This window comes from Sciurus carolinensis, chromosome 10 (genome assembly GCF_902686445.1).
Source record: "Sciurus carolinensis chromosome 10, mSciCar1.2, whole genome shotgun sequence".
In the NCBI taxonomy this organism is placed as follows: Eukaryota; Metazoa; Chordata; class Mammalia; order Rodentia; family Sciuridae; genus Sciurus; species Sciurus carolinensis.
The window spans coordinates 140,657,185-140,764,603 of NC_062222.1; the positions used below are offsets into that span (position 1 = coordinate 140,657,185).

The 107,419-nt window shown below is 53.7% G+C and overlaps 4 protein-coding genes, 2 long non-coding RNA genes and 1 pseudogene across 14 annotated transcripts; 5 read left to right on the top strand and 2 right to left on the bottom strand.

Annotated features, from left to right (window-relative positions):
* Window positions 1-46,816: 46,816 nt before the first annotated feature.
* Window positions 46,817-54,571, top strand: Slc49a3 (solute carrier family 49 member 3). Of its 6 annotated transcripts, none has more exons than XR_007110570.1 (10): window positions 46,817-47,019; window positions 49,324-49,515; window positions 49,695-49,908; window positions 50,064-50,140; window positions 51,365-51,502; window positions 51,584-51,700; window positions 52,127-52,279; window positions 52,482-52,639; window positions 52,916-53,021; window positions 53,669-53,806. XR_007110570.1 is itself a non-coding variant. In XM_047567212.1 (10 exons), the coding sequence occupies exons 1-10, from the start codon at window positions 46,897-46,899 to the stop codon at window positions 53,671-53,673; spliced, it is 1,287 nt and encodes a 428-aa protein (XP_047423168.1). In that variant the 5' UTR covers window positions 46,817-46,896; the 3' UTR covers window positions 53,674-53,806. The 6 variants fall into 6 exon arrangements, 4 of the variants coding, with proteins under 4 accessions (XP_047423168.1, XP_047423165.1, XP_047423166.1 ...); XR_007110569.1 differs by having other exon boundaries at window positions 53,583-53,718; XM_047567212.1 differs by having other exon boundaries at window positions 52,912-53,021.
* Window positions 54,061-59,968, bottom strand: Myl5 (myosin light chain 5). The gene is made up of 7 exons (XM_047566054.1): window positions 59,906-59,968; window positions 57,014-57,157; window positions 56,806-56,881; window positions 55,917-56,021; window positions 55,431-55,509; window positions 54,974-55,022; window positions 54,061-54,449 (listed from the first exon to the last, which is right to left on the bottom strand). Exons 1-7 carry the CDS (start codon window positions 59,966-59,968, stop codon window positions 54,351-54,353), a joined length of 615 nt encoding a protein of 204 aa, XP_047422010.1. The 3' UTR covers window positions 54,061-54,350.
* Window positions 59,969-60,266: 298 nt separating this feature from the next.
* Window positions 60,267-61,285, top strand: Atp5me (ATP synthase membrane subunit e). The gene is made up of 4 exons (XM_047566587.1): window positions 60,267-60,371; window positions 60,668-60,722; window positions 60,824-60,922; window positions 61,204-61,285. The coding sequence occupies exons 1-4, from the start codon at window positions 60,336-60,338 to the stop codon at window positions 61,227-61,229; spliced, it is 216 nt and encodes a 71-aa protein (XP_047422543.1). The 5' UTR covers window positions 60,267-60,335; the 3' UTR covers window positions 61,230-61,285.
* Window positions 61,286-62,744: 1,459 nt separating this feature from the next.
* On the bottom strand, window positions 62,745-105,856 carry Pde6b (phosphodiesterase 6B). The gene is made up of 22 exons (XM_047566586.1): window positions 105,392-105,856; window positions 92,225-92,377; window positions 91,457-91,546; window positions 76,548-76,688; window positions 76,389-76,463; window positions 75,913-75,977; window positions 75,075-75,141; window positions 74,822-74,869; window positions 73,727-73,876; window positions 73,363-73,506; window positions 72,780-72,845; window positions 71,752-71,898; window positions 67,338-67,445; window positions 66,958-67,067; window positions 66,787-66,874; window positions 66,284-66,384; window positions 66,101-66,208; window positions 65,816-65,879; window positions 65,461-65,535; window positions 64,596-64,679; window positions 63,636-63,789; window positions 62,745-62,918 (listed from the first exon to the last, which is right to left on the bottom strand). The coding sequence occupies exons 1-22, from the start codon at window positions 105,854-105,856 to the stop codon at window positions 62,857-62,859; spliced, it is 2,565 nt and encodes an 854-aa protein (XP_047422542.1). The 3' UTR covers window positions 62,745-62,856.
* On the top strand, window positions 62,805-69,158 carry LOC124994532 (uncharacterized). Its single transcript, XR_007110515.1, has 4 exons — window positions 62,805-62,935; window positions 63,682-63,882; window positions 64,512-66,330; window positions 67,927-69,158. It is a non-coding gene; the product is annotated as an uncharacterized LOC124994532 (long non-coding RNA).
* On the top strand, window positions 71,387-80,445 carry LOC124994531 (uncharacterized). Of its 4 annotated transcripts, none has more exons than XR_007110513.1 (4): window positions 71,387-71,841; window positions 72,831-77,074; window positions 77,417-78,211; window positions 79,764-80,445. It is a non-coding gene; the product is annotated as an uncharacterized LOC124994531 (long non-coding RNA). The 4 variants fall into 4 exon arrangements; XR_007110514.1 differs by having other exon boundaries at window positions 77,417-77,475; XR_007110512.1 differs by having other exon boundaries at window positions 72,831-74,980; window positions 75,097-78,211.
* On the top strand, window positions 85,740-86,056 carry LOC124994807 (cysteine-rich PDZ-binding protein-like; annotated as a pseudogene).
* Window positions 105,857-107,419: the final 1,563 nt, after the last annotated feature.

Sequence of the window (107,419 nt, forward strand, 5' to 3'; positions counted from 1 at the left end):
ATGCCGCCGACAGACACGGGCCCTGTCTCCGGTCTCCTGGACATGGAACGGCGGGGCTGACCTTACAGCTTGTCTGCTTGCCGACCTGTGCGCAGACCCGCCCTAGAACCGTGAGCGTGACCGAGAAGTTCACGCGCTCGTGGGGTCCACACTATAGTGGGAGGGGTAGCAAGAGGGAAAAGGAAATGTGGTGTTTTTAGGAGACAGAGTGACATACTGGAGTGGATTGCCGCAAGGGACTGGGGCAAGGAAAGTACTAGAGGAAGGGAGGTCAGCTAGAGTCTAGGGTAGTGGGGTGCGCGGCAGGGAGTCCCACGCATCCTGGTGTGCGGAGGACTCGCTAGGGCTCTTCTAACCACAGGGTTAGGGTTAGGGCTGGGGTTAGAGCGTTGGGAGCAGGGGCAGATGGTCTCAGGAGCAGAGGCAGAGTTGGTCTTGGGGGCGTGGGGGCACACGGGGCAGTGCTGGGCGTTGATTCCTGCGAGGCTCCTTAGCTTGTAACACCTGGAAATGATTGGTCAAAGGAGTGATCCCTAAGGTGACTACGTGAAGTCTGGAGTCCTGGAGCATCCCAGGGCTGAGCCACTGCCTGGGAGGGTCTGGCTTAGTCTGCTGCTGAGGGTGGGTGAGAATGCTTATGGGGGCCTTCAGAGGACTTGGCAGTAGTGTGGGTGCATCATTAGGGTGGACACTGGATTATGGCAGGTTTGAAAGTGCAGTTGTGGCTATAGATACATTTTAAGGCATTTTGTTGTAAAGGAAAGCAACAAAATGGGGCTCTGGCTGGGGGAGGTGAGGGCCAAAGACGACTGCTTTCTTTTTGGGTGTGAACTCGGGAGGCCTCAGGTGCTGTGGGGACAGCCAACTGGAAGGGCAAATTGACCATATTGCAGAAAAGGGAAGGCTGCATAGAGGTGGGGCCTGGATCCAGTTGTGGTAGCCTGCTTCTGAAGAGCAGGGTGCCCTTTGCTGTCCTGGGGCGGGGGCAGGCTTCTGATGCAGGGGTGTGGAAAGGTGGGGGGAGGCAGAGGTGTTGGTGTTGGGGGCAGCGCAGAGATACAAATGAGCAGGCCAGGAGCAGCCCTGGGCTGAGGGCAGAGTGACCCCAGGAAGTTATCTAACTTGATAGACAGATAGACCCCATGACCTCCTGCCCATCAGTGGGCTTCATGGACTGCAGGTGAGACCATGTTCAGAATTCATTCCAGACCCGGGGTCCCTTCACTGGGAGGTGCAGATCCAATACCTGGACTGACAGCTGCTCTCCCAGGTGACCTTATTTCACCAGCAGCACCATAGGCCTCTACTCTGAGTCCAGCTCTGGTGTCCAGCCATCCCGTCACTTCTCCCACGATGTCTTCACAAAGTTCCACCTCTACATGACAACTCCTGGTCTCTCTTGGAGACTGTGCCCCCACCCCACTCCTGCCAGCACTGAGGGGTCTTTCTGCCTCTTCCTCTTGTGCCTATACCAGCCATCTGCTGACATTTCAGAAACCATCAGAATCCGGCCATGTGACCCCAACTGCACCCTGATTTGATTCCTGGGTTGGTGAGTAGCCTCCAAACTGGTCTCCCTCTTCTGTCCTTTGCTCTGAATCAATTTTCAACACAAAATAGGGACTCTCATAAGAAATTATTCAGGGCATTTCATCAGGGCACTTCCCTCCTCTGCCCAAAACCCTCAGGGCTTCACTCATAGCAGAAGCCTGAGGGTGGGGGAACCCCAATGGGAGGATGGGAATCTGTGTTGTCTGGATGCTAAGTTCTCAGGGATACACACATCCCAGTGCACAAAGTAAATATGTGCAAGAAGGAACCTAAAATCATAGCTCCAGGTCAGCCTGCAGGGGAGGGGAGGCCCTCCTCCTTGTGGGCAGACCAGCCACCTGCACTCCTGTCTGTGACCAGCCTCCCAGAGGTGCTGGCTTGTCCTCCTGTGGGCCAAGTCTCCTCATGAGGGACCATTCCAGTCACCCACAAACTCTCAGTGAGGCATCTGTCTTAACTGAGCAGGAGGAGCTGAGTTCTTTCTTGATTCCACACTTCTCTGCAAGTTCTCTCTCAAACGCATCAGGTTCTTCCCACTCCTGCAGCTCCCTGCTCAAACAAAGTGCCCTGGTCCAGATCACTCAGGACTTCCCAGGGCTAAATCCACCTCCTTGACCCCTGCATTTGACTGTGCCACGCCCTCCTCCTGGAAACATCCTAGCCCCTGCCCTCAGCCCATACTGAACTGCTCAGCCAAAAAGCTGATCCCTAAGCACCTGGGTCCAGTGTCACCTCTTCCAAGCTACCCACTGGCTGCCACCTTGTACCGGGAGCCCCCAAGGCCTTGCCTTGTGCCCCACTCCCTGTTGCTGTAACTCACTCCTCCATGCTCCTGGACATGCCAGGCAGCCACACCTTGAGGGCCTTGTGGAGCTGGCTTCCCCTGACTCCCACACTGCATCTTCCTCTGGGGTATGTCTGCTTGCCACCAGCCCCCCGCCCCTGCTCATTTGTTGACAAAACCCCCCAGCATCGACACCCTCTAGGCAAGACCCAGAGCCAGGACACTCATGTGTCACTGCTGAGTGGAGGGGAACTGGGCAGCATTTAGCAAGTGACACAGGTGTCTAATTCTTGGCCCAGTGTCCCCATGATGCACCAGAAAACCTGCAAACAGATGTGTGAACAAGACTGTAAACTGCAGCGTGGATTTCTTTGTTCATTTGTGCTGGGATTGAACCAGGATGTGCCACCACCGAGCTCAATCCCTAGCCCTTTTTATTTTTTGAGACAGGATCTTGCTAAAGTGCTGAGGCTGACCTTGAACTTGAATCCTCCTGCCTCAGCTGCCTAAGTTGCTGGGATTACAGGTGTGTGATCACTGCACCCAACCTGTGACATAATTTATAGTAGAAAACTGTCCACATGGCTATCTAGATGGGATCAATTGGAAAAGTGATTGAACCTGCACACCTTGGGCACCTACAGCTGTCAAAGGAGTGAGTGACAGGTGCAGCGCGCTGTTGGAGTGACCTCTAGGGCACCTGTTCAGCGGTGTGAGATGGACCGGGGTGTGTAGCAGTTGTACCTGCCTGAGGGCTAGTGAATGTGCCATGCAATTGCCCATATCAAAATCCTGTGGATTTGGGGATGATCATGGCAGGAGTGGGCATTTTGGATCTCCCCCACCCCTCATGAAATATAGAATAACAAAGCGGGACTCTGGTGGGCAGCACTGATGACAGGGGAGACATCCTCCCCGCGGCAGCAGCCCTGGTCCCCGGCAGCCTCTCGCCCAGGCAACTAAAACGCTGGACAAAACAGAGCAAACAACAGCTTTGGGACCTTGGACATCAGGCAACCCAGGCCTAGGTCCCTGAGAAAGAGGAACATCGAGGTGAGCCCTTAGGGAAGCCCAACTGACCCCTAGGGCAGGGACCGGGAGAGGAAGATCTGCCAGATGGGGCCTTGGAGAAGCACAGAGGGTCCCAAGCCTTAGCCCAGTGCTGTACGGACTCATGAAAGCTGCGGGGGCTGGGAAGGAATGCCCACTGACCCCCACACCCCCACAGCCAGAGCACCTGCCAGGTTTCCAGGAATGGACAGGAAGCCGAAGGGCCACTCTGTATCTGGTAAAGAGCTGCCAAGTCTTTGTTTCCTGTCTGTTTTATGTGTGTTTGTGCATACCTGCATTTTGTATGTCTCTCTGCATACATGCTTGTGTATATCATGCACATGGTGTCAGCATTGGCCAATAGATAAGTGAGTTCTCATGAACTTAATGAATGAGTCCACATGCCTTTCAGTTCATGTGACAAATAAAACGTTAATGAAAAGGATAAATCTAATGAAAAACATAAATGAAAAGAATAAAGATTCCTTCGACTCTACTAACCCACATACTTTTCTAGGTGGCCAGCCAATCAGAGTGTTGGTTCCTATAATATGTTTTAAATGCAATGTCCATTGTTTCTGAGGGTTTTTCGTTGGCAGGAATAACTGACTTAAAGTATTAACTAGACCTGTTTGATACCTTGGTTTTCATGGGTAACCTAAGTAAGAAATAGATAAATTAGTTTTAACATAAAGGGAATTAAGCCTTATAAATGTATTTGTTAGAAGAGACAGCTGATTCATTTACAAAGTTAAAATACTAAAATATGAACTAAAATATGAAGTATAAATGCAAGTATTCTTGCCTTCTTGAATTCCATAAGGTAACACATATTTGGGTCTATTAAATGTGTCTTTATAAATTGGTTAAAAAAAAGTTCAAGATTGCTAATTTCAGATTCTTAACCAAAAAGAAAGGTTACTAAGAGTTAAAATTCTAACAGGTGTCCAAAGTTTCATTTGTGTTTTTATTAAAGTACTGTAAAAAGAGTAAGGTATTCCATCTTCTAAAAAGGAGTAAAATTTGTTTGAGAGAGAGAAGATGGGGCTCCCGTGATGTGAGGGAAACCTAACGGGTATTTCTCCTGACTTAAGGCTTCTGAATAAAGGCATCTATAAGAGCCTGTGCGGAACAGATATTAAAAAGTGCTGGGTGAATGGCACAGGCACTGGTAGGGTACCAAGACAGCCGACGTGGCCCCTGGCTCCCTAATTGACTGTGCCTTTTAGTCCTTACGTCTGGCATTTTCCCATAACTTCATTTGGTTCTATCCACATTTCCATTTCCCCCTGCTCTGGAACAAAGGAGTTGATGGAACATCTAATTTCTTTGGGGTGGCCTTTATATTTGGAAAAGGCCTTGTTTGGAATCCATTAAGTGTCTGATGATTAACTATCCTATCTAATTCATGGGATGAAAGCTACCAGCCACAAAGGACAGAGTAGTGGGTTCCAGTACTGTTAGGTTATAACCTGGGGATAACCTTTTAAGATCTGGCAGGGTGCCCCATTTGGCCAGGGGACACTTCTGGATGGAGCCCTGCCTGTTACCCACAGAGCTGAAATACAAAGTTCTCCTGGAGTACCCATATATGCAGGCATCTGTGTCTTGGCCATGCTGATTCTGTATGAAGAGGTCCATAATAGTCTGTGAAAGGTCAATGTGGCCTTCACTGGACAAAGGGGACAAATTCAAATAAACCCCTCACAACTAGTTGGTAGTAACTTCATTGTACAATGCCTTGGAGGAATAGAAACAAAGGTCAGTTTATGTTCTGTTGCAGCCTGTGAAAGGATCTTCAAGAAAGACTAAAGCAAAGGATGGAAAGGGTCTTGTCCACTGGATATCCCTAGTCGGAGGAAAGGCCAGAGGATCTCCTGGGTAGAGATCTCCACTGAATAGGCCTAGTGGGAGGAAAGGACAGAGGATCTCCTGGGTACAGTTCTCCACTGGATATGCCTAGTGTGAGGAAAGCACAGAGGACCTCCTGGTTACAGTTTTCCATTGAACATGCCTAGTGGGAGGAAAGAACAGAGGATCTCCTGGGTACAGGTCTACATTGACTATGCCTAGTGGGAGGAAAGGCCAGAGAATCTCCTGGGTACAGTTCTCCATTGAACATGCCTAGTGGGAGGAAAGGCCAGAGAATCTCCTGGGTACAGTTCTCCATTGAACATGCCTAGTGGGAGGAAAGGCCAGAGGATATCCTGGGTACAGTTCTCCATTGAACATGCCTAGTGTGAAGAAAGGCCAGAGGATCTCCTGAGTACAGTACTCCATTGAACATGCCTAGTGTGAGGAAAGGCCAGAGGATCTCCTGGGTACAGGTCTCCATTGACTATGCCTAGTGGGGGGAAAGCAGAGAGGATCTCCTGCGTACAGTTCTCCATTGACTATGCCTAGTGGGAGGAAAGCACAGAGAATCTCCTGGGTACAGTTCTCCACTGGATATGCCTAGTGGGAGGAAAGGCCTGAGGATCTCCTGGGTACAGTTCTCCATTGAACATGCCTACTGTGAGGAAAGGCCAGAGGATCTCCTGGGTACAGGTCTCCATTGACTATGCCTAGTGGGAGGAAAGACCAGAGGATCTCCTGGGTACAGTTCTTCATTGACTATGCCTACTGGGAGGAAAGGAGAGAGGATCTACTGGGTACAGTTCTCCATTGAACATGCCTAGTGTGAGGAAAGGCCAGAGGATCTTCTGGGCATACTTCTTCATTGATTATGCCAAATGGGACGAAAGACCAGAGGGTGTCCTGAGTACAGTCCTCCCCTGGATATGCCTAGTGTGAGGAAAGGCCTAAGGATCTCCTGGGTACAGTTCTCCATTGAATATGACTAGTGGGAGGAAATGCGAGAGGATCTCCTGAGTACAGGTCTCCACTGGATATGCCTAGTGGGAGGAAAGGCCAGAGTATCTCCTGGCTACAGTTCTAACTGGATATGCCTAGTGGGAGGAAAGGCCAGAGGATCTCCTGGGTACACTTCTCCATTGAACATGCCTAGTGTTAGGAAAGCCCAGATGATCTCCTGGGTACAGTTCTTCATTGACTGTGCCTAGTGGGAAGAAAGGCCAGAGGATATCCTGGGTACAGTTCCCCATTGAACATGCCTAGTGGGAGGAAAGAACAGAGGATCTCCTGGGTACATTTCTCCATTCAACATGACTAGTGGGAGGAAAGGCCAGAGGATCTCCTGAGTACAGTTCTCCACTGAACATGCCTAGTTGGAGGAAAGGCCAGAGGACCCCCTGGGTACAGTTCTAACTGGATTTGCCTAGTGTGAGGAAAGGCCAGAGGATCTCCTGGGTACAGGTCTGCATTAAACATGCCTAGTGGGAGGAAAGGCCAGGCGATCTCCTGGGTACAGTCCTAAGTGGATATGCCTAGTGTGAGGAAAGGCCAGAGGATCTCCTGGGTTCAGTTCTCCATTGAACATGTCTAGTGGGAGGAAAGGCCAGAGGATCTCCTGGGTACAGTTCTCCATTGACTGTGCCTTGTGGGAAGAAAGGCCAAAGGATCTCCTGGGTACAGTTCTAAGTGGATATGCCTAGTGTGAGGAAAGGCCAGAGGATCTCCTGGGCACAGGTCTCCATTGACTGTGCCTAGTGGGAGGAAAGGGCAGAGCATCTCCTGGGTACAGTTCTCCATTGAACATGCCTAGTGGGAGGAAAGGCCAGAGGATCTCCTGTGTAGAGTTCTCCATTGACTGTGGCTAGTGGGAGGAAATGCCAGAGGGTATCCTGGGTACAGTTCTCCACTGAATATGCCTAGCGGGAGCAAAGGCCAGAGGATCTCCTCGGTACATTTCTCCATTGAACATGACTAGTGGGTGGAAAGGCCAGAGGGTCTCCTGGGTACAGTTCTAACAGGATATGCCTAGTGTGAGGAAAGGCCAGAGGATCTCCTGGGTACAGGTCTCCATTGAACATGCCTAGTCGGAGGAAAGGCCAGAGGATCTCCTGGGTACAGGTCTCCATTGAACATGCCTAGTGGGAGGAAAGGCCAGAGGATCTCCTGGGTACAGTTCTCCACTGGATATGACTAGAGTGAGGAAAGGCCTGAGGATCTCCTGGGTACAGTTCTCCATTCAGCATGCCTAGGGGGAGGGAAGGCCAGAGATTCTCCTGGGTACAGTTCTCCACTGGATATGCCTAGTGTGAGGACAGGCCAGGGGACCACCTGGGTAGGTTCTCCACTGGATATGCCTAGTGGGAGGAAAGGTCAGAGGATCTCCTGGGTACAGTTCTCCATTGATCATGCCTAGTGGGAGGAAAGGCAAGAGGATCTCCTGGATACAGTTCTCCACTGGATATGCCTAGAGTGAGGAAAGGCCAGAGGATCTCCTGGGAACAGTTCTCCATTGAACATGCCTAGTGGGAAGAAAGCACAGAGGGTCTCGTGGGTCTAGTTTTCCACTGCATATGCCTAGTGTGAGGAAAGGCCAGAAGATCTCCTGAATACAGTTTTCCATTGAACATGCCTAGTGTGAGAAAAGCCAGAGGATCTCCTAGGTACAGTTCTCCATTGATTATGCCAAATGGGAGGAAAGAGCAGAGGATCTCCTGAGTACAGTTCTGAACCTGATATGCCTAGCATGAGGAAAGGCCAGAGGATCTTTTCGGTACAGTTCTGCATTGAACATGCCTAGTGTGATGAAAGACAAGAGGATCTCCTGCGTCCAGTTCTCCATTGACTAGTCCAAAAGGGAGGAAAGACCAGAGGATCTCCTGGGTACAGTCTCCACTGGATATGCCTAATGTAAGGAAAGGCCAGAGGATCTCCTGTGTAGAGTTCTCCATTGAATATTCCTAGTGTGGGGAATACAAGAGGATCTCCTGGGTACATTTCTCCATTGACTATGACAAATTGGAGGAAAGTCCCGAGGATCTCCTGGGTACAGTTCTCCACTGGAATGCCTAGTGGGAGGAAAGGCCATAGGATCTCCTGGATACAGTCTCCTCTGGATATGCCTACTGGGAGGAAAGGCCAGAGGATCTCCTGAGTACAGTTCTCCATTGAACATGCCTAGTGGGAGGAAAGGCCAGAGGATCACCTGTGTACAGTTCTTTGCTTGATACGCTTAGTGTGAGGAAAGGCCAGAGGATCACATGGGTACAGTTCTCCATTGAACATGCCTAGTGTGAAGAAAGGTCAGAGGATCTCCTGGGTACAGTTCTCCATTGACTATGCCAAATGGGAGGAAAGACCAGAGGATCTCCAGGGTACAGTTCTCCACAGAATATGCCTAGTGTGAGGAAAGTCCAGAGGATCTCCTGGGTACAGTTCTCCAATGAACATGCTTAGTAGGAGGAAAGGCCAGAGGATCTCGGGGTACAGTTCTCCACTGTATATGCCTAGTGGGAGAAAAGGCCAGAAGATCTCCTGGGTACATTTCTCCACTGGATGTGCCTAGTGTGAGGAAAGGTCAAAGGATCTCCGGGGTACAGTTCTCCATTGAACATGCCTAGTGGGAGGAGAAGGCTGAGGAACTCCTGGGTAGAGTTCTCCACTGGATATGTCTAGTGGGAGGAAAGGCCAGAGGATTTCCTGGGTACAGTTCTCCATTGAACATACCTAGTGTGAGGAAAGGCTAGAGGGTTTCCTGGGTAAAGTTCTCCGTTGGCTATGCCAAATGGGAGGAAAGACCAGAGAGTCTCCTGAGTACAGTTCTCGACTGGATATGCCTAGTGCGAGGAAAGGCCAAAGGATCTTCTGGGTACAGTTCTCCATTGAACATGCCTAGTGTGACGAAAGGCCGGAGGATCTCCTGGGTACAATTCTCCATTGACTTGCCTAGTGTGAGGAAAGGCCAACGTATCTCATGGGTACAGTTTTCCACTGGATATGCCTAGAGGAAAGAAAGGCCACAGGATCTGCTGAGTACCATTCTCAATTGAATATACCTAATGGGAGGAAAGCATAGAGAATCTCCTGGGTACAATTCTCCACTGGATATGCATAGTGTGAGGAAAGGTCAGATCTCCTGAGTACAGTTCTCCATTGAACATGCCTAGTGTGAGGAAGGCCAGAGGATTTCCTGGGTACAGTTCTACATTGACCATGCAAAGTGGGTAGAAATCAAGAGATCTCCTGGGTACAGTTCTCCATTGAACATGCCTAGTGTGAGGAAAGGCCAGAGGATCTCCTGAGTACAGTTCTCCATTGAAGATGCCTAGTGTGAGGAAAGGCCAGAGGGTCTCCTGCGTACAGTTATCCATTGACTATGCCTAGTGGGAGAAAAGCACAGAGAATCTCCTGGGTACAGTTCTCCACTGGATATGCCCAGTGTGAGAAAAGGTCAGAGGATCTCCTGGGTACAGTTCTCCATTGAACATGCCTAGTGTGAGGAAAGGCCAGAGGATCTCCTGGGTACAGTTCTCCATTGACTATACCTAGTGGGAGGAAAGACCAGAGGATCTCCTGGGTACAGTTCTCCATTGACTATGCCTAGTTGAGGAAAGGCCAGAGGATCTCCTGGGTACAGTTCTCCATTGAACATGCCTAGTGTGAGGAAAGGCCAGAGGATCTCCTGGGTACAGTTCTCCATTGAACATGCCTAGTATGAGGAAAGGGCAGAGGATCTCCTGGGTACAGTTCTCCATTGAACATGCCTAGTATGAGGAAAGGCCAGAATATCTCCTGGGAACGGTTCTACATTGACTATGCCTAGTGGGAGGAAAGGCCAGAGGATATCCTTGGTACAGTTCTCCATTGAACATGCCTCAGTGATGAAAGGAGAGAGGATCCCCTGGGTACAGTTGACTGTGCCTAGTGGGAGGAAAGGCCAGAGGATCTCCTGGGTACAGTTCTCCACTGGATATGCCTAGTGGTAGGAAAGGCCAGAGGATCTCCTGGGTACATTTCTCCATTGAACATGACTAGTGGGAGGAATAGCCAGAGGATCTCCTGGGTAAAATTCTACCTGGATATGCCTAGTGTGAGGAAAGGCCAGAGGATCTCCTGGGTACAATTCTCCATTGAACATGCCTAGTGTGAGGAAAGGCCAGAGGATCTCCTGGGTACAGTTCTCCATTGAGTATGCCTACTGGGAGGAAAGGCCAGAGGATCTCCTGGGTACAGTTCTCCATTGAACATGCCTAGTGTGAGGAAGGCCACAGGATCTCCTTAGTACAGTTCTCCATTGAAGATGCCTAGTGTGAGGAAAGGCCAGAGGATCTTCTGCGTACAGTTCTCCATTGACTATGCCTAGTGTGAGGAAAGGCCAGAGGATCTCCTGGGTATAGTTCTCCACTGGATATGCCCAGTGTGAGGAAAGGCCAGAGGATCTCCTGGGTACAGTTCTCCGTTGAACATGCCTAGTGTGAGGAAAGGCCAGAGGATCTCCTGGGTATAGTTCTCCATTGACTAGTCCAACAGGGAGGAAAGACCAGAGGATCTCCTGGGTACAATCTCCACTGGATATGCCTAACGTAAGGAAAGGCCAGAGGATCTACTGGGTAGAGTTCTCCATTGAATTTTCCTAGGGTGGGGATACCAGAGGATCTCCTGGGTACGGTTTTCCTTTGACTATGACAAATCGGAGGAAAGACCCGAGGATCTCCTGGGTACAGTTCTCCACTGGATATGCCTAGTGGGAGGAAAGGCCATGGGATCTCCTGGTTACAGTTCTCCACTAGATATGCCTACTTGGATGAAAGGCCAGAGGATCTCCTGAGTACAATTATCCATTGAACATGCCTAGTGGGAGGAAAGGCCAGAGGGTCACCTGTGTACAGTTCTTTGCTTGATACACTTAGTTTGAGGAAAGGTCAGAAGATCTCATGGGTACAGTTCTCCATTGAACATGCCTAGTGTGAAGAAATGTCAGGTGATATCCTGGGTACAGTTCTCCATTGACTATGCCAAATGGGAGGAAAGACCAGAGGATCTCCTGGGTACAGTTCTCCAATGAACATGCTTAGTAGGAGGAAAGGCCAGAGGATCTCAGGGTACAGTTCTCCACTGGATATGCCTAGTGTTTGGAAAGGCCAGAGGAACTCCTGGGTACAGTTCTACATTGATATGCTTCATGGGCGAAACCACAGAGGATCCCCTGTGTACAATTCTCCACTGGATATGCCTAGTGGGAGGAAAGGCCAGAGGATCTCCTGGGTATATTTCTCCACTGGATATGCCTAATGCGGGGAAAGGCCAGAGGATCTCCTGGGTACAGTTCTCCATTGAACATACCTAGTGGGAAGAAAGGCCAGAGGATCTCCAGGGTACAGTTCTCCATTGACTATGCCAAATGGTAGGAAAGGCCAGAGGGTCTCCTGAGTAGAGTTCTCCACTGGATGTGCCTAGTGCGAGGAAAGGCCAAAGGATCTCCTGGGTACAGTTCTCCATTGAACATGCCTAGTGTGAGTAAAGGCCCGAATATCTCCTGGGTACAATTCTCCATTGACCTTGCCTAGTGGGAGGAAAGTCCAGAGGATCTCCTGGGTACAGTTCTCCATTGAAAATGCCTAGTGTTATTAAAGGCCAGAGGATCTCCTGGGTACAGTTCTCCGTTGAATATGCCTAGTGTGAGGAAAGGACAACGTAACTCCTGGGTACAGTTTTCCACTGGATAAGCCTACTGGAAAGAAAGGCCAGAGGATCTGCTGGGTAGAGTTCTCAATTGAATATGCCTAATGGGAGGAAAGCACAGAGAATCTCCTGGGTACAATTTTCCACTGGATATGCATAGTGGGTGGAAAGGTCAGATCTCCTGAGTACAGTTCTCCATTGAACCTGGCTATTGTGACGTAGGCCAGAGGATTTCCTGGGTACAGTTCTATATTGACCATGCAACATGGGTAGAAAGTCTAGAGATCTCCTGGGAACAGTTTTCCATTGCACATGCCTAATGGGAGGAAAGCACAGAGGATCTCCTGGGTGGAGTTCTCCATTGAATATGCCTAGTGTGAGGAAAGGCCAGAGGACCTGCTCGGTAGAGTTCTCAATTGAATATGCCTAATGGGAGGAAAGCACAGAGAATCTCCTGGGTACAGTTCTGCACTGAATATGAATAGTGGGAGGAAAGGTCAGATCTCCTGAGGACAGTTCTCCATTGAACATGCCTAACGGGAGGAAAGCACAGTGAATCTCCTGGGTATAGTTCTCTACTGGATATGCCTAGTGGGAGGAAAGGTCAGAGGATCTCCTCAGTACAGTTCTCCATTGAACATGCCTAGTGAGGAAGGCCAGAGGATCTCCTGGGTACAATTTAATATTGACTATGCCTCATGGGAGGAAAGTCCAGAGGATCTCCTGGGTACAGTTCTCCATTGAACATGCCAAAATGGAGGAAAGGCCAGAGGATCTCCTTGGTACAGTTCTCCATTGAACATGCCTAGAGTGATAAAGGCCAGAGGATCTCCTGGGTATTGTTCTCCATTGAACATGCCTAGCGGGAGGAAAGGCCAGAGGATCTCCTGGGTAGAGTTCTCCACTGGTAATGACTAGTGAGAGGAAATGCCAAAAGATCACCTGGGTACAGTTCTTAACTGGATATGCCTAGTGGGAGGAAAGGCCAGAGGATCTCCTGGGTACAGTTCTGCATTGGATATGCATAGTGAGAGGCAAGCACAGAGGATCTCCTGGAAACAGTTTTCCATTGAACATGACTAGAGGGAGGAAAGCACAGAGGACCTCCTGGGTAGAGTTCTCCATTGAATATGACCACTGTGAGAAAAGGCAGAGAATCTTTTGTTACCGTTCTCCATTGAACATGCCTAGTGTGAGGAAGGCCAGAAGATATCCTGGGTACAGTTCTCCATTTACTACGGCAAATGGGAGGAAAGACCAGAGGATCTCCTGGGTACAGTTATCCACTGGATATGCCTAGTGGGAGGAAAGAACAGAGGATCTCCTGGGTACAGTTCGCCATTGAACATGCCAAGGTGGAGGAAAGGCCAGAGTATCTCCTGGGTACAGTTCTCCATTGAACATCCCTTGTATGATAAAGGCCAGAGGATCTCATGGGTAAAATTCTCCAGTGAATATGCCTATTGTGAAGAAAGGCCAGAGAATCTCCTGGTAGAGATCTCCACTGGATATGCCTAGTGGAAAGAAAGGTCAGAGGATCTCTTGGGTACAGTTCTCTAATGGTTATGCCTAGTGGGAAGAAAGGCCAGAGTATCTCCTGGGTACAGTTCTCCACTGGATATGCCTAGTGGGGGGAAAGGCCAGAGGATCTCCTGGGTACATTTCTCCATTGAACATGCCTAGTGTGAGGAAAGGCCAGAGGATCTCCTGGGTACAGTTCTCCATTGACTACCGCAAATGGGAGGAACGACCAGAGGATCTCCTGAGTACAGTTCTACACTGAATATGCCTAGTGGGAGGAAGGGGCAGAGGATCTCCTGGGTACAGTTCTCCATTTACTACGGCAAATGGGAGGAAAGACCAGAGGATCTCCTTATTACAGTTCTCCACAGAATATGCCTAGTGGGAGGAAAGGGCAGAGTATCTCCTGGGTACAATTCTCCATTGACTATGCCAAATGGGAGAAAAGAGCAGAGGGTCTCCTGAGTACAGTACTCCACTGGATGTGTCTAGTGTGAGGAAAGGCCAAAGGATCTCTTGGGTACATTTCTCCATTAAACAGGCCTAGTGTGAGGAAAGGCCAGAGGATCTCCTGGGTACAGTTCTCCTTGAACATTCCTAGTGGGAGGGAAGCACAGAGGATTTCCTGGGTAGAGTTCTCCACTGGATATGCCTAGTGGGAGGAAAGACCAGAGGATCTCTTGGGTACAGTTCTCCACTGGATATGCCTAGAGAGTGGAAAGACCAGAGGATCTCCTGAGTACTGTTCTCCACTGGATATGCCTAGTGTGAGGAAAGGACAGAGTATCTCCTGGGTACAGTTCTCCACTAGTTATGCGTAGTGGGTTGAAAGGACAGAGGATCTTCTGGGTATAGTTCTCCACTGGATATGCCTAGTGGAAAGAAAGGCCAGAGGATCTCCTGGGTACAGTTCTCCTTTGAACATGCCTAGTGGGCGGAAAGACCAGAGGATCTCTTGCGTAGAGTTCTCCACTGGATATGCCTAGTGGGAGGAAAGGCCAGAGGATCTCTTGGATATAGTTCTCCTTTGAACATGCCTAGTGGGAGGAAAGCACAGAGGATCTCTTGCGTAGAGTTCTCCACTGGATATGCCTAGTGGGAGGAAAGGCCAGAGGATCTCTTGGGTATAGTTCTCCACTGCATATGCCTAGTGGGCGGAAAGACCAGAGGATCTCCTGGGTACAGTTCGACAATGGATATGCCTAGTGTGAGGAAAGGACAGAGTCTCTCCTAGGTACAGTTCTCTACTGGATATGCCCAGTGGGTGGAATGGCCAGAGGATCTCCTGGGTACAATTCTCAATTGAACATGCCTAGTGGAAGGAAAGGCCATAGTATCTCCTGTGTATAGTTCTCTACTATACATGTCTAGGAGGAGGAAAGGCCAGAAGTTCTCCTGGGTACAGTTGTCCACTGGATATGGCTAGTGAGAGGAAAGGACAGAGTATCTTTTGGGTACAGTTCTCCACTGGATATGCTTAGTGAAAGGAAAAACCAGAGGATCTCTTGGGTACAGTTCTCCACTGGATATGCATAGAGGGCGGAAAGACCAGAGGATCTCCTGGGTACAGTTCTACACTGGATATGCTGAGTGTGCTTAAAGGACAGAGGATCTCCTGGGTACAATTCTCCACTGGATATGCCTAGTGGAAGGAAAGGCCAGAGGATCTCCTGGGTACAGTTCTCCTTTGAAAATGCCTAGTGGGAGGAAAGTAAAGAGGACCTCTTCGGTATAGTTCTCCACTGGATATGCCTAGTGGGTGGAAAGACCAGAGGATCTCCTGGGTACAGTTCTACACTGGCTATGCCTAGTGAGAGGAAAGGACAGAGTCTCTCCTAATTACAGTTCTCCACTGGATATTCCTAGTGGGCGGAAAGGCCAGAGGATCTCCTGGGTACAGTTCTCCACTGGATATGCCTAGTGGAAAGAAAGTCCAGAGGTACTCCTGGGTAGAGTTCTCCTTTGAACATGCCTAGTGGGAGGGAAGCACAGAGGATCTCTTGCGTAGAGTTCTCCACTGGATATGCCTAGTAGGAGGAAAGGCCAGAGGATCTCCTGGGTACAGTTCTCCTTTGAACATGCCTAGTGGGAGGATAGTACAGAGGATCTCATGTGTATAGCTCTCAACTGGATATGCCTAGTGGGAGGAAAGGCCAGAGGATCTCTTGGGTACAGTTCTCCACTGGATATGTCTAGTGGGTAGAAGGACCCGAGGATCTCCTGGGTATAGTTCTAAACTGGATACGCCTAATGTGAGGAAAGGACAGAGTATCTCCTAGGTACAGTTCTCCCGTGGATATGCCTAGTGTGAGGAAAGGCCAGAGGATCTCCTGGGTACAATTCTCCATTGAACATGCCTAGTGGGAGGAAAGGCCATAGGATCTCCTGGGTATACTTCTCCACTGTACATGCCTAGGGGGAGGAAAGGCCAGAGGATCTGCTGGGTATATTTCACCACTGGATATGCCTAGTGGGGGAAAAACCAGAGGATCTCCTAGGTACAGTTCTCCACTGGATATGCCTAGAGGGAGGTAAGGGCAGACGATCTCCTGGGTACAGTTCTCCATTGAACATGCCTAGTGGGAGAAAGGCCAGAGGATCTCCTGGGTAAAATTCTCCACTTGATATGCCTAGTGTGAGGAAAGGCCGGAGGATCTGCTGGGTACAGTTCTCCTTTGAACATGCCTAGTGGGAGGAAATCACAGAGGATCTCCTGGGTAAAGTTCTTCACTGGATATGCCTAGTGGGAGGAAAGGCCAGAAGATCTCCTGAATACAGTTCTCCATTGAATATGCCTAGTGTGAGGAATGGCCAGAGGATTTCCTCGGTACAGTTCTTTTTGAACATGCCTAGTGGGAAGAAAGCACAGAGGATTTCCTGGGTAGAGTTCTCCACTGGGTATGCCTACTGGGAGGAATGGTCAGAGGATCTCTTTGTTACAGTTCTCCACTGTATATACCTAGAGGGCGGAAAGACCAGAGGATCTCCTGAGTACAGTTCTCCACTGGATATGCCTAGTGGAAAGAAAGGTAGGAGGATCTCCTGGGTACAGTTCTCTCATGGATATTCGCAGTGGGAGGAAAGGCCAGAGTATCTACTGGATACATTTCTCCACTAGATATACCTAGTAGGGGGAAAGGCCAGAGGATCTCCTGGGTACAGTTCTCCACTGGATATGCCTAGTGGAAAGAAAGTCCAGAGGTACTCCTGAGTAGAGTTCTCCTTTGAACATGCCTAGTGGGAGGGAAGCACAGAGGATCTCTTGCGTAGAGTTCTCCACTGGATATGCCTAGTAGGAGGAAAGGCCAGAGGATCTCCTGGGTACAGTTCTCCTTTGAACATGCCTAGTGGGAGGAAAGCACAGAGGATCTCCTGGGTACAGTTCTCCAGTGGATATGCCTAATGGGGGGAAAGGTCATAGGATCTCCTGGGTACAGTTCTCCATTTACTACAGCAAATGGGAGGAATGTCCAGAGGATCTCCTGAGTACAGTTCTCCTCTGGATATGCCTAGTGTTAGAAAAAGTCAGAGTATCTCCTGCGTACAATTCTGCATTCAACATGCCCTTTGTGAGGAAAGGCCAGAGTAACTCCTGGGTACAGTTCTCCATTGATTGTGCCAAATGGGAGGAAAGACCAGAGGGTCTCTTGAGTACAATTCTCCACTAGAAGTTCCTAGTGTGAGGAAAGGCCAGAGGATCTCCTAGGTAGAGTTCTCCATTGACTATGCCAAATGGGAGGAAAGACCAGAGGATGTCTTGGGTACAGTTCTCAAAGGATATGCCTAGTGTGAGGAATGGACAGAGTATCTCCTGGGTACACTTCTCCATTGAACATGCCAAAGTGCAGGAAAGGCCAGAGGATCTCTTGGGTAAAGTTCTCCATTGACCATGCCTAGTGTGATTAAAGGCCAGAGAATCCTGCATACAGTTCTACACTGGATTTGCCTAGTGGAGAGGAAGGCCAGAGTATCTCCTGGGTACATTTCTCCACTGGATATGCCTAGTGGGACGAAAGGACAGAGTATCTCCTGGGTACAGTTCTCCACTGGATATGCCTAGTAGGGGGAAAGGCCACAGGTCCCCTGGGTACAGTTCTCCATTGACTATGGCAAATGGGAGGAAAGACCAGAGGATCTCCTTAGTACAATTCCCCCTGAATATGCCTAGTGGGAGGAAAGGGCTGAGGATCTTCTGGGTACAGTTCTCCTTTGAACATGCCTAGTGTGAGGAAAGACCAGAGGATCTCCAGGATGCAGTTCTCCACTGGATATGCCTAGAGTGAGGAAAGGACAGAGTATCTCCTGGGTACATTTCTCCACTGGATATGCCTAGTGGAAAGAAAGGCCAGAAGATCTCCTGGATACAGTTCTCCTTTGAACATGCCTAGTGGGAGGAAAGCACAGAGGATCTTCTGCGTAGAGTTCTCCACTGGATATGCCTAGTGAGAGGAAAGGTCAGAGGATCTCCTGGGTACAGTTCTCCACTGGATATGCCTAGTGGGCGGAAAGGCCAGAGGATCCCTGGGTACAATTCTACATTGAACATGCCTAGTGGGAGGAAAGGCTGCAGAATCTCCTGGTAATAGTTCTCCACTGTACATGCCTAAGGGGAGGAAAGGCCAGAGGATCTCCTGGGTAAAGTTCTCCACTGGATATGCCTAGTGGAAAAAAGGCCAAAAAATCTCCAGGGTACATTTCTCCACTGTATATGCCTAGTGGAAGGAAAGGCCAGAGGATCTCCTGGGTACAATTCTCCACTGGACATGCCTAGTGTGAGGAAAGGACAGAGGATCTCCTAGGTACAGTTCTCCATTGAACATGCCTAGTGGAATTAAAGCACAGAGGATTTCATGCGTAGAGTTCTCCACTGGATATGCCTAGTGGGAGGAATGTCCAGAGGATCTCTTGGGTACAGTTTTCCACTGGATATGCCTAGTGTGAGGACAGGCCAGAGGATCTCATTGGTACAGTTTTCCAGTGGATATGCCTAGTGGAAAGAAAGGCCAGAGGATCTTCTGGGTACAGTTCTCTAATGGATATGGGTAGTGGGAGGAAAGGCCACATTATCTCCTGGGTACAGTTCTCCACTAGATATGCCTAGTGGGGGGAAAGGCCAGAGAATCTCCTGGGTACAGTTCTCCACTGGATATGCCTAGTGGAAAGAAAGGCCAGAGGATCTCCTGAGTACAGTTCTCTAATGGATATGCCTAGTGGGAGGAAAGGCCAGAGTATCTCCTGGGTATAGTTCTCCACTGGATATGCCTAGTGGGGCGAAGGCCAGAAGATCTCCTGGGTACAGTTCTCCATTGAACTTGCCTAGTGGGAGGAAAGGCCAGAGTGACTCCTGGGTACAGTTCTCCACTGGATATGCCAAATGGGAGGAACGATCACAGGGTCTCCTAAGTACAGTTCTCCACTAGATGTGCCTACTGTGAGGAAAGGTCAAGGGATCTGCAGGGTAAGGTTATCCATTGAACACGCCTAGTGGGAGGAGAGCCCAGAGGAACTGCTGGGTACAGTTCTCCACTGGATATGCCTAATGGGAGGAAAGCCCAGAGGATCTCCTGAGTACAGTTCTCCATGAACATGCCTAGTGGGAAGAAATGCCAGAGGATCTCCTGCGTACAGTTCTCCGTTGACTATGCCAAATGGGATGAAAGACCAGAGAGTCTCCTGAGTACAGTTCTACCCTGGATATGCCTAGTGTGAGGAAAGGCCAAAGGATCTCCTGAGTAAAGTTCTCCATTGAACATGCGTCTTGTGAGGAGAGGCCGGAGGATCTCCTGGTTAGAGTTCTGCATTGAACATGCCTAGTGTGATTTAAGGCAGAGAGTCTCCTGAGTACAGTTCTTCACTGGATGTGCCATGGTGAGGAAAGGCCAAAGGGTCTCCACGGTACCGTTCTCCATTTAACCTGCCTAGTGGGAGGAGAGCCCAGAGGGACTCTGGGTACAGTTCTCCACTGGATATGCCTAGTGGGAGGAAGGGCCAGAAGATCTCCTGGGTACAACTCTACATTGAACATGCATAGTTGGTGGAAAGGCCGGAGGATCTCCTGGGTACAGTTCTCCACTGACTACTGCAAATGGGAGGAAATACCAGAGGATCTCCTGAGTACGGTTTTCCACTGAATATGCCTAGTGGGAGGAAAGGCCAGTGGATCTCCTGGGTACCATTCTCCATTGAACATGCCTATTGGGAGGAAAGGCCATGGGATATCCTGGGTATAGTTCTCAACTGTACATTCCTAGGGGGAGGTAAGGGCAGAGGATCTCCTGGGTACAGTTCTCCACTGGATATGCCTAGTGAAAGGAAAGGCCAGAGGATCTCCTGGGTACTGTTCTCCACTGGATATGCCTAGTGTGAGGAAAGGACAGAGTATCTCCTGGGTACAGTTCTCCATTGAACATGACAAGGTGGAGGAAAGGCCAGAGGATATCCTGGATACAGTTCTCCTTGAACATGCCAAGTGGCAGGAAAGCACAGATGATTTCCTGGGTAGAGTTCTCCACGGGATATGCCTAGTGGGAGGAAAGGCCAGAGGATCTCTTGGGTACAGTTCTGCACTGGATATGCCTAGAGGGTGAAAAGACCAGAGGATCTCCTGGGTACAGTTGTCCACTGGATATGCCTAGTGTGAGGAAAGGACAGAGTATCTCCTGGGTACAGTTCTCCACTGGATATGCCTCGTGGAAAGAAAGGCCAGAGAATCTCCTGGGTACAGTTCTCTAATGGAAATACCTAGTAGGAGAAAGGCCAGAGTATCTCCTGGTTACAGTTCTCCACTGGATATGCCTAGTGGGGGAAAGGCCAGAGGATCTTCTTAGTACAGTTCTGCACTGGATATGCCTAGGTGGGGGAAAGACCAGAGGATCTCCTGGGTATAGTTCCCCATTGACTACGGCAAATGGGAGGAAAGACCAGAGAATCTCCTGAGTATAGTTCTCGACTGGATATTCCTAGTGGGAAGAAAAGGCAGAGGATCTCCTGGGTACAGTTCTCCATTGAACTTGCCTAGTGGGAGAAAAGGCCAGAGGGTCTCCTGGGTACTGTTCTCCATTGAGTTTCCCAAATGGGAGGAAAGATCAGAGGGTCTCCTATGTACAACTCTCCACTAGATGTGCCTAGTGTGAGGAAAGGCCAAGGGATCTCCTGGGTACAGTTCTCAATTGAACATGCTTAATGTGAGGAAAGGCCAGAGGCTCTCCTGGGTACAATTCTCAATTGACTATGGCAAATGGGAGAAAAGACCAGAAGATCTCCTGGGTACACTTGTCCACTGGATATGCCTAGTGTGAGGAAAGGACAGAGTATCTCCTGGGTATAGTTCTCCATTGAACTTGCCAAGTTAAAGAAAAGGCCAGATGATCTCCTGGGTACAGTTCTCCTTGAACATGCCTAGTGGGAGGACAGGACAGAGGATTTCCTGGGTAGAGTTCTCCACTGGATATGCCTAGAGTGAGGAAAGGCCAGAGGATCTCCTGAGTACAGTCCTCCATTGAACATGCCTAGTGGGAGGAAAGCACAGAGAATCTCCTGGGTACAGTTCTCCACTGGACATGACTATTGGGAGGAAAGGCCAGAGGATCTCCTGGTTAACGTTCTCCATTCAACATGCCTAGTGGGAGGAAAGCACAGAGGATCTCCTGGGTACAGTTTTTCACTGGATGTCTAGTGGGAGGAAAGGCCGGAGGATCTCCTGAGTACAGATCTCCATTGAATATGCCTAGTCAGAGGAAAGCACAGATGATCTCTTGGGTACACTTCTCCATTGAATATTCCAAGTGGAGGGAAAGACCAGAGGATCTCCTGGGTACCGTTCTGCACTGGATATGCCTAGTGTGAGGAATGGCCAGAGGATCTCCTGGGTAGAATTCTCCATTGAACATGCCTAGTGAAAGGAAAGCACAGTGGATATCGTGGGTAGAGTTCTGCACTGGATATTCCAAGTGGGAGGAATGGCCAGAGGATCTCCTGGGTACAGTTCTCCACTGTATATGCCTAGTGGGAGGAAAGACCAGAGGATCTCCTGGGTACAGTTCTCCATTGAACATGCCTAGTGGGAGGAAAGGCCAGAGGATCTCCTGGGCACAGTACTACACTGGATATGCCTAGAGGAAGGAAAGGCCAGAGAATCCCCTGGGTACATTTCTCCATTAAACATGCCAAACGTGAGGAAAGTCCAGATGATCTCCTAGGTACAGTTCTCCACTCGATATGCCTAGTGGGAGGAAATGCCAGAGGAACTCCTGCGTACAGTTCCCACTGGATATTCCTAGTGTGAGGAAAGTTCAGAGGATCTCCTGGGTACAATACCTAGTGGGAGAAAAGGCCAGAGGATCTCCTGGGTACAGTTCTCCATTGAACATGCCTAGTGTGAGGAAAGGCCAGAGGGAGAAAAGGCCAGAGGATCTCCTGGGTACAGTTCTCCATTGAACATGCCTAGTGTGAGGAAAGGCCAGAGGATCTACTGGGTACAGTTCTCCATTGACTATGCCAAATGGGAGGAAATACTAGATTATCTCCTAAGTACTATTCTCCACTGGATATCCCTAGTGGGCTTAAAGGTCAGAGGATCTCCTGGGTACAGTTTTCCGTTGAACATGCCTAGTGTGAGGAAAGGCCAGAAGATCTCCTGGGTAAAGTTCTTCATTAACTATACCATATGGGAGGAAAGAACAGAGGATCTCCTGAGTACAGTTCTCCACTGGATATGCCTAACATGTGGATTGGCCAGGGATCTCCTGGGTAGTTTTCCATTGAACATGCCTATTGTTGGGAATACCAGAGGATCTCCTGGGTACAGTTCTCCATTGTCTATGCCAAAAGAGAGAAAAGACCCGAGTATCTCCTGGAAACAGTTCTCCACTGGATATGCCTAGTGGGAGGAACGGCCAGGGGATCTCCTGGGTACATTTCTCCATTGAACATGACTAGTGGGAGGAAAGGGCAGAGGATTTCCTGGGTACACTTCTCCATTGACCCTTCCAAATAGGAGGAAAGACCAGGGGTCTCCTGAGTACAGTTCTCCACTGGATATGCCTAGTATGAGGAAAGACCATAGGATCTTCTAGGTACAGTTGTCCATTGAACATGCCTAGTTTGAGGAAAGGCCAAAGGATCTCCTGGGTACAGTTCTCCATTGACTATGCCAAATGGGAGGAAAGAACAGAGGATCTCCTGGGTACAGTTCTCCACCTGATATGACTAGTTTGAGGAAAGGCCAGAGAGTCTCCTGTGTAGTGTTTTCCATTGAACATGCCTGTTTGGAGGAAAGGCCAGAGGATCTCCTGGGTACAGTTCTCCATGGGATATGCCTAGTGTGAGTATATTCCAAAGGATCTCCTGGGTACAGTTCTCCTTTGAACATGCCTATTGGGAGGAACGCACAGAGGATATCCTGGGTAGAGTTATCCACTGGATATTCCTAGTGGGAGGAAAGGCCAGAGGATCTCCTGGGTACAGTTCTCCACTGGATATGATTAGTGGGAGGAAATGCGAGAGGATCTCCTGAGTACAGTTCTCCAATGGATATGCCTAGTGGGAGCAAAGGTCAGAAGATCTCCTGGGTACAGTTCTCCATTCAACATGTCTAGTTGGGGAAAGGCCAGAGGATCTCCTGGGTACAGTTCTCCATTGAACATGCCTAGTGGGAGGATAGGCCAGAGGATCTCAGGGTTACAGTTCTGCACTGGATTTGCCTAGAGGAAGGGAAGACCAGAGGATCTCCTGGGTACAGTTCTTTATTGACTATACCAAATGAGGGGAAAGACCAGAGCATCTCCGGGTTACAGTTCTTCACTGAATATGCCTAGTGTGAGGAAAAACCAGAAGATTTCCTGGGTACACTTCTCCATGAACAGTCCTAGTGGGGCGAAAGTCCAGAGGATTTCCTGGGTACAGTTCTCCACTGGATATGCCTAGTGAGAGGAAAGGGAAGAGGATCTCCTTGGTACAGTTCTCCACTGGATTAGCCTAGCGTGAGGAAAGGCCAGAGGATCTCCTGGGCACAATTCCTGCCTGTTAATGCCTAGAGTGAGGAAAGGCCAGAGGATCTCCTGAGTAAAGTTCTCCATTGAACATGCCTAGTGGGAGGTAAGGCCAGAGGATCTCCTAGGAACAGTTCTCCATTGAACATGCCTAGTGGGAGGATAGGCCAGAGGATCTTCTGGGTAAGTTCTCCATTGAACATGCCTAGTGGAAAGAAAGTCCAGAGGAACTCCTGGGTAAGTTCTATACTGCATATGCCTAGTGCTAGGAAAGGACAGAGGATCCCCTGGGTACAGTTCTCCACTAGATATACCTAGTGGGAGGGAAGGCCTGAGGATCTCTTGGGTACAGTTCTCCATTGAATTTGCCAAATTGGAGAAAAGACCACATGATCTCCTGGGTACAGTTCTCCACTGGATATGCCTCTTGGGAGTAAAGCACAGAGGATCTCCTGGGTACAGTCCTCCACTGGATATGCCTAGTGTGAGGAATGCTCAGGGAATCGGATCTCCTGTGTACAGTTCTCCACTTGATGTGCCTAGTGGGAGAAAGGCTAGAGGATCTCCTGGGCACTGTTCTCCATTGAACATGCCTTGTGGGAGGAAAGGCCAGAGGATCTCCTGGGCACAGTACTCCACTGGATCTGCCTAGAGAGATGAAAGGCCAGAGGATCTGGGTACCGTTCTCCATTAAACATGCCAATGGGATGAAAGTCCAGAGGATCTCCTGGGTACAGTTCTCCACTGGATATGCCTAGTGGGAGTAAATGCCAAGGAACTCCTGCGTACAGTTCTCCACTGGATATTCCTAGTGTGAGGAAAGGCCAGAGGACGTCCTGGGTATAAATCTCCACTGGATATGTCTCGTGGGAGGAACGACCAGAGGGTCTCCTGGGTAAAGTTCTTCATTGAACATGCCTAGTGGGAGGAAAGACCAGAAGATCATCTGGGTACAGTTCTCCACTGGATATGCCTAGTGTGTGGAAAGCACAGAGGATTTTTGGGTACAGTTCTCCAATGAACATGCCTAGTGGGAGGAAAGAACACAGAATCTCTAGGGAAGAGTTCTCTACCTGATATGCATAGTGGGAAGAAAGGCCAGAGGATCTCCTGGGTACAGTTCTCCACTGGATATGCCTAGTGGGAGGAGAGGCCATAGGATCTCCTGGGTACAGTTCTCCATTGAACATGCCTAGTGGGGCGAAAGTCCAGAGGATCTCCTGGGTACAGTTCTCCACTGGATATGCCCAGTGGAAGAAAAGGCCAGAGGATCTCCTTGGTATAGTTCTCCACTGGATATGCCAACTGTGAGAAAGGACCAGAGGATCTCCTGGGCACAGTTCTTGCCTGTTAATGCCTAGTGTGAGGAAAGGTCAGAGGATCTCCTGGGCACAGTTCTCCATTGAACATGCCTAATGGGAGGATAAGCAGAGGATCTCCTGGGTACCGTTCTCCATTGAACATGCTTAGTGTGAGGAAAGGCCAGAGGATCCCCTGGGTACAGTTCTCCACTGGATATACCTAGTGGGAGGGAAGGCCAGAGGATCTCTTGGGTACAGTTCTCCATTGAATTTGCCAAATGGGAGGAAAGACCACAGGATCTCCTGTGTACAGTTCTCCACTGGATATGACTAGTGTGACAAAAGCTCAGAGGATCTCCTGGGTACAATTTTCCATTGAACATGCATAGTGGGAGGACAGGCCAGGGGATCTTCTGTGTACAGTTCTCCACTGGATATGCCTAGTGGGAGGATAGGCCAGAGGATCTCCTTGGTACAGTTCTCCTTTGAATATGCCAAATGGGAGGAAAGACAACAGGATCTCTTTGGTACTGTTCTCCACTGCATATGCCTCTTGGGAGGAAAGTAGACAGGATCCACTGGATATGCCTAGTGTGATGAAAGGCCAGAGGATCTCCTGGGTACAGTTCTCCATTGAACATGCCTAGTGGGAGTAAAGGCCAGAGGATCTCCTGTGTACAGTTCTCCACTGGATATGCCTAGTGGGAGGAAAGGCCAGAGGATATCCAGGGTAGAGTTCACCATTGAACATGCTTAGTGGGAGGAAAGGCCAGAGGATCTCCTGGGTACAGTTCTCCACTGGATTTGCTAGTGGGAGGAAAGGCTAGAGGATCTCCTGGGTATAGTACTCCACTGGATATGCCTAGAGTTAGGAAAGGCCAGAGAATATCCTGGGTACAGTTTTCCACTGGATATGCCTAGTGGGTGGAAATGCCAGAGGATCTCCTGGGTACAGTTCTACATTGAATATGCCTAGTGGGAGGAAAGGTCAGAGGATCTCCTGGGTACAGTTCTGCTCTGGATGTCCCTAGTGGGAGGAAATCAGAGAATATCTCCTGGGTACAGTTCTCCATTGAATATTCCTCGTGTGAGGAAAGGCCAGAGGATCTGCTGGGTACAGTTCTCATTGAATCTGCCTAGTGGGAGGAAAGCACAGAGTAAGGCCTGGGTACAGTTCTCCACTGGATATGCCTAGTGGGAGGAAAGGCCAGAGGATCTCCTGAGTATACTTCTCCATTGAACAAGCAGAGTGTGAGGAAAGGCCAGAGGATTACCTGTGTCATGTTGTCCATTGACTATGCCAACTGGGTGGAAAGGCCAGACGATCTCCTGGGTGCAGTTCTCCACCGGATATTCCCAGTGGGAGGAAAGTCCATAGGATCTCCTGAGAACAGTTCTCCATTGAACATGCCTAGTGGGAGGAAAGGCTAGAGGATCTCCTGGGTACAGTTCACAATTGAACATGCCTAGTGGGAGGAAAGCACAGAGGATCTCCTGGGTACTGTTCTCCACTGGATATGCCTAGTGGGAAGAAAGGCCAGAGGATCTCCTGGGTACAGTTCTCCATTGAACATGCATAGTGGGAGGAAAGGTCATAGGTTCTCCTGGGTACAGTTCTCCACTGGATATGCCTAGTGGGAGGAAAGGCCAGAGGATCTCCTGTGTAACGTTCTCCATTGAACATGCCTAGTGGGAGGAAATGCCTTAGGATCTCTTGGGTACAGTTTTCAACTGGATATGCCTTGTGTGAGGAAAGGCCAGAGGATCTCCTGAGTACAGTTCTCCAATGGATATGCCTAGTGTGGGGAAAGGCCAGAGGATCTCCTGGGTACTCTTCTCAATTGAACATGCCTTGCAGGTGGAAAGGCCAGAGGATCTCTTGGACATAGTTCTCCACTGGATATTCCTAGAGGGAGGAAAGGCCAGAGGATCTCCTGGATACAGTTCTCCATTAAACATGCCAAATGGGAGAAAAGTCCAGAGGATCTCCTGGGTGCAGTTTTCCACTGGATATGCCTGGTGTGAGGAAATGCCAGAGGATCTCTTGCGTACATAACTCCACTGGATATTCCTAGTGGGAAGAAAGGTCAGAGAATCTCCTGGGTACAATTCTCCACTGTATATGGCTAGTGGGACGAAAGGCCAGAGGTTCCCCTGGGTACATTTCTCCATCGAAAATGCCTAGTGGATGGAAAGACCAGAGGATCTCCTGGGTACAGTTATCCACTGGTTATGCCTAGTGTGAGGAAAGGCCAAAGGATCTCTTGGGAACAGAACTCCAATGAACTTGCCTAGTGGGAGGAAAGCAAAGAGGATCTCCTGGGTACAGTTCTCCACGGGATATGCCTAGTGGGAGGAAGACCAGAGGATGTCCTGGGTACAGTTCTCCACTGGATATGCCTAGTGGGAGGGAAGGCCATAGGACCTCCTGGGTACAGTTCTCCACTGGATATGCCTAGTGTGAGGAAAGGCCAGAGGATCTCCTGGTTAACGTTCTCCATTCAACATGCCTAGTGAGATGAAAGTCCAGAGGATCTCCTGGATAGAGTTCTCCACTGGATATGCTTAGTGGGAGGAAAGGCCAGAGGATCTCCTGGGTACAATTCTACATTGAACATTCCTAATGGGAGGAAATGCCAGAGGATCTCCTGGGTAGAGTTCTGCACTGGATTTGCCTAGTTGGAGGGAAGACAGAGGATCTCATGGGTATAGTTCTCCATTGACTATGCCAAATGAGTGGAAAGACCAGAGGATCTCCTGGGTACCGTTCTGCACTGGATATGCCTAGTGAGAGGAAAGGCCAGAGGGTCTCCTGGGTATAGTTCTCAATGAACATTCCTAGTGGGAGGAAAGTCCAGAGAATCTCCTGGGTGCAGTTCTCCACTGGATATGCCTAGTGGAAGGAAAGGCCAGACGATCTGCTTGATACAGTTCTCCACTGGATATGCCTAGTGTGAGGAAAGGCCAGAGGAACTCCTGTGTACAATTCTCGCCTTGATATCACTAGTGTGAGGAAAGGCCAGAGGATCTCCTGAGTACATTTCTCCATTTAACATGCTTGTGGGAGTAAGGCACAGTGGATTTCCTGGGTACAGTTCTCCACTGGACATGACTATTGGGAGGAAAGGCCAGAGGATTTCCTGGGTAAAGTTCTCCATTCAACATGCCTAGTGGGAGGAAAGCAGAGGATCTCCTGGGTACACGTCTTCACTGGATATATCTAGTGGTAGGAAAGGCCAGAGGATCTCCTGGCTACAGTTCTCCACTGGATATGCCTAGTGTGAGAAATGGCCAGAGGATCTCCTGGGTTTAGTTCTGCATTGAACATGCCAATGGTATGAAAGCACAGAGAATGTCCTGGCTACAGTTCTCCACTGCATATGTCTAGTGGGAGGAAAGGCCAGAGGTTTTGCTGGGTACAGTACTCCATTGAACATGCCTAGTGTGTAGAAAGGCCAGAGTATCTCCTCATTACAGTTCTCCCTTGAACATGACTAGTGGGAGGAAAAACCAGATGATCTCCTGGGTACACTTCACCACTGGATATGCCTAGTGGGAGGAAATGCTATCAGATCTCCTGGGTACAGTTCTCATTGACTATGCCCACTGGGAGGAAAGGCCAGAGGATCTCTTTGGTACAGTTCTTCACTGGATATGCCTATTGGGTGAAAAGGCCAGAGGATCTCCTGTGTACAGTTCTCCAGTGAACATGCCTAGTGGGAGGAAAGGCCAGAGGATCTTCTGGGTGCAGTTCTCCATTGACTATGACAAATGGGAGGAAAGGCCAGTCGATCTCCTGTGTACAGTTCTCCACTGGATATGCCTCGAGGGAGAAAAAGTCAGAGGATCTCCTGGGTACAGTTCTCCATTGAACATGCCTAGTGGGAGGAAAGGCCAAAGGATTTCCTGGGTACAGTTCTCCTTTGACTATGACAAATAAGAGGAAAGGCCGGAGGATGTCCTGTGTACACTATTCCACTGGATATGCCTAGTGGAAGAAAGGCCAGAGGATCTCCTGGGTACAGTTCTCCATTTAACATGCCTAGTGGGACGAAAGGCCAGAGGATCTCCTGGGTACAGTTTTCCATTGAACATGCCTAGTGGGAGGAAAGCACAGAGGATCTCCTGGGTACAGTTCTCCATTGCTCATACCTAGTGTGAGGTAAGGCCCGAGGATATCCTGGGTACAGTTATCCACTGGACATGCCTAGTGTGAGGAAAAGCCAGAGGATCTTTTGGGTACAGTTTTCCACTGGATATGCCTAGTGGGACGAAAGTACAGAGGATCTCCTGGGTACTGTTTTCTATTGAACATTCCTATTGGGACGAAATGCCATAGGTTCTCCTGGGTACATTTCTCCATTGAATATGCCAAAGGGGAGGAAAGACCAGAGGATCTCCTGGGTACTCTTCTCCATTGAATTTACCTAGTCTGTGGAAAGGCCAGAGGATCACCTGGGTACAGTTCTCCATTGAGTATGCCAAATGGGAGGAAAGACCAGAAGCTCTCCTGGGTATAGTTCTCCATTGAATTTACCTAATCTGTGGAAAGGCAGGAGGATCACCTGGTACAGTTCTCCATTTATGATGCCTAGTGTGAGGAAAGCACAGAGGATCTCCTGGGTGCAGTTCTACATTGAACATGTTTTGGGGAGGAAAGGGCATAGGATCTCCTGGGAACAGTTCTCCATTGAACATGCATAGTGGAGGAAAAGCCAGAGGATCTCCTGGTACAGTTCTCCATTGAACATGCCTAGTGGGAGGAAAGGCCAGAATATCTCCTGGGTATTGTACTGCATTGAATTTGCCTAGTGTGAGGAAAGCACAGAGGATCTCCTTGGTACAGTTCTCCATTGACTATGCCAAATTGGAGGAAAGACCAGAGGATCTCCTGGGTACAGTTCTCCACTGGATATGCCTAGTGTGAGGAAAGGCCAGAGGATCTCCTGGTTACAGTTCTCCATTGACTATGCCAAATGGGAGGAATGCACAGAGGATCTCTTGGGTACTGTCCTCCACAGGGTACACCTAGTGGGATGAAAAACCAGAGGATCTCCTGGGAACTGTTCTCCACTGGATATTCCTAGTGGGCGGAAAGGCCAGAGGATCCCCCGGGTACACTTATCCTCTGGATATGCCTAGTGTGAGGAAAGGCCAGAGGATCTCCTGGGTACAGTTCTCCATTGACCATGCCTAGTGGGAGGAAATCCAGAGGATCTCCTGTATCCAGTTCTCCACTGGATATGCCTAGTGGGAGGAAAGGTCAGAGGATCTCCTGGGTACAGATTTCCATTGAACATGCCTAGTGGGAGGATTGGTCATAGGATCTCCTGGGTACAGTTCTCCACTGGATATGCCTAGTGTGAGGAAAGTCCACAGGATCTCCTGGGTATAGTTCTCGTTTGAAGGTGCCTAGTGGGAGGAAGGTCAGAGGATCTCTTGGGTACAGTTCTCCATTGAATTTGCCTAGTGTGAAGAAAGCACAGAGGATCTCCTGCGTACAGTTCTCCATTGAATATGCCAAATGGGAGGAAAGTCCAATGGATCTCCTGGGTACAGTACTCCACTGGATATGCCTAGTGTGAGGAAAAGCCAGAGGATCATTTGGGTACAGTTCTCCACTGGATATGCCTAGTGGGAGGAAAGCACAGAGGATCTCCTGGGTACTGTTCTCCATTGAATTTGCATAGTCTGTGGAAAGGCCAGAGGATTACCTGGGTACATTTCTACATTGAGTATGCCAAATGGGAGGAAAGACCAGAGGATCTCCTGGGTATAGTTCTCCATTGAATTTACCTAGTCTGTGGAAAGGCCAGAGGATCACCTGGGTACAGTTCTCTCATTGAACATGCCTAATGGGAGGAAAGTCCAGAGGATCTCCTGGGTACTGTTCTCCATTGCATTTGCCTTCTGTGAGGATAGGCCAGAGAATCACCAGGGCACATTTCTCCATTGATCATGCCTAGTGGGAGGAAAGCACAGAGGATCTCCTGGGTACAGTTCTCCATTGAATATGCCTAGTGTGAGGAAGGTCAGAGGGTCTCCTGGGTACAGTTCTCCATTGAATATGCCAAATGGGAGGAATGACCAGAGGATCTCCTGGGTACAGTTCTCCACTGGTTATGCCTAGTCTGAGGAAAGCACAGAGGATCTCCTGGGTACAGTTCTCCACTGGATATACCTAGTGTGAAGAAAGCACAGAGGATCTCCTAGGTACAGTTGTCCATTGAATATTCCTAGTGTGAGTAAGGCCAGAGGGTCTCCTGGGTACCCTTCTCCATTGAACATGCCAAATGGGAGTACAGATCAGAGGATCTCCTGGGTACAGTTCTCCATTGAATATGCCAAATGGGAGGAAAGCACAGAGGATCTCCTGGGTACAGTTCTGTATTGAATATGCCAAGTGGGAGGAATGATCAGAGGATCTCCTGGGTATAGTTCTGCACTGGATATGCCTAGTCTCAGGAAAGCACAGAGGATCTCCTGGGTACAGTTGTCCATTGAATATGCCTAGTGTGAGTAAGGCCAGAGGGTCTCCTGGGTACAGTTCTCCATTGAATATGCCAAATGGGAGGAAAGCACACAGGATCTCCTGGGTACAGTTCTCCATTGAATATGCCAAATGGGAGGAAAGCACACAGGATCTCCTGGGTACAGTTCTCCACTGGATATACCTAGTGTGAGGAAAGCACAGAGGATCTGCTGGGTACAGTTCTGTATTTAATATGCCAAATGGGAGGAAAGACCAGAGGATCTCCTGGGTACAGTTCTGCACTCTATATGCCTAGTCTGAGGAAAGCACAGAGGATCTCCTGGGTACTGTTCTCCACTGGATATGCCTAGTGTGAGGAAAGCACAGAGGATCTCCTGGGTATAGTTCTCCATTGAACATGTCTAATGGTAGGAAAGGGCATAGGATCTCCTGGGTACAGTTCTCCATTGAACATGCGTAGTGTGAGGAAAAGCCAGAGGATGTCCTGGTACATTTCTCCATTGAACATGCCTAGTGGGAGGAAAGGTCAGAGGATCTCCTGGGTACTGTTCTCCATTGAACATGCCTAGTGTGAGGAAAGCACAGAGGATCTCCTGGGTACAGTTCTCCATTGAACATGCCTAGTGTGAGGAAAGCACAGAGGATCCCCTGGGTACAGTTCTCCTTTGACTAAGTCAAATGAGATGAAAGGCCAGAGGATCTCCTGGGTACAGTTCTCCACTGAATATGCCTAGTGGAAGGAAAGTCCAGAGGATCTCCTGCGTACAGTTCTCCATTGAATATGCCAAAATGGAGGAAAGGCCATAGGATCTCCTGGGTACAATTCTCCCTTGAATTTGCCTAGTGTGAGGAAAGCACAGAGGATCTTCTGGGTACAGTTCTTCATTGACTATGCCAAATGGGAGGAAAGATCAGAGGTTCCTCTGGGTACAGTTCTCCACTGGATATGCCTAGTATGAGGAAAGGCCAGAGGATCTCCTGCGTACAGTTCTCCATTGAATATGCCAAATGGGATGAAAGGCCAGAGGATCTCCTGGGTACAGTTCTCCACTGGATATGCCTAGTGGGAGGATGGCCAGATGATCTTCAGGGTACTCTTCTCCACTGGATATTCCTAGTGGGAGGAAAGACCAGAGGATCACCCGGGTACACTTTTCCTCTGGATATGCCTAGAGTGAGGAAAGGCCATAGGATCTCCTGGGTACAGTTCTCCATTGACCATGCCTAGTGGGAGGAAAGGCCAGAGGATCTCCTGGGTACAGTTCTCCACTGGATATGCCTAGTGTGAGGAAAGGCCAGAGGATTTCCTGGGTAGAGTTCTCCATTGACTATGAGAAATGGGAGGAAAGAATAGAGGATCCCCTGTGTACAGTTCTCCACTGGATATGCCTAGTGTAAGTCCACAGCATCTCCTGGGTACAGTTCTCCGTTGAACATGCCTAGTGGGAGGAAGGTCAGAGGATCTCTTGGGTACAGTTCTCCATTGAATTTGCCTAGTGTGAGGAAAGCACAGAGGATCTCCTGCGTACAGTTCTCCAGTGGATATTCCTAGTGGGAGGAATGGCCACAGGATCTCCTGGGTACAGTTCTCCATTGGATATGCCTAGTGTGAGGAAAGGCCTGAACATCACCTGAGTATAGGTAATCGTGGGGAAATGATGGCATCATGATAGTGATAAAGGGGACAAGAGAGGTTCAACAACATGCTGTGCTCCAATCCCCTGAATGCAAACTAGGGAGAAGAGATCAGGACAATTTGTTTGTTTGTTTGTTGTAAAAACCATATTGTCCATCCCTCTCCTGGTATGATGTTTGTTGTGTAAATTGATGTACAGATAACATTCCCTCCCAGAGAACAACAACTGCAGTTGCAAATGCCACCCAGGAAATGGAAACCAAGGCTGCTCTGCTGGAGGCCTACTAAAAGTAAGGCCGTCTGGGCCAAAGTGACCCTGAGAAAGGTGTTCAGTGTGATGTTAACCAAGATTTTGTTGAAGGTGGAAATAATAACTTGCCCCAGGAAGAAGAGGGGAAGAGCAAAGGAGAAGGAGGAGGAGGAGGAGGAGAGGAAGCATATATATTTATAAAATGCATTTATTTTATATATTATTTATGCTTTATATTTATTTAGTAGATGTATATATGTATGGACGGATGGATGGATGGATAGATAGGTAGAACTATCTCCAGCCTTTAAGAGAGAGGCATAGTAGGGATTTGTTATCTTCTGTACATTTTTCTAAAGCATGAATTGAGTCAGCTTTGCCAGACACCCTAAATACCTGTGACTAGAGTAAAGTATATATCTAAAAGCTTAGGGGAATACTTTACCAAACTGGTATTCTCCAAACTAAAGTGGTATGGTATGGTGATCTTCAGATTTATATAGAAATAACAAAGTTAATTGGGGTATTTATTTATGTCATTTAATGTTCTGTAAGTGCATAAAGGTAACTTGTTACCAATAAGTCTGTGTGTACACATGCGTGCATATATATATATATATATATATATATATATATATAATTTTGTGTTACTTTTTACATTGGGATGGGAATTTAAATGTATTTTTGAAAGACAATGAGACCCTGATTTGTTTAAAAGTTGACACTGTAAAACAAGGAAGCATTTTGCTACTTCTCCCACAAAAATAATCTAGGAACTCTCTTAGTTTTTGTTTGATTTGTGTTTCAGATGTAATATTGTATTGTGTTAATTGTCAAGAGGCTACCTCACCTGATTTAAGACTCAGCCTCTCACCCTATTCCATGTTAAGATGGCTCCAAAGTAGGCTAGACTTAACCTCATTTAAAGTTTGGCTCAGAGTGGCTGCACCAATTTGCAACTTCACCAGCCATGTACAAGTGTGCCATTTTCCCCACATCCATGCCAACACTTATTATTGCTTGTGTTCTTGATAATAGCCATTCTAATTGGAGTTAGATGAAATATTAGGGTGGTTTTGATTTGCATTTCTTTAGTTACTAGGGACGAGGAGCACTTTTTCATATATTTGTTGATCACCTGTATATCTTCTTCTGTGAAGTGTCTGCCCAGTTCCTTAGCCCATTTATTGATTGGGTTCTTTGTATTTTTGGTGTAAAGTTTTTTAAGTTCTTTATAAATTTTGGACATTAGTGCTCTGTCTGAAGTGCATGTGGAGAAGATTTTCTCCCACTCTGTAGGCTCTCTTTGCACATTATTGATTGTTTCCTGTGCTGAGAAAAAAGCTTTTTAGTTTGAATCCATCCCATTTATTGAATCTTGCTTTTATTTCTTGCACTCTGGGTATCTTGTTCTGAAAAGCAGTATGGAGAGTCCTCAGAAAACTTGGAATGGACCCACCATTTGACCCATTCCTCAGTGTATACCCTAAGGACTTAAAATCAGCATACGACAGTAAAGCAGCCATATCAGCGTTCATAGCTGCTCAATTCACAATAGCTAGATTGTGGAACCAGCCTAGATGCCCTTCAGTTGATGAATAGATAAAGAATGTGGTACATATACACAATGGAATATTACTCAGCCATAAAGAAGAATAAAATTATGGTATTTGCAGGTAAATGGATAGAATTAGAGAATATCATGCTAAGTGAAACAAACCAAGTCCAAAAAACCAAAGGCCAAATGTTTTCTCTGATAAGTGGATGATGACACATTACGAGGGAAGTGGAGGGAGAATAAGAGAAGAATGGAGGCACTTTGAATCATGTAGAGGGAAATGGGGAAGGGATGGGGGAAAGAAGATAGTGGACAGAGACAGTATTACCCTATGTACATGTATGATTACACGAATGGTGTGAATCTACATCATGTATGACTATAGAAATGAAAAGTTGTACCCCATTTGTGTACAATGAATCAAAATGCAGTCTGTAAAAATAAAAAAATTAATTAAAAAATGCAGTCTGTAAAAATAAAAAAATAATTTACTTATGAATTACTAATAAAGTTGAACATGTTTTGCTATTTTGATTTTTTTCTCTTCTAAACACTACTTTTTCATATCCTTAATGACATTTTATGTTGGGATTAGTTTTTTTTCTTATTTTTTTCTGTGCAAATTCCTTAAAGCATAAGAAAGTACTGTTGTAGTAGTTTTTCTACTCTGATGCAACTTATTTTATCTAAGGTTTTTTTTTTTCTTTCATTATGTCAATATAAACTTTAAAAATTAAAAAAATAAACTTTTATAGATAAATCTATAAATAGTATAGATTTTTGTTGTAAAAGATTACCAAGATCCCCCAAATAAGCAGGAGATATAATATAAAACATAAAGCTTAAGTAAAGAATTGGATAAATTATAAAAGGAATTTAAAGTGGCAAAAGTTTCAAAGAAACTTGTAAAATTTGTAAAAGATCTCATATGTTATTGAGTTGATAACCTGACAGGTCTTTGTGGAGGCAAAGGAGATACAGACATATCAGTGTTATTACAGAAATCATGCTCCTTGGTTCAACACTATCACACGAATGAAATGTTTTGCTCTTATTAACTTCATTTTGTATTTTTCTTGTAAAACTTTATAACTGTTGCCCATTAATGTTTTGCAGAAGTACTGCTTCTAATAGGACAACCTGAGTTAGTGTGAGACAAGAAGCCATCACTACAGAACACAGAGGGTATAAAGTATGACTATTTCCAGTACTGATAGTGACCCCAATTAAATGGAAGGGGCAACTATAAAATTATACATTGATGTTAAAGCCTAGTGCTCCCACTTCAAGACTGGTGAAACTGACCTGCTGGAGGTTTAAAACCAAAACTTGGAGACCGAAGTCAAGGAAGTAAAAGGGCCAAGGAAAAAGCAGCCGGTACTCTGGTCCTTGCCTTCTATGGTCAGCCACGATCCGGGTAACAACAGGACCCCCTCGTAGGGTCCCTGCAACTCCAGTGAGTCATCTGACCTCCCTATCAGGGGGATCAAGAGGACCCTAGGGAACTGGAAGCCAGCCAGTGCACATTCTGCAAAGAGGAAGGTCACTAGAGAGGGAAAGGTCCCTGATGCTTCTGAGGGAAGCCACATGTGGTCAGCAAGACCCTGACCCATCCTGGCAGACAACAACTGACAGAGGAAAAGCTAACGGAGCCAAGAGGCTTCTCTCAAGATCTCAAGAGTGATCCCTGACAAATCTCAGCTGGCCTAACAGCAGATAGACAAAGGGCAGTTTTGACCAACTTGGTCTTAAACCCCTGGCAGGAGAGTATGACCAAAGCACATACACGGACATTTAAAAGATAAGACAATGGTTCTTTTACTGGAAATGTACATTTGTGTCAGTCCTCCCAAAAGTAAGAAAAACTGGGAGGTTACAAAGGAAGGGTCTTTATACAGGACAGCCTGATAAATAGCGCAAAAAGCTCTGTCAGAGTCACAGTTTGCTCTGAGTCAATTTGAGACCTATCTGTGCTTTTTTTTTTGTGGTATGATTATTCTGAGCTGCTGCTCAGACTCCCCTTCTGGAGTTGGCGACTCATCACTTCCAGCCTGGAAACTTGATTTTAATCGAGACCTGGGAAGAAGACAGCTTCACCCGAGCTGGAAAGGGCCTCGCCAAGTGCTCCTCATCACCAGACGGCCATCTGATCTGCTAGAAAGGGCAGCACTCCTGACCACGGGCAATTTCCACCTCGGTGAGTTAGCATATCCAGGAGGGATGGCAATCCCAAAGGGCACAGAACAAAAGTGAAAATGAGACCACAGGGTATTAAAAGAAAAAGGGACTTGTGAGAAACAAAGTCCAGCGGTTCAGAATATCGTGCTTAGCCTTAACTGAGACGAAGGATCCAATCGCAGCCATTTTAACTGCAGTCCTTCCCTCGCCCGCCCCAATTTTAACATGAGTCAATCACAGAGACTGTAACCCCAGGCTCCTCCTATCAGAGCAAGGGGCAGCACTGCATTCAGGATGAAAGCCAGTGGACAGCAGGCCGGGAGCCCGCCCTGCTGCAGAAGTGAGGCCTGTCTCGCCCACCGGCTTCCAAGCACAGATTGGATTCCTTGCAGTATTTCTAACACGGGCTCAGGGAGCCGGGCCGTGAATCAGGAGGTGGGCAAGAAGTCAGAGTTGTGGGGACACAAGACCCAGCGAGGCTCTGCCCGTGAATGGGGCCACTGGTGAGCAGAGAGCAGCAGCAGCAGCAGCAGCAGCAACTGCGGACAGCGCTGGCGTCTTTGTACCGCCAAGGCAATGCTCCTTACGAGACCAGTAAGAGGCTCGCAGGGCTCTGGAGACCAGCTCCCAGGAACAGGTGTCACGGGAGATGTTCATCTTCCCAGGTAGCCACAGACTTGATGGGCATCAGCTAAAGAGTGAATGGTCACCTGAGGTAATGGACATGGGCAGGATGGTCAGCCCACGAGCCCCTGATAGCTGCAGGAACCATGGCACCCTTTGGGCCCCTGGGAGTTGCCCCAGTGGGCCTCCTCACAGACCTCTGCCAGGCCAGGGAGTGGTATGTCCACAGCCAACCACTGACCCACTGGTCTCCCTGCAGGAGCAGCCAGCCGGTGAGTGCAGCTGCTGAGTGTCTGTCAGGGCACCTGCCTTTCTATCTCTTCTCAGGTGTTCTCCCTTCCTAAGACCCCCTCCCAGATAGAGGACCCACCTGTCCTTGCCTCAAGCTTTACTTCCCAGGGACCAATGGAGACACTGACCAGGCCTCAGGTCTCACAACGATTCAAGGAAACGCAGGACATGGAGACAGGTGAAGACAGCTTGGAACACAGGCAGAGATGCCATAAGCAGCCCCCAGGAATTAAAGATGCAAGGAGACACCAGTCAAGAAGGAAGGGGGTGTGTTGCAGCTTTGTGTCCTCTGTCAAGCAAACCAAGACCACGTGGCATCTGAGACACAGGAGACACGTCGACCTCAGCTGTGCTGGAGGCCTCAAGGTGAGAGCGGCTCAAAGGAGAGCAGGGGCACTTGGAGGAATAGAGTGGGCAACTGGGTTCAGCACGTGACTGGCCCTTAGCGCGTCTGGGCCGGAGCTGGCGGTGGGTCTGGGGTTTTTCATTCAGTTCTCTCTCCCTTGCCTTCGAGATGTGCCACGGTGAGACTCTGGAGCTCGGCCCACACTGGCTGGCCCCCCTCCCTGTCTTGTCCCCCACTCGCCTCAGTTGCTGCTCCAGTCCCTTGCTCTTGCTGCCCACTCCCCAAGGGGTGACTGTGCCCCTCTGACACCCACTGTGCGGCCAGTGGCTGTGTGTGTTGTGCAGATGCGCCAGCCGGAGTATGCAGCCGGGGCACATTCTGGAGATAGAATTCATAATAGCCATAAATGGAGACTGGCCAACTAGCAGTGGAGGCCTGTGCCCCTGCAGAGGGCAGCGGGTCCATGGATGCAGGGCTTTAGGGCAGTGCTGCTACTTGTGTGGGGCTGTGATGGCAGACACACCTGTCACAGCAGAAGGCGGGGCACAGAAAGCACCTGTGTAAGCCTCAGCCTCCACTGAGTGACCGTGTGTCAGCATGGGCTCCTCACCACACTAAGGTAGACACGGGGAAAGGTAGGAGCAGACTCTTCAATTAAAAAGCAGAGTACTAATCAATGCAATAAAAGCACAAAACTTACATTCCAAAACACATAAACATTATTGAAAGAAAATGAAGTACACCTAAACAAACAGAGTTCCCAAGTTCATGGATGGGGCACATGGTCAAGATGTCTGTATTCCCCAAAAGGAGAATTCAACCCCAAATCCCAATTGACTTCTTCCCAGAAATTAACAAGAAGTTGAAATTTAATCCCCAAATTTGGAGGGCAATTCAAGGGACCCGGAATAGTCAGGTAATAAGAGAGAAAATAGGTGGGATGGGTTCCTCAAACTGAGAAGCTCCTGTTGCAGAAAGCACTACCAGCAAAGGGGAAAGACCCCTGGCTGGAGGAAAGTCTTGCAAATCACATCTAGCAGGGACTTGTGCCTAGACTGCGTGGAGACTGTGAGGATATGAAGAAGGTAGAAGCTCTTGCAACTCAACAATGAAAATGCAAATACACAATTAAAAATGGCAAGAGGGGCTGGGCTGGGGCTCAGTGGTAGAGTGCTTGCCTAGCATGTGTGAAGCACAGGGTTCGATTCTCAGCACCACATTAAAAAAAAAAAACCTAAATAAGCAGAATAAAGGCACTGTGTCCATCTACAATTAGAAATATTTAAAAAATGAGCAAGAGAGCTATGCACAGTGCCCATCTACGATCCCAGCAACTCGGGAGACCAGGGCGGAAGGATCGTGTGACCAAGACCACCCTCAGAACTTGGTGAGGCCCTAAGCAACTTAGCAAGACCTCATCTTAAAGTAAGAAGGGCTGGGGATGTGGCTTGGTGGTTAGGCACCCCTGGGTTCAATCCCCAGTACCAAAAAATAAGGCAACAAGTGACCCAAATAGAAGATTTTCCAAAGAAGGGACACAAATGGCCAACCGGACCATGTGAAGATGTCCAGTACCACTGGCCATCAGGGAAATGCAGATCACCAACATGAGACACTACTGCAGACCCAGTAGGACAATATCACCAACAAGGTGGGCAAGGAGTCTGGGGCCATAGAGAAATCTGATCCCCACACACCGTTGGTGGCGATATTAAATGTGCACGTGCTTTGGAAAACGGCCTGGCAGCTCCTCAAAGTGCAAATCATGAACCCAGCACACGAGTCCACAGTCACAGGTGCAGAGCCAGGAGTCGTGAAAACAGTGTCCACACGAGACCGGCTCACGAGTGGTCATAACAGCCCCCAAGTGGAAATGTCCCACCTGTCAACTGGCTGAAGAATGAATGAATACAAAGTGCACGCCCAGACACTAAACACCGCTGGGCAGTAAAAGTGAGGTGCTGACGCTGGCCGACGCGGAGGACCCCTGGAGACCTCTGCTGAGGGGAAGACGCCAGTCAGAGGGTCCTGTGGCTACATTCACACCAGGACCCAGAACAGGTAGACCTGCAGGTGGAAGGCAGGTGGTGGCCACCAAGGAGGGCGGGACTGCCTGCCAGCGCAGGTCTCTGGGGCGGTGAGATGTCGTGAGACCACTTGCCGTAACACTGACCCAAATCTGCCACCTGAACACTTCAGTGGGTGCCTTGTGTGGACAGGAACTCTCTCAACAGAGCTGCTACTTAAGCAATGACAACGAACTGATAAAAAAGAAAATGCTTCATGTTCTTCCTCTGGGGACAAATACAGTTAGACAACCCAAGCCACTAACGCTGGAGCACCGCTGCCCACGCGGCTCACCAAGCACGTAAACAGCACCGGGCACTCTCCCGCCCCACTCACCAGAAAAGCAGAGTGCTTTCATACCCACTGCGAGACACCCAAACCCCAGTGTGTGCACACCCATGCACAAGTAGATACCCACTTCCAACACAGTCCAGAGAAAGTAATAAGTATCCTGTAGCACATGTGCATAGAATCGTCACGCCACGCCACACAGAGAAAAATCCGCAATTTCACACCTGAAGGAGAAAAGAAAGTGAATGCCTGTCTCGCTTCGCATACCCATTAGACGGAACACACCTGCACACACGGAGCCAGATGCCGTCTCACGAGCGGCCTGTCCAGAGGCCATTCTCTGTGAGCAGCTTGAGTTCTTGCAGGATCCCAGCCTCAGAACCAAGCAGTATGGCCAAGCTGGGGTTGTCTGTCTAAGAGTCGCCATGGGAGGGGAAAGCCAAAGCCACCATCCTGGAGACGTCCCAGGGTGAAAGGGACACTGTGACGTGTCCATGCACACTCTGGAGTAGAAATCAGGCTTCTCTGAGAGGAGGAGAGGGGTCACCAGCAGCCCTGGGAAGAAAGGCTTTCCGAATCCCAGGCTCTCCTGGAATGTGAGCCACCTGCAGCGCCTGGATGGGGCTGTGGAATCGGAAGGAAACCCAGGGACCTTCGCCTCAAGCAGTACCCAGCTCGCCCGGGGCCAGGGTTCCAAGCGTCCTGCTCAGGGGTGGGCGGGGCACTGTGTGGGCACCTGGCTGTGAGCAGAGGGAAAACCCAGCCCGCATCTCACACCGCACAGAGTGGAGGCCCACACACAGATGCCCACAAGGACCCAGAATACACAGCCACTTCACACCACGTGCACACTAGAGAGAGACCGTCTCACACCACAGCCAAACACATGTTAGTTCAAAGCAGCTTCCAACCCCGATCCAGACACACGTGCTGCAGATGAACGTCAGGCCCTACACAAAAGCCAGACATGCAGAGCACTGCTCGCGCTGTGCACGCGCACGAGGCTGCCTGCCTCACTCTGCGTGTACACGAGTGAGAGAACCCCGGCCTCCACCCTCAAGAGATGGACAGGTCCGAGGCAAGGGCAGATGCCAGGGTGCATCTTGGGGTAGATGGGGGAGCCGGCTAAGACTCTGGGGAGGCAGGAGTTGGACACCCTCTGCTGGGGCCAGCTGGAGCCCAGGCAAGAGTGACTGGCAGAGCCAGCCCTGGCTCAGTGACCGACAAGCTCACATTCCAGTGCCATTGGCCACCTGTTTTTGGTCGCTCAAGCCCTTCCACACCTGGGGATGAAGTCAGGTTTTCATTCCCAGGCAGTGAGTCTGGATCCTAAATGCAACTTGGCCCCGGCTGGCCGCCTGCGTGGGCTGTCAGCAGCTGGGCCAGAGGAAGCTGTGAGGGACAGGTGAGTCACGGGGACGTGGGGAGCGAGGTGTGCTGCTGGGACAGGTGGTGCAGGTGTGCGTGCAGCCTGCCTAGCAGGCTGAGCGAGGGGCCCGGGCAGGAAGGCCAGCCTCACCTCCTTGGTTTCGCCAGGACCTGTGCCTCCCTGTGCTTCCTCCAGGCGTCCAGGTGGATAGACAGGCTCCTGCCCTCACAGCCCCGACATTCCCGGGGAGGAGCAGGAGAACCGAGTCAGCAAGCAGGGTGGCCACACCACCTCACAGTGGGGTGTCCAGAGAGGGTGGCCTCGCAGCTCTGGCCGGCAAGGCAGCCTCAGTTGGTGCCTCTGAACAAGACACCATCAGGGAGAAGCCTCGGTCAGGGTTAGTTCGGGATGTTGGCAGAAGTCCACATTTGGTTAAGAGGCGATGAGACATTGAAGGTGGATTTACCCATGATGGGGTGGAATGTTATAGGAGCTCTGAAGGCCATTTCCCCAGAAGGCAATGGGTGGCCTTGTGCGGTTGCCAGGGGACATCTGTGGCCATTCCAAAGGGGAGAGGACACACTGTGGCCCGCTGTACCTGGATTCAAAATGCCAGCAGCTCAGATGCTTGTGCTGAAACTCTTGTCGATTTTGAAGCAAAACATGGAGTGGAGAGAGGAACCACTGCTTCTGAGACTTCACACTCGATCTTAGAGTTGAGCTTCTTATAAGACACCGTAGATTCCCTCGCAGGTGTGAGACGTGGCACGGCGCCTGGCACCGCTGCGTGCCCCCCGGGGTGATGTCATGCAGACACACAGACAGCTCCTGCCTCCTTCCCTGCTCAAGGGTTGCAGCCTGGCAAGGTGCGGACCATCTCCAGCATCACCAAGACCCCCTTGGCCCCTCACAGCTCGGCTCTCCTAGTCCCTGTCCCTAGCAACTGATACCCAAGGCAGGACCTTTTGACTCAGTGGCAGTAGAACGGAAATTGAGTCAGGCCAAGGCAACCTGCAGGCAAGGCTTCAGCTGGAGGTTGGCTCAGGGGGCAGCACTGATGGAGCCACCCAGTTGCTCCCCGAGCAAGGGAGACATGAGCTGTCGTTGCCTTGCTGGGGTGGCCTGGGGCCTGGTGAGTTCCACTGGCCCAGGGCAGGTTCCAAAAGATGTTTCTTCTCACAGTGACCTGTCTGGAGACTGCTGGGCTGTCCTGCAGCTGGTCTTTGTCCTGTGCCCACACCTGGCCTGTGGCTCCATCTGGGCCGATTGGCAGTGCTGAAGGGCTTTGGATACTTGGGCTACTATCACTGCTGGACAAGCCCCAGGGTGGGTGGAAGAAAACACCCACTAGCTCCCATGAGCAATCATGGCTACACACAGGAACCAGTAGAATCTGACCCAAAGAGTAAGGTGACCAAGGGGACAGGCCTAACATGAAGATGAAAATCCCACTCCGATAACCCACCAGATACCTGTAGGCCCACGGAAGAGCCAGAGGTCTTCAGCAAAAGGGGCCTTGCAGTTCCTGAAGACAGCTTGGGCCTCCATTGTCATCATAGCCCACGCACCGGAGGTGGGACCTGCCAAAAAGCCCTAGAGGGCTAGCCATGTGTGGCCCAGCTGTGTGACCTCCCAACAGGCAAGTCTTGATCGACTCAGAAGAGGTCAAGCCAGCGGACTTATTTAGTGTTTTCTCAGTAGCAAACACTCTGCTTCTCTGGTTGGTAGGGTCTCGTGACCCATCTGTTGAACAGAGCAGGCGGTGGAGGAGCAGCAGGCCCTGACGCAGAGGGGACTAGTTCGCTGCAGCTGGGGTCATTCCCCGGTCCCAGCCTTTTGTCCTGTCTCGTCGCCCTGACAGATCCACCCAGACTTGATGTGCTACCAGTGCCTTCTTCCTGAGCTGTGTTCCATGCTGTGGACGCATGCAGCTAGCTCAGGGGTCCTGCTAAGGAACTTCAGGGTGTTTCCGGTTTTGACTTTCGCAAAGAAAGTGGCTGTGGGTCTGATACAGGCTTTTGAGGGGTACATGCAGGAGTGAACTGCTGGCTTATGCAACAGCCGATGCTTACTTGTTTAAGAAGCGCCGCCTTGTTTTGCAGAGCCTCGACAGCATCTGGTGCTGGGCTGTTCTATTTTAGCTGTTCTGAAAGGCATGTGGTGACTACTCACAGTGGTGGAACTTGCATTCTCTGGTGGCTGATGAAGCCAGGCCTTGTCCCTGTGCCCTCTGTTTATCCTCTTCCATGAGATACCTCCTCATGTGTTTTGCCCACTTTCATACTGAATGTTTTTAACTGTTGAATCATACACCCTAGCTACCAGTCCTCTGTGGTTTTCAAACATTTTCTCTCATTTTGTGTGTATGAAAATCTCTGATGGGAGTTACATCAAACCTGTAAGTCAATTTAAGGAGAACTGGCCTCTTTACTGCGTTGAGTTTTCCAATCCATGGACATAGTATGCCTGTTTATTTGGTCTTTTTGATTTCTTTTGTTAGCATTGTATAATTATTAGCATTCAAGCACTACACCTCTTTTGTTAAGTTTATATCTGAACATTTAATTTTCTTTGAAGTAATTAAAATGTATTCTTCCCTTTTTAAAATTTTTTAGTTGTAGATGGACACAATACCTTTATTTTATATATTTATTTTTTAACGTGGTGCTGAGGATAAACCCAGTGCCTCACATGTGCAAGACAAGAACTCTACCACTGAGCCACAACCCCAGTCCCTGTACCCTGCCTTTAATTGTGTTTTTTTCACATGCTCTGTGTTGACACAGTTCGTAGAAATGTGGTTCATCGTGTGCTGATCTTGTGTGCCTTGCTGAACTCACTTGCCCACCCCAGACCCCTGAGGATATGGGAGGAGAAGCTTGGCCGAGACTTGGAGATGCAGGAGCAGCCACTTGGTTGCCCTGTTTTGGGGTAACAAGCTGAGACTTTCCTAGGCCTGCAGCTGGTCAGGGGCAGAATTCTACCTAACCAGGTCCTTGGCAGCGACACCTCTGCTGTCCCCTCCCCAACCGCCAGGAGTGGTGATGGACATGGAAGTCCTCAGCCCCAGGCAGCACCAAGCCCTGGGGGAAGGCTGTGGGCACGCCTCAGGGTTAGGGTTGGTGGATGGACGGAGTGGAGGCACGTGAGTGAGGAGGACAGGACAGGGGAGGTGCAGGGGACAGAGGCGAGGTGACACCAGTGGCTCTGAGCAGGAGGACCAGCGGGCCCCTTCGGAGGTCTGAGAGGGCTGCCCTTTTGGGGTGCCCTGGGGAGATCCCCATTTCCCCTTGGTTATTGGACAGGACTTCACAGAGGAAACACCAAAGTGAGGGCTGGGGTCGTGGCTCAGTGGCAGAGCACTTGCCTGGCATGTGTGAGGCGCTGGGTTCGAGTCTCAGCACCACATATAAACAAATGAATGAAATAAAGGTCTGTCAATGACTAAAAAAAATTAAATAAAAAAAAGAAACCCCAAAGTGAGTGACTCCATCTGACGTGAACTCGACCCCAGTAAGAACACACAAGGGCTGGGACCATGCAACAACTTGTTCAGAGAGGGATGTGTGGCAGGTGGCAAGTAAGAGGTAGAAGGAGACGAGAGGGAAGGAGGAGCAGGACAGCCTAGCTGAGTGTCGCCTCCCTGCCAGACCACTGCGCTCCCAGGCCTGTTGCTCCCAAGCTTTTGGGAGACCTGTAAATCTATCTTGTGCCTGTTAATTAGCCCACCAATAAGTAGATCAAGAAAAGAGAGATATGGCATTAAAAAAAAAACAACCTATAATTTTGGGGACTTTCCGTCATCTTCTACTGATCAGCAGATGATGGCGACTACACGAGCCTGAGGGGTGGAGGAGGGCCAGACCACCATGAACCATCTGGAAGCCCCAGACTAACCCAGACCAACACCACCCCCACTCCGCCTGCACCCACCCCGTCAGACCTCTTTACAGGAAGAGCCAGGGACCCCGGAGCGGGGGCACATGATTTCTGGAATGTGTGCTCTTGCTCTCCTGAGCCTGATACCACATCTTTGTGGACAGTGCTGCCAATCTTCTTAAAAAATATTTTTAGATGTTGATGGACCTTTATTTTACTCATTTATTCACATGTGCTGAGAATGGAACCCAGTGCCTCACACAGGATAGGCAAGTGCTCCACCACCGAGCCACAACCCAGCCCCCAGTGCTGTCAATCTTACCTGTGCCGCATTTCAAGGACCCCACTTGCCCGGAATCATTCCCTCACCCTGGTTCCCTCATCCCTGGGAACTCTTCAGATCAGAACCCTCTTCCAGAAACATCTCCCGCAGCAGTGACATCTGTCCAACCCTTAAGACAAAGAGCAGGAGCAGCCTGCTCCTGACTAAAGCGGTCTGCTTGAGGGACAGGAGACCTTGCTGGGGAACCGGTGCTCATGTCTACCGAGGCTGGCCCGCAGGAACCAGCCAGGCCCAGGCCCAGCGAGGCAGGCTGGCATCCCTTCTACCTCCCACCCATAGGCCTCACGGGAGACAAACAGAAACCTGCCCAGCTGCTGGGCCAGCTGTCCCCAGGGAAGCAGCAGACAGCATCCCAGTGGGAGGATGGGCTCTTCAGGCCCAGGTCTCTTGTCCTCTTCGGCTCCCACCCTCCCTTCTTCCCCAGGGGCAGGTGTAATGACACTCTGGATTCCAGGCTCTTTGCACACTGACACCTGTCTCCTCTTCCAGGCTGGCCTCTAGCGTCTCGCCGCCGCTTGTCTGGATCCCAGGAGTTTGGGGGGCAAAGAGACTTCAGGCCCGTGTTCCTGCATCCACCCCCGCGAGCGCGTTCAGGCCGGTGCGCACAGGCCGTGACCCGAACGGCCCCTGCGGGCGGGGACTGATTCCTGCGTTTGAGGCCGGGATCCCCACCCTGCTCCGGCACCGCGCCGGGTGCAATTCCGCCCACCGGCCCCTCCCACACGGCGCAGCGCCCTGCGGTCGGTCGGGGTGGGGACTGACCCCATGCCCCGCCCCGCCCGGCGCCGCCCGGCCAGCCTACGCCGGCGCCCTTAAGTCCGCGGGGGACCCAGGGCCGCAGCGATGGCAGGGCCGACGGGAGCAGCGCCAGAGGCCGCCGGGGGCGCTCCGCGAGGCCCCCGCGCCTACGCGCGCCGCTGGGTCTTCCTGCTGGTGGTCAGCTTGCTGAGCTGCTCCAACGCCACGGTACCGGCTGGGCGGGCGTGGGAGCACTGGAGCCAGCCTGCCGCACTGTCGCGCAGCCCTGGGGTCGGGGCCACGCCTGTCCGTTGCTTTGGTGCGGGGACCCTGGGCCTGGGGCTCCGGCGCCTTCTCCTGGACCACGCTGGCCCCCGAGTCAGGGGCCGATGTCTGTCCCAGTCTGTCCCGGCCCCAGGGCCTCGGCAGTGGGCACCTAGAGGGACCAGGGGGAAGATGGGCTTTGCCAGTTTCAGGTGTGCCACTCCCCCGCCTATAGCTTCCCAGACTCTCTGCAGCCCCCAGCTCTGCAGAGGCCTGGGCTGCCTCACTCACAGCCCCTGTACTCGGGTGGGCTGTGGGGGACCCTCGCTTCCCCTGTGCCAGGCCTGGCCCCCTCTCCGTGTTACTTGAACAGGCATCCATAGCACCTGGGCACACCTGAGTGGAGGAGGGCTTCCAACCACCTCACCACCGCCTGACTCAGATGTGACTGAACGGGGTGGGCTGTGATGGGGGCTTGCGGCTGTCAGTATGCGCCCCGGGCTGCGGGCTGTCAGTATGCGCCCCGTCTGCAGGCTGCAACAACTCCAGAAACCGCTCCTCTGCCAGAGCCGCCTGGGGGAGCCCTGACTCACTGCTGTGGCCTGGCCCCCAGACCCCGGTATCTAGACAAGGCTGTGAGTGTGTGTCTGAGGGTGCACTCGGACATCCTCTGGAGCTGCTTCTATGGGTCAGAGAAGCTCCTGGGGTCCTGTCACTGTGGAGCAGACCAGAACTGTGATTCCTGCTTGGGTGCCACTGGGCTTCATGTTTTCCCTGGCCAGGTTCCTGTAGCCCTGGCTCACTTTCCGCAGCTGGTGACCAGGGCTCCCAGGTGCAGAGGGGACAGGTGGCACAGAGCTTGGGGTGAGGCCTGGGGACGGCCCAGCATTCTGAACAGGGCTCCCTGTGGGGCAGCTGCCCGCTCTGCAGGAAGAGGAGGGGTGAGCAGGGCAGGGCTGGGAGCTGGTTGAAGAATTTCTTGCACAGCAGGTAAGTTGGACAAGCCGTCCCCGCCATCTGTGGGCCACAGCTCTGGTAGGAAGATGGATGGAGCTGCCGCCTGCTGTCCAGGGAGGGGCTCCATTCAGTTCTGCAGAGCAGACCCCTGTCGACTGCTGGGTTAGACCAGGCAGGAGGCAGCTAGGCCTGCTTCCGCTCTTTCTGAGCTGGGGATCAGCCCCTGCACTGTCCTGAGGAAAGAGGAGGAAAGTGTAGCCCTTGCCTAGCTGGCCATCTTGTAGGCTCTACAGCGGGAGCCGGGCTCTCACTGCCTGCCCCGGAGGGTGGGCCCTGGAGCTCTGGTGTCCTGAGTTGGTTCATGGGGAACTTGGACCAGACACACCCTGTGGCTGGTCGCTGTGCCGCCCTCCTCCCCCACTGGGTTAAGCCTCTATGACCCATGACTCCTCCTTTCCTCCTACCCCCTCACCTCTTCCAGAAAGCCTGCCCCACAGCCCAGTGTGGTGAGTGTGCTGTTTGCTGAGAACCCGTGGGTTGCTCTCAGCATTCGATAATTCCTATGGTTAAAGAATGTCCTCTGTCCTGGAGATGGTCTCACCTGCGGGACCCCTGTCTCCCGTGGGGTGGGGCCCCTCACACAGTGGAGGCGTTTCTACCTGAGAGTCCATTGCCCAGCTTGCAGACAGACCACCCGCCCCCAGACGTTCCAGGTCTGAGCTCTGCTGTCCCTTTGGCTCTCTCCTCAGCCTGCCAGGCCCTTCCTCATCCCTCTGGGTGCTGCTGCCCCACTCCTCACACCCTGGCTCTCCATGCTTCCTGCCTTTGCCATCTGGATGTCTGGCATGGCCTCTCCAGCACCCACTGACCGCTCCGGCTGTCTCAGCATAGGGCTCATCCATGCAGTGGGGGCCAGGGCTGCCACCTCCCCTCACCCCAATGTCCCTTGCCTCCAGGCAACTCCGTCCCTCCGAAGTTCTCTTGCTGCCTCTCTCTGCCCATGTGGCAAGTCCCAGCTGCCCACCTGCCCTTGCACACCCACTGTCCACACAGTGCTTCCCAAAGGGTGGGTGCTGGGCACTCTCCCTGCTGACACCCCTCAACCTTTCCTCGGGGGTCAGGTCCAGTCCCAGGGGGCTCCCGATGCTGTAGACTCTGACCAGATCACCAGCCTCTGGGCTGGTCTGGCTTCCCACTGCCCTCAGGCCTGCCCACGCTCTCCTGCCAAGGGCTGGCCCGGGGGCAGCAGGCGGCCAGGGAGGAGCGGTGGGGCAGTGCCTTGGGCCCTCGCCGACTCCCCACTCCCCGCAGCTGTGGCTCAGCTTCGCCCCCGTGGCAGACGTCGTTGGCCAGCACTTCCTCCTGTCCGTGGCACAGGTCAACTGGCTCTCGCTCATCTACCTGGTGGTCTCCATCCCATTTGGCATCTTGGCCATCTGGGTCCTAGACTCGGTGGGGCTCCGAGGGGCGGTGAGTCAGACCCCACACCGTGACCCGCCTGAGGTCAGCAAGGTCCCCTGCATTTAGGGGTGGGTGCACGACCTTCTCCCCAGACCAGGACCCACCAGCCCTGCTAGTGGAGTTGCCAGGGCAGTGGGGTGACTGGAAATTGGGATGTGTCCTGTGGGCTGGGGCTGGTCATCTGGGGACAAGGGGAGTCTGAGTCTGGGCTGTCCCTGCAGACCATCCTGGGTGCATGGCTGAACTTTGCTGGGAGTGTGCTCCGCGCCCTGCCCGGGGCGGCTCCCTGGATCCTCAACCCATTTGCCTTCCTCCTGGGTGGCCAGAGCCTCTGTGCTCTGGCCCAGACCCTGGTCATCTTCTCTCCAGCCAAGCTGGCCGCCTTGTGGTTCCCAGAGCACCAGCGAGCCACAGCCAACATGATCGCCACCATGTGTGAGTCCCAGGGCTGAGCCTTCTGCCTGCCTGGGTCCTCGGCCCCTGAGCTCATCAGAGGCCACAGCGCCAGAGGCAGGAAGCCTCCCCCTGGGCCGGGGCTGAGGCTGGCCGTGACGGAACTGACGTGCTGCTTGGTTTATCTGCCCACCCAGCAAACCCCCTGGGCATCCTCGTGGCCAGTGTGCTGTCGCCTGCCCTGGTCAGGAAGGGAGAAGGCATCCCCCTAATGGTAAGGGAGCTTGAAAGGTGCACATGCGTGGTGTCTCTCTGCTGTGTTTGTGCATGTGCTTGGTGTGTGGGGCAGTGTGCAGGTGTGTCATGTGTAAATGTGTGCTGTGTTCATGTGTTTGTGTGCATGTGTGTAGTGTGTGCACACGTGTTGTGTGTGCATGTGTGGCATGCAAATGTGTGCATGGTGTGTAAACACTTGTGTGTGGCATGTACATGCATGTGCATGACGTGCATGCACGTGTAGTGTGTGCATATGTGTGGTGTGTACATGTGCATGGTGTATGCATGTGTTTAGTATGTATGTGTGTGGTATGTGCATGTGCATGGTATGTGTAGCTGTGTGGTGTGTATGTGTGTGGAATGTACATGTGTGTGCATGGTGTGCATGCATGTGTGGCATGCATGTGGTGTGTGCATATGTATAGTGTGTATGTGTGTGGCATGTGCATAGCGTGTGTGCATCTGTGTGATGTGTATGTGTGTGGTGTGTGTATGTGCATGATGTGTGTGCAGCTGTGTAGTGTGTATGTGTGTGGTGTGTGCTTGTGCATGGTGGGTACAGCTGTGTGACGTGTATGTGTGTGGCATGTGTGTACATGGTGCACATGCATTTGTGGTACATGGCATGTGTGCAGTGTGTACATGTGTGTGCATGGTGTGCATGCATATGTGGTATGCATGTGGTGTGTGCATGTGCATGCTGTGTGTGTAGTTGTGTGGTATGTGTGTGGTGTGTGTATGTGCATGCTGTGTGTGTAGTTGTGTGGTATGTGTGTGGTGTGTGCATGTGCATGGTGTGTGTGCATCTCTGTGGCGTGTATGTATGCAGTGTGTGCATGTGCATGGTGTGTGGTATGTGTGCACATGTGCACCTGCACCTGAGCTCTGACATACCTGGGTGTGTTTGCATGACCTGCTTCCTGTGTGGTTGTGCAGCCGGCCCTTAGGTGACTGAGTCTGTTCTGGAGGGTCAGGCTGGCCTTGTTAAGGTAGGAGTCATCCTTGAGTAATATTTCGAAAGCCAGGGCTCTGCACGAAGCCTCCAGGAGCAGGTGAGGGTGGAGCAGAGCATCCCACCACAAGCCCTGGGTTTGCTGGTGTCTCTGGAGGTTGGAGGGTGGGCCAGAGCCCATAAAGGGGTGAGAACCTGGGTCCAGGGCAGGGAGGAGGCACGTGGGCACGATTACACGTGTGGCTGTTTATGACCCCCGCCCTCTCCCAGCTTGGAGTCTACACCATCCCCGCAGGCCTTGCCTGCCTCCTGGCCACTGTCTGCCTCGGGGAGAGTGTACCCCCCACCCCACCTTCTGTGGGGGCTGCCAGCTCCACCTCAGAGAACTTCCTCCAGGGGCTCAAGCTGGTGAGTGTGGGGGACTCCAGGGGTGGGAAGGCCCTGGCCGGAAGCACCTGGGCTTCTGGGCTGAGAGGCGCCTCCCTCCAGCTTCTGCGGAACAAGGCCTACGTCGTCCTGGCTGTGTGCTTTGGGGGTGGCATCGGGGTCTTCTCCAGCTTCTCGGCTCTTCTGGAGCAGATCCTCTGTGCCAACGGCTACTCCAATGTGAGTTCCTAGCCCTGCCCAGCAGGGACCCTGCCTCTGCTAGGGTCACCCACTGCCTCTGAGTGCTCACTGTCCACACTGGAAGAAGACACTGAGGAGGGGCCAGCTGTCGGGCTCCACATCCCTGGGGCATGACTCCACACACTGACCTTTGACCTTTGCCCTGTGTCCTCTGGCTCAGAGCTGGGTGTGGACCTGGGGCACGTTTCCCCCTCTGCTTTAGACACAGGGCGCTGAGGGCCTGGGGGGTGTCTCTGGTGACTGGCCCTTCTCCCTAGTGGTCTGCACAGTACTGAATCCCACCCTGGCAGGCAGCCAACAGTGTTGTCCTGGTTGGGCCTTGGATACTGTCCTGGTCACAGCTATGTCCCAAGGAGCTCTGGTGGCCCCCTGTCCCAGGAGGGTGCCTGCACTCCCCCTCCTCAGGAGTTCTCCGGCCTCTGTGGGGCTCTCTTCATCGTGTTTGGGATCCTGGGGGCACTGGTTCTTGGCCTGTACGTGGATCGGACCAAGCACTTCACTGAGGCCACCAAGATAGGTCTCTGCCTGGCTTCCATGGCCTGTGTGGCCTTCGCCCTGGTGAGCGTCTTTCGGATCTGAGCTCCTCTGCAGGGGTTGCGGGGTGCCCGGGCAGGTGGTAAGGGCAGGGGTAGCTTGGCCCAGGCAGATGCCTGGCCTCTCCTGCTGGGGGTCTCTGGGGGGTGGGGCGTTGCTGCCCTCTAGCTGGGTACCGAGTTGGAACTGCTCCCTGCCGTCTCCCCTGCCACCCTCCTGCTCCCAGGTGTCCCGGCTGCAGGGCCAGGCCCTTGCAGTGGCCGCCATCTGCTCCCTGTTTGGGTTCTTCGGCTTCTCCGTGGCACCCGTGGCCATGGAGCTGGCGGTTGAGTGTGCCTTTCCTGTGGGTGAGGGTGCAGCCGCGGGCCTGGTCTTCGTGCTGGGGTGAGTGTCTGCCTGCCCTGGCTGCGTCCCTGGGCCAGAGTCTCTCCCCGGGTTCACCTCAGGCCGCGTGGCCCAAGCCTGTTTGGGAAGAGAGTAGCCTGTCTGCTCTGGTGAGGGTGGGCCCTGGGCAGGCTTGCGGCTTGTGGACTGGGCTTCATGCTGCTCTGTGACCCCTGTGCAGTGGGCAGCTTGAAGCTGGTCCCTCCCAAGTGGCATCTTGCTCTGGTGGGTGGGCAGTGCTGTTGCCCTGGCTGAGGGCCATGCGTATCCAGGCAGGCTGAGGGTGTGCTCATCATGGTCCTGCTGACAGCACTGACCACACGGTCGGCAGATCCGTCTGTCTCCACCTGTCAGCATGGTGAGGACCCGCTGGACTGGACGGGTGAGTGTCCATGCCCATGTCCCAGGGCCCTCAGAGGGCAGAGGGGAAAAGGCCAGGCCTGGCCAGTTGAGGAAGCCCTGAAACCTCCCCTCCTGGACCCTCTCTCTTGGTGCCCTTTACGTGCCGTGGCACAGGGGTGCAGGATGGGCCACACACTTCTGGGCTCAGCAGGTAGATGCAGCCCAAAGACCCTGATAGAAACCCAACCTCGATACCTGCTGGTGAGCTGTTTTAGGGCCAGGAGAGAGAAAGAGAAACAGAGACACGGGGTAGAGATCTGAGAGGGGAAAAGAGAGTCAGGGACAGAGACAGAGGGACAGGGACAGGGAGACGAGAGGGATCCCGCAGGTAGGTCAGAGCTGGGGTGGGCAGCAATGACAGTGGTGTGTCAGGCACCCATGTCCTGAGCCCGCCGCCCTTGGCACAGGGCTGGTGACCCCTGGGTCTGTCAGGAGAGGGGTGGGGCTGTTTCAGGGCTGCTCTGTGGTCGTGGGGTTCAGATTCCCTGGGCTCTGGCTGCTTGGGCCAGCTGAGGGAACAGAGCTGTGTTTGTGTCCCCAGTGTCCCTGCTGCTGATGGCCAGCCTGTGTACCCTCTTCACCTGTGTCTTGGTGCTCTTCTTCCACACCCCGTACCGGCGCCTGCAGGTTGAGTCTGCAGGACCCCCGCTACCCTGGACATGTGCCCCAGAGCCGAGTGCCACAAGCCCAGTTCTGGCCCCAGCGCATGAGGCTCCAGGCTCAGCTCCCCCAGCTCAGAGGCTGCAGGAAGCTCTTGGCCCTGCCTCCTGCCTTCAGGAGCCCCAAGGACTCACGGAGACTGTGACCAGGGGTGTCTCATGAAGGGATGGGGAGAGGCAGTCACTGGTCACTGAGGCTGTGACCACAGGCTCAGGGTTCTCACCCAGGGCATGGCAGGATAGCGCTATGGCCCCTGGGCAGATTGTATGGCTGTAGCAAGAACAGCTGCTACTGTGCGGACACCAGCCAGGGAGGACAGCCCAACGCAGGGCAGTGTGGGTCAGAGGGGTGGCCTGGTACAGCAGCAGGGGCTGAGGGGGAGCTGGGTAATGGGGTCCTGAGGGCCACAGTATGGAGTGGCCCTGGAGTGGACAGGTGTGGGCACCTGCTAGGAGGAGCCAATTCCTGAGCTCACTATGCTCACCTCTGCTCACTATGGGGTGACTGTACGCTGAGCCTGGTTACAGGACAGGTGGGCAGGCTGCCAGCAGAGGGGCCCCAGGCCAAAGCAGAGACAACTGGGCAGACACTGGCAGGCAGGTGTGTGGGTCCATGTTTATTGAACTGCCACAGCCTGGCGGGAGCAGCCTCACTCCTTCTCCTCCCCGTGGGTGAGCACGTAGCTCAGCGCCTTATAGTCCAGGTTGCCTGCTGCATCGATGGAGGCGAACTCCAGCATCTGGTCCACCTGCGTGCAAGCGGTTGGTGGGTTCGGGGGCCAGACCCCGTGGAAGTGGGCAGTGAGAGGTCCCCAGGCCTCAGCTGCCCAGACGCTCTGAATTACAGGTGCTGAACTCCAGGGGCTCCTAGTGCTGTTTCTCTGCCAGGAGTGGGGAGGTGGGGGGCGAGGGGGCGAGGAGGGGGCGGGAGGGGTGAGAAGCAGGGTGAGGGGTTCACAGACAAGCAGGGCTGGCCTGCACCCTGTGCCTGAGCTGGTCAGCAGTGCTCAGGGTGGCCGCCTGGGCAAGGTAAAGAATGGGGGTGGAGTTCTGGAGCACAGGTGGGGGTCGGCCTGTCCCCCTCAGGCTAGGACAGTGAGCCTGTCCCTCAGCGGGGACAGACCACTGACTGGTGAGCAGCTTCCAGCCCTGACCTTCCCCGGAGCTCACTCCCACAGGAGCCCTGCCCAGGGCCTGTTCTCAGTCCTGCACAGCAGCTGCTGCAGCCTGAGGGCTGGTGTCCTCCGGCTGCCCTCTGTGGCTGCAGGCCTACCTCAGTCGCAGTCATCTTGTCAGCCTGGGACATCAGCAGGCGCTTGATGCTGAGGGACAGGAGGCGCAGAGGAGTGGTTAGGCCTTGAGGCTTCCCTAACGAGGCTGAGGGTGGAGTGGGCTCCGTCCACCCCCGCCTTCCCAGTGCCTGGTGGTCACCCAAGCCCATCCTGACCCCCATCAGCTGCCCTCACTCCTGGGGAGGTGTCTTGTGGGGCTGCAGTGCTTGGGAGGGAGACCAGAACACTCCCTGTCTCCAGCACCTCGTGAGGTGGCCCTCTGCAATGGGGCCTCCATGTCCTGGTTCTCGGGCACTGCCCCACCTGGGTGGGCTGGCCCCTGGGGTCATCCTGAAGGACTCAGCTCAGGCCGCGGCAGGCCCTGGGCTGGAGAGACAGGGAGAGGGCGGGGTGTGGTGCTGCAGCCCCTCGGCCAGGCCCTCCTGCAGCCGCACTCACTACTCCTTGTGGATGCTGCCTTTGCCGTCGGGATCCAGCATCTTGAAGGCATTCAGGATGGTCTCCTCAGTGTCCGTGCCTGCCACAAAGAGGCCATAGGGTCCCCTACTGCCCCAGGGCTCTGAGCCGCTGCCCCACAGCATCCTCTGCCGGGAAGCCTTCCCACTCCTGAGTCCCAGGGAACCTGTCCGTTGTTCCCACCTGAGGGAACTATTCTCAGGGTCCCCAGCATCAGCCCACGCCTGCAACTGGAACCAGGGATCTGGGAGTGAAGGACAGAGCCACTGGACAGCTGGGCAGACGCAAGGTCTGGAACTCGCATGGCTCTGGGTGGCTGACGGGCTTCTCAGGGCACGGGAAGATACAGACCTGGACGTGCAGCGTCTGGATTTCTAAGCACTGGGAGCTAGCCAGGCACATGCTCACTGCGGGCAACTGGCCGAGGGCTGCCCAGGAGTGCTCCCCTGCTAGGGGCCAGGAGCTCACCAGTCAGCTTCTCCCCAAACAGGTTCAGGAACATGGTGAAGTTGATGGGCCCCGAGGCCTCCCGGAGCATGGCATCCAGCTCGTCATCCTTGACGTTGGTCTTGCCTGTCGCAAAACCAGGAGGAGGGTTCAGCAGGGCAGGGCAGGAATGTCCTCCCTTGCCCTCTGCCCGTGTTGACACTGGCTACCCATTCCTGTTGTTCTTCAGGGTGACCCCAGAACAGTGCTGGGCTCTTGCGGGAGGTGCCCTCAGCCAGGTGTGTGGGGCCCAGGCTGGGGAAGGTGCATTTACCCCAAACCCTGAGCCTGGGGCACAGCTGCTGAGGAGCGGGGAGGTCAGAGGTGGGCAGAGGGGAGGTGTCTTTTCTGTATTCAGGCATGAGGAGGTTGAGAGGGGACTCCCTACCACAGGGAGAAACCTGCCTGCCTTCCCCAGCTCCCAGGGCAGGAGCAGGAGCCTCAGGCCTGGCCAGCTGATTTACCCCCATCCTGTGGGGGATTTTGGTGGAGCAGCTGCGAGTGCCTGGGTGGGCTTGGAGAGGACTGGGGACACTGGGTCCAACGTGACAGGGTAGACAGGCCTCCATGGCCTCTTCTAGCTCTGTGAGGCTGGGTGGAGGCAGGGTGGGCTGTGCCTGCCACGAGCTGCAGCTGCCACATCCCACTAGTGGTGTCCCCTCCTGGGATCCCCTGCCCTGAGCCCATCCCAGCTGCTCACGTGTGGGCTGTGGGCAGCCGCGGGTCTACCCTGGGCATTGTGTGCTGGCCCTGAGTAAGCCAGGTATGCAGGGCACTAGGCCAGCCTGCAGGACCAGTGCCCTTGCTCCACTCAGGAGAGAACAGGCACGTCCAGGCTGATGTCACACGCTTGCCCTCCAGTGGTACCTACCCAAGGAGGCGTAGGTGTCCTTCAGGTCCTCCTTGTCGATGAAGCCGTCTCGGTTCTGATCCATGAGAGTGAATGCCTAGAACCCAGGTGGCTGGTCGCACTGCTGGTGGCCCAGCGCTGCCTCAACTCCACTGCCACGCCCAACCCCTCACCCACACCAAGGGACAGGCAGCCACAGGCCCACCAGCGGGGTAGGGGACAGACCCACCTCCTTGAACTCCTGGATCTGGGTCTGCTCGAAGTTGGAGAAGACGTTGGAGGACGCCCTCTGGGCGCGCAGGGCCCCACCCTCCTTCTTCTTGGTCTTCCTGCTGGCCTGAGGCAGGAGGACGGGACTGAGGGTCCCAGCCAGCTGGGGGAGCCCCAGGATACCCCATGATTCAGCTGAAGGGCCCTGGCCAGCTGGGGCCCCAGGGCAATCCCAAGATTCAGGAGGCTTAACTCAGAATGGAGAGGATCAGGCAGCACGGTGTCGCCAAGCCCGGGTGTACGGGGGACAACAGGGATTCCTTAGGCCCTGGAACAGCACAGGGCTCAGACTACCTTGCTGGGCTTGGCCTGGGGGCTCCAGGACAAATGGACTCCATGAGCAGGCCTGTCCTGGGCACCAGGTCTCCTGCAGGCCCCATGCTGCCCCGACTGTCACCAGGTGGCCTTGGGGCATGCACTTCTCACGCCCACACCGAGGTGTGTGTTCACACGCTTATACACACACTCACACGCACACACGTCACACATGGCCTGCACACACACTCTCACATGCCCCTGCCCAGTCGCCTGCCTGGCTGCCGGCTCACCATGCCTGGGTCTCCCTGCCCAGGGCACGGGTCCTGCCTGTCTTAAGCTTCTGCCTAGTCCCCCAGGACACCTCAGACTTCGGCTGCCATTCCCTACAAGGACAGGCTCAGGGAACCCCAGGGGACTGGACAACTGCAGAGAGAGCCTAAGCAGCCTGCCGGTGACTCAGACACCCCTCTGCCCCCAGGCACCAGGAGGCTAGTCTCCAGGGCCACCTGCCAAGTTCTTGGCCAGGACCTGGGGGTTGAGAGCCCTACTGGGCCCTGCTGGGCTACAGGAACTGCAGGCCCCAGAGGAAGGTCGCCTTTTCCAGGTCTGCACAGAGGTGCTGCAAGTAGCCCAAGCGCTGCTGAGCACACTTGTTTTATTTATTTGTTTATTTGTTTATTGGTCCTGGGATTGAACCCACTTGCTAAGTTGCTGAGGCTGGCCTCGTACTTGCCATCCTCCACCTCAGCCTCCCACGCTGCTGGGATGACAGGTGTGTGCCACTGTAAGCACTTGGAGCATACACCAGACAGGGGGGCCTATGACCCTGGCCTGACCCTCTGACCTCATGGCGGCAGCTCCTTGGCTGCCCATGGGGGATGAAGTTTCTGTGAGGCAAGAGATTTGGGGGTGGCCAGGCTGCCCAGATGACCTGGCGGGGTCATCTTGGTCCCTAGGTCTCCCTCCTACTGCCTAACCTGATGGGCAGAGTTCTGGGAAGGAACATAGCCTCAGTCATAAAGTTCCCTCCCAGGTGCTGCTACCCAAGACCCCCAGAGTCAAAAGGGTCTTCAGGTAGGACTCTGTGGAGGCATCGCCTGCCTGGGAGGACCTGGGGGAGACAGAGAGAGCCAGGTGTCGGGGCTGGGGACCAGGAGCCAAGGGCCCCCCTCCTGGGCCGGGCTGGGGGGCCCTGCAGGAGTCCTGGCTTGGCTGCTGGCTGGAGAAAGCTGCAGATCCCCAGGGAGCACCCTGGCCCAGGCTGAGCTGGGCTCTAAAGATAGCGACACGGACAGGGACGTCAGGATTCTGCACACATCTGACCCCAACAGGTGCAGAGGCTTCCTGAGCCAAGCCAGACCCTCCCTCCCAGCCCTACCCCGCAAGATGCCCTGACCCCAGCCAGTCCAGCAGTGCCAGGGGGCTTCCCTGGGTGGCCCTGTGTGCACCCATGTACGTGTATGTGTTGTGCCCTGGTCCCAAAAGCTGCTGGTATGTCCTGTCCCCTGTTGTCGCCTTGGGCCCCAGAGACACTTATTTTCAATTCTGGAAGCTTGAGCTGCTGAGGAGTGCAGTTTATTTTAAAATCCAGTGAAGAGAAACCCCACTCGGTCACCTGAGGTCATCTGGCCAGTGGCCTAAGGGCAGGAAGGGGAGGGGGGCTCTGCAAGCTACTGATGTCTGTGTGGGGCACTTGTGGATTCCCCAGGAGCCATGGGGGTGAGGAGGGCTGGGCTCTGGCAGGAGTCCTCAGGGGCTCCAGGTTGGCTTCATCCAGGCAGAAGAGCAGTCGGCCCCACTGGATTGGCCTGGTGTTCCCATCTCCAGCCCTGAATTCCAGCTGGGGAGGCCCAGGGCAGGGATTCCAGAGCAAGCTGGGAAAGGGGACAGGCTCTGCTGGGGCCCTTAGAGTGCCAGGGCAGCCGGGCACTGGGTCTCCCTCCAGGACTGCTGAGCACCTAAGAGCGTGGGAGTTTTCATTGCATTTATTCACTTTAGATTCAGTTATGTTCTTTTTGGAAACAGGAATTCGAGGAAGGGTAAGGAAAGGTGGAATTCCCCAATTTCCGGGGCTGGTGGGGTTATGGACTTGGATAGGACACAAGCCTTGGCCCTCCAGACTACCTGCCCTGTAGAGCAGGGTAGAGGAAGCCCAGAGCACAGGTAGCGTCCAGTAGGCATGAGGTCACTGCGGGGGTAAGGTCAGCTGATGGGGTTGGTGGACCACTGGGTCACGGATGGCCCCATTTCGGGCAACCCCAGCCACGGCTGGCCCAGGTGGGGGGAGTAAGTAGCCATTCCGAGAAGCAGAGGCAAGCAGAGGCTGGAATAGCGCCTGGGTCGAGGTGCACCTGGGAGCTCACAGCTGTGGGTTCTGAGGGCTGGGTCGAGGACCTGGGGGGCCTCGCTCGGGGTGGTCTTTCCAGGAAGAATGCAGCCCCTCCTGGGGTGGGAGTAGGAGGGCAGAGGCACTCAGGAGGAGCGGTTGCAGAAAGGGCCTGCAGGTCACTGGCTAGCTGCACGCGCTCCGTCGGGTCACTGGTCTGCGGCCACCGAGTTCCAGTGGGCAAGGACTCGGCTCAGCGCTCGGCACCCAGTCGCCGCCCCGGGGCACGCCCGCGCTCCAGGCCTCGGACCCCTCCAGCACGCGCTCCATACCGCAGGTGCGCGCTTCCCAGGGCGCGCACGCGCAGCATGGGCTTCGGTTAGTTCTCTTCGAGGTCCAAACCCCTGCGGAAGGCCCGGCCCGCGCGCCCAGGGCCGTGTCGCTTGGTGCCCTCCTTCCGGGGTAAAGAACGCAGCCCGCGCACCGCACCCTTCCCTCCCGGCCGCGCGCAGCCTCCCCTTGCGCACGTGCGCGTCCGTGACGTCACCCGCCGAGCGAGGGCGCTCTGCCCCCTCCAGCCGGCAGAGGGCGCCAGCTCCACCGCTCGGGCTGCACTCCGGCCCTCCCGCGGCCTTCCGGGCCCCTGCGGAGTTCGCCTCCGCCTCGTTTCCGCTTCCGGTTCAAGGTCAGGGACAAGATGGTGCCGCCGGTGCAGGTCTCTCCGCTCATCAAGGTGAACCCGGCTTCGTGGCAGCAGCGCGGTTATACAGGCTGCGACCCCGACCCCTGCCCCGCGACGCTCACCCCCAGACCCTGCAGGCTGCGACCCCCGCCCTCCCCGACCCTGCAGGCTGCGACCCCCGCGTCCCCGCCTTCCTTCGTCCCCCACCCGCAGGCTGCGACCCCCGCGTCCCCGCCCTCCTTCGTCCCCCACCCGCAGGATGCGACCCCCGCGTCCCCGCCCTCCTTCGACCCGACCCTGCGTGCCGCGACCCCGCCGCGCGCTGACGCCTGTCCCCTGCCCCGCAGCTCGGCCGCTACTCCGCCCTGGTCCTCGGCGTGGCCTACGGAGCCAAGCGCTACAGTGAGTGCCCGGCGGGCGGGCGGAGGGCCGGGGCTACAGCTGCCCAGTCCCTTCACGCAGCGTTTTCAGGGAGGAAGTTAATTGACGCCCCCCCCCCCCAGGCTACTTAAAACCTCGGGCGGAAGAGGAGAGGAGGGTCGCCGCGGAGGAGAAGAAGAAGCAGGATGAGCTGAAGCGGATTGAGAGAGAACGGGCAGAAGGTAGGAGCGAGTCTTAGGCTGCCCACCCCATTTCGGTGGAGGGAAGCGCTGCCGCCCCGGCCTGCCCAGTGCAGCGACTGCCCTGCAGGGAGCAGCCCTGGAGGGTGGGGGTGCGCGGGCCCCAGCTTGTTAACCCCACTAGGTTGAGTCAGGCCGAAGGGAGGGGAGACCCAGGAGCCATTTTCGTGCAGTGGGATTCCTCGAGTTGGATTCTGGATTAAAACCTGAACTGTTGAGGGGGCCTCGTGAGTGACCTGAGAGTGTGTTTTCTGACCTTTCAGCCCAAGATGACAGCATATTGAAGTGAGGCACCGAGCCTGCCTCTCCCCAGCCAGCAGATGAATAAAGCTTCTCCCTGTGTGATGCCTGGCTCCTTCTCATCACTGCTCAGCTGGTCGGTCTCCTGGACTCTGCCCAGCAATTGTGTTTTCTCAGGGTGGGGCACTTCCAGGGGATTTCAGAGAGATCAATCAGCACTACCCATCACAGACCCAAAATGCAGCTCACACACAGAGCAAAACAGAGAAATGGATGCTGTTGTCTGGAGTGTCCAGGGGTGATCCAAGCAGTCCATCCTGATGAAGCAGCCCCTAGAGCTGCTCTGGGCTCTTACCTGCTTCTGCCAGCAGCCCAGGCCTCTGGACAGGTAGAGGAGGAATTGGAGGTTAAGTGGGTGGCTGGTGCAACTTTTAAGTTGGAAGCTGGGTCTTCTGTCCCCAGCTCGCAGTCCTCTCCTGTATTTTGAGGTGGCCAGGGCAACCTTGAGTCAGAAGCCCAGGGAGGTGGCCTCCTGAAGGCTGTTAGGTTGGGCTATCCCTAACCTCCTAGACAGGACTCCTGGCCACTGCAGCTGTGAGTTGGAGTGGGATGGTTATGTTGCTGCTTCCCACCTGTGTGTCGGGAGCCAATCCCTAGATGTAAAGCCTCAGTTTTTGTAAAGTTATTTCTGTAAATGTACAGAAATAACTTACAAACATTTCAGAAGCTTGTATTTGGGTTTTGTGAGTGAATGAGGCCCCCCCCCCCCGCCGCTTTCACCCTGAGCAGTGTTATTCCAGCACCTGGGTCTCCAGTGGTTGCTGTCTCAGGCTCCTGTCTGAGGTTGTCACCAGGGGTCATGGAGATGAGATTAAAAACTGGCTCCCTGCTCAGCGAGGCACTTGGCTCTTCTGGGTGCCCCTCCCTCCGAGGAGTGACAGCTATCCTGCAGAGTGCCATCCAGTGGGAGCGCTCTGGTGCTCACTGTAGTTGGAAACCCTTGTTCTCCACCAGGTGATGCCTATTCCAAAGGTGAGCCCCATTGGACTTTCTGCCTTTGCCCTTCTTCTAGTCTACCAGTGTTAAGTCAGGAGAGGGGACAGTTGCTCCTTACGGATAGACTTCTGGTGCAGGGTCTGGGCAAGTAAAAGCTTGGCTTCAAGTCCACCCCCATGCTCATTACAGACACTGCCATCCAACTGCACTCTGGTCCTGGCCTTGTGCTTGCTGGCAGAGCCTTCTGCTGGGTCAAGCACTGTGCCCTCCACAGTAACTATAGTATGAAAATAGACAAGTTGATCTCTACTTCATTCTGAATTCTGGGGTATGTTCTTGCTGAAGCAGGTGAGACAGGTGGGTGCTACACACCTGTATACACACATGTGCAGTTCTGAATGTCCCCACTCAGCAATTTCAGACAATTCACAGGCCCATTTCAAAGATCTTCCTGTGGGAACTGTATTCAGAAAATAGGTGAGTGATGTAGGCTATACGCTAATAAATTACTCAGAGTTGGCTTTAGTTTATAAAAAAAAATAATCTTATAAAGATTCAAATATCCCAAACTGTCTTCAGTCATTTTCTTGGCTTCCTAACTTTTTACTCCAAAGTGCAAGAGGTGGAGCCCACGTTCCAGTGGGTGAGGGGCTGGAGGGAGCCAGCTGCTGGACCAGGGCTCACAGGATACAGCAGGTAGAAGACTTGGGTGCCGGGTCGCCATTGCAGATTTCTGTGCCCACTGTGAGAGAAGACAGGGTGAGTGGGGAGCCTCTGCTTCGTGTGCCCTTTCCCTGTGGGAGGGGAGTGCAGGTCTGGCCAGCCCAAGCTGATGAACTGGAGCTGAGCTGTCGGTGCTTCCCCCTCGACGCCATGCCCCGATTGCTCTCAGTCCTGACCTCCCACCACTCTGAACCACCTTCTTCATGCTGGTCTACCCCATGGCACCGTGCACAGGGGACAACAAGACCCAGGCTAAGGGAGCCAAGCTCAGAGCCAGGGAACACACTGGGCTCTGGTCTGGGGTGCACTGACTTGTTCACTGGGGCAGGCCTGTGACAGGGCCAGATAAACAAGGACTCGACACTGGAGGACTAACTCCTGGGCAACTATCTTTCAGTTTTGCTGTGGTTTCTGAGGGTGGCATGGACATGTGGGTGGAGCTCACGAGCTACTTTGGAATGGACTCCTTGGTGGTGGAAGGGAGCTGCTAGGAGTCCAGCGAGCCTGCCTCCCTTTGTGAGGGCAGCAGTGTGGTTATTAGGGAGCACCTGAGCTCAGCTAGGAGCAGTGAGACTCCCCTGGGCCTGCCGACTGCACGGGTCCCTCCAGGCGGTGACCAGCACCACCAGAGGCCTGGGCATGCACTCTGCCTCTCCCTCAGCCCAACTGCTGTTGGGCTTCTGCCAAGCTTTGGCAGGGACTGCCTAATGCCCATCCCAGGTGGCAGGGTCCAGACCTTTCTTGACTGCCACACTCTCCTCCTGCTGCTTCTCCTCCTCCAGGGCCTTCACTTTGGCCTCGTGCTCGTCAGCCAGTGCTTTCCACTCCTTCCTGTTGTTCTGAAGTCGGTCAAACATGGGCAGGATCTCTTCATGGAAACGGGAGAACTCCTGGAGAAAACAAACATGTGTCCGTCCCCTCTGCTCCTGGAGGGCTGGGGTGCTTGTCTCTCTGGCCAGCCCCTGTGGATGGAGCTGAGAAAGGTAGAGGAGTCACCCTTGCTGGGCCGTGGCCTGTGGCCAGTTCAGAAGTGCATGTCCACGTTGGTCCTGCCTAAGTCACCAGTTAGGGCTGACTTCACCTAAGGCCAGATAGCACCCTCCTTAGCGGGGTGGGATGTTGCATGAGGCCCTGAAATCAACCCCACCCTGGTTAGTGCCCACCCAGCCCCTTCGTTGTGTCCTCAGAGGCCCAACCAGCAGAACTCAGACTCAGCAGGACCCTGGGTCCGTGTCCAGTGGGCAGGGCGTAGCTGTATTCCCATGTTCTGCAGGTCATGTGGGCTGGGCACACCAGCAGGGATGGGCAGACCCAGGCCCACTCTGGAGGGCTCACAACACCCACCAAAGGAACCCGTAGGCCACTTGTAGCATTGCCCAGAAGACAGAGTGCCGGCCATCTTGTCGGAGGGCCCCACTGAGCAAGGACCTGGAGGAGAGACCTTGTGGGGCAAGGGGCACTCTTGGTGCTCCTAAGGATGGTGGGTGGCAGATTTCATCTCCAGGGCAGGCGAGAGGACAAGCCATGGCTGAGCAGGTGGGGCGAGGCTGGGATGGAGGTGCCACCATCTCAGACGGGGTGGACTCTGCACAAGCATTCCTCCTGCTTCCAGGTCGCTGTGAGCCCCACCCACACCCCTGCCAGCTCCTGGCTACTCTTCCGCCAACACCCATCACCGTCTCCTTGGGCTTCGCACCTTGTACACAAACGTGCACACGAAGTCGATGAAGCCAACCTGCAGCTTGGGGAGCTCGTCCGCCTTGTTCCTGTCCATCATGGGCTTGTGGAGGAAGCAAAGACAGCTGGCCCAGCGCCCTCTGCTCAGGCCCAGCCAGCCCTACCCTGTAGTTCCAATGAACACACAAGACAGAACGAGCAGAGCACAGGGGCAAAGATGCAGCCACAGGGCCAAGCTCAGTGCCAGAGCTGGCCTGGAAGCAGAGAGCCTCTTTGTCAGCTGCCCAGGCTGCCCCTACCCACTCCTGAGCCTCTGCCCCTTAAGTGGGCCACAGCTGCCTCAACCAAGGGTCTTCTGTTCACAGGGCACTGTCCCCAGTGTTGACCTCAGGTTGCAGTTGCTGGCCAGTCACTGAGCTGCCCAGGCCCCAGATGAGCTGTGGAACCTGTACCTAGCATGCAACCTGTGGCACAATCATTTGCCTGGTTGGAGACCCTTCTCCCACCTTGTGCCAAGAGGCTGGAGCAGCGTGGCCAGGTGCCGTCCTGTACTAGCAGTGTGTCCATCTTGCATGGATGCCGGTCTTGCCCTGGACTCCCACCCCTGCTTTTCCTGCCCTGCACTGTCCCTGCAGCTGTCCTGCCTGCCTGGGGAATATCCGGGAGCCACTTGTACGACTTGTACTCGTGGCTCCTGGTCAGGAGACCCTCACCTCTGGGTGGGCATCACCAGGCCCTGCATGCCATCTCACCAGAGGAGAAGCTATCTACTCTCACATAACATGACCACACACAGGAGGTGAAGACCTCAGAGCCCCCAGGTCCCCCGCACCACGGAGGGTCCACTCTCCGACAGGGCAGAAGCTTCTGGAAGCAACACTCACAATGGGCTGCTGATCCAAGACTGTCCTTTCCAAGTCCCCTTGTTCCCAGAACTCAGCGGCCACCAGCAGAGCAACCTGGCAGCACACAGAGGCAGTGCCCTTGGTTCTGCGTGCTCAGGGGTCCTGACCTATGGCCGCACCCCAGCCTGGGCCCCTCAAAGGCCACATGGTGGCGTTGCACTGGAGCACCTGGAGCTCTCAGGCTCCACTGGGCCGGTTTAGTCATTAGGTGCCCCGCTCCGCACATGGGCAGACCCCATGGCTGCCCTCAGCATGGCTGCTCCCCTCTGAGCTCCCCAAATGCAGACCCAGGAGGCCCTGGAAGGGTGACTGGGTCTGGCCAGCCAGGCCTGACCTTGCTCTGGACCTCCCAGGGCTTGGTAATGGCAGACAGGTCACAGGCAGTCATCATCATGGCCCTGCCGGCAGACAGAGCAGAGCCATGAGTTCTCGCTGGTGCCCTCGGCTCCCTGAGACAGGCCTGGGGCAAGCGCCTGTCCTGGGGCACCGTCTCAAGGTGGAGGAAGGGAGCTGAGGGTGAAGAGAGGACTGCTAGCGGCCACAGCCCAGGACTCGTCCATCTGACCCTAGCTGTCCCTCGGGGCTCCTCTCCCAGGTCTGCAGGATGGAGTGGGCTCACATGACTATCTCCTTCCGCGTGGTCTCCAGAGACAGGTACTCCACCCAGCTCTTCTTGTCTGCATAGTTCTTGGACTCATCCACGATCTTCTGGAACATGGTCCTCTTCCTGGATGTGGGAAGGAGGGGGAAGGTGGTGGCCAGTCCCACAGGCGCACTCCCGCCCCCACCTCCTGGCGCGCACTTGAAGTAGAGGGCCAGGTCGGTGGCGATGATGGCGATGTCCATGAGGTGGGTCACATGCTCGTGCTGCCGCCGATTCAGGTTCTGGTAGATGTTCAGGCTCTGTGGGCATCAGTTGGTGCAGGGCCGCGGTCAGGTGTGGGGCAGGGCCCTTGGCTGTGGCTCTCGTCCTGGGCGCCTCCTCTGCCCCAGGCTCCTGGGTCCTGCATCAGGCTTGCCTCTGCTCCTGCTCCTTGGGAAGACAGCCCCCTGCCCTCCCTGAGTCCACCCTCCAAGGCAGCTTCTGCCGTGGCTGTAGGCTCTGAACCCAGCAGGCCTCGCACCTCGCTGTGCAGGGAGAAGCCTGGGTCGGCTTCCCTGGCACACCCCGCTGTGCTGGGCCTGCCCCCTGGACACCATCTGAGAACCTGTCCTGGCTGCTCACATGGCCACAGGTCTCTTGCTGCCAAACCCACCCTGGCCCACCCAAGCCCTGCAGTTCCCAGGAGCCAGTGAGGGGCCAACCTCCTCTGCCAGCAGGAACTTCCCAAACTCCAGGTGGTGCCGCTCCAAGATGGAGGAGCCATGGAGCTTGGCTAGGGGATTCTGGGATCTGTTCAAAACACAAGCAGTCAGAAGGGCAGTGGGCCAGGCCGGCTGTGCAGATGCCCCGAGGGAGGCATGCCCGGCGCCTACTTCATCTGGTACAGGTTGTTGGTGCCTCGGTGGTCGATGTCGTGGCACAGGCCTGCCGTGACCATGGCGAGGGCCTCCAGGTCTGTGTAGTAGATCTTCAGCTTGCCGGTCTGTCGGGGCAGGCCCAGGCCTGGGTCCTGCTGCTGCCCAGCTCCGTGCTCCAGCCAGGCCAGGGCAGGGGTACTCGTGGCTGGGCCCCATCCTGCTCTCTTGCCCAGCCCAGGGGTCCTCCACCATGACCCACCTGGGCAAGCACTGGCGGGAGGGTCTGGGCTGCCCCTCCCCCGGCCCTCCCCACCCAGGTCTGACTCCACCCCAGGCACACCAGGCAGGTGGGAGGTGGTGGTGGGTGCCCTGCCCACCCTGCCCTATCCACACACCATGAGTAGCGTGAACATGGTCTGGGCCACGTTGAAGCCGTGGCGCCAGTTGTGGTAGGTGACTCTCCGGTAGGCTTTGCTGACAGAGAACAGGAACCGCACCAGGACCTGGGGCAGAGGACGCGCAGGCTCTGTGATCAGCGGGGAGTCGCCCACGCCTGGCATGGGATGGCTGCTCCCCTGAGCCTCCCATCCCACTTGTTCCCAGTGGCCCTTGCCTGCCTTTCCTGGGTCGGCAGTGACCTTGGGTTCACCCTGCAGGGCTGACAGGAAGCCTGAGCCAGAAGGGAAGAGTTAAGAGTGGCTCCTGCCATTGGAATTGGGGCCTTGGCCTATGGGTCAGCCCCAAAGTGGGAAGGAGGCCCTGGGAGACTCTGAGAATCCGTGTTAGGCCTGGATATTTGAATGGGCCAGATGTGTGGCCTGTGGACAAAAGGGTGGGGGAACGTTGCAGGGAGTCAACCAGGGGCAAGAGAATATGGGTCAGCGGAGCCTCTGGCTTCCATGGTGATATTTAGGGTAGACAATTATTTGGAAGTATTTTCATTCTGTTTGCATTTTCTATAAATCCTTTTGTGTTTTCCCTTAGTATTTACTAAGGTTCACTCCAAAACAGCCGGCAGCCACTCTGTTCTCTGAGGGGCATGAGGAAAGGTGCCTGACACCCTCTGGGCTGGGACGGAGCTGTGGAGCTGAGGACAGGACTGAGGAGGAGCCCGCAGGTGGGAGCACAGGCGCGGGTCCAGGGCTGAGAGCCACATCGTTCCCAGGTGACCCCGTGGGACTCTGGTAACTTTCTCCTTGGTTGAGGCACTGCTTCCATTCCCTGAACCTCACGCAAACCAGTTATTGCCTAGTGAAGCGCCAAATGAAAAAATTCCCTGGAAATGTTACTGGTCAAATGTTCAGTCCATCAACCCATCACAAATGTGTCCACCTACCGTTCCAAACACCATTCATCTACCAACCATCCCAAATCAAAGATCAGGCATCCGGCCCCAACCACTGGACATCTACGTCCATAAACATCCTCTCAGACATCTACGTCCATAAACATCCACTCGGACATCTACGTCCACAAACATCCACTCGGACATCTACGTCCACAAACATCCACTCAGACATCTACGTCCACAAACATCCACTCGGACATCTACGTCCACAAACATCCTCTCGGACATCTACGTCCACAAACATCCTCTCGGACATCTACGTCCACAAACATCCACTCGGACATCTACGTCCACAAACATCCTCTCGGACATCTACGTCCACAAACATCCACTCGGACATCTACGTCCACAAACATCCACTCGGACATCTACGTCCACAAACATCCTCTCGGACATCTACGTCCACAAACATCCTCTCGGACATCTACGTCCACAAACATCCTCTCGGACATCTACGTCCACAAACATCCACTCGGACATCTACGTCCACAAACATCCTCTCGGACATCTACGTCCACAAACATCCTCTCGGACATCTACGTCCACAAACATCCTCTCGGACATCTACGTCCACAAACATCCACTCGGACATCTACGCCCACAAACATCCACTCGGACATCTACGTCCACAAACATCCACTCGGACTTCTACGTCCATAAACATCCACTCGGACATCTACGCCCACAAACATCCACTCGGACATCTACGTCCACAAACATCCACTCGGACATCTACGTCCACAAACATCCACTCGGACATCTACGTCCACAAACATCCACTCGGACTTCTACGTCCATAAACATCCACACACTCTCCTACTAGTCCACTGCTCTGTCCTCATCCACACACTCTCCTACTGTTCCACTGCTCTGTCCTCATCCACACACTCTCCTACTAGTCCACTGCTCTGTCCTCATCCACACACTCTCCTACTGTTCCACTGCTCTGTCCTCATCCACACACTCTCCTACTAGTCCACTGCTCTGTCCTCATCCACACACTCTCCTACTATTCCACTGCTCTGTCCTCATCCACACACTCTCCTACTAGTCCACTGATCTGTCCTCATCCACACACTCTCCTACTAGTCCACTGCTCTGTCCTCATCCACACACTCTCCTACTAGTCCACTGCTCTGTCCTCATCCACACACTCTCCTACTAGTCCACTGCTCTGTCCTCATCCACACACTCTCCTAGTTGTCCACTGCTCTGTCCTCATCCACACACTCTCCTACTAGTCCACTGCTCTGTCCTCATCCACACACTCACCTACTAGTCCACTGCTCTGTCCTCATCCACACACTCTCCTACTAGTCCACTGCTCTGTCCTCATCCACACACTCTCCTAGTTGTCCACTGCTCTGTCCTCATCCACACACTCTCCTACTAGTCCACTGCTCTGTCCTCATCCACACACTCTCCTACTAGTCCACTGCTCTGTCCTCATCCACACACTCTCCTACTAGTCCACTCCTCTATCCTCATCCACACACTCTCCTAGTTGTCCACTGGTCTGTCCCCATCCAGACACTCACCTACTTTCCACTGCTCTGTCCTCATCCACCCACTCACCTACTTGTTCCATGGGCTATCCTTCATCGACCCACTCACCCACACATTTATTTACCCATGTGTACCTCCTTTAATCTGTCTATCTGTCTGTTCATTTGTCCTTCTACACATCTCTCCTTCCACCCTGATCCACACATCCTTCAACTCTACATCGTTTCTCCATCAATCCACCTTTTGTTCATCCATTCTGTCATCTTTTCTAGGCATACTTCATGTATTTTTTAAATTCTGTGAGTAAGATGCTTGTCCCCAAAACACCTTGGGACACCCATCACCACAACCTCTCACCTTCTGAAGGTCTGGGAGCCCCACCCTTTTTACCACCTCCTGGTATTTCTGGGACTCTCAAGCATGCTCTCTCACCTCCTGGGATCAGGGACCCTCAAACATGCCTCGCAGGGGATCAGGACCCTAAACCATGCCTCTCTAATTCCTGGGGATTGGGACTCTCAACCATGCTCCTCCCACCTCCCAGGGGATCAGTACCCTCAAACATGCTTCTTTACCTTCCGGGATCAGAGACCCTCACCCATGCCCACCTAACCCCCAGGGGATCAGGGACCCTCACCCATGCCCACCTACCTCCCAGGGGATCAGTACCCTCACCCATGCCCTCCTCCTCCTGGGGATCAGGACCCTCACCCATGCCCTCCTCCTCTTGGGGTCAGGCCCTCACCCACGCCCTCCTCCTGGGGATCAGGGACCCTCACCATACTCCTACCTCCTGGGGATCAGCACCCTCACCCATGCCCTCCTCCTGGGGATCAGGGACCCTCACCATGCTCCTACCTCCTGGGGATCAGCACCCTCACCATGCCCTCCTCCTGGGGATCAGGGACCCTCACCATGCTCCTACCTCCTGGGGATCAGCACCCTCACCCATGCCCTCCTCCTGGGGATCAGGGACCCTCACCATGCTCCTACCTCCTGGGGATCAGCACCCTCACCCATGCCCTCCTCCTGGGGATCAGGGACCCTCACCCATGCCCTCCTCCTCCTGGGATCAGCACCCTCACCCATGCCCTCCTCCTCCTGGGCATCAGGCCCTCACCCATGCCCTCCTCCTCCTGGGATCAGTACCCTCACCATGCCCTCCTCCTCCTGGGCATCAGGCCCTCACCCATGCCCTCCTCCTCCTGGGGATCAGGGACCCTCACCATGCTCCTACCTCCTGGGATCAGCACCCTCACCCATGCCCTCCTCCTCCTGGGATCAGGCCCTCACCATGCCCTCCTCCTCCTGGGATCAGCACCCTCACCCATGCCCTCCTCCTCCTGGGATCAGCACCCTCACCCATGCCCTCCTCCTCCTGGGGATCAGGGACCCTCACCATGCTCCTACCTCCTGGGGATCAGTACCCTCACCCATGCCCTCCTCCTGGGGATCAGGGACCCTCACCATGCTCCTACCTCCTGGGATCAGCACCCTCACCATGCCCTCCTCCTCCTGGGATCAGCACCCTCACCCATGCCCTCCTCCTCCTGGGATCAGCACCCTCACCCATGCCCTCCTCCTCCTGGGATCAGCACCCTCACCCATGCCCTCCTCCTCCTGGGATCAGCACCCTCACCATGCTCCTACCTCCTGGGGATCAGGGACCCTCACCATGCCCTCCTCCTCCTGGGATCAGCACCCTCACCCATGCCCTCCTCCTCCTGGGGTCAGGCCCTCACCCATGCCCTCCTCCTGGGATCAGCACCCTCACCCATGCCCTCCTCCTCCTGGGATCAGCACCCTCACCCATGCCCTCCTCCTCCTGGGATCAGCACCCTCACCCATGCCCTCCTCCTCCTGGGATCAGCACCCTCACCCATGCCCTCCTCCTCCTGGGGTCAGGCCCTCACCCATGCCCTCTCCCTGGGGTCAGGCCCTCAACATGCTCCCACCTCCTGGGGGATCTGGAACTTGCGCACCACGCCCAGCTCGTAGTACATCTGGACGCCACACTTGACCAGCTCCAGCTCTGTGCACTCCAGGTCAGAGAAATGAAACTCATAGATGTCGAACTTGGTGGGTCCTGGAAGCTCTTCCTTCTGCAGGAGCGATGAGGTCTGAGGCAGGCCCTCCAGCCCCACTTGCTCTGCACCCTTCCTCCTCCCTGAACCCCCTCTCCCACCAGATGCCCTTGACACCTCTGGTGAGATCTGCAGCCCATGGCCTGGGACATCCCATCCCCCCAGCTCAGCCCATCCTCCCTCTCCTCCCACCCATTACTACTGTCTGTAATGATGTCAGGGAAGCAAACTAGCAAAAACAGATCCATGCAGGGAAAGGTAGGCACACATGGACAAAGGCAGCTGGACACATGCACATATGTGCTGACTTACATGGCAGCACATGCACACAGCACAGGTGACATAGACACTGGGACTGTCATAACTCGTCCCATGATCACATTCTCTGAGGCCACACAGTGGGACGAACAACCCAGATGACTGCTAAGTCACACAGGTGGCAGAAATGGAGGTGTCACAGACCACTAGGTGATCTGTGGTGTTCTCTGGGAGACACACAAGCATGTGTGTGTGTGTCCTGTGTGTGCTTGCACAGTGGGGTTTGCAGGCAGCTGGCCCTGCTCTAGGGGCAGCAGAGATGGACACTTGTTCCAAGTCATGCCTGCAGATACTAAAATGTGGACAGTTCTGGAAGCACAGAGAAGACAGGAGGGCATACAAATGCGGTTGGCAGTGCAGATGTCAAGTCAGTTCCAGCTGGACAGGAACTCAAAACACTGGCCAGGAAAGACTCAGAGCCAGGGTCCTGTAGACGCATGTCTGCTGAGGAGTGCAGGTGCACTCAAACACAGGCCCACACAGACGACCAACATCTCGAGATGGCCCCCCGTCCCAGGGGAACTCCCCTCCTGTGGGCAGGAGTGCCCAGCGTCCACTGAGGAACAGATGCAGGTTCTCACCAAGATCTTCCCCAGTTCGTCCTCCTCACAGTCAGTGGGCTCCTTCCCCAGGCGTTCCCTCGTTGGCTAAAAGGAGCAACAGGCAGGTCATGGGACAGAGACGGCACTGCCCTCAGCCTTGAGTGAGAGAGTGACCATCACCTTCACATGTAAGCACGTTGGACAAAGGGACTCTGAGGACTGATGGGCAGCTGTCTCCTTGGGCCAGGGTACCCTTGATTCCAGATAGACAGGCACCCTCATGGGAGTGAGCAGGTACCTGAAGGCCCCAGTGTGACTGTGCACGTGCGTGGATGTGAGTGCTTGCATGAGTATGTGAGTATGCACGTGTGTGTGCGCGGCTCACTTTCCTGCATCTCTCACTGATCTCAGCACTCTGCATGGATAACAGGTGGAGCCTCTCATGATGGGCAGGCAGACATTGGGCACACTCATCCACATTCGAACCTGAGGCACTGGGAAGTCCCGGGGCTGGGCAGGCAGGGTACGGGCGCCAGGGACCTGGGGTGGGGACCCAGGGGTGTGTCTTCCCCTGGGCTCCCTGCCTCCCCCACAGAGGACTGTGGAGTGCAAGGTGTGGTACCAGGATCATCTGGATTTCATCCTTGTCGCATCTCACGTGGTACAGAACCATGTCCTGGGCGATGTCTTTGCGGTTCTCCAGCTTGTTCATCTTGTCATAGGTGTCTGTGTTCAGCACTGACCAGCCCAGGAACTGCGTCAGGGACTGGAGACAGAACTGCAGGGTCACCCACTTCCCCGTGCTCCCTGATGAGTTCTGCTGGTCATTCAGTGGGCAGGTGCCCAGAGCCTTCCAGTGGGGCCTGCAGGGATGTGGCCTCATCCCCACTCTCCCTGACCTCGTGCTGGGGAGAGGCTGAAAGCAGTGGAGGCACCCCACTTGCTGGCACCCCATGCCGTCACGCACGGCCCCTCTGCCGCTTTACCTCCATGAGAACTTCATCCTGCTCGTCAAAGGGCTTCCCGTCTTTCCTGTTGTAGAAGGTCGCCACCCCCACGATCTCCTCCTTCTTGTTGACGATGGGCATGGAGAGCACATTCTTGATGACCCACCCAGAGTCGTCCAGGGGCCCCTCCTGCGGGGGCAGAAAGAGCTGAGGGCAGCCTTGGGTCTGGCCCCGGCCAGGTGTGTTGCCCAGGGAGCGCCTCATTTGGCTGCTCTCAGGTGTGGAGCCTGGGCGAGTTCCTGTCTCTTCCCTGGGCTTGTCTGGGAACTTGGTTCCACAGTCTTCGTGTCATGATCTTTCCAACTAGAGGAGCAAGTTTTCCCACCAGAGCTGGCTAAAGAGGGTGGCAGGCCCAAGAAGTCCCTCTGAGAAGACCCCAAGCGGCGCTGCTCTCAACGCTCTCCACGACTGCTCAACACGGGCCTCACACTTCCAGTTTATACTGGGCCCTGTGTATTGTGTCACTGGTCCTGTCTGCCATCCCAAGGAGACTGGGCCTGGATGATGGACTAGGGAGAGTGGGCCCATTCTTCCAGGAGGCATTTAGAGACAAAGCCTGTTCCCATCAGTCCATGTGACCTCCTCAGAAAGAGCCGGCCCTGCCCGTGGTCCCCTATGATGACATGAAGAGCAAGCAAATGATGCTGGGGCTCAGCCTGGCCCAGCTGAACTCACATAGGACCAACTGAGCCCAGTCAAGATCAGCTGAGTACAGACAGGATCCGCTGAGCCCAGTCAAGATCAGCTGAGTACAGACAGGATCAGCTGAGCCCAGTCAAGATCAGCTGAGTACAGACAGGATCTGCTGAGTCCAGCCAAGATCAGCAAAGCCTAGGCAGGATCAGCTGAGCCCAGGCAGGATTGGCTGAGCCCACCAGAGCCTAGACAAGATCAGTGGAGCCTCAGCAGAGCCCAGCCCACCTGCAGACCTGTGAGCACAAATACATGCTTCTCATCAGCGACTGGAACTGAGGTTGTTTCTTAAGCAGCAAGAACTAAATTGGTCTATCACTTCTGAACTAAAATACTCTCTTTCCTGAGACACACACTGCCTACCAATGACTAGACAGATACCTGAAACTTGAACATTTCATCTGTGGAGGTATTCATGATGTTACAGATCTGAAAAAGGATCAGAATTGGTGTCACCTGGAGCGGCTGCAGGCACACTGGTTCTAAAGGCACTGACCAGCCCAGCCTTGATTGTGAGAGGCAAACTTCTAACGCGGCAAGGTGAAGGGTGGCGGGAAGTGCAGAGGTGGGGAGGCAGGTGTGCAGGCATTCAGCACCACGAGCATGGGTCTGCGCCCAGGGCCACAGCACTCACAAAGCCACTTTCTGCCACATAGGTTGGAAGGCCACTGGCCAGGGCCCAGTGATCGTCTGGGGGTGTGCTGGGGGAGAGAAGCAGAGGGTCAGCTGGACAGATATTTGAGTTGCGGGGTGTGACGGCATGTGAGTGTTCAGGTCACCCCCTTCTCTGAGCTCAGGTGGAGGTGGGGGTGGGGTGGGAACCTGGTGAGAACTGGAGGAGGTCAGAGGATGAGGCTTGTCCCACTCCACCCTGCTGGGGACTCTACACTCTGCAAGAACTGCTCCCCCCGGGGGACCCCAGGCTTCAGTTACCCTCCTGGACTCTGTTGGTCCCCTGTCCTGCAGTCCTGGCCCAGCTTATGCAGGCCTGGCCCCTGATCCTGGTGCTTGTTTGGAGTCTGGGGTGGGGTCTTGTCGGGCCTGTGGCTCGTGGGGTCACTGGCCACACTGTGTAGGGTTGAGGAGGGCACTCCTCTCCCCAGTCCCTCTAGGCTGGAGCTGGGGCCTGAGCTCTGTACTGAACTTCTCCTTGAGGGTGGGGCTCCATCTGTGAGCACTGGGCGGCCAAGCAAAGAGACCCCCAAGCTGACCTCCGGGCCCCTGCAAGGCTCACCTGATCCCACTGGATGCCCACTCTGAGTGTCCAGGTGGCTGGTCACCTCCCTCCTCAGTGCCCCGATTCCCTTCTCACTATCTCAGAGCAGGCAAGCAGCTTCCCTGCCCCGAGCTGCAGGACCACAGGCCAGGTGGGCCGCGCTGGCTCCTCCTGAGAAACCCGGGATCCATTGCCCCAAAGGCGGCACCTGGTCTGAGGGCCCCATGGTGACGCCGCTGGAAGAGCCTGCACTTACGGAATGACCTTGATGTCCTCCTTGCCGTGGAGGATGTAGTCAATGACTTTGTAGAAGACAATTTCCTGAGAACCAGAACACATCAGGGTGTGGCCCCTGGCGCGGCTCCTCCACGGGACCCGTCCCTGAGAGGGCAGAGGGCCAACGCCCTGCCCAGACGCTCGTGCCCAGCTCCAGGTGACAGCACAGGCAGGTGACAGGCACACGCCCCACAAGTCCCAAGCATGCGTTACACACTCATTTTCACGCAGCTGCACCCAGCAGGGCACACTGCGTGCCTGGTCAGGGAACGTGCTGCACACTTGATTTACAGCCTCTTCCTTCTGTCCCACTTGCCCACTCGTGGAGGTTCGGGGAAGCCGCCCCACCCTTGGGGCAGGTGGGCAGCTGGGGTAGGGGTCCTCCTCACAGCCTCCCCCGAGTTGAAGCCAGGGAAGCCAAGGTAGGAGCTGGCCTGGCCCTGACACCCCACTCACCCGGCCGTCGGGTGTGCGTGGGCCTGAGTATGGCGGAGCTTCTCCCATCAGCACAGGCCACACGTCAAAAAACTCCTGGGCAGAGGAGAGCAGAGCGGAGAGTCATCCTGGAGCTGGGTCAGGCTGGCCAGGAGGGCCCCTGAAAACACCAGGCCTCACCTTCTCCTTGGTCATGTCCAGGAGGCCCACGGAGTACCGGTCACAATTCAGATAGGCCCGCACTGTGTAGAAGGCCTTGTGGAACTGCCTCTCGATGTCCGTCAGCTCCTCAAACACCTTGTTGGCTGACCAGAGCAGCACCTGGAGAGGCGGCACACCGTAGACCTGCAGACCCGACTGTCTGACCACAGCAGCCTGGGGTCAACTCAGCCTGGCACACGCAGCGCACGGCATCTGACCACGGAGCCTGGGAGGACGCTGCGTAACCCAGGCTTTCATCTGGGTGTAGGACTCTGCTTCCTGACCCAGAGGGACCTGGGATCCCTGGGCAGCAAGGTCTCTGGGCTTTGGTTGCAATCCTGCCACACACTGCCCAGCACTGGCTTCGTGTTTGGTCAGTGAGTAAAACTTCAGAGGGAGGAGAGTGAAAACTGAAATCTGTTGCTCTGGGCTTGCAAGAAAGAAGGACAACTAGCCTCCGAGGGACTGCTCTGCAGTGGGCCTTCCGGAAGCTGGGGTTTGAGGAGGTAAATTCTCTGGACATCAGACCCTTTGTCTCAGCACAGGGGAGACGGTCCTCTGAGCGTGGTGGCTTGGCCTCTGACTCCCTCTGCCCAGCCTACCATCGTCCAGAGAGGTGGGCGAGGCCTGGCTCCCAGCACCACCCTTGGCACGGTGCCTTAGCCCTCACCAGAGCAGGTGCCTGGGTGTCTCCTCTCCCTGTGCCCAGCCTCTGCCACACCAGCTCCTGTGCCTCCAACACCCAGCCCTGCACCAGGACTTCTGGTTGGCAGCCCTGGGCTCCAGAGCCAGCCCTCCCACCCTCTGAAGCCTAGGTGACTTCCCTCTGCCTGTCCCCTCACCCTCAGACGCCCACAGCACAGGAAGGAGGAACATGAGCTCCTGCCGCAGTGACCGCAACCCACGGGTGCGTCCAACCACTCAACCTGAAGTTCACAGGGGGCGGTGCAGACACCATGTCCACTGAGGAGAGGGACACACGGTGACCACGGGGCAGATGCACAGGCAGCCACAGGGGAGGCACCCTAGTTGCTCTAGCTCCCCAGAGTGTAGAGGGAGGACCTGTGGTGGGACACTGCACCCTGGGGGAACAGGACCCGCTGCCGGTCCTGGAGCAAGGAGGCATTCCACCCAGCGCTCCCTCCTGCCCAGGGCGCACCCACGCCCCGTCCCGCAGTGCTCCCTCCCTCTGCTCGTGGGGCCAGCTCCTTCCACCAGTGCTTCCTCCCCCTCTGGAGGGAGGCCACTCCGCCCAGCAGCCTTCTCCTCTCTCTCAGAGTGCGTCCTGCGTGCCTTCCGGGGCCCCACAGGAGCCACGCTGCCCTCATCCCATGCCTCCTCCTCTTCCCGCGGGGTGGCGGTGCTGACCCTGCTCCAGCTCTCTCAGGCTTGCTTCCTCTCGCCTCTGCTGTAGCGACGGGTCTGCCTCAGCCTGGCTCTCTGGCCTCGACTGCACCAGCTCCACCCCCGCGCGCCCTGCTGCCCTGGGGCCTCTGCAGGCACAGGCGTGGTCAGTCCAGTCCTGGAGGGTGGCGGGTCCGACTAGGACTCTCCTAACAATTGAATATGGAGCACTTTCTTGCAGCTACAGCGCCTACCGTTCCGTCAGTCTTGCTGCGGTTGTGCATGTGTTGGAATGGCAGGTGTGTTTTTACTGGGCACCTGACCCTTCACAGATGGCTTCCGGGGAGTGGGCTCCTGGACGCCCAGCTCCATCCACCTCTCCGCTGGGAGGGGCTTCTGGCAACAGGGCCCCACCCACCTCTCCCCCGGCGGAACCTGTGCTGAGGGACTGTCCCACCCACACAGGGCGCCTGCCAGGCTCTGTCCTGGGTCCTCAGAGCCCTTCCCAGGGACTTCTCGTCCACTGGTATCCGCAGATGCCTCCCTGAGGATCCGCCCGGACGCCCCCAAGCACCCGGCCTGACCTCTGTGAGGCACCATCTCACTGTGGCCACCCACTTGACCTCTTTTCCACGGAGTCAGGATGGCAATTTGTTTGTGGCCAGTGCAGGCCTCACACTCAGTGCCTCACACTCAGTGCCTCACACTCAGTGCCTCACACTCAGTGGAAGGGCGGGCGGCCTGGATCCAGGGGCTCCCGCGTGGCTGTCTGCAGGGGCTTCAGGAGTGGGGGTCAGCCCCCTGCTGCTGGCGGAGCTCTGTCCTCGGCCTCTGTAGCTGGGAGGGAGAGCCCGCAGAAGAGTTCCAGGACCACGGGTCGGAGCCTTCCCTGACAGGCAGCGCTGAGGATGTGGCACTGCCCCCCAGGCCGTGGGCCTCAGAGGGCCTCCTAGGTCTGGTCGTTGCCCCTGGTGTGAAGCCCCCATCGTGCCGGGCTCTCAGGATGCTGGGAGGCTAAGGCAGGCACACCTACCAAGGCTTCCAGGGTCCCTGACCCAGGAGCCCAGTGTGGGTGAGAGTGCGAGTCACTGCCTGTCCGTCTCCTGAGCCTCCAGGCCAGGACCATGCCTTCACAGACGTCCACAGGTGTCCACAGGTGCCGCGATAGCTCCTGCTGGAGCAGGCTCAGTCTGGCTGCAGGTCTGACTCTGAGTCACCGAGTGTCAGTCTCCCGGGTCTGTCTGCCCAGGGAGGGGGACAGAGTGAGCTCTCACATCCCTGTGCAGCGCCTCCTGTCGCCTGCAGTCCCCCTGGTCCCTGGTGCACCAGCACCGCCTCTGGCTACCAGGGTCATTTCCTGCAGCCGGGGAACAGGTCTGTCATGCTCCCCAGCGAGGAAGACAAAGAGCCCAAGGTGGTCTGAAGCCAGGCAGCCCTTCCTCCCCCAGGCCTCTGCTGCCTCCTCGCTTCTGCTGGTGACTTTCTAGGTAGTGCCAGTGCATACGGTAATAAGGGAGGTGCTGCCGTCTCCTTCAGAACACAGCTGTGCGCCTTTACACACGTGTCTGTTGCCTGTGCAGCCACCACAGGCCAGGATCAGGCACCCAGGGCCCCTCTGCCCAGGCCACACTGCCTGCCCTGGGGAACACTTCGCCTCAGTGGCTGCAGTGTCCAGTGCCCCAGCTCTGTGCAGGCCTTCTGTGGGTCTTCCTGTCGAGCTGTTGCCAGGTTACCCTTCTTCCCTGCTAGGGGACACTGCCTGCTAGGATTTCAGCGTCTTGCATCCTGTGTGTCTTGGCTTCCCTTGGTGCCTGCGGGCCCTGACCCTGTCCTCTCCAACTCCCCACACAGGCCACTCTGTCCTCCCGTGGGAGGCCTTCTCAGGCTCATCCCAGCTCTGGAACGAGGAGCGTCTTCACCCACACTCCTTGACTGACTGCAGGAGAGGTGCGCCTGAGGCCAGGGCCTGCTGATCTTAGGGGAGTGAGGCGTGCGCACCCCAGATTTTCAAGGATGCTCCAAACCCACATTCTTGTGTGAAATTCCTTGACTTCAAAATTTTGGAAATGTTCCCCATTTTCTTCTTGTTGTTTTATAATTTCAAGTCTTATAAGTCTGCAAACCATTTTGCATTGGTTCTTGTATTAGAGTTGACATAAAAGTTCATTTTAATTTCTATGCATGTGGATAACTAGTTTTCCTGGCACCATCTATTTCCCTGTGGTATGTTCTTATCACCTTTGTTGAAAACCAATCAATTTGATTTTTTTTCTGGTCTCCTATTCCATCGGCCCCTGTGCCTGTTTTTGTGTTGACATCATGCTGTTTGATTACTATAGCTTCAGAAGACATTCTGAAATCTGGGAGTGTGAAACCTGCAGTTTTGTTCTTTTCAGTCAAGTTTGTTTTGGTCTTTTGTGGTTTCATGTGAGTTGTAGGGTTGTTTTTCTATTTCTAAGGAGAATAACATTGGAATTTTGAAGGGCATTGCATTGAATCTGTAGATTGCTTTGGATAACAGACATTTAAACAATGTTAATTCTTCCAATCCATGAACATGGGATGTCTTTTCATTTATTTGTGTTGTTTTCAATTTCTTTCATTGACATTTTATAGTTTTCAATATGAAGGTCTTTCACTTGCTGGGTTAAATTTGTTCCTAAATATTTTTGGATGCTATTGGAAATGTGATTGTTTCTTTTTCAGTGTACACAAATGCTACTAACTTTCATAAGTTGATTTTATATCCTGCAACATTACTGAATTTGTTTATCAGTTATAACAGTTTACATGACATTGCAAAGTGATTTTTTTTTTTTTGCATGTACAAAAAAAGCACAGGCTCCAACATAGAAAATAGAGAAATGGGACTTCACAAACTAAAAAGCTCCTCTCTCAAGAGAAGATGTACAAATGGCCAAAAGATATATGAGAAAATGCTCAACATCTCTAATCAGATGCAAATTAAAACCACAATAAGATATCACCTGACAGTTGTTGAACTGGCTATTTTGAAAACATGAAAGATAAGTGTAGTGAGGATGTCAGGAAAAGGGAGCTGGCACACTGTTGATGAAAATGCAAATTAGGACAGCTGTTTTGGAAATCAGTGGGAGGTTCCTAAAACACTAGAAGTGAAGTACTGTATGATCCAGGAATCCCACTTCTGGATATTTACCCAAAAGACTTGAATCAGTATGTTGAAAGGATGCAGCACGCTTCACGGTAGTCAAGATATGGAACCTGCCTCCTTGTCAAAGGCGAAACCCTGAGTGAAACGGGTTCAGAGACAGGTGCTGCACCGTCTTGCTCAGGTGGAATCTGGGAAGGCTGAGCTGGGCCAGATGAAGACTGGGGTTGTGGCCGCCAGGAGCTGGGTGGGCAGGAGGGGAGAGCAGGGGCATGGCACAAGCTTCTAGTTCCTGGAGCAGCGGTCCAGGTACTGCCTCTCAGAGGAGGTGGCTGCATCCCTCAATGAGCCTTGCAGATTTCAAAACAGTGAAGGTGGATCCCAGATATCCTCTCCAAGGAGAAGCATGTGTATCTGAGGTGGTGGACGTGCTGGTGGGCCTGAGCCATCATTCCGCAATGAGAGTATGGAAGCAGCGCGTGAACCCACAGGTGTGCACGGGCATGACTTGTCAACTAAAAGTAGGAGAAGTCTTGAAAAAAATGTTGGGAATGTCCAATCAAGTGCAGTACCAGGTAGGACGAGGGCAGGTGTGGCGAGGGACAAGTGTCCTATTGTCAGGCGGCTCGGCTCCCCGTGGTCCACACCTCCGCCCTCCCCAAGAAGTGGCAAGCCCTGCTGACCATGCGCCCGTGCCTACTGTCCCCAGCACACCACACACATCAACGCCTGCTAGCCCTGGAGGACTCAGCCCGAGGTCTGGTGGAAGGGACAGACCGTCCCTGCAGAGCCCCACTAGTAGGAGGCAGCATTACCCAAGCTATGTGGAGTTACCCTAAGAGTTAGGGTGTTAAGGTCAAAGGTCGTGAAAACCCAAGCTCAGAATGACTTCCTTGCATCTTTCTCTCTGCTCTTGAGGAATTATGGGGTAAGAATGGTGGACACCAAGGCAGCCCTCCCCAACTCTGTCCAGGACATCATGGCAGGGTTCCAGTCCCTCCCCACTCCTGACTTCCAAACTCCCACTTGTCCCCAGTGTAAGCCCCTGACATTGAGGCTCTTCCATGCCCGTCCTGAGATGCTGGGCATGCCCATGGCCTCTGGATGAGCCACCAGGCCCAGACACACAGATGGATGGCTACTGGCCACAGAACTGGACCCACTGGGCCTCATCCAGTCTTCAGTGGTGATGGGCAGTGGGAATTGCTCCATAGAAAGTGACCAGGAGCTGATGTGATGGGACAAAGAGGTGTTCCAAGGTCCAGGGCCAAGCCGGGCTTCCTTTGTTCTGTTGGCTCTGACCAGAGTGGTCAAGGTACTTTTCAGAAGGAACCCTGCTGGGAGGGAGATGGGCAAGGGAGCAGCTGCAGGGCCTGCTGTGCTACCAGCAGGAGGGAGGAGCAGAGTGAGCTCCAGCTGGCCTTCAAGCCCTGGGCCTTTGGTCCTCACAGACACTTCCCCTCCAAGGCAGAGCTTCCTGAGCCCGGCTTCCTGGAGATGCTCAGCGTGCGGCCTCAGATGGTTTTTCCCAGGGCCTGGCAGGTACTGTGGGGCGTCTGCACTTTGAACTCCCATGGGGGTGTGGCCTGTGGCCTGGGCAGCTGGGAGGAAGCCGCACTGTCTGCTCTTCCGAGTGCCGGCTCCCCTTGCTGCCTGGGCGAGGGATGGGGAGCCGCCCCACAGGACAGGGGACACTGACCCTGCAACTTGCCCTCTGATGTGGGGCCGTCTGGGATCTGTGCTCCTGGCAGAGGACCAGGCTGCAGAGAGGGCTGCGGTCATGTGCAGAGAGGGGCCAGGTTGCAGGGGAGCCTAGCAGCAAGACCTGAGTTGTAAAGTGCGGCTCTGACTGTTGGGCGGAGTGGACTGCAGGGGTGTCAGAGGGAAGGGACACCGAGGCACGGGAGTGGGGACACTATGGGAAGGGCAGGCAGGCAGGACAGTGGGGAGGGACCAGCTGTAGCCCTTCCACACAGAGAACACGCCCAGGCCTCCTAAGATGTGGCTCCTTGCGGGCACAGGGCCCTGTGAGACCTAGGAGGCGTGTGTGCCAAGTGGGGCAGCAACAGTCCCGTAGAGGCACCTGGGTGTGTGGGTGGCTGTGACTGGGAACGGGGTCAGGGGCCCAGCACCCTCCTTGCTCCTGGCAGGGATGCCGTGGGGGCCCAGGGCTGCTGGGACTCATGACACTCACTTGTGGTATCTCTGTGCCTGACAGTGAGTTCTTGGGCTGCATCTGCCAAGAGACCCCCCAAAGCAACCATGCTTTCCCACAGAGATCAGGAAGTGTCCTGGAGCTGGATGTGCCCATGGCCCCAGAACCTGGAGCCCCAGGGGTTCTCCAGGTTTGCCTTGCCGGGGAATGAGCACCTCGGGGAAGGGCTTGGGGATGTTTGCAACTGTTTTATTTTCTCTCGATGGTGCTGGATGGACCCAGGGCCTTGAGCCTGCTAGGCAGGCCTCTGCCACTGCGCCACATCCAGCCCTGCAATTGCTTTTAAGGTTATCAGGATACAGAACAGACTGAAAACCAACAACTTAGGCTCACTGGGAATTGAGGTCTCAGCCCTGGCCCCCGACCCTGGAAACAGTACTATTGCTCAGAGAGGAGAGAAAATGGAATGATGTAAGATGCTCAGTTAAAACCAGAGAAGGTGGGAAAAAAAAGAACACACAAGAGCAACACAGAAAGCAGTAAAGAACACGGCAGAGGTTAGTCCAGCCAGGCAGCAGTCACTTCAGTGTGAAGAGCCCAGGCACACACCTGAAAGACTTGTAGGCGTGGTCTCTGCGCTGTCTGCAGGAAACGCCCTTCAGGTGGAAGGACAGATGGTTCGAGAGCAAGGGAGGGAGTGGGTGTGTGCCCAACACCAAAGGAAAGCGCAGGAGCAGCTGTCTTCACTCTGGAACACGCAGAGTTCTCGAGAGGAGGATCTGGGGTGGAGAAGGCGTTGCATGGAGACAGGGGATCTTTTCTCCAAGAAGGTCCTGCCACCCTGGCCACATGCACTGGCAGCAGAGTGCAGGCCCCAGGGTCGCGGCCACTCCACTTCTGTGGGATGCACCAGCTCCCCCATCAAGATGGCAGAGCTGTAGGAAGGTTAGAAGAGGTAGAACTCACAGCTAAACAGCTGGGTGCAACTGACAGCTGCAGGCACTTCGCCCCAGCAGCAGAGTACACCTTCTTTCCAAGCTCATGTGGGACAGTTGCCAAAGCAGCACACCCTGTCTACGAGGTACACTTAACTGATTTAGACACGTAGAGATGACAAGATGCACGTTCTCACCCCATGGAGGAATTAGTCTAGAAATTGATAACAGAGAACTGGACAGTTCCAAAGCAGATTGAACAGATCAAACGATATATGAGCCAAAACCTCTAGAGAAATTTGAAGATTTTGAACTAAATGAAAGTGAAAATACAACTTATCAAAATCTGTGAGATATGGTGAGAGCAAGGTTTAGAGGGAGATTCACAGCATCAAATGCACTTGTTAGGAAAGAAGACAGATTCCACATCAACAATCCAGGCTCGGGAAACTAGGAAAAGACTGGCCCAAGCCTAAAGTATCAGGAGAAAGAGAAGGTCAAACTCAGGCAGAGCGGCACAACAGGCCTTGGGGCACAGGAAGCCCCTCGGTCCGTTTTCAGAGTGCAGCATTCAGCCTTAATGGAGCCAGTCTAACCATTTAATTAGAGCACTTCCCTGTCCATGCCAATTTTAAAAGTTAGTTGATTGTGTAGATTGTAGCCCCAAACTCCTCCACTCAGAGTGAAGGGCAGCACTGCGTTAGGGATAAAAGCAGGCAGCATCCTGCCTGGGGCGCTTGCCGGTGGGTTCCGTAGTGGCCCTTCTGGCAGAGGTGAGGTTTGCCTTGCCTGCCCACCTGAGAGCTCGTGTCTGCTTTCTGGGGCACCTTAGTATTCTAATAGTTTTGGCACCCAGTGTGGGGCTCCATACATCCTCTAGGGTCTGAGGACCCCCACTTCTAGAGGAGATGTACCCTGATGCCTTGCTGTGGTGGCTTTGGAGCAGGAAAGGAGGCCAACAAAGGACCCAAAATTCAAGGTGGATAAAAAGTGGATCAGCAACACAGAGAAAGACCCTGAGGAGCACCATAGTGAGGAGGTAATTCCCTGCGTGGACGGAGGCAGGAAAATCTAACTCAGGCTTGAGAGAGAAGCACTTTGCTGGTGGTCAGGACATCCTGGGGGTTGTGTGAATGAAACTGAGACTGTTGAGAAACATGGGACAACATTCCGGAGAATGGGATGTAAGGGGGCTGAGGACAGAGCAGGGCCCAGGTGTGCAGGAAACTGCTAATGAGGTGCGGTGGGGACACAGGGAGAAATTTGACTATGGGAAGTTCTGTAGGGAAAAGTGGGCAAAAATTCTAGGCCTAGAAATAGGGAGGAACAACAGGAAAGGGAGGACATGAGAGCCCAGAACCCAACAGGACTACTACTCAGCCAGAGATGAAAAACCTGTGTGAACGGAGGGATCCGAGAGCTCAGAACCCACCCACACAACGACGCTGATCTTTGATTCAGGACGGAGCAATCAAGAGAGAGATACTGCTCTCTTCTCATGGTGGTTGACAAAATGGAACAAGTGGACACCTACTCTATAATGTGCACCTAGAGTGTTGATGTTTTGAGCTGCTGCTGCGGCGTTTGAGGGAACTGTAGATGGAAGGATGGTATGTGGAAAATGTGAAAAGAAATGTGGTTCTGTTATCACTGCAGATACATGGAAAGATGGTGCAGGAAATGCCACAGAAAGTGGTGGAAGAAAGCTGAATGAAAATACAGGTCTGACCTCAAAAAAAGCAAGGCTTGATCCACATGGAAAGAATAAGTTCTCCACTTGCATAATTTGTAAAAGTTCTGTGCACCAGCCAGGTTCTCCTTTCCTCCAGGACTGTGCCTACAAAAAGGGCATCTATGTAATGTGTAGTAAAAAGGTTCTGGATAAAAAAACTACAGGCAAACATCTGTGCCGATGTATTGGTGAAGTTACTGGCTTTCTGTGATTTTCCTTTCTGCTTGGAATTTTCAAGGCATAACATAGATGTTCAACTTAAAAATAATCTCACTATACTACAAGCAATAGTAACAAAAACAGCATGGTATTGGCACCAAAATAGACAGGTAGACCAATGGTACAGAATAGAGGACACAGACACAAACCCAAATGAATACAATTTTCTCATACTAGACAAAGGTGTCAAAAATATGCAATGGAGAAAAGATAGCCTCTTCAACAAATGGTGCTGGGAAAACTGGAAATCCATATGCAACAGAATGAAACTAAACCCCTATCTCTCACCCTGCACAAAACTCAACTCACAATGGATCAAGGACCTTGAAATCAGACCAGAGACCCTGCATCTTATAGAAGACAAAGTAGGTCCAAATCTTCACCTTGTTGGCTTAGGATCAGACTTCCTTAACAGGATTCCCATAGCACAAGAAATAAAAGCAAGAATCAACAACTGGGATAGATTCAAACTAAATAGCTTTCTCTCAGCAAAGGAAACTATCAGCAATGCGAAGAGAGAGCCTACAGAGTGGGAGAATATCTTTGCCACTCATACTTCAGATAGAGCACTAATTTCCAGAATCTATAAAGAATTAAAAAAACTCTACACGAAGAATACAAATAACCCAATCGACAAATGGGCTAAGGATATGAACAGACACTTCACAGAAGAAGATCTACAAGCAATCAACAAACATATGAAAAATGTTCACCATCTTTAGTAATAAGAGAAATGCAAATCAAAACTACACTAAGATTCCATCTAACCCCAATTAGAATGGCGATTATCAAGAATACAAACAATAATAGGTGTTGGAGAGGATGTGGGGAAAAAGGTACACTCATACATTGCTGGTGGGGCTGCAAATTAGTGCAGCCACTCTGGAAAGCAGTGTGGAGATTCCTTAGAAAACTTGGAATGGACCTACCATTTGACCCAGCTATCCCACTCCTCAGCCTATACCCAAAGGACTTAAAATCAGCATACTACAGAGATACAGCCACATCAATGTTCGTAGCTGCTCAATTCATAATAGCCAGACTATGGAACCAACCTAGATGCCCTTCAATTGATGAATGGATAAACAAACTGTGGTATATATATACAATGGAATATTACTCAGCTATAAAGAATAATAAAATTATGGCATTTGCAGGCAAATGGATGAAATTGGAGAACATCATGCTAAGTGAGATAAGCCAATCTCAAAACTCCAAAAGGCGAATGATCTCACTGATAAGCGGATGATGACACGTAATGGGGGGTGGGAGGGGGGCAAGAATGGAGGAAGGACGGACTGTATAGAGGGAAAAGAGAGGTGGGAGGGGTGGAGGGGGAAGGAAAAAAATAACAGAATGAATCAAACACCATTACCCTATGTAAATATATGAATATGCAAATGGTGTGCTGTTACTCCATGTACAAACAGAAACAACATGTATCCCATTTGTTTACAATAAAAATGAGTTAAAATAAAATACCATATATAAGTTTAAAAAAATAACCTATCAGAACAAATGACTAAGTTTTAGTGAGGAAAATTGATCAGTATTCATTCTTTTGCTCTCAACAAGTTCTAAACAGCAACAATATTACTAATAATTTGCTTTAAGTATTTATTTTTCTCATGAGCATTTTTTGAACTAAAGTAGCAAATTTAATGAAAAAGATTTCTGAGTTCTGTATGCACTTTTCACTTAACATTATTCCATCTTATCCTCTCAATATACTTTTCTTATGGATATTGCAGAAGTGAGGGACTGTTGATATTTTGCTTTGAACTTGGCACCTGCAACGAGAGTTCTTGCCTCACCCCTTACAGGTGGCACAGTCCTTAGATTCCGCAGTCCCTAATGAACTGCAGTTTCAGAGGATATTTGAATGTTTGAGGCCATTATTGCTTAATGATTCCTTAGTAATTAGTCCAGATTCCAATCAAAACAAGTTGGATTTGTGATTAAAAAAAAAATTTGTTCTAGAAGCCAAAGTAGCCAGTTCTTTTCATATGTGAACAAGAATACAAGGAGTACCCATGTGTCCAAGTGAATTCACTGGATTTCAGAAAAACATACTGCACATATTGCACATACTGCCTTGAATTCAAATTGTCATGAAAGCTATGAGGCAGTGTTCATCGTGTTGATGTGTAGTGAAAACGAATCCCCCCCACCTTTGGGAAAGCTCTTAGAAGCAAATAACGAACTTCTTTTTAGTCTCCTTCCCACCCCTCAAAGAAAGAAATAGAACAAAGAAAAATAAATAAATAAATAAAGGGAATCTAGATTAGAGTCCACAACTTTTATGAGAGGACTCTGGACCTGTGTAGAGCACAGGTGTAAGATGTGCTGGGATCTTGGCCTCCTGTGGTGTGAGATAAGCATTTAGGTACAGCTACAATGTACAGTGAAAATCCGGGACGCCTGGGAGCCAGGCATGGTGGGGGCCACCTCAATCCCAGCAACTCAGGAGGCTGAGGAAGTCGATCTCAGCTTCAAGGCCAACTGGGACAATTTAGTGAGACCCTGTCTTGAAATAAAAAGGGCTGGGGATGTAGCTCAGTGAGGCAGTGCCTCTCAGTTAAATTCCCAGTGCCCCTCCACACACATAAAAAGGTAAGTGTGTGAGAAACTCACTCACCTGTCCAAACCCAAAGAACGCACAGAGAGAAAAGGCACAGAGCAGCGAGGCTGTTAATGGCAGCGCTGCAAGAGCAGGTGCCAGTGATCAGGCACACGCAGACCCGCTGCGGTCAGCATTCGTTCCCTGGTGCCCAGGGTCCCTCCCTGGTGCCCCGCTGGCTGAGTACCAGGGTGCACAGTCTCCCTGAAGGCTGCCTAGGCCTCACTGTCTCCTGTTGGGTTATTTGAAGACATGTTCCTTCAGCTGTCCCCACCTCCCTTTGTCCCTTGGTGCCTTCTCGGGAAGCGCAGTGTGCAGGCTGCCTTCCTCGGTCAGGTGGGCTCTCCTCCTCCTCTTTTTCAAGAGCTGTGACTCTCACACTCAGGTTGACTGCTGGTGACTTTCCATTCTGTTCTCCCCTCCTGCCGTTTTTCTTACACCCCAATATTGCATTGGAGGCTAAATACTTGTATTCTGAAAATGGATCACTGGACTTTCTATATCTTAGAAACTGGGCTTTACTAAAATTTAAGACTTCTTTTTTTGCCAAATATACTATAAAAAGTGAAAAGACAAGCCACATCCTGGGGAAAGTATGTACAAAGCACATATCAGTTAAAGAGCTTGTTTCCAAAATATACCAGAAACCCTTACACTAAGACATAAGAGGAAAAGGCCCGTTTAAGGAAGATCTGAACAGACATCTCACCAGAGAATAAGATGTGCTGGTGGTGAATAAGCACAAGCCCAGCGCTCGCCAGCTCTTCACGCGGCACTGGGGGTCAGCCGTCTATGCCCCGTGCCTGGCTTGGTGGACTAAGACCCGGAAGGCGCAGCACTCGGTGCTGCTGAGGCATGAGGCCGCAGCCCAGGGGCTCATTCACTGCTGCTGGAAATGAGCGGTGGCTTCTCACGGCCATGTGACCTGGCAGCGGAGTCCCTTGCGGTCCAGGCTACTGAGATGAAAGCTCATATCACACAGAAACCTGCACACAATGCTCATGGCAGCTTTACATATAACTGCCCCAAGCTGTACCCAGCAAGGTGTTCTTCAGAGGGTGAGCGGACAACTGAACTGTGATAAATCCAGACAACGAAACATTTCTGAGCAGTAAAAAGAAATGAGTGCCTGTCACAAAGACACACAGAGGGACCTTATGTTCATGTTGAAGTGGAAGAAGCCACATGGAAGGCCACATGCTCCAGTAGCAGTTCCACGGTTGCCCGGGGTTAGTTGAGTTAGGGAAAGAGAGCAGGTGGCAGGGGGTTCTCAGGGCAAGGAGGCCCTCTTCATGGCACCGTGATGGTAGGTACATGTCATTATGCATGTGGGGAGGCCCACTGAACTTTGCAAAGTGCAGAGACTAACTCTATGTGTGCAAAAAAATCAATTAGGTGGGTTGAGAGATTCAAGGAAAAATATAGACCACGACAAGAGACTTTTGCAGCATTACAAATGTGCTACGCTCCCTTGCTGCAGGGCCTGGGGAAAAGGGGTTTGTTTCTATAACTTTGGAAACGAGTGGCATCTCCAACACTTGAGGGCACAGGAATCTATGCAGCATTGTGCTCTGCTTCTCGTGTGAACTCAGGCTAACAAACCTAACACCAGGTGGTGAACAAACCCAGTGAGTGGTAAGTGGTGAGAGGCAGGGTGGGTGGGGCAGGCTGAGCACTGGTGTTTAACCTAACACAGGTGCAGACAGCTGCATGCAGAAATACAGATACGCACACACACGAGTTAGCACACTATGTCAGCAGAGAGGGTCGGAAGCAGGGACGCCCCTGGAGCAGAGAGCATGCCCGGCACCGACTTGTCTTCTAACACCATGTTCTGATCAAGGGAACAGGGCTCCTTGGAGCAGGAGCCAAACCCCAGGACTGGGTAGAAGGCACACCAAGCAACCTGGAATATCTTGTAGTGCCAAAAAGTAAGGCAGTGCGGACCCCAGTCCAGACCCTGACTGTGCTGAGGAGGCACAGGGGCCAGGGTGGGTTAGGGTGGGGTCTGGGTGGCGCGAGGGACCTAGGCACAGTGGACTCTTGTCCTTTCTAACAGATTTTCAGCAGGGGACCAGGACCTGGTGCGTCACAGAAGAAGCAGAGCGAGAAATGGCAAGGCACAGGTGGCCTGCTGCCTTCCATGGCCCCTGGGGCAGGCTGGACACTTGCACTGCCTTCTCAACATTTATTCAGGCCCCCAGGGTGAGGGGGACTCAGGCTGGAGGGTCGTCTGTGCTGGAGGCTCCCCCAGCACCTCTGCTGCTCAGGATGCACTGACCCTGGGGGATACCCGCATGTCCCTTGCCCTCAGAGAAAGTAGCTTCCAGGTTCAGCCAGGACTGAACCTGCCAGGGAGCTCAACCACCAAGCTCCGTGACTCCGCGCTCTCAGCCCCTTGAGGGCTGTTGGTGTGTCTGGAAAGTGTGGGACCTCCTGCACCCCTGCAGGCACCTCTCCCCTCCACGGCCAGGATTCAGGTGAGCAGCAGGTCCTGACCCTGCAGGTCCTTTGCTGCCCCGACTTCAGCTCAGCCACAGAAGACAGTCCTCCCCTCCTGAGACGGCTCCGCTTGCCCAGGTGTGCACAGCATCTCCACCACCCAGCTCACATGGGCAGGGCAGAGACAGGGCACTGGGGTCCACCTGACCAGAGTCATGCCCAACCCACACAAAGCACATGGTCTCAGCCACTCGTGAGGACAGGTCAGCTCAGGAGCACAGCAGGCTGGGCCTCTGCTGCCCTGTACATACCTGGCCTCGTCGTGTCTCACAGTTGTGAAGGTGACTCAAGTGATAGATCTTCAGGTTCAATTCAGCAAAATTCAGGTACTTCTTGAAAACCTGAAAGAGCCATTGTGCATCAGGAGTCAGTGATCCCAGGTTCCAGAAGGAATGGGCACCAGGTCACTGAGGACCACCACCCACACAGAGACACGCTAGTGACCAGTTTGCACACCCATTGGTATGGCCTCACACAAGCTCAGGTGTGTGATACAGGCCCATGGCTCACACACACAGGTGTGAGAGGGATGTGGCTCACACATGTGTGCAGAGGGATGTGGTCACACAGGTGTGCAGAGGGATGTGGCTCACACATGTGTGCAGAGGGATGTGGCTCACACACGTGTGCAGAGGGATGTGGTCACACAGGTGTGCAGAGGGATGTGGCTCACACACACATGGGTGTGCAGAAGGGATGTGGCTCACACACGTGTGCAGAGGGATGTGGTCACACAGGTGTGCAGAGGGATGTGGCTCACACACACATGGGTGTGCAGAAGGGATGTGGCTCACACACGTGTGCAGAGGGATGTGGTCACACAGGTGTGCAGAGGGATGTGGCTCACACACGTGTGCAGAGGGGATGTGGCTCACACACACATGGGTGTGCAGAAGGGATGTGGCTCACACACAGAGATGCACTCGTGAGCACAGGTGGGTACTAGCATAGCACTGCAGCAAGGAGGCTGCCGCAGGCAGGGGACGTCAGGAGGAGGCCTCGCTGCCCCGCACACTCACGTCCTCGTCTTCGCTGGTGAAGCAGGGGCCACCGAGTTTGTTCACTGCCATGACCACTGCCACGACGTCCTTGCCATTCATGACGGGCATGGCCAGGATGCTCCTGGTCACGTAGTCAGTGAGTTCATCGGCGAAGGGGCTGAAGTGGGGATTCTGCAAGGGGAGAGGAGGCTGCTGCGGGGGAGCCCTGGCTGTGGCCCGGCTCGGTGGGGTGGAACTCTGAAGCCCTGCCAGTTCTGCACGGAGGCCAGGGGCCCTGCCTTGGGCCTGGGGCACGGTCACAGGGGCTGGAGCTGAGACCGCGGCTGTGCCCGTGGCCCCACCAGCCTGCCCCCTGAGCAGATGAACCCTGACCTCCGACTTCTGGAGAGGGCTCCTCGGCTCACTCGCACCTGCCTGCCCTCTCCCCGGACCCTGGATGCCGGAGTCTGTTCGACCACCCATCCCCGCACCCTCACGGTCAGGGTTCTGCCACGGCTGGAGGCTCACACTGCCCCCAAGGTGACCGTTGCTCGAGAGCCACCACCCCGTGCCTGACAGCCGGCCTGGGCACTGTCACCAGGATGGGAGCAACTGTGAGCTGGGCTGAGGTGCCACCTGCCAGGACCTGCCAGCCCCTCTGCCCAGGGTCTGCTTCATAGGCAGCTGCCCACAACACGACTCTCTTTGCTCCACGTGAGAGCTTTGGCCATCTGTGGCCTTCAGGGAGACTCCTCCTGCTCCCCGCAGATGTAGAGGGGCTCCTGTCCCTGGTCTTGGCTTCTGTATCCAAGCAGCGGCTGTTCAGCCTGAGTGTACTGAGTGGTCCCCAGAGGCCTTGGAAGACGGGACTTGGTTGGCCTCCTCTGCTTTCTGGTTGTGGTCTTACCTGTGTGAGGAGGAGAGCTCTGGCGCTGGGCCGGGGGCTTGGCTCTGCCTCTGCCTTGCTGGGTCTGGCCTCCCCAGCATCAGGGCCCGGCCCCGTGTCCCCCACCCCAGTTACCAGTGTAGCTGCCTGGGTAGTGGCCTGTGCCCGCGCCTCGCCTCACTGTGCTGACGACTTCCCACCTTTCTCTGTGACTCGGTTCCAACATGCAGCCCAGGAAGTCCTTGCTGTGTCTCACCTCCCTTTCAGCAGGACCAGTGGGCTGCCTTGTTGGAGAAGGGGAGGTCACACCCTGGCCTCAGGTGGAGCTCGCTGGGCCCAACAGGCCTCAGGCTTGCCCCACACCCGACCTCTGAAGACGTACTTACTGACTGTGGTTGGTGAACCGTAGCCCCAACTCTCTTTTCTCAGAAGCTCTGCCTCCACCAGTTTTTTCCCACACCTTGCACCCCACCTTGTCCCTCCTCTTTTTCCTAAACACATGTTAAGACTGATTTTTAACTATAATCTAGACCCATTTGGGGCCCTGCCTCCAGTCTCATGTCCGCCCTGCTCTATGAGTCTCCTCCCTTATCCGTGTGGTCCCTCTCCTGGGACTCAGTGGGCACAGAGCCTCTGCTTACAAGGGCTTCTCACCCCTTCCTCTGCCTGGGCTTGCCCTTAGCACTTGCCAATGCTGGGCTCCCTCCTCCACCACACCTTGCTTTCCCCATAGTGCCTTGGGCTCTTCCAGCTCTTCTGGCCCTCAGTGCCCTTGGCATCTTTGTGGCAATGGCCTCTGTCCTCCCTGATCTGCCCCTGACTCAAGCACCCAGAGGCCTCCCTCCTTATGCCAGATTCCTTGGGTCGGTACTCTGGGACCTTCCGCCCATGGTCTATGACCACCTTGGTGTGTCTGCGGGTGTCTCAGGACCCCATCACGGCCCCAGGAGCAAGGCAGATAAGCCCTGGAGTCCAGCTTGGTGGCCACAGTCTTGGTCCCCTGAAAGGTCTGCCAGAAGCTGCCCCCTGAGCAACGGGTTTGAGGGAGGTGTCCTCCTCCCTTGGGAAGCCTGTGCTAAACCCCAGCTGGCACTGATCTTCCTGGGCTCTGTGAAGCCTGCAGGAAGGTTGAAGGTTAGATTCCCAAGCACTCTGGGAACCACCACTGACCTTGAGCAGTGTCCAGTATGTTTGTTCATTGCCAAGTTCTCTCCTTTCCTCAACTTCCCCTCCCTCTGTTGCTCACTCACAATCAGGCGGTGCTCCCGTCAGCCAGGCCTACTACTGCCTGTGCCTGGCCTTGGTGGCTCCCTTCCTGTCGTCCAGTGGCAGCAACCCTGAGTCAGCCTGACTCTCTTACCTGACCTCCAGCCCCAGGATATGCAGGTGCACTTGAAAGCCAAGGCCAGCGCGGAGGCCTGGTGATGGGCTCCGCCTCCCTCCTTGCTCCTCCTCAGGCTGCGCCCTAGTGGTATGGGAGGCTCCTTGCCTGCCCATCTTATCCGCTCCACTGTCCACGCTGGGTTTCCGTGCTCCCCAGAGGCCTTAACCTCCTGCTCAGAGGGCCTGGATGGCCTCATCTGGAGCAGACAGTGGCTGAGAACCCTCCAACTCCCAGAGACCCTGGTATAGACTCTGATACGGACAGGTCCAGGGATGGGTGCACACGGTGCAGTGGGGTGGCCTTGCCCAGACTTCTGGCACCCTTTTGCCCATGGAGGGTCCTCTTAAGTGCCCGCTGTCCATGGTCTTGCTGGTTCCTGCATTCCTGCCTGTCTGTGCCTCTCTCATCCGAGTGGTATCTGGGTCCTATAAAGCACATGTCCCTGGAAGTCCTGCTACCTTCTGTGCAGCGACTCAGAGGGCCAAGAGAGGAGCTGAAGACCCCAAATGTCCCTCCCAGTTTTGTTTCAGGTCAGGCCCTCCAGAGAAAACCACGAGGAGCCAGGCTAAACCAGCCGAGACTGCCTCTTCTAGATGTCCAGAGTCAGCTTTGCTCATTATAACCTCATGGTGACACAAACTCCCCACCCAGGGACATTTCTGTTCTTCTTTGAACTGCTGTGTGAGGCTGCAGGAGCTGGAGTCTTCCCAGTGCGCACACTCAAGGGGTCTCCCATGAGCCTGCCCTGCCTCCTGCAATGGCAGACACTGTCTAGGGAGTTGCCCCAGCACACTCCTGACCTGCTGCAAGGGAAACAGGCTTCCTCTGGAATGAAGGGCAATGTCCAGATAACTTGTTTCCCACAGGATTTGAAACAACACTGCAAATTGTTTTAGCTTCTGAACTTCTTCACCTGAGAATAAAAACTTTCTCCTGCAAAGAAGAGACTGAGGTGTCATGCAAGAGTGAACTTCCTGTCTTTTATTCAGCTTTGCTTCTTCTCTTGTAAAAACTTTCTTCACCCCTGAATTCTCTGATAATGGTGATTTCAGACCAAAAAAAAAAAAAAAAAAAAAAGTCCCATCTGTTTCCTTTAAAGATGGCTTTGCATAAACCTGTTTTTCTGCCAACTGAATCCCAGTCTGTGGCACAGCTGGTGGTGGAGCCTGGCTTCTTTCTCCATAGTAGCAGTTTGGAGAATTAGCAGCCAGAACAAGGACCATGCCCTGGGGCAGCACAGCCCAGGCCGAGGGGTCTTTAAAGAAGAGGGGCCCCATTGCTCCTGGCTGGGGGAACTTGCAGATGGAACTCCAGGGGAATCCCAGCAGCTGCCCAGAAAACAGTGTCCATCCTGGGTTTCCGCTTCCTTCCTGCTGTTGCCTTGGCTCCTTGAAAACGCTTGGTTGGTAAGGACAAGAGGATCTTGGTTTGCACGATGATCCAGCTGGGTTCTCCATGAGTGCAGGCTGGGACCTCCAGGGGCCTTTTTGTGTCATGCTGCCGCTGGGGCTTTGATGAGCATTTGCTCTTGGGGTCCTGGCTGGAAGGGTGAAGTTTAGAGGACAGATATTTCCCCGTGATTATATTTTGTTTGAAGAGCCCATTGCTTTGGTTTGAATAAAGATTACAGCATGGCTTGTGTTACAGTTGGATGCGAGGTGTCCCCCACAGCTCCTGTTAATGCAGGCACGTTCAGAAGTGGGAGGACGGGACTGAGAGCTGTAGCTCATCAGCTTGTGCTAGTTGGAATGGACTGACTGGGGGGTCACGTAGGCAGGTGGCGTGTAGCTGGAGGGGTGGGTCACTGGGGTGTGTCCTGGGAGGCGCCTCTTCCCTGTGGCCTCTTCCCTCTCGCTCTGCTTCCTGACCCCACCATGAGCTGAGCAGCTTTCCTTCCCCCATGAAGTGCTGCCTCACCTGGACCCAGAGCAGTGGAGTTGGCTGTCTGTGGACTGAGACCTCTGAAGCCGTGAGCCCCAAATAAACTTTCCCTCCTCTCAGTGGTTCTCCTCGGGTGTTTTGGTCACAGTGATGGGAAGGTGACCAACACAACCCGTACATCCATGGAGAGCAGGCTGAGCCCTGCTCTGAGCCACTCGAGATACACAGGACTGCAGTTTCCAGGCTGCAGCTCACCCTTTGTCGCTCTCTCACGGAGCAGTAGTTTGCCATGAGCTACTTTGTTTTGAGTTCAACTGCTGAGGTGGATGGTTGCACACCTTGTTCTTACAAGTAAGCAACCGCCACCTACCCGGTACCATCACAAGGCACACACTGGTAAATAAATCACTCATGCTGTTAAGAATGACCGCCTGTGAGCTTATCAAGCTAATCTGAAGCACAGGGTGCATGGCATATCAAATTCATATCAGAAAAACCAGGTCCACAAGTTTATCGAACACCCAGCGCTCCAGTTGATGCAGCTCCTCACTCGAGGGCCATGAAAGGAGGGGCACCTCCAGACTGCACATGTGGCACCCTGACCCCGTCACCTGGTCACTGCCTTGAAACCTTGCCCAGGAAATCTCCACAGTGACAAAACTCCCGTCCTTGGGTTTTAGCACAATACAGTGTCTCCTGCCTGTGACGGCCACAGCCACACACGGCCCACTCCATGCTGGCCCTGCGAAACTGCTGTCAGGACCCTAGCCTAGAGTAAGTTCTGCGCTCACAGCCCCACCCGGAGCTCGTCCTCCTAGCCTCCTGCGCATGTCCGTCCACCCACGGCAGTTCTTGCTTGGCCTCCATTCTGCTCTCTGCCTTGGCTCTTGGTTCAGCCTCCAGGACGCTGGGCCTGCCTTGACACTTTCTTTGCCTTTCTGTGACCCTATGTGCAACCATGTCAAATGTGACGTGTGACTTTAGTGTCACAGACGTTGAAATTAAGATGGGAGAAAAGGACCTGTGGCTGCGGAGCCCAAGGCTACCAGGTGACCCGCACGTGTCCAGTGAACCGCCATGGCTGAGAGTGGGTAGCCTATGAAGTCATTGCCATTCGGTGAGCTGTGACACTGGAAAGACGGGCATGGCTGCTCTGTTGATGACGCAGCTCACGGCCACACCGAGTGTGTGCTGATCTGTGTGACTTCCTGATGTGTGTCAGCTCCGCGGCTGGCTCAGAGGCGGAATCGCAGAGCTGCAGAGTCAGCTGCACCTGCCGTTCGGGCGGGGCTTCCATCTGAGCAGCTCCGCTGCTGGTGCAAGGGTCTGCTTCTCCCCAGGTTGGTCGATGGCGATAAGTTCGCTTTTCCTTTTTCCACATCTGCCTGTTTCTCTTGGGGGCATCAGAGGACCAGCCAGGCAGGGACCCGGGCAAGCTCTCTGGGCTGGGCTGCCTGCAAAACAAGCCGTCACCCTGTGGGAGGCAGAGCTGTGCTGAGTCTGCAGACGCGTGGTGGCGGTGGCCCTCGTCACCTCCAGGCCCTTCCACCCCGGCCCTGGCTGTCCCTCCCGGAGTCCAGGACCAGAGAGTGATGGGGGCTCAGGCATGGGCCCTGTCCACACCCGTGGCTGCACTCTCTCCTCCTTCCCAGGTTATTTTGCTGCAAAATTTTCTGACCTGAAGATGAACCCGTTGTTCTATAGACCCAGGCAAACTGAGCTGGGAGGGACGCGGGCAGGCTCTGCCTACCTGAGGGGGCTGCTCGCTCCAGGATGCCAGGGCCGGGAGGGTGCTCCTGCTCCACCCGCGGTCTCCACGCTGGCGCTGTGAGCCTCCTCCTCGGAGGCTTCTTCAGGGCTCTTCCAGGCTGCATCTCGTGATGCTCTGGGCACCTCCCCAGCTGAGCCGGGTCTGCCTGGACCTGCAGACCACCAAGCTCTGAAAGCTGACCACTCTCTCTTCCTCTCTTTCTGACAGAACACCTCAGCCCACGTGGACTCCTTGAAGGTGCTCTCAGCGGCCAAGTTCTGCTGTTCCCTCAGTACCACTGATCCTCAGAGACCCCCTCTCTGATTATTTAGGGAGACACATCTGGTGTCCAGAAGTGGGACCGGAAGCAAAACCACCTTGGAGGAATCCCGGGGCTCCTGGGATGGGCAGTGCAGCACGGAGGGCTCCCACCTGCCCTCCGGGCTCACTGTTCTGCCCTCAGAGCCTTCTCCCAGCCGAAACCCCCATTTTGGTGGAGGCCCCTGCTGACCTTGTTTGGGGTCCGGTTTGGACACCTTGAGTAAAGGATCCTCCAAGCCCTGGAGCCTCTGGGAGCCTCTGTCTTTCCTGGCAGGCCCTCCTGTGACCCGCTGGTGCCTTGTGTGGCTCTGTGCGCCTGGGTCCACGGCTGATCGGAAACTGTGAGCACTCCTGTTTGGTCTCTGCTGGCTCTTTGAGCGTCTGTACTGCCTGGACAGCCTCGGGATGAGGTGGGCTGGGCCATCATGCACGTCTTTGATGTCACGAGGCACCCAGGACATTCGTGTCCCTTGGGGCCATGCTAAGGCCCAAGCCCAGACACTGCCACACTGAAATGCAGTCTCGAGGCCAGAAGCCCCCGCCCCTGACTCCCCTCCCTCCCTGTCACCACCTGTCCCTGCCGGAACCCCTTGGTGCTGAGGGCTGAGGTCCTTCTCTCCAGAGCTGTGACCTAGTGCCAGCAGCAGCTTCTGAGGGAAAGCAGAGACGCAAGACAGCTATGTCCCCTTGCTGGCACTTTTGCTGTGTGGGTAGCCACACAGACTATGTTCACGCTGTTCCTTAGGAGCAGGATGTCACACTCCCACGTGAGACTTGGCCCCTGCTGCTGTGCTGCAGAGGCAGCACCCACCCCAGAGGGTGCAGGGTCCAGACCAGAGGAAGCCTCAAGCTGGCTCAGCAGGGCAGCCTCTCCGCAGCCTCCCAGAGAGGCTTTCTGCCTGGTTTTCAGGAGCCTGTGCTCTCCTCCAGTCCTCCGAGATAGCTTCCTGGGGTCTCTGGGCTCTGTGCCTCGTGAGGCTTGTACTGTTTTCATCACTTCATATGCCATGTTAGGGTTGACTCTGGACCCAGTCAGGACCTAAAAGGCGACAACCCACTTGCTCCAAGACTCAGACAAGACCCGAAGACACCAGATGGAGGCTGGCAGAAAATGTTCCATCATAGTCCATTCTCCCAGACCGCTCTCTAATGTCAAGCTGAAAGAGGGTTTTTATTTAAAAGCAAAAATTTGAAATTATCTCTGTGAATTCATTTTCTGTCTATGTGTGTGCTGTGCATCTTGAGATTTTTCTAAGAGCTCTATTTTTAATTGTCTGAGTGCTAATAAATTAAATGCATGTAAGCTTGCTAAAAACATATAGTAGTTAATCCAAATGCTTTTCATCCACATGACTTAGATGAATCTTTCATAAATAAACTGATCTTAAGTTTGTCAGATGCCCAGCACTGTCCTGCACACTTGTCTGACTTGCTGCCAGAGGTCAGGCTTGACACAACGCTCTTCAACATCAGTCCAACCTCGGACCAAGACCATCTGCTCCTGCGTCTCTGGAAAGGAACCCCAAAATGCGCCATTGGCTTGGAGAGACTGAGCTCTCCAAGGCTGTCAGCACTTCAGCACTAACGCTGGATTGCAGAAACACAAGTCTACCCCAGAGTAAGCAGGCTGATAAAGGGCCATTGCTCCTGTACAGTAAGTATATCCACGTAACTTTTAGGACTTTTCTGTGACAGACAAATAACTTGAAATGAAACTTATGCTAGCCTGATGTCTAGTTTTCTTATATAATCAAGATGTAATAGTGAAAAGTACATAAATTAGGTAAATGCAAATGGGGCAGATGTTCCTAAGTGGACTTTTCACGTAATTTAAAAATTTAAAGTCAAATTAAGCAATAGATACTCATGATATGTGTAAGTCACTTCTAAGTAGCTGACAACACTGAAATCTCAGTTGCTGTATGAGGAAACGTATTTCTAGAAACCATGAAATCTGGTGAACTGTCAGTGTGTGGCAGGCAGTTTGAAATGGCTTGCTTCCTGGGTTTGTTCAATGAAAATTAAGTCACCAAGAGTCAAATTCCCTGATTTATACACACACACACACACTGTAAAGGACACAAAAGGAAAATGACTTCTTGTATGAGAAAGAATGAACTTAGAGCTAATAGAGGTCGCAAAAGAGATTTCTGTGTGGTCAAGTTGCTAAAATTGTTGATAGGTTTCTCTGAAAACCCAGCATGATACATGATCCAGATTCTGGCATAAAACCAGAATCTAGTCCACTATGCTGAGATAAAACAAGTTTTCTTAGAGTATTGATCTGCTCAGTAAGAGTTTGCAACAGGTTTGGATGTTCAGTTCTCGAGGTCTCTTTAAAACCCAGCTGTCCCGGGCTGCAGCTCTTCTGTCTTGCCGTCTGCACTTGACTAGTGGAGGCAGAGGCTCTCTTGGCTTCCAGTCCACTCCTGTGACGTCTCTGCTCCTCTCCGCTGTTCCACCTCTGCTATTGTGCCAAGATGGAGCTCTGCTTATCTCCCAGGGTGGCATGGCTTTTCTCTTGGCACCCTTTGGTGCATCTGAGCAGGTCTGTGGCAAGTCCCATGCCAGATGCTGGCTCTCTTGTTGGCGTTCCCTGTAACAAGGTGCACTCACAAGTCGAATGCTCTCTGGTGTCTGATCGAACTCAAGTGCTGCTCCATGGGGGTGGATTCCTGGCCACCTGAGCAGGGACCCAGGGGCCACACGGCAGAGGATTCTCTCTACTTTGTCATAACTGGCCCAGGGAACAAATACCTTGTGTTTTGTGAGATGATTTATTGTGTTTTGAGTCTGTTGGTTTTTCCCATTACTTAGGGAAACTGAACCTTAAGAGAGTTGTTTTTCTGCTTTGCTTTTTCTGACTCCTAATTGTCACTCTGGTTAATGACTTTTCCTCCATGAGATGTGATCATGCTTTGAACGGATGTTTTAAAAGCCCTGACAACTTTGATGGGCTTCATCAGGAAAAAGGTTCTAAATCAAGTCTTTTTCACCCAAAACTATCCTTGAGGCTTTCCAGCGCAGCCCTGAAGGACCTCAGAGGACTCTGCTCATCTGGTAGAGATGGGGGCTGAGCCAGGCGGGCTGTAAGCTGGGTGTGTGCCTGATTCCTCTACGTGTGGTTGCTGGGATGCATGCCGGTGCAGTGTTCTGAAGACGGCGTGGAATTTGTGAACAGGTGTTGGTCCCGGTGAGACACTGCCAGAATGACCGTGACCTGAGAGGACTGGTGACCAGGAGCCAGCCTGGTCCTCCTGCTTGGATTCCCATCGTGGCTGCTCTGTCTCACCCCAGCTTTGATTCTTCTACAAAAACTTTTACTGTCAGATGCACTAAAAGGACTCTAATGGATACACCCGAATACAGATTTCCAATAGCCTTAAGATCAGTGGACAGAGTGGAGTTCCCAGAACTCGAGAAGCTAACGCCCACTACTCACTAGGCCCCCAGACAGATGGGGAACTAATTCAGAGGACTGTAGGGCAGCTGGAATCTGGGATTTTATGTCTTGTGTTTGGAACAGTGTTGCTTTTTACCTGAATGTTCTTGTTTCCTAGATTTGAGGAGACTTTCTCTTGAGCTCTCTAGAGTTGCTGCAGGTTGGTAAACATACTTCTGTAAAGAATGGCAGCAGCATTTACTTCTCCCCTCCCGGCTAAATTCCTCCAAAATTAAAAACCAGCGGTAGGGCTGTGTGCAGAGTTTTGGTGGGACTGTTCTCCCCACAGCTGGAGGGTGGGAGGCCTGGCTACAATGCCCCTTGGGGTGGTGACAGCTTTCCACTCCCAAGCCCTGGAGCCCTGCAGGCCGGCCGGGTGTCCACCTCCACTTGATCTGGCCTCCCCGATCTCTAGACCCTAGAGTGGTGCACGGCAGGGCGCTTTCCTCACTGCATGAATATGAACAAGAAAGTCGAATCTGATAAAACCAAACTCATTTGCAAATTAAAAAGGTTATCTTTGGTAAGAATCAGTGTGACTTTTGAAAAACTGTTTCTCAAGAAAAACTAAATGCACCTGTTATTATTTAATAGCTCTGTTGTTCCTTTTTCTTTAAAATTATCTACCTGTGGATCAGACTGGATCTAAATTCTTCCAGCTTTCTCTAGTAACATCTGACTACAACTATCCAACTAAGATCAGAGACTGCTGTTTCCTAAGGCCCCCGAGCTGGGAGCACCTGAGCTGACCCAGGTGTGCGCCTGATGTGCCACAGCCAGACACAGGTGCCACGGGGAGACTCTTCCCTCCTCCTTCCTTCAGGCCTCTTATCCATTTGGTGCCATCACAACGGTAACTAGTCACAACCTCACAACCAACTTGAGAGACTCTGACCTAAGAGGCCCCTCTAGTCCACCCAGTGGATAACTTCACAATGTCACTCTTCTGTTCAAAGTGATACGATATCCTCGTACAAAACACTTTCCTCTCTCAGAACACAGGACTCAGACATTAAGTGGTAGCCTGCTGCACCTGTCTATTGCTTAAGTGATAAAATGGGAAACTAGGGTCAACCCCACAGAACCAGAGCACAGGCTCTCGCTGCCGTGGGTTTTGCTAGATCCCCATGTGGGTGTCTGTCCTGGTCACCTTCAAGTCAAGGTCCATGGTTCAGAAGTGTTATGAAAATCAAGGTTATCATATTCCCATTATTTTGTGTACTTCCTTGTAAAGTTGTACCTGCTGTCTGCCAGGTCTTTGAAGAAGTACAACTCCCAACAGAATTATGTTGGCCTGGCACTGAGACGCTGCCCGGCCCCCAAGGCCATGCCTGGTGACAGCATGCAGATGGGCTCCACCTAGGGCTGTTCTTTATGATTTCTGTGTTGCCCCAATGTGGCTACGGGGTTCCGATGCAGTTTTCCAGCTGCTAATTATGTTCCTCTCAGGTGGGACCTAACCAACCAGCTGGGACAGGTCTGCCCGGCACCCAGGGACACGTAGAACCTGCCTACAAGTTAGTTGAGCAGCAACAGCTTTGGAGAATGACCTTGTTCAATGGGGGAGACTCAGATGGAATTGGATTTGGGGAGTAGGAAGGGGAGGCTCATGCGTTTTCTCTTAGATGAACACCTTCTCCAGGGCTTTCCAGAGAAGATCCTCCCATTCCACAAATAGCCCATGATGACCACCCTGGCACTGTGTGCACAGATCTCTGTATGTGGCTCTTCCTAGTGCCTCCTGGGCTGCCATGATTCGAACAAGCTGTAGACACCTCCACCATGCTGAGCAGCTGCTGCCTAGACCTGGGGACCAAGGGACTCTGAGGTGAGCACATCAAGAATCCTCCCTCTTGGTCTTTAGAAACCTTTGCCTGGCCTGGGCTTCCTGGAGTGTGCCTCACTTGGTCCTCCTCTGGTGGCTCCTCAGCCAGTGCCGTTCCTGCAGCTTGATCTCCTCCTTGAGCAAGTCTTATCCAGGGGACAGAGGGCAGGCCATGGACCATGCTGTGTGGCTGGATTCTGATGAGTCAGGGGCGAGGGAGGCCCTGCTTCCTCCTTCTGGGATTGTGGGCTCTTAGGCCCATGGCTGTGAGGTCTGAGACCCTGTCCAGTGTTGTGCTCCAGGAACACTGGGCCTGGCCTAGTCCTGGTGGGGCCTGCCACCTGGGTCTCAGGCTCTGTCTCCTGGGGGCAATCGTGATCTCCCTGCAGGCAGCCCTGGGTCTGGAGCAGATGGAGCCGTGGGCCATGGGCTCAGGCCCTGCCCCTCCGGGCAGCCCTACAGGTCCTGGCTTCGCGCACCCCTCAGCTAGCATGCGAGCAGAGCCCCAGCAGCCGCTCCCTCCACACATCCACATGCAGGGCAGCTGTGGGGGAGCAGGGCCATCCCAACCCCAGTCCGACCCCTGGACTCTGAGACCGTTGGTGGCAGAAGGATGGACTTGTGGCTCAGGGAGCCATTTTCTCACAGTCTGCTGTCCCATCCTACCCTACGCTGAGCGCTCAGTCTCCTGTGCTCAGGATCTGCCTGTGCTTTGGAGGGAGGGGGAAGGGAAAGGGGAAGGGAAGGGAGGAGGAGGATGGAGGAGGGAAGGGGAAGAGGATGGAGAGGAAGGTGGTCAGTGTCCCACCACGGGCCCCCAGCCATCACATCCCTTGCTTTCCTGGTGATTCATGCTCCTGATAGTCCATCTGACTCATGGTTGACCCACTTTTAAAAAAGGAAGTGAGGACCAAGCTAATCCTGGGGATTACCAAATCCAGGTCGGTGGGTGCTGCCGTTTATAGCAGATAAGTATAAGAGGATTGCGACTGCCTGTTCCTTTCCTGGGTCCAGGAACAGGGGCGGCAGCTGCCCCTGGGGAGTGGGCAGCCCCTCTGGGATTCCTTCTCCAAGCCTCCTCCTTCCTTCTGAGCCTTGAATCTCATTGTTCCCCTGCTGGCGTTGGACTTGATTCTTCCCCACCCAACAGCAGCATGGGGTTCTGTGGGGTCACGTTGCTTCTGCTTCTGCCTGGGCGGGAGCCTGGGGCTTCTCTTCCTGCTGGCCTCTGCACCGGCCCTGGGTCTAACCCCTGCAGGGCTGCCATCTTGACCATTTCAGAGCAGGGATCCACACCCCTGCTGACCAGTGCTCCCTCAAGATGGGCCTGAAGTCGCCTCCTGAAAACTTCAGGGCCTCACAGTCCTCTCTCCCAGTCCATGCACCAGGGGGCAGGTGGGGGGTGGCCTGGCTTTTAGAACCCTGTGGAGGTCTCAGCCAGACCTGTCTAGCCCCAGGCCTGCTCAACAACTCCCACTTGCAGGGCCTTCCAGGACCTTTGCACGGATGTGCAGGAAGCTCCAGTGGGGGGTGTGGTGGGAGCTGCCCTGAACCGCTTTCTACTGAGAGTGCAAGTGGCCAGCTCCTGTGAGGCAAGGCCGGAGGCTGGGCACAGTGTGAATGGGAGCCAGGGGGGTGGGAGGTGGACGGGTCAAGCAAGCACCGTCCAGGACCGGAGGCCAGGACCTGCACGGGTACCTGCAGCGGGGGTGCTCACCTGGGTCACATCCGGCACGTTCACCATCTTCTTGGTCTGAGCCACGTGGCCCACGACCCCGATGTCCAGCGGGAAGACGATCTCGGAGTCAGGGGGTATCAGGCAGTCCTCTAGAACGCTGCCTGGCTGCACGCTGAAGAGCCGCGTGGCCAGCTCAGCCACGCCGTTGCGCTGGCGGTACATGAAGAGGCTGCAGCGGTCAGCCTGCAGGATGGCGCAGAGGCGCCGCAGCAGCTTGAAGACCACGCGCTCCATGCTGACGCTCTCTTGCATGTCCTGCACCAGCTCGAAGAGCGCAGCGCTCTCCCCGACCTGGCACAGCTCGCGCAGGCTGCCGCAGCCCTCCAGGCGCCCGTCCTCACAGGCAGCCACATGCTCAGGGCTCAGCTGCTTCTCAAAGTACTGGTGGGCAAAGTCAGGGTTCCTGTCCAGGAAGCTGCGCACCTGCTCCTCTCCGAGGCTCATGGTGTCTGCTGCTGTCCCCTGAGCGCCGCCACTGCTGGGCTCACATGGACTCTGCAAACACCTTTGTCAGCAACGTCTTTCTTAATGATGATTAGGGAGCCGGGGGACAGCTGACTCACGTCCACAGAGGGAGCTGCCCCTCCACCCTCGGACGTGGGGTTGTCCCTCTTCTCCTGGAAATCACCTCCCAGAACAGGCGCTGGGGAGCCGTGGGGGCTCCTGACTCTTTCAGGGGGCATGGGTGACTGAGGGCAGGCTGCGGCTTCTGGTGGAACAGGCCCTGAGCTCTGACCCCCAGGTAATAATCCCATGAACCCCAGGACTCCCGACTAGAGAGCCGTGGGGTTTGGTTGGTCTGACAGACAATCTCGCACCCTCCTGAGGGCCCCACTGGGAGGCAGACAGCACTGGCCTTGCCTCCAGGAGGTGCAGTTGCTTGAGGCAAGGGAGAGGGTGGTTGCTAGCCATGCCGGGGGGAGGGCGTTAGCCAGGGGTGGGAGTGGGACAGATGTGGGTCTCCAGATAGACCACCCCCAGCACCCTTACTTAGAAGCTGTCTAGGTTGGCTACCCTGCCTCATCTCTCTCCTGGACCTGCTGTGGGGACACCAGCTTTGGGGTGATGTTGCTCTGCAGCCTCATGGCTGTCAATGGCAGGAGGACCTGAGCAGCTGCCTGGTTGCAAGCCTAGGACTTTCCTCTTTGGTGTCACAGGCTGACAGGCTCTGTGCCCACCTGCTCCCTGAGGGACTGTGCTGAGCTCCTGGACCAGATTCTCCCTGGCCTAAAGGGTAAGGCAAGGCAACCCAGTAGGGCTCTGATTGGGCACTGAGTATTGGCCCAGTCAGGTCCAGTGGTGGTGTTGAACATAGGACACGATTTCTTAGCTTTTGACGCCTTTTATTTGTGTAGCTGGATCCTCTCCTTGCATTGACCCACCGCTGTGGGGCAGGTACCATGTGCTCAAGGAAACCTGATACATTGTGTCCCTGTTTCAAATGGAGTTCAGCAGGCCAGACAACAGGATAAGTGGAGGCAGAAGACTTTCCAGCGCGGGCAGGCCGCGCAGCCAGCGGGGCTCAGTGTGAACAGGCAGTTATGCCATCAGGTCAGCTTCTGCAGTGCCAGGCAGCCACGGGCAGCTCAGAGCCTGGAGAAGCTTCCCTGAGCAGAATCTTGTCTTCGCCCGCAGCGCCTGGGTGTGAGAACCACACAGATCTTCGTGGGAAGCACAGTGGCTCCACACAGCTGCTTCGTTTGGGGGTATTCGTGGGGAGGTCTCCACTTTTTCCTAAAAATAGAGAGTTTGGGTTGGACCTGGGGGTGGGGCATGGGATGGGGTGGTGCTGTGGGCAGGGCTGCAGTGCTGGGGCTGGGCCAGGGCTGTGGGTGGCCTGCTTTGCATTCAGTCTGGGATCCTCTTGGAACTGACCAGGCCTTTCGTCTCCAGCTCTCAGTACTGGAGACCAAGCAGCCCCCACGCAAGGGAGATGCAGAAGGGGCAGTGGCCAGGCTTTAAGGAGATGCTCCTGGACCTCAGCTCCTGGTTTTTCCCTTTACCTAC

What these genes read in the sequence shown, in the direction of transcription:
- Slc49a3 (XM_047567209.1), top strand. Translation starts at nt 46,897, where the DNA reads ATGGCAGGGCCGACGGGAGCAGCGCCAGAGGCCGCCGGGGGCGCTCCG. An exon ending in CACACCGTGACCCGCCTGAG is followed by an intron (nt 49,516 to 49,694) that starts GTCAGCAAGGTC and finishes CTGTCCCTGCAG; the next exon opens with ACCATCCTGGGTGCATGGCT. An exon ending in GGCCTGGTCTTCGTGCTGGG is followed by an intron (nt 52,640 to 52,911) that starts GTGAGTGTCTGC and finishes ATGCGTATCCAG; the next exon opens with GCAGGCTGAGGGTGTGCTCA.
- Myl5 (XM_047566054.1), bottom strand. Translation starts at nt 59,968, where the DNA reads ATGGAGCGCGTGCTGGAGGGGTCCGAGGCCTGGAGCGCGGGCGTGCCC. An exon ending in GGACACCTACGCCTCCTTGG is followed by an intron (nt 56,022 to 56,805) that starts GTAGGTACCACT and finishes GTTTTGCGACAG; the next exon opens with GCAAGACCAACGTCAAGGAT. An exon ending in GGCAGCATCCACAAGGAGTA is followed by an intron (nt 55,023 to 55,430) that starts GTGAGTGCGGCT and finishes CCTGTCCCTCAG; the next exon opens with CATCAAGCGCCTGCTGATGT.
- Atp5me (XM_047566587.1), top strand. Translation starts at nt 60,336, where the DNA reads ATGGTGCCGCCGGTGCAGGTCTCTCCGCTCATCAAG. An exon ending in AGGTCTCTCCGCTCATCAAG is followed by an intron (nt 60,372 to 60,667) that starts GTGAACCCGGCT and finishes CCTGCCCCGCAG; the next exon opens with CTCGGCCGCTACTCCGCCCT. An exon ending in CTACGGAGCCAAGCGCTACA is followed by an intron (nt 60,723 to 60,823) that starts GTGAGTGCCCGG and finishes CCCCCCCCCCAG; the next exon opens with GCTACTTAAAACCTCGGGCG.
- Pde6b (XM_047566586.1), bottom strand. Translation starts at nt 105,856, where the DNA reads ATGAGCCTCGGAGAGGAGCAGGTGCGCAGCTTCCTGGACAGGAACCCT. An exon ending in TCACCAGCGAAGACGAGGAC is followed by an intron (nt 91,547 to 92,224) that starts GTGAGTGTGCGG and finishes TGGCTCTTTCAG; the next exon opens with GTTTTCAAGAAGTACCTGAA. An exon ending in GACCTGGCCCTCTACTTCAA is followed by an intron (nt 66,209 to 66,283) that starts GTGCGCGCCAGG and finishes TCCCACATCCAG; the next exon opens with GAAGAGGACCATGTTCCAGA.